The sequence below is a fragment of the Lathyrus oleraceus genome, chromosome 7, assembly GCF_024323335.1.
Source record: "Lathyrus oleraceus cultivar Zhongwan6 chromosome 7, CAAS_Psat_ZW6_1.0, whole genome shotgun sequence".
Classification (NCBI taxonomy): Eukaryota; Viridiplantae; Streptophyta; class Magnoliopsida; order Fabales; family Fabaceae; genus Lathyrus; species Lathyrus oleraceus.
This window is the reverse complement of record NC_066585.1, coordinates 205,052,667-205,196,845: the sequence shown is the minus strand read 5'-3', so window position 1 is coordinate 205,196,845 and position 144,179 is coordinate 205,052,667. Positions and strand designations below refer to the sequence as shown.

General features: G+C 34.3%; 5 protein-coding genes and 1 non-coding gene across 6 annotated transcripts; 5 read left to right on the top strand and 1 right to left on the bottom strand.

The window, feature by feature from the left end:
• The first annotated feature begins 57,052 nt into the window (after positions 1–57,052).
• Positions 57,053–57,125, top strand: TRNAA-UGC (transfer RNA alanine (anticodon UGC)). The gene has a single exon. It is a non-coding gene; the product is annotated as a tRNA-Ala (tRNA).
• Positions 57,126–77,970: 20,845 nt separating this feature from the next.
• Positions 77,971–80,647, top strand: LOC127107081 (protein trichome birefringence-like 37). The gene is made up of 5 exons (XM_051044354.1): positions 77,971–78,353; positions 78,422–78,593; positions 79,714–79,892; positions 80,005–80,163; positions 80,243–80,647. Exons 1-5 carry the CDS (start codon positions 78,049–78,051, stop codon positions 80,529–80,531), a joined length of 1,104 nt encoding a protein of 367 aa, XP_050900311.1. The 5' UTR covers positions 77,971–78,048; the 3' UTR covers positions 80,532–80,647.
• Positions 80,648–84,529: 3,882 nt separating this feature from the next.
• Positions 84,530–86,796, top strand: LOC127107078 (protein trichome birefringence-like 38). The gene is made up of 5 exons (XM_051044351.1): positions 84,530–84,856; positions 84,940–85,111; positions 85,916–86,091; positions 86,171–86,329; positions 86,410–86,796. Exons 1-5 carry the CDS (start codon positions 84,567–84,569, stop codon positions 86,696–86,698), a joined length of 1,086 nt encoding a protein of 361 aa, XP_050900308.1. The 5' UTR covers positions 84,530–84,566; the 3' UTR covers positions 86,699–86,796.
• Positions 86,797–100,220: 13,424 nt separating this feature from the next.
• On the top strand, positions 100,221–100,767 carry LOC127107080 (S-protein homolog 29). The gene has a single exon (XM_051044353.1). It carries the CDS (start codon positions 100,241–100,243, stop codon positions 100,679–100,681), a length of 441 nt encoding a protein of 146 aa, XP_050900310.1. The 5' UTR covers positions 100,221–100,240; the 3' UTR covers positions 100,682–100,767.
• Positions 100,768–114,237: 13,470 nt separating this feature from the next.
• On the bottom strand, positions 114,238–117,757 carry LOC127107079 (uncharacterized). The gene is made up of 4 exons (XM_051044352.1): positions 117,439–117,757; positions 117,289–117,365; positions 114,625–114,736; positions 114,238–114,537 (listed from the first exon to the last, which is right to left on the bottom strand). The coding sequence occupies exons 1-4, from the start codon at positions 117,693–117,695 to the stop codon at positions 114,408–114,410; spliced, it is 576 nt and encodes a 191-aa protein (XP_050900309.1). The 5' UTR covers positions 117,696–117,757; the 3' UTR covers positions 114,238–114,407.
• A 5,309-nt stretch (positions 117,758–123,066) lies between these two features.
• Positions 123,067–123,429, top strand: LOC127102944 (secreted RxLR effector protein 161-like). The gene has a single exon (XM_051040256.1). The coding sequence runs from the start codon at positions 123,067–123,069 to the stop codon at positions 123,427–123,429; it is 363 nt and encodes a 120-aa protein (XP_050896213.1).
• The last annotated feature ends 20,750 nt before the right edge of the window (positions 123,430–144,179 follow it).

Sequence of the window (144,179 nt, the reverse complement as noted above, 5' to 3'; positions counted from 1 at the left end):
ATGCTGCCATTTGCTTTACATGGATATCGTACGTCTGTCCGCACTTCAACAGGGGCAACCCCTTTCTCTCTTGTCTATGGCATGGAGGCTGTACTCCCAGTAGAGGTGGAGATCCCATCAATGAGAGTCTTGATGGAGGCCAAGTTGACTGATGTTGAATGGGTTCAAAGTCGTTATGACCAGCTGAATCTGATAGAAGAGAAAAGATTGACTGCCATGTGCCATGGTCAGTTATATCAACAAAGAATGAAGAAAGCGTTTGATAAGAAGGTCAAGCCTCGTGTGTTCCGAGAGGGTGACCTTGTGCTCAAGAAAGTCTTGTCTTTCGTGCCCGATTCCAGGGGCAAGTGGACTCCAAACTATGAAGGTCCATATGTTGTTAAGAGAGCCTTTTCCGGCGGTGCTTTGATGCTTACAACTATGGATGGGGAGGATTTCACTCGTCCTGTGAATTCAGATGCAGTCAAGAAATACTTCGCCTAAAAATAAAAACAGAATAGCTCGCTAAGTTGAAAACCCGAAAGGGCGACTTAGGCAAAAATAAGCGTCTCGGTGGATTGAAAACCCGAAAGGGCGGTCTAGGCAAAAGTTAGAGACATGAAAAAAGAGAAATATAGGTATCCCGCTAGATTGAGTACCTCGCCTTGGGGCAATCTAGGCAAAAATTAGGGATTTGGCAAGTAACTGCATCCTGACAAGACTTTGTTCTACAACTGTCATCCGTCGGAGATTCTTGCTCATTCGTCATCAACCGAAGCTTCGAATACATCGGATTCAGAATTGGTGGAGAAATGGTCATTATGTTCAATGTAGCCTTTTTCCAATATATATCACCAATTTCAAACTTGTATAGATCTATGGAGTCTTGCCATTTGTAGACTACCATTCCATCAAATAAATTTGAGCCTTTTATCCAATTATTCGCACTCTTATTTGTTTCTATTCGACAAATGTTTTGCATGTTTTTAATTGAGAAAATATCATTGTTTTGAATAATCGAAGTTTTCATAACTTGTTTTTAAACAAAGTGAACATTCACAACGACGAAAAGATACTTAGGAGATCCTCAGTGCTCTCCCAAGGATGGTATGATCTCCAACAGGGTAAGACACTTGTTCATATTCCTGGCATGACTGTATCTTCTTACTCCAGAGCCTTTTGTGGTTTATCCTACTGAGTGGAATGCTTGTTGGGATATTCACCTCCCTTCCCTTAAGCAGAATAACGATCTTTTCTCCTCAGCAGGTGTAATCTCCTTGGTAGGTACGATACTTGGTGGTTGATCCCCATAATCCCTTCACCTCCTCGGATAGATTCCCCAGTAGAGTTGCTTATGAGGCAGATTTTATCTGTGCAATAAACTCCTGTCCCCAGCCGGATTGACCGATGATTCATCCCCTGCAAAGATTTTGTTGCTTCCTGGTATCTCTGATCCTCGGCAGTTTGGATACTCTCCGGTGGACTTGGCTTTCTCTCTTGAGATGTAGTACCGGATGTTTGTGTGCTTACTCTTTGGAAACTGTTTGTGTTAGAAATGTCTGTCTGTCAGCATTCATCATACATAAATCATGCATATGTGCATATAATTTTCAAACATTCAGATATTCATATTACATTTTTGCCATATGTCTTTGTTTGTTATTCCTCTGCTAGTTGGTAATACATTCCCCAAGCAGATGTTGGCGTTTGATCCCTCAATGTAGAGTCAACCCATTAAGCAGAAAGTGTTTATCTTTCCTTCCGCGTTCCCCACTGAGTTATATCCTCGTGGACAACGGTTGTTTTCGCTTCCTCCCAACACATATATTGGGATGGGTTCCCCTATTGAGTTATATCCTCACTAGGACGAGTTTTGATTCAGTTTGCCTCTTTGGTTTGATCCTAAATTGGCCTCTTGAGACAGTTTCTTGTGTTTCTCCGTGGTATAAATGAATAATTGCTCAGTAATCAGTAATCATTCATCTTATCCTCGGTGGAGTCTGTGGTTTTCTACCCTCATACCGGTAGTTGTAAACCCTATTTTCTCCCCTTTGCAGAGTTAACCTTTTTGTTCATCCTAATCGATGACGGTTACTCTTCCGTTGTTTTCTACCCAGTATCCGATAGTGTAATCCCCTCCTTGACGATTATCATTATCCAATATTCGGTGGTGATATTCCCTCATTCTTTTGGATAATTGTTCTGATTGGGCAATTTTATCCCCAGCAAGCCCTCTTTCATTTATCGGTTGTCGGTAATGTTGGTTGCTCCCTTTTGATGGTCATCATTATATACCTAGTTTCGGTATCTCGATACCTTTCTTTGTCGGTCGATTTATCCTTTATTAACCCAGTAACCGGTTATGGATAATCTTCCATGCGAGTATATTATCTACGTTCTGATGGTAATAGATAATATATCTCATGCACTCTTTGGTCGAAGCCTTTTGTTCTTCCCCAGTCGAGTAAGATTCGTATCCCTGTTTTGGAATCGAATGTCCATCCCATAATCGAGTTTGCTTTTTGCCCTCTTTTCGGATGATGAGTGTTTTGGGAATATTCCCCAATTCACGCCTTGGTTGGTCACCTATTATATGCCTAGTAACCGGCATCCCTGGTGTTCCTCCCCTTCTGCTCCCTATTATGACTTATATCCCTTGTGGAGTCAGATTTGCCTGAGTTGAAATATATCTTTTTAGGTCTTCCTCAGATGATTTGGTTGATTGATATCTCTCACCCTTATATCGGTCTTAGATACTCATTCTTCCCGAGTATGTGGTTCTCTCACCCTTATACCGGTGTTCAGATCACACGTCTCTTTTGAGCTTATTACCCAGTAACCGGTAATACCTCATCCCCCTGCTTCCCCCAGGAGGTTTCTGTTGGGATTTTCCCCACCTGAGTCCGGATTTTCATCCGAAGTATCCGTTGCGGATAAGTTTTCTATTGTATTGGCATATTCCCCAATACGGACGTCTTCGAGTCAGCTCGAGTCTTTCCATTGGATTTATTCCCTTTGGAATTCTGTTCCCCAAGCTTTAAGTCGTGACCTGCTCACGCGTTTTCATCCCTTTCCCCCCCGTTAGAGTCTCTGCCCCATATAATGAATTATTCATGGGAATTGTTATTTTTTTCTCCTAATCTTTGCCTTTGTGGACACATACCCCCAATGAGTGTTACCATTTGCATGCATACATCTGCATCATGAGGTCTCTTAGGGACCAAAATTCGTCTCTTTGTTATTATTTAAGCCCATTCTACCCCGTCGAGACGAAGATTTTAACCTTCACTTCTCTGGTTAGAATGACCTTAAATAGGGGCATCTGTAAGACCCCAATTTTGTCCCTAAGATCCCTCATGGCATCATAACATTGCATTTGGCATTGCCTCAAGGATCATTAGCATCTTGGGTCCCTTTGCCTTTGGGTGGGACCTCTTGTGAGTGGTTTGGGGATCACCAAGCATGCTTGAATTGTATATCATTGATTTTATTATTTTGTTTACTAACCAAAAGCACAAAAATATGTCACTAACATCTTTTGTTTGTAGCTTAAGCAATCACAAGGTCCAAAGCTTCAAGAAGATCATCTGTGCAGAGACATGGCCAAGAGAAGATGATAGCAAGCATGGTAATGGTTCCCAAAGCTCTCATCCATCAAATATGCCTCCCTAGCATCTCAATTCATCATTTTGATCAAAGCAAGTCAAAGGGTTTGAGATTTGTTCCCCAGAGAAACCCTAATTCATCTGTGCACCATAATGCCTTGCTCCTGAAGCAACCTCATCCCATGGTCAAATACAATCAAGGGAAGTTCTTTAATTCATCATTTCATGCATATTTGAACTTATTTGAGTGTCCTCAATCATCAATTCATCAAGATATGAGCCATGGACTTGAGAAGTTGATCAGTCAATTCATCTGACTATTTTGAAATGCACTGAGACCTAACTTTTTATGTGTTGGTCAAATGGAGATGGTCCCAAAATAAAAAATGTTCTTAAGGAAGATATGAACACATTTAATGTTCATCAAAAATTGATTTGAAGCTTGGATGGTCATCTCCCATTCCAATACATTATAGGTTATTTTGACTGAAACCCTAATTTTAGGTCAGCTTCCCAAGGACATAACTCATTCATTTTTTATTATTTTGAGGTGGGATCAAATGAATTGGAAAGCTTAAGATGTCTACTTCAAATGTTATGTTGAACAAAATTTCAAAATCTCAAAGGAAATACATGTGATAATGCAAGACATTATAGGTCCTTTTGGGTCAAAAGCATTAAAAGGCAAAAAAGTCCAACTTCAAGTGCCCATAACTCTTTCATAAAAAATCCAAATGATACAAAATTTAAGTCCATTTTGATTGTATTGGAAATATCGACAACTTTGATGTTGGAGGTTTTTCCATTTGAGGCTTGCATCATCAAAATAGAGGGGCTTGAAAATTGGCCAAATTTAGAAACCTTGCATTGACATGTTTTGCACATCACACTTTAAACTCAAATTTCATAAATTTCCACACTCCAAATGGATTTTTCCCAACATAACAATTGTTCCTTACATCAAGACCTTTCCAACCATTACTCGCATGATCATATTTGGATTTGGAAAATGGTATTTTCGAAGAGTTGAACATTTAGGCATAATTATGGAATTCACATGAAATCTTGATGCACAAGCCAATACAGCTCTAATTACACGTCCAAACCTTTGGCATTTGAGTTCAGCTTGCAATTGGCGTTGTTTTTGGGCCTTGTGCATGATCATGCAAGCCCATGCAAGGATTGTCCATGTTCATACACACAGATCAATTCATCATTTCCTTATCACTCCCTCTATAAATAAGACCCTATTCCATTCAAAATACACGCCTGATTCAACCTATTATGCTGCACAAATCTCTCCATAACCATTACCAAAGAAGCTAGTTCATTTTTTCTCTAAATTTTTCAGATCCAAAATTCAACTACATCTGGTTGAATCCTTGGATCTAAAGCTTCTAAACCTTCATCATTCATCTCACTGATCTTCTGTTTTGGCAAAGAAAGCAAAGAATCGAGCTCAAGTTTCCAGAATTCAAGCTTACTCTTCAAATGGTATTTTCTTCGAATGTCATCATCCATTGACCTATTTGCTTGGATCTTGTGTTGGCTGAAGTCCTCTCAATAGAGGCATCATGATTATGCATTTAATTTTTGAAATCCATTGAGTTCATGACGAACACCAGATTTTTCAACCTCGGATTTCTGACACCATGGAAATCTAGAGTGAAAATGGATGGTACAGGGATGATGTACATCATCCCAACTTTCCAATGACGTATAGATCGCGTGATTTGGTTAAGCTTTGGTTGTCTGCTATGGTGGCCGGAAAATGCAAGCTCACCAGAGAAGAAGGTGGCTCCGGTGGCTGCTTCATTGCCAGATCAAATCTGGACCGTGTGATTCCATTTCCAGATCTAATCCATGCCATTCATTGTTATGACTTTTATTGAATCCATGTGTGGTTGCATTGACCAGGGTCTACCGTGCGCGCGCGTCTCCCAGGTTTGTGATCAGCCACGTCAATTAATGAAGTGGGATCCAAGCGCTGTGGATTTTTCTTATTTTTAATTTCTGATTTAATTTCCTTTTATTTCTATTATTTTCAAAAAAATCATAACTCTTTCATTTTAATTCCAAAAATTATGGGACCAATTGCATTAGTCTCCAAATAAATTCTAGTTTCTATTTCTGATTTTTAATATTTTTTATTTTGTCATTTGATATTTTTTGTGAATTTTCTCTTTTCTGGTTATTTTTAATTCATTTTAAATAGTTTTTGATATTCAAAAAATACAAAAATATTTTCCTAACCTATTTGAATGATGATGGATCTATGAAAAATATTCTCATCAATTTTTAAATTGATTTGAGATTTATTTGAGATTTTAGTTCAATTAGGTTATTTTTATTCATTTTTAATTGATTAAAAATAGTTTCTGACTTTTAAAAATGCTGAAATTGTTTTGTCAAACTTTGTTTGACCTTGTTGAACTTGGGATAAATCACTTGAACCTTTCAAGGTTGATTTGAAGTGATTTCGAAGTTTGACCTTTCTTTTATTTTTAATTCAAGTTTATTTTAATATTAAAAATGCCAAAAATATTTTGCTTATTGTTTGATCTCCAATCTTCATCTCATTTCTGATTTCTCATTGTTTGACTTTGACTTTCGATGTCATTTGGTCAACACATATGGATTGGTACATTTGATTTCACCTTATGCACTTTATTCTTTCCATTTTCCTTTTCCATTATCCATCTCCTTCTCCTTCTTCTGCTTCTTCTTTCTTTTTGATCAATGAGTTGAAGGTTGATAAGTTGGCATTGATTAGGGAGACTTAATCTTCCTTGATCCAAATCTAATTCGTCTTGATCAATTGATCAAGTTAATGGCTTTGCATTAAGGATATGTTGTTTTCTAAATCATGCAAAAGGTTTAAACCAATACAAGATCAATTCTCATTTTCTTTTTGGCATGGCAAGTTGTTGGAACTTGGTTCATTAATCAAGATTTCCAACTTGTGTTGTTGCCTACATTATTATTGACCGACCTCAGATAGTTGTGACTTCTACATAAGTCCAATTACGATTGCTTAACATAGCGCTGAATTTGCCTTATGGCACACTAACCACTAACTACTAACACTAACTATTGACAATTAACATTTACTTTTTGCTCTTTACTTTGATGCAATTTACTATTCTTGTACATATTATCCATTTGCTTTTCTCTTTGCTCACATGAGCCCATGTTTATGTTAATGCCATTTGCCTTTTGCTCACTTGAGCACATAATTGTGTATATACTTTTGTGCTTGTGTTTTTGTTTTGATTGTTGTGGACTAAATGCAAAGAAATGGACTTAGTTTCTAGGACTTTCCCTATGCAAAGAAATGGAGAATTGGACTTAGATCCTAGGACTTTCCTTATGCAAAATTGGAGTAAAAGGACCTTAATGATGAAGATGGATTAGAAGGACCAAATCTCTAAACTCCCTCTTGTCCATTCTTGATTTACTTCATGGAACTTTTGATGTGTATGCTTTTGTGCTAGGGATTCTACCTTGATTCACATTTGAAGAACCATTGCCATGTTCATCCAAAGTGGAAGATACAAGATACATTGAGGAGTCTTTCCAAGAGTTCATTTGACTGTTGATTGCTTGAGTTTATGCTTATGTGATTGCTTATTCCAAAGGATGGGAGCTACTTGGATCATCTATATGGTCTTAAGAGAGGAACTCCTTGTGTGGTTTTGTTCTCTTTCCCCTCACCTCTTGTATGTTTAGGATTTAGCCATTCTTCTTCTTCTCTCCACTCTAACCCAAGCCAAAACTTTTTGTGCAAACATTTAACCATTGTTTTCAAACATTAGAAACCTAAGCCTTATGCTTTTGACTTTTCAAACTTTATTTTCATAACACTTATTTTGAATTGAATCTTTAAGTCAACTTTGACCACTTTTGTATATATTTCTAATTGGTAAATATAACCCATTCAAATGTCTTTTTGTGGTTCCAATGGCCACTTTCTTAATCAAAATCTTTCATAACCTTTAGCTATTAGGTTTGAGCTATCCTTGTGGTAGATGTAATGCTCACCTATATCCTTAGTGATGGACAATGAGTCTTCCATGCTTATTATAGGGTTACCCCATCACTAGCATGTTGAAGCTATCCTCGCACGGTGGATTTGTGGTTTGGTTGAGTTTTCTCCCTTTGATAACAAAAGACCTTAAGGGTTTTGGACCAATCAATTCACCAACTTGTTTTGAGACTTTTACCCCGAACTACGAGGTTTTGATCCTAATCTTTTTATAAGATGGTACGTAGGCAATGGGTTTATCCATCCAAACACAAAATGTAAATAAACTTGTACATTCTCTTCTCATCTCTTCAATCATGTTTGCACAAACAAAATTTTCCATAAAACAAACAACCTTGCAACAAGTATGAAAAGGGCTCCCTAGGAGTACCTAGGATGTTTTGGGTGCCTAACACCTTCCCATTGCATAACTAACCCCCTTACCCAGATCTCTGTTTCTTTTACTAGTTTTTGTTAAAACTATTAGGTTTTTGTTCGCTTTCTAACCATTCCTTTGGATAAATAGAAGTGCGGTGGCGACTCGACTTGTATGATTTACCTTGGATTTAGTCAATATCTCTAATGGTAACGAATACCCGCTACAGTATATCCTCAGAGTCAGAGTGTATTGATTCTAGAATCTGATGACGTCACACGTCATCGCTTCATAGTTAGAACCTGTTAGAAAAAGATACATACTAGACAACAAAACCATTAGTCTACAAAATTGTTCTCTATGAAACAATGCATTGTTATCATCAAAACTAAAGGCCATATGCAAAACAAAATCGTGTTCTAACAATCTCCCGATTTTTTATGATGACAAAACCATGTATTTTGATGAACAAATTTTACTAGGTTTAATCACATAAAAATATCAGAGTGAGTTTTGTAAGCTCCCCCTTAATTTTATATTGTTAAAAATTCATTTTTCATCTTATAATTTTAGATTTAGGCTTATAAGCTCCCCCTGAATTTAAGACTTAAAATAAATCTTAACACATGTAAACATTTTTATCAGCATGAAAGAAATAACTTCATATAAGGCAAAAGCATGGTTGTTACTCTCTTTCAAAAAGGCAGAATCCTAGTTACTATCTTATTGTTATCTTCCCATAAGACAGAAGCCTTGTGAGCATGGATGAAGTAGCTTCCCATAATGCATCAGCTTGGGTTCAAAATTAACTCATACAGAGTCCTTTTTGAGTTTCAGAAATTCTGGATATCAGCCTCGTCACAGAGCATGATTTGTCAGAGCTTTCATATGCCTGGTTACATAAGCTTTCATATTCTTGACAGTATAACTTATGTCAGAGCCAGAACTGGTTTCATAGCCTGATTTCAGAGCGAAAGTTCACTAGAACATTGATCAGAATCTGAACAAGCCTTGTTTTTAAAACACTTGGTTAGAAAGATGAACTTTTACAAAGTTCTTAGAAAAATTACCAAGTTAGAAGCATGTTTGGGTTTCATAATGGAATTAGATATATCAAAATCAGTTATTCACTTTCTCCCCCTTTGTCATCATTCAAAAAGAAATAAAATACAAAGTAAAAACAAACATCATGCATAAAAAAAATTCATTTCATTCAAAGAGTATGATAATACACAGAGCATAAATGAAATAAACATAAAGTTTTTAAAACTAGGGTTTAGGAGGGGGTGGCAGTCTTGATAAGAGTTGTCCAAGCATATTTGTCAGCTTATCTATCTTCTCACCTTGAAGCTTTAGTTGCTCTTTCAGTTCACAATTTTCCGCCGTCGGACGCTTAAAATTCTCCATAATGAACTCGTAAGTAACCATAATCTTCTTAGCACTAGAGACACTAGCAACTTCTAGAGAAGTCTCATAAGCAACCAAGGGAGCCTGAATCAGAGAAGGAGGTGGAGTCACGACAGGAGTAGGAAGCAGAAGAGTTGGAGGGACTTTCTGTATAAGAGGTTCAACCATACTAGAGAGTCTGACATGGAAGTTCCTCTTTGCTTCCTTTAAGCAAGCAACCCCGAGCTCCTCAAAACTGGCTTCAATCCAGCTTATGAAGTTATTGATCAAATCATATACCTCAAAAAGGTTTATGTTAGAAACACAAGCCTCAGAGAGAGTATTCATTCTTCCAGCAACCTCATCTTCAAACTAAGTCAACATATCATCCAAGGGAGTGAGACGAATGTTGGTTTAAAAGGGTGTTTGGTCAGAATAAGGTTGAGGGGTTCTATCTGGGAAGGCTAAAATCTCAATATTTGACTCAATGTAAGAATCAATAGTTGATTCGTCAACATGGATATCAGAGAGAGTGGGGTTTAATGGTTGAGGGGTTTCATAAGGAATTTGGGAGGTAGAGATTCCAAGATCAGATAGATAAGATAGTTATTTTTGGGTTAGGAGAAAAGATAGAAAGGTGAGAAGTTCATAAGAAGATGGGGGAGGTAGTGGAATTGTTACATTTTGGTTTATGGATTGGGGAGCAGAAACATGTAAGAGTTCCAAAACATGTGGAGCAAAGTGTGAAGGTGTGGTTGGAATGGATATAGTGATAGTGAGGGTGGAATGGATGAAGTGTTAACAACAGTAAGGTGATGAGTATCAAAAGGAAAAATAGTTCGTGTAGAAGTAGTTTTAAAAGCTCTAGGTTCTTCAGCAAAAGTCTCCCGATTCTCTTTAGAAGCTTAAACTTCTTAGCCATCCTTTCTGGGCAAACTTACTTAAGAGCAAACTTTCTTTTCTTCTTGGAATATGCAAAGACGGTTGGAGCAACACTTGTAGAGTAACAGCTTATCACACAATCTAGAGGCTCTAAATTATAGAAGATATGGAAATCCTCAAGAGGAATCCTTCTTATGCAAATTTCTTCCTTGGGAATTTCAACAACCGAGTATTTCAATTCAGAAATTAAGCCCATGTTTTTCAAACTCTTGGCATTGAAGAAAGTTCCCGCAGTGGATACCGGCCCTAGAGACTTTTCAGCATCTGGTAGAGAGTCAATGAGTTTACTCTCCATCAGAATGTATGATATAAGCCTACCTAGAGGAATCCAGGACTTCATTTTTCTGCTTTCATTCCTAGTTTCTTTCATAGTATCTCTTAAGAACTGAAAGAGAAGTCCATGAAGGTTCACCTTCGTGTTAGAAACAATGAAATGAAGAATATATTGTTGATCAATGTTCATGTAGTCAGGGGAATTAGTTGGCTTCCTGTGATTTACACAACTAAGAAGAATTCTTGCCAAAATCCTCAATTTAGAGTGAAAATTCTTGATCTTATTGCCATGACTTCTTGTAGTGGAAATTACTTTGGCTATCTTAACTTGATCATGCCTTCTTTCTCCCATCAGTTCACACCTTATACCAGATCCATAACTACTAAAGAGTTTGGCAATGAGTTTCAATGATTAAAATCATCTTTCCAAAGACAAAAGAAGTAACTTTATAGGTAGATGTCTTAGCATGAATCCAGAATTCTCTAACAAGATGAGGGGAAACTGGACCTTGAAGACGATCAAAGAACTTCTCCTAGCCTTAAAATTTTACATCAGATAAAAGATTAAAGTCATGATCCTTAAGGCTTTCAAAATTAACCAGAAGTTCGCCAAGAACTTCCAAGTCCTCTTTAGGAGTGGAAAGTGTAATCTCATGATTATCGTAGGCATCTTCAGTGTATACAAACTTGCCAGGATGCAAAGTAGATTATGTCATGTAAGTTTGGAGAAGATGAGGAATATATTTTGGTGGTTGCGACGATGAAGATCTTCGAGCAACCCTTTGAATAATTGTATTGCTTTGTTGATTCTCATATAGTTGTTAAGCGGTTTGTTGAGCTTGTTGATGTTAAACTTGTTGAGCAGATTTTTTAGTAGAATCCATTATTGAATATCAAAAAGGTTTTATGGTTTACTATAACTTTTGGCTCAAAAAGTAAAAGTGTGGGTTGTGAGAGTAGTGAAGGTGTGTGAAATGAGTTAAGTGAGTTTAAATAGAGATTTTTGCAATCATGACAAATAAAACTCAAACGACAAAAAATATGACAAGGGGGTAAAACATGAAATATTTTACCTAATCCCAAGATGTACTCATCCAATGTGTCACATCATATGATCAAAGACTATTCAGTTTTCTAAGACATTTGTCTTAAAACTGTTCCACTAATTGATACTGATTAATAATTATTTAATGAATAAGTTATTTAGTATCCATAAATTAAATTTAAAAAACAAACTCTGTCAGGATACATCTGAACTTATGAATCCTTCTCGCTTCATAAGTCTCACATGTTCAGAATAACAAACAAATCTCAGAGTCATATTTTACCATTCTGAGAGATAAACATTCCGAGAGAAACATACTTTTAATTATGGACATAAGTCCATTTTTAAAATTTTCAGAATAAAAACAAATATACGTTAAGCAAGGGGTTTTGTAAAGATATCGGCCCATTGATGGTTTGTATCAATATATTTTAGATTTAAAATACCCTTATGATCATAGTCACAAATGAAGTAATGTTTTATCTCTATATGGTTTGCTCTAGAATGGAAAATATGATTCCTAGATTAAAAAATAGCAGAAGTATTATCATAGATTATAGGAATGTTACTCTTATATATATGGAAATCTTCTAGCTGACTTTTCATCCAGAGGATTTGAGTGTTGCATCCATAGGCTGCTATATATTCAACTTCAGTAATTGAAAGTGCTATTGTTGATTGTCTTTTGCTGGACCAAGAGATTAGATTATCTCCCAGAAAATAACAGTTTCCAAATGCTGCTATGATTTTCAATTGAGGGATCATGTCTTCAATGATCAACTATGTATTAACCATTTGCCTAGCCATTCCTCATGAACATTTCATGTGATCTCATGCGCTATGATTTTCAACTGAGGAATCATGTCTTCAATGGTCAACTTTCCTCTTCCTAGATACTCATTTATAATTGCACCAGAGAACCCAATACTGTAACCTATGACATGAACCTTCTTGAAGTCTATGCTTCCAGCATCATTAATATCTTTGGATAGGTTGACGATAAATTCTTTTACTAGCTTGGGATAAAAGGGTCTGATGTTAGATATTGTCTTCATAATCTGAGCATTTTTAATGAGATATACAATTTCTTGGCACTTTAACGCTTATTTTGAAAGCTCCCCTTTAAGGATTATCCTCATGTGATAAACAAACTTCCATTTAATAACACTCTCCTTATAATGAAAAGACATGTTGTCTATGGGAGTAGTAGGAACATTAGAAGGAATCTTCTTTCCACCAACAATTTTCTTGCTTTTCTTGTGAGGGGCACCAGAATGTCATCAAGATTATTCTAAACATATTCCACAACATCGTCTACAATATGAATATATTTTCTTTTTGGAGTTGACTTATTCTTTACAGTTGATTTTTCAATAGCAACAACATTTTTCTTTTTACGAACATCTTTATTTTTGTTGGGTGTCTTACTTTTCTTAGCAGGAGTAAGGACCTTATTGGAAGGAGTCATATTATCCTTTAGCATATCCTTCTTTTTTGTCTTTTTCTTTGACTTATTGGAAAACTTTTTATTTTCACTAGGAACATCATCATTCATTACATCTTCATTGATAGGAACAGACTCAACATGAACCTCATTATTATTAGAGACATAAACTTCACCAGCATACACAGAATCATCAATAGTGTTACCATTATTGTCACTCACATTATTCACTATATCATTCAGGATTTACAAGGGCCACTTTCTCATCATCTTTTTGAGTTGGAGACTCAGTCTCCAACATGTCATACATGTTGTTTGGCACATATTAGTTGACATCTTTATTACCCTGGTTAGGTTCTTAGGTCACATCGTCAACTTCTTCTTGGACTTCCTCTTACTTGGTGACTTCTTTTTATATCTTAGGTTCTTCTTCCTGTGAGTCTTCCTTAGCTTCTTTAGACATTTCTTCCCTTACTTATGAATTGGTTTTCCCATTTGCATTATCACCATTCAGGTTCTCAACATTAGTGACCACAATTTTTTTCCTTCGTCCCGAGGAATGTTGTTACCAATGTTCATGGCATCTTCCATTAATTTTCTTGACTCACTGTAGGGTCTACATCCCTTAAATCCTCACTTTCAGTATCCTTGTCATTCAAAATATTCTCAGTAAAGTTGTCCAACACAAGGACATCAACATACTTAATCATAGGATTATTAAATGTTGGTTCTTCTACTGGTTTTTCTCCTAGAATTTTCTCAATACTATCTTCACCAGGTGGTTTGTCACATGCATGCATTGGTTTTAGGGTTTAATCAAGGTTGTATGAATTAATATCCTTAGTCTATGTGATTGGTTTAAGAACTTGAGTAGCAGTTTTAGACATATTTATAATAGCACTACCTTTAGAAGGTTTAATGGTTTTAGAAGGGTTATCTTTTCCGTTTTCTGGAAATATGATTTGGAGAGGCGTGATCTAAAGAACTTCTTTTTATGGTTGTTTGGAAACATTTACTTGAGTACTAGGACATTGTTGTCTTTCAAAGCATTATTGACATCTTCTTTCCTTTTTCTAGTAAGATCGTACATTGATAAGGGAACTCGAGTAGTGCGATCACCCACCTTTTTCAACTTCTTTTTTTTGGAATTCCTTCGGTGGTTTTATGGTGGGAGGACCTCCGGCCAAACCATCAGTCTTCCCTCTAATGACCACTCATTTCATTTTTACTTCATGCATGATAATCACATGTTTATCCCCAGTGGATGGTTTCTTTGCTTTTTTAACAGTTTTCTCGTCCTTGCTTGACATATTTGTCCCTTGTCTGGTGCCTACCATGGTTGAAGATTTTCTGAGATTAAGATGAATGGACGAACTTAGGGTTGGGATGAGGAGTTGGGAGAGGGGTTCAAAGTGAAAGAATAATAATGAGTGTTTTAGTAGCTTGAGGCGCGTGACGTAAATAAGGAAATAAATTTAAATGTGAATAGTTTTAGGAATATTGTTGGCCAAAGCATTTTGCAACATGCATTTCTTGGAATTGATGGATTTGAGAGACAAATATTTGGCCCAATAACTTTCATTCCATCTCAGCATTAATTTTTAGAGATTCTCAATTATGAAAAGACTTAGGGAACTTCTCGACTTTTCGAATTGGGAAGCATCTAGAGCCTTTGTAAAGATGTCAGCTGGTTGATTTTAGGTTGGCACATGATCCAAAGTGATTACCTTTTCCTCCACAAGTTCCCTAATAAAATTGTGACATATATCAATATGTTTGGTACAACTATGTTGAACTAGATTCTTAGAAATACTTATGGTACTCATGTTGTCACAATATAATGTCATAACATCTTGCTTGACATTGTGCTTCTTCAACATTTTCTTCCTCCATAAGATTTGAGTGCAACTGCTTCCGGCAACAATGTATTTAGCTTCACCAGTGAATAAAGAGACATAATTCTGATTTTTTGCTAAACAATGAAATAAGGTTGTTCCCCAAGAAGATGCATCCATTAGATATGTTCTTTCTATCTTCAACATTATATGTCCAATTAACATCATAATATCCAACTAGAATAGAGTTAGTATCATATGAGTACAAAATTCCATAGTCATAAATTCCATTAATATATTTGATGATCCTTTTGACTTGTGTGAGATTACTCACTTTTGGTTTGGCTTGGTTGCAAGCACATACTCCTATAGAGAATGTGATGTTAGGACGATTGACAGTGAGATATATACGGCTTTTAATCATACTTCTATAAATATTTTGATCCACATCTACTCCTTGATCATCTTTCGTGAGCTTTACAAGAGTGGCAGTAAAAGTACGACTGTGCTTGCATTTTCAAGGCCAAACTTATTCACAATGTTTTTAGCATACTTGCTTTGGGATACAAAAATATTTTATTTCATTTGTTTAGCTTGGAAATCTATAAAGTAAGTAAGATCGCCTACGAACTCTGATTGTATTTGTTGTAAAAAATATTCTACCATCTTGCTTGACATCCCTTCAAACACAAGATTGTCCACGTGGATTTGAGGTATCACGACCCTTCCTTATTATTTCTTGACAAACATGTTTTTGTCAATTCCTCCTATAATATAGCCGTTTGGTGAGAAATTCAACGAGACATTCATACCAAGCTCTTGGAGTTTGTTTCAATTCATATAGTGTCTTCTTAAGCTTGTAGACATGATTTGGTGAACCATAATCAATGAATTCATTAGGTTGTTTAACATGTACTTCTTCATTCAGGAATCCATTAAGAAATTCACGTTTAACATCTATTTGATATAGCTTGAATTTCATGAGGCAAGATTATCCTAGCAACAATCCTTTCTTAGTAAGCAGCTGAAGCAAATGTTTCATCAAAATCCACTCCTTCTATTTGGGTGTAACTTTGAGCCACGAGACAAGCCTTATTTCTTCTCACATTACCATTTTCATGTGACTTATTTTTGTATATGCACTTGATTCTTATGATGTTGCCAAAGTTGGGTATGAGTACCAACTCCCAAACTTGGTTTCTCTTAAATTAAACAAGTTCTTCATGCATATAATGTATCCAATATTCATTTGTTAAGGCTTCTTTAACATTTTTTGGTTTAATTTTGGCGATAAAACACATGTTGACAATCACTTTTTTAGATCTAGTGATGACCCCTTCAGTGAGATTTCCAATCACATTTTCTATAGGATGATACTTATGAATTTTTGTAGATGGCCTTTGTTTTTTAGAACATCAACCTCTACATATTTTGATTCTTCATCTTCACGTGTCTGAATGATGTTAGTTCCTTTGTCATGGACATCAGATATGACATTCTACTAATAATTAATAATTCTTCTTATTATTCTTCACTCACTTCATCATGTTGTGATTCATCCACTACTAAAGAAAATACAATTTAGTGACGGAAATTAGTGAGGGAACTAATTCCCTCATTAAATGCGATGGATTTTTTTTGAGGGAAAATGATATATATAATAAAATTTAAATTGATAAATAATGAATTTTTTATAATTTGTTTCTTTTGATTTCTTTACTTAGGGTTTAAACACTCTAGAGGAATAAAATCAAGGCACTACTTTGATTCAACTTGTTGTTTAGGTTTCAGGTATTGTTTCATTTGAATCTCATTTAACACTAACTATTTGTTATAGTATTTAAATCATACTCTCCATTTGCTCATTCCTCATCTTTCTTAATTTCTGAAGAGCTCCATTTTTATTTTTATTTTTATTGGTAGTTTATTTCTTGCTTTCTCTATATCTTCAACTGATTATTTTAATACTATAACATTATTGAAGTATTTATTCACTTTGTTTATTCTAATTAATACATTTCACTTACAAATTACAACTCTTTTCCTATGAGATTTGTATTATTATATTGAGTTTGATTATTTTATTTGTAATATATGTTGGAAAAGACAACCTGACTTAATGTGTTATATATATATATATATATATATATATATATATATATATATATATATATATATATATATATATATATATATATATATATATATATATATATATATATATATATATATATATATATATATATATATATATATATATATATATATATATATATATATATTAAGTTATGAAGTTCATCCATCAAGTGATATATAATATGACTTTTGTACTCCAATAGATCACATATTATTTTGAAGTTTTACTTTGGTTTATTAGAATGAATCAGTGTTTCTATGATCTCTCTAATATGAATTGATGTGCTTTATGCAATCCTGCTTGATTATCATTACTCAGTTTGGTATTTTGTTGTCTTAGGATCAATCAACATTATGAAAAATCAGTTGTTGAGAGCATTTTGAAAATAAATGTTTGGGTTGATTTTTTTTACTTCGATCTTGTCTAAAGGTATACTTCATTTGACTGTTGTCTAGGTTGATTTTATTTACTTCGATTTTGAAAATAATGGTCTGAATTGATTTTATTTACCTTTATTAAGTTATGATCTATGTAACACCAACACCTTTAAAAAAAAACTATGTGCGGTATCAAATATTTGTCTTCTCTTTCACCCATGTATTATTTCATTACCTCTCTTATTCTTCAACCAACTAACCACCAAATTGAACCCTTATATTTCTGTATTAACTTTATTTTTGTGTGTTTCTTTTGTATGTATATAGATGGTATACAAATGAGAAGGTTGGTATACAATAGTGAACTTAACTTCAATAGCAATAGTGATGATTTGTTTGTAATTTGATGATGAGTATACGTGATAATTATAGATTCAAATAAAAAAGGTTTCATATTCAATTTCTATTTCTAAAATTATTATTTTGTTAAATATAATGAATATATTTATTTATAATAATAGTAGCGTGGGAATTTGAAATATGTCACTATTTTGTGAGGGAATTTAAATTTGTCAACAATTAGTGACAAAATTTTGAGAATCATAGTTTTTTTTCCCAATATTAATGACTGATATATATTTTGTGATGTCTTAGTTCCGACGTAATTTGTGATGGATTAGAAATTTTCTCACTAATATTTTACTACATTGAAATAGATTACAAATTTTGGATCGTTATAAAATCCTTCACTAAATTGATTTGTGACGGAATTATTATATATTTGTGACAAATTTATACTCTCTCTAAATTTAAATTTGTTAGTAGTGATCTATAACAACATTGATAGATTCCATCATGATCTTTGTGTGATTATTATACACTTGGTATGCCCTATTGTTGGTAGAGTATTCCAAGAAGATTCTTTCATTACTTTTAGGACCCATCTTGTGTATTACTCTTGATCAACAAGAATGTAACACTTACAACCAAAAACATAAAAATACTTGACACTTGTCTTTCTTCTTTTTCATAGATCATAATGAGTAACTTTGGTTCCTGGTTGAATGATATCTCAGTTGTGATTGTGATAAGAGGTATTCATGTGGAGTGATGGGTGTAGATAACTCACGATAAATCCCTTCAATAGAAAAGATTTTAGAGAAACTATAATTCTAAAATTCCCTTCCATGATCACTTTGTATTCGAATGATCTTGCCAATATCTTTCCCTTTCTCATGTTGAAGACGTTAGCACAATATTTTAAATGTGTTAAAGGTGATAAATTATTATCTAAGAAAGTCAAACTAAGATTACCTTGAGAAATTATCAACACACACACAAAATATATCTTCTTCCACCCAAGCTTTCTACCTGGATGGATCCCATGAGATCCATGTGAAGTAACTCAAGAACTTTGAAGGTGGTAAGATGTGAAGGTGAGAAAAACACAAGAAGGGGGGGGGGGGGGTTGAGTTGTGTTAGACTTTTTCTTTCTTTTTAAAAACTCTTAGTCAGATTCTAAACACAAAGTCTAGAGCCAGAATCAGAGGTGAGTAATAAGCAGCTGATAAGGAATGAAAGAAAGAGGGAGACACATAAAAGTTATCCTGGTTCTTCTCACAAACTGAGAGTAGTCATATCCCCTTGTACTTATAAGATATTTTCATTATAATCACATAAGACTACAATTTTCTTAAGCACACAAGCAAGAGACTTCCAATGCTCAAACACTAAGTAAGAGACTTTTATGCTCAAGCACTCAAGCAAGAGACTTCTAACACTTAAGCATACAATCAATAGACTTCTATGCTCAAGCACACAAGCAAGAGACTTCTAATGCTCAAGCATATAAGCAAGAGACTTCTATGCTCAATCACACAATCAATAGACTTCAAATGCTAAAACACTAAGTAAGAGACTTCTAAAAATCTACCTAAAAAATAAAAGATTGTTTGGAGTAATACACTTGAAATACAATCATAGGTGTAGATAAAATACAATACAAGAAAACTCTTTAAGACTTAGAGATTTCTAAGATATACAAAGATAAAAAATTCTAAGTTAAACTTGTGCTTATGTTTTGACAGAATAATAACTCTTTAAATGTCAATAGTTCATTATTATTCTTCAACTCTTTAGTTCCTTATATAGAGAAGGAAAAGAGTTGGTAGAGAGTTTGTACAAGAGAGTCTTTGAGGAGCTTGAATGTAGATGTTGATATGTTTCTTCAAATGGTTAATATCGTTGAAAGACCATTTGAAATTCCTTTGCTTCAAAGGAATTATCAGTTACATACCAGTTGTCTATATGAGAAAAAACTTAGGTCTTCACGTGATCAAAAGAAGACAAACTAGCCATAGAGTCTGACAATGATCTATCAGAGTCACATTGGTCTTTGTGTTTTGATTGGATTCCAATTATGATCTTTAGAAGCAGACTTCTTCAAAGTATGGTCTTCAAAGGCCGACTTCTTCAAAGTCTGGTCTTCAGATGTTGACCTCTTCAGAGTATGATCTTCATAAGTGGACTTCTTCAGAGTCCGATCTTCAGATTCTGACCTTTAAGCTTCTCGTTAGATGTTCCCTATTATCATACCCCAATTTCGCCCCTCGACCAATAAATTGATACAATCATCATGACATTCACATCATCTACATAATATATCATGCATTTCATCTCACACAATGTTTTAAATTTCTACCATAATAAGTTTTCAGTTATACAGACAGACCGATTGAATCAAATTTCAAATGTATGTAAAATTAGAGGGCGAAGATTTCAAGATCGGGTCTGCAGTTGCCAGTTTTACTAATCTACGGTTCACGTAGTTTAACTTGGCGTGCTCGTTTTATTTTTTTTCGACTTCTTTTGTAGCTGCATTTTGATCAGCCTGAGCCTTTTCAATCGAGCACTTTTTACTTCAAAATTTGATCAAAACCTGTCTATTTTCCAGGGGTTTATTTTGTGATGATCATTTTAGTGCATTCATTTTAATTTTTGAGCATTTTTTGCTCGATTTTATTCATTTTGAGTCTTTTTATTTTTGTTTTTTTGTCAAGAGGTTCAAAATAATTAAATAGGATTATCTATGTTTTTGTCTCGATTTTATTTTTATTATTTAAAATAATTTGAATTTTATTTGATTTATGTGTTTCAAACTCAATTTTCACTAAAAAGCACTTAAAAGGGTATTGTGTATATTTATTAAACTAAAACCCTGGCATATATAGTTAATGTTATACAATGGGAGGGAGGCTGATCAAGAACCAAACCAAAACCTCTGGCCGGTCAAGAACCACAAAATCTCACAGAAAAACCGAACTAAAACTTCCATTTGTTTTGGGGAAAACTACAATTTTCTCCCTTCAACTCAATCTCGTCCGCCACCTACAAACTCCTTTCACAACCACCAACAGAACCGACCAACTTCTTGGTCAACTCTTTTTTTTAACCACCTCCTCACCTGAAGGGAAATTGCGATCCAAAACACAGCGAAAATTAAAAATTTTCCTTTAGTGATCCTTACGAATGAGCATGATCAGTGATAGAAACCGTTACCTCTTGTGGAGATTGAAATCTTTGATGCAGATCTAAGGAGTGATCACGAGCGTTGAATGGTGACAATGCTTCTACTCAGTCCAGACGAACGAACTCCTTCAGCCTCAGTGCTAGCTGCTACGAATGAAGGATTTGAGAGAGAGAGAGAGAGGGAGAGAGAGAGAGAGAGAGAGAGAGAGAGAGAGAGAGAGAGAGAGAGAGAGAGAGAGAGAGAGAGAGAGAGAGAAACGGAATTTCATTAAGTGAAATGCTTTTACACAAGGGTTCTATTTATAGAATCACTTGTGTGAGATGAAAGACAAAAAGCCCACTTAAGTGTATGTGACCCATATCTTATGGTATACCGAAAATCACTTAAAGCGCGTGGTACCTTACCATATTTCATATTCTACTTAAGTGCGCCGTACCTTACGATGTTCTACAATTCACTTAAGTGCATCGTACCTTACGGTGTTCCTTATTTACTCTGTCTCTCATCAATCCGTCATTTTGTGTGTGACCCTGTAGGTTTTCGTGATATTGACAATTATATTAAATCATGAATTTAACATAATAAATAGTGAGCGGTACCTAGAAACACATCGTTGCTACTCAAGACACGAAAATGTCATGTGATCTGACAAATCTCTTTTTATGATAATACTTGTGTGTATAATTACCCTTTTTCCCTTATGTCTATATTGAACACAAGGCATAAACCATGTCATCGTTGTCTAGTTCAATATTGGGTCCTTAGACATTTATCCTGTTACACAAGATGGGCAAATTCCATCTAGGTCACTCATGTCCCTCAACATGCTTCGTGGAGTACCCATCAACTGTCTTTATGGTCATCCAATTATGGACAATGTTTGATTAGCAATAAATCACTCGACTCTACATCTAGGGTCCATAGTAGTTTCAGGTCGAAGGGTGGTATGCACCACTATCACCATGAGAATAACTTATGACATTCTGCATAACATTCTATATAGTATTCTCATAGCGGGTCAATCCAGTATAAGTATTACTCCTAATATTCATACCTATGTTTAAGACTTGATAACTCCTTATCCATGATCCATGAGATGTGATCATAAGTCTATATACATAATAGTCTTAATGCTTTAATGTTATCCCACTTCACAACAAAGCTCGACTACAGATACTTTAAGAATAATGTCCTTAAGTTTAATGAGATCTCATGATTAAGTCACACTTGATACATTAAATGGACTAGCTATTCTATGGACTTTAATAAACAAACATAATAAAGAAAAATCCTTTTATTAATAATAAATAATTCGATACAAGTACCAAAAGTATTGGCCTCTAGGGCTTACACCAACAACCATAAGCTTCCACTCAGAACTACTACTTCTAATAACCTATGAAACTTGTACGCTGATGAACCATAACCACCATCTAACCTCTCCTTGTTGTCTTTCATGCAAGCAGCTCAACGATTCTGCACCAAGAAACTCAACAGTAATAACTCCGAGCAACTCAACTCATTGCAAATTCGCTCAGCCGCTCGTGACAAAATGATCCTATTGAAGGATTTTTCTTTATTCGTTAACATTTCGGTTCATTAGTGCTTTAGATTTGCATTTTATTTTTATCTTTTAAGTAATTTTTGTGTTTCGATATCATTTGTGTTAGGTCGTGCTTGTTGTTTTCGATTGCATTGTGATTCGGTTGTAATATTGTTGTAATTTGTTGTAATAATAATATTAATCTATGCGGGTTGCTTTTGTTTTATTTATTTTTTGGTTATGTTGTTCAGATCAAACTGTGTCGGTACGTAGTTTACATATATGTGTGCACGATGTGTGACATTTACGTTAATTCGATTTGGTTGTGATGATCGCATTCTTATGTTAGCAACATTGCTGGATTTTGGCTTACCATTACGTGCGAAATTTTCTTTGCATTTCGTTCACACGATTAGTTGCGTTACATTTAATTCGCATGCTATAACTTTAAGTTGTGTGATGTTTAGTCTTAGCACGCTGAGTTTCATTTTTCGTTCAATCGTCATTTTTTTGAGTTGGTTTAGCACGATTTCGATCTATCTTGTGATGGTCACATTGAGTGTAGCAAGCTAATGGTCGATCTTATCGGTTTACGTGCGGCTTTTAAGCGGTTGTTGTTGTGTTTTGATATTGTATGTGCGTTCGATGATTTAACATAGTGACAATTCGCACTTGTGCTTCTTATCGATTCAAGTTTTCGATTCACAACTTGTGCTTTCACGATTTTATTTTGTTGCATTTTTATTTGCGATGATTGCTTACACGTTAGCAATTTTCCATTTCAATTTATGTTAAGATACAACGATCCAACATCGTTACATTTAAATTGAATTTTGAAACTCTTGTGGTAGTTTTGTAAGTCTTCGTGTACACGATATTGATTCGCATTTTTACATCATGATTTTAATTTGTGCATGTTTCATTTCGCTTCACTTTCTAGATTCATTTATGACGGATGCGTGATGTAGATATTTTGTATGCTTTTGTATCCTTTTATTGTTGAATGCCTTGTATATATTCGATTCAATCCTTGTGGCGTTTTACTACACCTTGTGCTAGAGTTTGCGTCACTACGTTTGAAATCGCACCCCCGATCCAATTCACACATTTGCGTAATGATTCTCCTTTCCCGTTCATTTCAAACCTTTTGTCACCATTGATTAGATAACTTCAAACCATTTTCAAACCAAGTCAAACCTGTTCACAAATAATTTTTCAAACTAATGCGCCAAACCCTCGATCAACATCGAGTTTTTCTTCTCCACTTATCCGAAGCGTGTAAAAACTTTTTCTTGATAAAAACCGGATGAAAAGGGAATGAGAGGTTTACACTTTCTTGTTCCTCGAATGATTGAATGATTGGCTTACGACGTATTGCTCAATCTTTCGTCATCTGAATAAAACATTCTAATCTAACTTGGATGAAAAAGGAATGAGAGGTTTACACTTTCCTACTCCTTAAATAATCGAATGATTAACTTATGCCATATTGCTTGATTATTCATCTTCCACTAATATTTTTCTCAAAATAACTTGGACGAAAAAGGAATGAGAGATTTACACTTCCTTGCTCGTCGAATAATCAGATGGTGGGAATATGCTTCGTTGCTCGATTATTCATCGTTCACCTAAAACCAATTCCAACACATAAAACTATTTTCTCGCTGCCGTGCGATCATCAATTTTTTTTTCAAGCGAAATATATTTCATCTCGAGACGATGCAAGACAATGCTTTGTCCATATATGTATGAGTAAGCTAGTGGGGTTTTCTCGCGAATGTTGACATTTTTATCCATTCTGCTATGATACAAATGTTCCCTTCTCCACTTTTTTGGGCAGTGTTTATCGTGAAATTTGGTAAACAACCGATGGTCTTCCAAATTACAGAAACTTTGGTTACTCACAGGATCGACCAGATTGATCCTAGGACATGTGCTATTATTCTAAAATTGTATATAAAAGATGGACACTTCGACAGTATCCTTGAGTAATGAATGTTTGCTTCAAGCGTTTCTAAGAAGATAAATGGCAGAAATGTAAGTAAAGTGTAAAACAGTGCTTGATAAATGACTGGTAATAAAGGATAACTGCTTAACAGAAAGGTGTAAATAAACTTTGATTGAAATAAATATAATGGTGTTATGAAATGAACATTCTCAATTATACTCGTTTCTCAACACGCTGGATACTTTGAGTAAATATGATTGATTATTCAACAATTTTAACACACTAATCCTAACACTAGGACACCTATTTATACTAAATTGAAATAATCTTCGCCAACGGATCTTCTCCTAGGCATTGACATGTTACACTCGGCATATCTGCGATTCAGGACAACATTCCACGCGTCCTTTCTATCAAAAGTGGATAAGAATGAAATACAGTTACTCTTCTTTCATTCAAATTCAAATATGCGTCGAACAACTCTTCTATCAAAGTGATATTCTGAACTTTGGATTATTTCTAAGTCTCATATTCGTCTTCCCTTACCAAAGGCAGACTTCGACACTTCCTCACACCATGAATGCTTTATGTCGAAATCATAGATATCTCCAAAGAGCATTCTTTTTCCTTAGTTTGTCACCTCCAACCTGATGTTGAAATTCCCACCTAACAATTTGCCCCCCAAACAATGCCTTTTTTGATATACCGAAGAAAATTGTATTTTTTGTTTTTGACAATCTAATTCGACATTATAAAACTTCATCTGCTATGACGTCACAGTCATGATGACAACTTTAGCAAATCGTCTCTTCAGAACTCAAGTGAGGATCCTTAGGTAATCATCACGTTTCCTAGCCCTTAGAAAATCGTGCCTAGCCTTTAACTACTACCGCTTATCATGGCCATTTACACTGACACGTGCCCACTTTCCTTTTTCCATTAATGCCTAACCAAAAACCACTTCCACTTCCGCAGCTTATAAATAGACATACTCAAAACTTTTTCTTTTTCTCTCTTAACTTTTCACATTCTGATCCTTCTCAAAGAACTATCTCTTCTACTCTTCATCTTCCTCAAGCCAAAAAATCGATAGCTTGTGTCAAAAAACCCGAGGTCAACGAGGAAACCCACACTGAGGAAAACCCTAATCCAGATAATCAGAGTAACCTTTCGACCGATGAACCCATCAACTTAACCTATATGAACAGTGGTTTCAGCGTATTTTGATCTTGTCCTTTATTTCGAGATCCCCCCGGTTATTTAGGTTGGTTGGAAAAAATTGAGAAAAAGAAATCCCAATTGTGGAAAGAAATGGGTATTTTCAACTTAGTACAATTGTCGAAAGTAGGACATGGTTATTTCCAGACTATGCTAGTTTCTTATTTGTACTTTTGGGATAATACCCACCACATTTTTCACCTCCCATGTGGCATGAAGACGCCTACACTCTTCGACGTCGCTTCCATCATAGGGATTAAGCCTATGGGTGAAACCTATGATCCAGATTTCCTATCCAAAGACACTATTGGCTTCGACACTTCTAGGGTCGCCTTCACCACACATATTGCTTATTACCATGATAAAGATATTGATGAAGTCTCCGACATTGAGCATATTTCTTTTCTTGCTTTATGGTTGTCTCACTGTATTTTTTGTTCGAAGCCTCTCTAAGTAGCCAAGAAATTCCTCACATTGGCAAATCAACTTTATGTTGGACAAAACGTATGCCTCAACGAAATAATCTTAGCCAATCTCTATGAATCTATAGGCGAAGGAGTCACTGCCCTTAAAAATATTCGAACAAAGGGAAATTTACTACTCTCTGGCCCCTTCTGGTTACTACAGTTATGGTTGAATGCTAGTTTCAACGCATGTCTTCCAAATCACAACCCCATTGATACGGATGTTGCAGTAGTGAAGAATAGGAGAGTCGAAGGAACACGCTTAGCAATGTTAACTCCAAGCGATGAAGGTCGAAACCTTCAGCAAAGCTTCACTAATTACGCGATGATGTTTGTTAAGCGCTACAACTTTACTCCAACCATGGACCTATTTACCTTTAGAACCTGTGGTCCAGAATGGCTTACGAGGAAATTTCCCTCTCCATCGAAAGATAAAGAAGCTGAATCGGCCGCTATCTGGGAAGCATTCCTTACTCCTAGGGAATTCTCCCCGAGACTCAATCAATCGAAAAGTCATGTTACCCTGATAGCGTACCAACCAAATCTTGTCGCACGATAATTTGACCTCATTCAGATCTTCCCAAAACCCCTATATGCAAGAAAGAATTCTCTCCTTCTTTACAATGCAATCCACACCGAGGCTACCAACAGCAGCCAAATAGCCAGATATGCTGGTTAAATGAAACTTAGTCCATTCGCCTTCAAACCTTACTTTCTCTGCACTCATGAATTCAACTTGTGGTGGTGTGATTACTATGAAGCATAATTTTTTAATGTTCCTGCATTTCATCATCATCTTACCAAAGCTTTTACTTATGTGCAGGATAAGGTTAAAAAAGGTATTTCGACCCACATCAAAGAAATCCAAGCATTCCAAAAGTACTTTGAAACTTCCTATAAACCTGATGATCTTAGTCGAACCGTCTGTGACGGAGCAGTTACTCTGAAGGAGAAATTTACGAAAAAAATGGAATTTTTAAAATTACCTCCGTACGTTAAACCTGAGCAACGATATCAAACTGCTTTTAATATGTACCCTCCTAAATTCCCTCGACTGCCAAGTGCTGAATTTGGTGTGGCTTTTAGCCCTCCATTTCCATACTGGTTCGTCTATGGGAACTTTAACAAAATTCTTCGACAAGAATCTCAGAAAAAAGCTAACCAGGTGGTTTCGACTAAGCACATCTTGGACAGTTTAAAAGGGCACCTTCATATTGGCATAGAAGACGTTCATATAAAATTTGAAATCTATGAAGGTGTGGAATGGGAGGTTTTTCAAATCACTCCTTCTCTTGGTCCTTCTCACTTCTTTATTTTTCAATAATTTTATTCTTTTTTCAGCTGTAAAAGTTCCACCCAAGAAAGTTGCCCCCACAACAAAAAGATCCACCGAAGCAAGAGAGGAAGATACCAACAAAGCAACAACAACAAAGGTATGTGCATTCCATATATCTACACCTTCTACTTAGGAATCACTTTCTCATTGATAGATATTTACACTCCTTTTTCCTTTAGGCCAGCCGAAAGCCACTGCTAACTGTCATACCCCAATTTTGTTTGGGTAAGAAAAAATCTTTCATCAACATTCACCACCTGGTGTTATAAGGCATGAACTCTATCTTAAGACATAAACTCTATCTTAGGGTTTCTCAGCCCTCAGTGACATCAAATTTTCTGTAGCATTTCATCTGTTAAGATCCTTGTACATGACTCAAGAAAAAAACATCTGTTGCGTTTGTCTCTTATTCTTGTTACTAAAGCATGGGATGATATGCACATATTTGGGATTTACAGGTTAAAAGGCCCATTTTTTTGTTTTATCCATAAAGACTTGATAGTTTGAAAAAAGCCCACGCCTGTCAACACATTTGCAAGTCTAAAGTGTGTTTCAAATTTTTTACGTTACTAATCCAAGTCCACTTTTCTTGTTAGTAAGTATTAAGAGCCATGATTATTTTTTTATGATCAATTATTAGCTCATTTCCACATCCCAAATGTTTATGCCAAAGTCTCAATCCTTCATAAATATCTAAATTCAAGTTGCGTTTTTTAAACATGTATTTGTTTTAAGCTAAGGTGGATTGCTGGGAGAGACTATGGTGATGGACAATGTTTTAAGGCTCATTTTGGTTGAAATTGTTTTTTATTGCTTATGGTGCACGTTTCATGTTGCTCATTTAAGCCAATAATAAACATAATTAGAGGCAACCATTCGTGAATGTCCATTGGTATTTTATTATGGCCCAAATAAATTTTCAGCAAAGCATTACTCTAAAGTTTGAACATTATGATTAATTACACCAGTAAGGTCTTAAATTAAAACCGTACATATGCTACAAACAAGTCCCAAAGTTAACACCATTATCCAAAATATAAAGTGATTACATCAAAAAATTTCAATTGGATAACTAGATTGTACTGCTATTGGAAACAAAGTCCTCAAAGAAGTAAATTGCCCAACACCGTGCTGTAGGTCGAATCACCCTTTGGAATTGAAGCGCCCCAAAATTCAACCTCCTCCAAAAGCTGGCGCAGACTTCCTTTCAATTAAGGTCACTTCATTTGTGTGACCTGCAAAAATCAACTCAAAATTAAAAGTCTCTTCAAATAAGCACTTAAAAAAAGCAGGAAAATAAACTGATGAATTGAATAGGTTAAAGCTTTGCCCAAAAGACCATCATGAACACCCAAGAACGTGTTCCGTTACTAGTTCAAAACAACAATAAGTCCACAAAATAATAATCCCATAAAATCTGGGATGAAAAAAGATAACCTAACAAGTTATCTCAAGACTTAAAAAACTCATCATATATACTTAGAGAAGAACACAGTGAACAGAGGACGGTGAATCATAAAAGAAGCAATCAAAAATAATTTTTGTTTTGAACATCAAACACATAGCATTCGAAAGAACAGAGAACAGTAAAGACAGAGAGAGAAATAAAAAAAACAAAATTTTCATTATACACAACCAAACAACATCCAAAGAAAAGGACAAAGAAGAGGAAGACGAAGAGGAATTAAAAGTAAGAAAGGACTTATCTCAAACATGGTGGGGAGGCGTCGCCGGCGACTGACTCCGATCAAGTAAAATCTTCTTTCCTGCTTAAACTTTTTGCACCATCCTACTCGCCTTTCCAAACTGAATGAAAGCCCCATGTTATCTTCCTTAAATCGTAACTGTAAAAGGTCTAATTTCAAGATTAGGGTTAGGGTTTCAACTGTTTGTTTATTGCTGTTTAGGTTTTGATTCGTTGTTAGAACGAATTAGGGTTTTCATTGGTTGCGTGAGAGATCGTTGAAGTTAAGGTTTAAGGTTATGTTGAACGCCGATCCGGTCGTTTGAGGAGGATTTATGAAGAACTGAGGCCGGATTTGGATTCTCCGGCCGAAAATAGGTGGGGTTTGTGTTTGGAAATTTAGGTTTTGGGGTGGGGGTCGTCGGAGAAGAAGGCGGCGCCGCCACGGTTGGCCGGCCGCCACCGTCTTCTTCGGTAGGTCTTGGCCGTGGTGTGTGACGGAGAAGAGAGGCGAGAGTTACAGAGCAACTCTGAGTTTTGAGTGAAGAGAGAGAGAAAGAAATGAGCAAAATGAAGTATTCTCTTCCATTTCCGTTTTTAAGTGTTGGTGAGGGTGAGCGCATGGAGGCCAAGTGGCCTCCCAGGAGTATGCCACGCATGGTTGACTTCTGAGTCAACTAGGGGATCCCGTGTGGATTCCCCCACCGTATAGTGGTGTGCCTTCTCCATCCATCCACACGATCTTTTGACTTGGTCAGAATTTAGGATCAGACGGTCAGATTTTGCTGGTTTAGGGTCAATGAGTTTGACCAGGGACTCTTGGGGTTTCATTTTGAGATTGGGCCTCCGAATTGGGCCCAAACCCCACTGACTTTTCGCACCCCCCTTGTGTGGGTTAACAGCGCCCATCTGAGCTTACCATTTACTTCAAGGCCCAATTTATTTGTTTTATTTCTTTTTTTTTGTAGCCCATGATTAATTGTTACTTAACTTAAATAAAACTCTAATCCACTAATTAAATTCCTATTATTATTAATCCCTAAATTAATTATATGATTTACCATTATTTAATTTATTTTTTTACCATCATTTATCATTTAGATATAATTATTACTATTTTTTTTATTTCTTTATGAGAAGTTTGTACACATTATTATTTTGTATTTACTTATTTGTACCAATTCTTGAATAACATATGTATGGTGTGCTTCAATTGTGACAAGATTATTTCAATTTCACCGATTTAAAAATCATTTAATCAAATTTCAAAGAATAAATCACATACTTCTCGATTCAATGTCGAGCCCATTTTTAAAACACCTTTTGTAAGTCGATCGCTTTTAAGGCATCGCTATCAACCTCACATGGCTTACTCTTGGGCCTTCTTACAATGAGACCTATTCGATTTTAATTAATCGATTAGATGAACTATTCACTAAATAAATTCAATTCATTCACAAAATACAAATTTTAAACCTCGATCCGACATCGAATATTCTTTATTAAAATTAAATTAAAATACTTAATCACAATTAAATACTATTTCATTTAGGAATTAAAAGGAGATGGTTTTGAGTTTTCAACTCCTCTCCTTGATTATTTGAACACGAATTCTTTTACTCGGTTAATCGAATAATCATCATTTCTAATCCACTTAAGAACAAATAAATCAAATTCTTTTATAATAAGAAACCAAAAGGGAGATAACTTTGAGTCTTCAATTTTTTCTCCACGACTATTTGAATACAAGTTCTCTTACTTGGTTAGTCAAATAATTATCGTTCCTCTACAAACTTCCAAACCCCGATTAAATCAAATTATTTTCATATTTAGCTAAATGAAAAGGGAGTTGACTTTGAGTTTTCAACTTCTCCCCTCAATTGGTTGAATACGAGTTCTCTTACTCGGTCAGTCGAGCAATTGTCATTTTTCCACAAACATACAACTTAATCAAATCATTTTCGTAACAAACTATACGAAAAAGGAGATGGTTTTGAGCTTTCAACTCCTCTTCTCAAATGCTTGGATATGAGTTGTTTTACTCAGTCATTCAAGTACTTGTTGTTCATTCTAAAATACGTCAACCATATACAACCTTATTTTCATAAATACTCAGATGAAACAGAAAGCGGTCTAGAGTCTTCTATTTCCTTTCCCGATTATTAGGATACGAGTTGTCTTACTCGATTATCCGAGTATTCGTCATCCATTCAAAACACATTAATTACTATCAAATCCTTTCTATAATTAAGGATGAAAAAGAAAATGGTCTAGAGTCTTCTATTCCCTTTCCCGACTGTTAGGATACGAGTTGTCTTACTCAACTATCCGAGTAATCGTCATCCAACCAAAAACATCTCAACCAATCAAAACATCCAACATATTAATCCAACTTGTCACCCCAGTGTGACCAAAACTCTTTTCAAAAGATGCTGTTTAATCCTTTCTAATGTGCACAACAAACTAGTGCTTAAGCCTCCGCCGAGAGTAGACAAGCCAACGTTTAGCCTTTAGGATGCGATCTAAACAATTGTTCACTAAAAGACATCAACCAAGCGTAGTTCCCCGAACTACGAATGCTCTGATTTCCTTATTTAAGGATACGTAGGCAGGAGATTGTTGTATCTTCGCGAGCACATTAATAAAAAACCTCCCCTTTCTCCTTTCTGAGGTTCTCATCCATTTCTATTTTTAACACTTTATAACCCAAAGATAACAAACAAACATAAATTAACACTTGAAACGCAAATTAGAACTAAAAGGTTCCCGTTGAGTACAACGGACGTGAGGGGTGTTAATACCTTCCTCTTGCGTAATCCACTCTCGAACCCGAATATGGTTGCGACGACCATTATTCCATTTCCTAAAGGTTTTATCGATATTTTCCTATCCCTTTGTTGGGATAAATAAAGTTCGGTGACGACTCTGTTCGAACATAAATATTTTCCGCGATCATCGCGAGGAATCGTATTTTTCGAGATGCGACACTAACCCCCAAGAAAAGAAAGCAAAAAGAAATTGTGGGCGAAGCCATTGAATCTGATGATGAAGAGTTATCTCCAGATGCCTCTAAATCCACCAAACAAAGGAGGAAGAAACAAATGAAGCTTCAAGGCGCTTCTGTTCATCCGAAAACATAAACTAGTGCATCAAAAAAACCTCATACCCAAAAAATACTTGGGGCTGAATCTGAGGCTAAGTCGAAGAAGATGCCAGAACAAGAGTGATAACTCAAGTCCTGGGGATGAAGACCCTAAGGTAAAACGTCTCACCTTTACTCTTGACTAATTAACTACATTCTCCTTTTGCCATCGACTTACCCAATTTTTGTCTTACTTTCAGGTTGCTGCAAGAAGTCTCCAACATCCAACTGTTACACCGGTCATCGTTACATCCGACATTGGATCTATGGGCGAAGTGAACAATCCTGCTGCAAAATGACAAGAAAACCCTCCACCAAAAATCATCACCCAACATCCCCACACTAGTGGATCTGAACCCGAGGATGAGCAAAATGAAGATGCCCCAGTGGAAAAAGATGCAGAAATGCAAGACCCTGGGGAAATTCCTGAAGATGAATCTGAAGACGGTTCACCTAAAACTAACCAAGATGTGGATGACCCTGATAACGAAGAAGAAGATGATCAATCTATGTTTAACTTCGATGAAGAACCCCCTAAGGATGAGGATGAGGATCTAAATGACGCTGGTTGAATCTCTCCAACTAGGTCTAAGGCCCAACCTTTAAAAGGCCAAGGTTTCACAATGGAGTGGAGTTCGCTTGCAGGGACATGTTGTATGCCTGCATGCACTTGGCACTCTTGACACCCTTTAGCGAATTCCATACAATCCTTAAGCATGGTAGGCTAATACATTCCTTATCGAAATAATAGCCATTTCATCTTATAACCCACTTGATGTGCCCCACATGCCCCATTATGGACACTAGAGAGGGCTATGTATGTCTCCGATTCACTAAGGCATTTAAGTAGGACTCCTTTAGGTGTCTTTTTGAACAATTCATTTCCCATGAGAATGTAGCTTAAAGCTCGATACCTGACTTTTCGTTTAGTAGATGATGTTGGATTTTTTAAATATTCTACTATTGGCTTTCTCCAAACTTCGTCTGTCAAACAATCCATTGCCAGAATCTCGAAATTCTCTTCATCAGCATATCCTAACTTTGTTTACTCCAAATCTAATGGGGAGAGTCTAGTCGACACTACTCTTCCTCTGACCTCGATCACATCTTGTAATTTATCTTTTGAAATTTTATATCCATAGGCAATATGAGCTAAGTCATTGGCCTCTTGATTCTGAAGTCGAGGTATATGTCGAATGTTTACCACTTCAAACTTACGTAAGAGTCTACTAGCTATCACAAAGTACATAATCATATTTTCTTTGTAATCCTTTGTGATTTGTTTTATTACTAATTCCGAGTCTCCCATTATTTCGACTCGACTTGCCCCCAATTCCAACAAATTCTTAAGGCCAACTATCAAAGCCTCATACCCAGCCTCTTTGTTCGAACAAAGGCCTTCGACCTTGTACTTGAATTTTTTTGGAATTTTTCTAGGAGAAATAATTCATATCCCCACACCCGTTTCATCTTTATGAGAAGAACCATCAAAGTACAACTTCTAAGGCTCAAACTCCAGATAGTTTAAGGAGTTTTACACTACGGAGTGATTGACTATAAAGTTTGCTACCACTTGTCCCTTAACAACCTTTAAAGGCATATAAGTTAAATAATTTATATGTAAAATAGGATTTGAAAAAAGCTAAATTTGATAATACTTTGTTTATCAAGAGAATTAAAAAAAAACTTTATTGATTCAAGTCTATGTTGACGACATCATATTCGGTTCAACAAACAAAGAACTTTGTGAAGAATTTTCATTGATGATGCAAGGAGAGTTTGAGATGTCTATGATGGGTAAGATGAAATATTTTCTTGGACTTCAAATTAAGCAACTAAAAAGTGGCATCTTCATCAACCAATCCAAGTATTACAAAGAGTTGCTAAAAAGATTTGACATGGATAATTATAAAGCAATGACCACTCCAATGGGTTCCGGAACTTATGTAAATCAAGATGATTATAACGTTTCAATTGATATCACTAAATATAGAGGTATGATCGATTCATTATTATATTTGACTACAAGTCATTCTAAAATTATGTTTAGTGTTTGTCTTTGTGCACAGGTTCAAGAAAATCTAAAGGAATCACATCTTGCCTCCGTGAAGAGAATTATCAAGTACCTCAAAGGAACAACAAATGTCGGCTTATGGTATCCTAAAGGTAGTGTATGTGATTTAATTGGTTATTCTGACTTAGATTATGCAGGATGTAAAACAGACCGAAAAAGCATAAGCGACACATATCATATCCTAGGAAATGCTCTCATATCTTGGTCTTTCAAAAAGCAAGCATGTGTGGATTTTAGTACGACTGGAGCAGAATATATTGTTGCAGGAAGTTGTTGTGCATAAATTATTTGGTTAAAGCAACAACTTTACGACTACGACATGAACCTTGGATGCATTCTATTGAAGTGTGATAATACAAGTGCCTTAAACATAACCGAAAATTCAGTCATGCACACAAGAACCAAACATATAGACATTCGACATCATTTCTTACGAGATCATGTGCTTAAAGGTGATGTTGAAGTGACTTTCGTGGATACTCATAACCAACTAGCAAACATCTTCACAAAACCACTTGCAAAGGAACCATTCCTCAAGATTCGAAGAGAGTTGGTCATGTTGGATGAGCATGATGTATAATTCTCAATTCAAATAAATTCTACAATCATTCTTTAAGAACATCAACTCCCATTAATTAAGGTACATGTTATCTCATATTTTTGTTAATTCACAATTTCATTTGTGAATTATTCTTTCTATAATAGTTCTTCATATATTAGCATATAATATGATTTATATGATGTTTCTATATATTATCTATGTGTTAGAAGAATTATGTTTGCTCTATGTTGACTATGACATGGGTTATGCAGTCCATGTTGAAAAAATTTCAAACTTTTTCTACATGTAACCGGTTACCTGAAATGGTGTAACAGGTTACCAATTCGAAAACAAAAAGCATTTTGCTTTTAAAAAAATTTGACCTGCGCGTTTTGATAACCGGTTAATAGGAACCCTATAACTAGTTACACTGTTCAGAAAAACACTTTTTTAATAACTTTAATGGTTAATCAAATTTTCTCTTTCACCCACTTTTCTCTTGGTAATATCCCATCCTTTAATACCCATTCATTTATCAGCAACTACCAACAAAATCCATTAATTCTCTACTTATCAAAACCCTCTATAAATCATTCACTCTTGAAAAATCAAAACCTACAACACTCAAAAGAGCTTATTCGAAAATCACTTAAACCCATAACACTAAACCCTAGCTTTTTCGTCCTCTCTCTCAAGCTCCATAAATAGCACAAACTAGAAGAGAGAAGGCAAGAGAAAAGCCGATGAAGGTTCCACTGCTCAAGTTCTAGATCCATTGAATCTTGGAAGGTTGGTAGATACTCCAAGGGATAATAGATTGTTGCTCAACTTTAGAAATCATTCTCTAACTCTACCAAAGTATGGTAATTTATCAACTTTTCCATCTTCAAGTTTTGATTTTCCAGCTTTGTTTAACTTTCAAGGGTTGCATGTTTTGATTTCTAACTCTGGAACAACATACCCTAATTTAATTAAGGATTTTTATGCTAATTTTTTTATTTGAAAGGGTTATATTCTTTCTTCTATTGTCAAAGAAAAATAAATTTTATTGATAATGCAAGAATTTGGAAAGTGTTTAGAAGTTCCATCTGTATAACGAATCTGTCATGGGTACACTTGTGATTGGGCTGGTTATATCAAGGTTAACTATTATTTTAGCATAAGCAGGTTAATTGAGCATGAGATTTACAATAAGAGAGCTCACAACACTGCCTCCAATGGTTAATTTTGTGCGCCTCTAACTTGCCCATTAGTGATAGGATGCTTCATTACTTCATAGCCTACATCCTTATGTCTAAGCATTCTAACCACTCCCAAATTAATGATATTGAGATGCAAGTAATTTATATGGTAAAGAATCGGTTAAAGGTCAACTGGACATATATTATCATGCATCATATGAACCACCAAAGAGGTCTTAGTAGTGTACTTCCTTATGCTAGGTTGATTACAAAAATCATGGAGTATTGTGATATCGACTTAAGAGGCGAATCAAATAAGAAAATGAGTTCAAAAGAATGTGAAATAATCATTGGGGCAGCAAGAAAAAACATGGGCATTTTCAAAGACAAAGATGTACTTTTCAAGCATAGAGATGTTGCTCCTTCCTCTTCATCAGCTCCACCAATTCTCGAAGACGGCTACACTAATGAGGCTATCTACAATAAGATATGCTCTATTGACACCCTTGTGACTACCTACTTTCATGACCTCCGCCTTGAAATAGCTCAACTTAAAAACCAAAACAAAAAGGAGGAAAGTGAGGATGAAGAGATGGAAGAAGACGAAAGTGACTAAGAAGCCATTATGTTATGTTATGTTGTGTTATTTTTTGTATTTCTTTATGTTTTAGAACCATCATGGTGTTATATTGTTTCCATTACCATTTCATTTCCTTATGTATAGTACTAAATTTTTGTTGTATCATTATTCTTCATTATGTAAGACATCTTATGTTGTTATATTTATGTTTCATCATGATTTGTTATGTTTAGTTGTGTCAAAGCATTATGTTGTGTTTTCATGCAAAATTTTCTATTTTTGCTTCATTTATATTTTATCAAGCTTTCAAGACTTTTCTTCATCCTTTTTACTAAGGACAAAGGCGGAGAAGATATATGTGTGTGTATGCTTGCTTGTCTCTTTTTTGAGGTACAAGTTGCAAATCCATTATGCTATACTATAATGCTCAAAACCATGTTGATCATTTCATCTTTGTGCATGCATTAATTTTAACATCATATGGAAACATGTATGAACCTGGATTTTAAGTATTTTTCAAAATCATGTCAGGTGTAACCGGTTACACCATTTCTGGTAACCGGTTAAACAAATGAATTTTAAATTCTTTGTTTTGCAATGTTAGATGTAACCTATTACACCATTTTGGTAATGATTACACATACAAAAATTTCAGTTTTTACATATAATGCTTCAGGTGTAACCGATTATGATTATGTGTTAACCGGTTACCACTGAAGTAGTGATACTTTTTCACTCAAAATCTGATTCTAACGAATTTCATTTTGCATCCTTCAAGCATGGCACCTCTTCATGAAAACATGCTTGTTCGTGAAAGTATTATGGTAGTATAAACACCTATCATATCAAATTTTGTTTCTTTACCTATTTTATTGCAATTCAAACTTATTCTCTCAAAATTTCAAACAAGTGTCTTGTGATATAAACCTTTGTGTGAAACTTACTGCATTAATTTTCATTGCATCTTTTAAAGTTTCAACATTACTTCTGAGCACTTGCATAACATCTTATGAATTGTTTGCATGAAAGAGAATATCAATTCTAGCAATTGATACATATCATCAAACTTCAACTTCTTGTATAAAATTCAGAATCATATGTACCTTATTGTCCAGGATTGTTGGAAGCAAGAGAGTGAAAAAGAGAGAATTTTTCTCTTCTTCTACTTTATAAGATCATAAGAAGTTTGTCCTTATTGATTAAGTTAGTAACTTGTGTATAATGGCTAGGATAGACTTGTACAACGTTCTAACACTTATTGAAATCTCTTACTACGTATGGGGACTGGAGTACTCTTGGATCATGAGGGGAACCATGATATATCGCCGATGTTCTTTACTTTTCTACATTTACCGCTTTCTGAACATCAACCAACCAGAAAAGTAAAATAAGACTTATTTAATTCTAAAAATCAATCAAAGTACCTAATTCACCCCCCTCTTAGATGCACTATACACTTATAGGATAATGAAGGACTGATAATAACAGGTTTGTTACCTCCTTCTTCAAAAAAAACATACTTTAAGTGGGACAGTAGCATCTTCAACTCAAGTTTGTTATCATCATGATTTGGTTCATCTTTTAATTCCTCAATTTTTGCTTCCTTCAGAGGAACTTATTTTGATGAATCAAGCTTTTTCAAACAATCCTTAATTTACCTGTCTTCTTCTGTGTTAAGGGCGTTAAGTGCAGCTGCGAGAGCTTGTTCCAATGGATTTGGTATGTGTGATTGTTTCCAGACATCCATAATGGCTTCTTTCGTGGAATCCACTTTGAAATATACTCCCTTGTCTTTTTAATGTTTCATGGATTCAAAGAGATTGAAGCTCACTTCCTCACCTTGAATGCAAACTTTCATAAAACCATAATCTGTATCAATCATCTTCGTGCGATTTTAATGAATGGTCGGCCCAAAATCAGAGGTGCATCATCATCTTCTTCAATGTCCATCACAATAAAATCAATAAGAAATAATAATTTGTCTACCTTGACCAAAACGTCTTCTGCTATACCAGATGATCTGGTGATGGACATTTCGGCTAGTTGTAGCATCATATTTCTATTTTTAATATCTAAGTCATATATCCTCCTGATCACGGATAGTGGCATGAGATTGATACTTGAACCAAGATCAATAAATTCCTTTTTGACGTTTATGTTTCCTATTGTGATAGGTAACATAACTCTACCATGATCTTTTCTCTTTTTGTGGAAGGGTTCTTTGAATAATTGTACTACAACTTGCATCCAAATGAATGGTCTCTTCATCCATATACCTTCCTTTCTTTGTGAGGATATCCTTCATGAACTTGACATATGTAGGCCTATGTTCAAGTGCTTCAGCAAATGGAATATTTAACTGTAACTTCTTGAAAAATATATAAGAACCTCTCACATTTCCTTTCTTTATCCGTCTTGTTTGGAGCATGAGAATGCAATAGGTGTTGTACTGTAAGATTGATCATATTTCCTTTCTCTTATCTTGTTTTCTGATTTTTCTGCTCACCACTCATTTTTTTCTTATTCTCTTGTTTCTTCTTCTTTTCATTTTAAATTACTTCTTCCTCAGTTTTATTCTCTTTTACTTCCTTCTCATTTTATTCTTTCTCTCTCTCTCTCTCTCTCTCTCTCTTATTTTTTTCTCGCTTCAAAAACATATTTTCAGCATTCTCCCTAACACTCGTTTTGATTACTCAAGCACTCCTTATTGTTATAGACTTGCAGTGTTCTTTGGGATTTGTTTGAGTGTTGGCTGTGAATGTCCCTCTTTGTTGTTCAACCAGCTGTTTTATAATCTGCCCTACTTGCATTTCAAGATTTTTAATCAAAGCATCGATATTATTCTGATTCGCAATGGATAATTGCATAAACTGGTTTAATGTATCTTCCAACTTTGAAGTTTTATCCAGTTGAGGAGATTTCTTATTGTAACTTTGGTATGGTTCTGCCTATTTGAGTTTCCTATACCTTACCTCTAACCTTGTCCATAATTTGTGTTGTATCCGCATGGATAGCCTTGGTTGCCTTGGCATGGTGCTTATTTTTGCTACTAGTTTCCCATATAATCCACTTCTTCATTAGGTGGAGGGAAAAATCATTTGGATGATCACTTGTGCAAAATTCGCAAAAAGCTACTTGTTGAGGGTTATTAGGTGTTTCTTGCATCTATTTGAGTTATTGTGGTAGTTTTGACAGTTGCTTTGTAAGTTCCTATACTATTTGAGTAAGCAACTTATTTTGCGTTAAGATTGCTTCATTTGTACTAATTCAAGAACTCCAGGTATCCTTTGTGTTGTACCTCTTTTATATTGAACTTGGTGATCATTGAGTGTCATACAATCAATGATAGGTATTTCCTCTTTTACATTCTTGGCCATTAAGGATCCACCTATTGTTGCATCTAACATAAGTTTAGGCCGAGTTTAGAGTCCATTGCAAAAGATGTGAATTTATGTAAGCTTATCAAATCCATGATTCATACATTTCCTTATCATTGACTTATATTGTTCCCACACTTCACATAGCGTCTTTGTTGCACCTTGAGAAAATGCAGTGATTCTAGTTTTAGCATTCATGAATTTGTTGTGCAGGAAAAACTGATTAAGAAACTTTTCTTCAAGAATGTTCTAGTTGGTCATAGTTTTAACCGTTTGATCCAAGTACCAATCTTTTGCTTTCCCGGTCAAATAATGAGGAAATATTCTCATAAATATCGCTTCCGCTTTTGTTTTAGATGCTCATAACGTACCAACTAGCTCATAGAATTTGGTGACGTGAGTGTAGGGATCTTCATGATCAAAACCGGTGAAAGGATTCACATAATAATCTAAAGTAATCTCGTCTTCATCTATGTTTTTTGAGCGTTTGTTGGTCTCGCCGTATGAGCCAATCTCTTTGGGCTATGATGACAAGGCATTCTTCCAACTTTAGGATCAATTTGGTAATTATTATTGTTGTTGTTGCGGTTGTTATTATTGGGATTAAGGTTGTTCTCCTCATGGTCATCCATGATTTATGGTTTTGGATATTCCAAAGAAACCGAAGTAGAAGTTCCTTCTTGTTGTTCTCTTTGCTTGGCTAGTCACTTCCTTTTTATGGTTTTGTTGTTATTTCTTCTAGTTGTCCTCTCGATCTCAGGATCAAAAAGCAATGTTTTTATTTTATTTTCTACCATGCATAAACAAATTTTAATAACCTAGCCAACAAGTGAGCAACATAAGGGGTAAAGAATATATGTATTAAAATATTAACAAGTGCAAAATTGCTTAAAACGATAGAAATTGTCGTTATGCTTGTAATATCTAAATGCCAGTCCCCGACAACGGCCCATTTTGATGTTCAGTAATTAAAAGTAAGTATTGTTTGTATCGTATCCACAGGGACTGAAGCGATGTCACTACCATTCAACAATTAATATGGTTTTAAGTGAAAGGTTTTCAGAATATTTGATTACGTAAATTAAAGCAATACAAAAACGGTAAAGATTACGAAAAGAACATATAGATAAACTTGTCGGGATTAGATTTCATCAAACCATTTTGTATATATTCTACTGATCAGTTATATGAATGCTAATTATCAATCTCTATTATCACATATCACTCACCTATAGTGTTTATGTCTAAACAATGGCAAGAATTCTACCGTATTGTTTAATCGATGATTTCTCATCCTATTAATCAATATTGTAGCATTAAGACTCGATACAAGAGTGAATACCAAAACCAAATTTATACCTAGGAGTTAGATTTTGATAGACGAATCTCTTAAGTCTGGATTCAAAGAGAATTTCTCAATAACGATTCAAATCCAAAAGATAACATGAAAGCAAAGAGAACATTAGTATTGATTCATAATCAGTTCATACAACATCAATCAAAAGGAATACATATTATTTATAGTTAACTATGTTTAATCCCAACAAGAGAGGAGCTCGCTACTCATGGTAGCTTGAGAAAAGTGAGGAAAGATGAGATGAATAAACTTCAATCTTGATCTCTCAATGATTTTTGTGTATCCACATTTGATTTCTCCCACTAATGTATTCTCCTCACAAATATGATGAAAATAAGTGAAAAGTATATCCACCCCTGGAATCAGGTTTTGAGGTGTATTGATACTTTTTTCTTTTTCACTTGCGCTATGTCACAAGAAGTTGTGTTATGTGCCACAACTTTAGTCACCTTGAAGCAATTTGCCTCGTAAGCCTCTGAAACCACCTTATGGCGTTATACCCCGGGAAGTTGGGTTATGCACGCTCGCGTTATACCTAGGATGGTTGTGCTATGCGACATAGTTGGTGAAAACTTGGAGAATTTTTCTTCTTTTGCACTACCAGCGTGCTACTAGCGCACATCTCTGGATTTTTTTCATTTCCTTGCGCTATAAGCCAGAGTCTTTGGATTTTGTTACATGTCTTTTCTTGTTTTAGGTAAGAATTTCTTGTTTTAACCCCTATCCTACTCTACCTGATATTTACATCAAAAAATGGGAATTATCAACTTGTTACTTAAGCAATAAGTAAATAAAATCAAAGATTTCCACATGCCAAGAACTATATTTTGCCATCTATCAACCATGTTCAATAATCTACAGTTGACCATACCATTCTCAGAAACACTTCAACAAATTCTAGCATACACTAAAATCTTGAAAGATATTCTAAATAAAAATAGGAAAATTCTGAGTAATGAGATGGTTAACTTGTCAGAAGAATGTAACACAATTATTTAATAAAAGCTTCTGACCAACCTATCATATCCAAGGAGTTTCAACATTCCTTTTACCATAGGTCAACTACAGATTCCTAGAGAATCTTGCAATTTAGGGGCAAACATCAGTTTGATACCTCTCTCTATGATGAAGAGACTAGGCATGGTTGAAACTTTATGAAGGGAGTTCGTGAAATAAAACACAACAGAAAACAGAAAATTCCCTTAAGATGATCCTTACGAATGGACATGATAAATGATATACTGTTTACCTCTTATGGCAATTAACCATTGGTACATAATCCATAGAATGATCACAAGCACTGAACAAAACACAATGTCTCTACTCAATTAACACGAACATAGTACCTTCAATTTTAGTGTTGGCTGCTACAAATGAAGAATTTGATAGAGATAGAGATAGAGAGAGTAGGGTTTCATAAACCGATTTGGTCAAGCATCAAATACTTCAACATAAAGGTTTTATATATAGAACCACTCGTGTCAACTATGAGCTAAATAAGCCCACTTAGCACACATTACCTTACAATGTATTGTATTTCACTTAAGTGCAATGTATCTTATGGTGTTTTGTTTTGTACTTAAGTACATTGTGTCTTAGGATGTTCCTTATTTCACTAAAATACATCATACCTTACAATGTTTATTTTTCACTTAAGTACATTGTACCTTATGGTGTACCACGTTTCTTTAATTAACGATAGTGCATTGCAAGACCACGCATCCAAATAAGCTTCACTTATTTATTCTCTCTCATCAACCAGTTCTTATGTGTGTGACCCTGTATGTTCTTATGACATTGACAATTATATTGAATTACACTTTTAATATAATAAATAGTGAGCGATATCTAACAATACATCATTGTTACTCATACATCATTGTTACTCAAGTCACAAAAATGTCACGTGACATGACACAACATTTATGTGATAATTTTTATATGTACAACTACCATTTCTCCCTTATGTCTATATTGAACACATGGCATAGACTGTGTCACCCTTGTCTAGTTTAATATTGGGCCCTTAAACATTTATCATGCTACACAGGATGGGAAAATTCCATCTAGGTCACTCATGTCCCTCAACATCATTTGTGGAGTACCCATAAACCATCTTTATACTCATCATGTTACAAACAATGATTAATCGATAATAAAATACTAAACTCCACATCTAGGCCCATAATGGCTTCGGGTCGAAGGATGATATACACCACTATCAACATGTGAATAACGTATGAAACTTGCATAACATTCTATGTAGTATTATCATAGCAGGTCAATCTAGTATAAATATTGCTCTTAATATTCATACCTATGTGAAGACTTGGTAACTCTTTATCCATGATCCATGAGACATGATCATCAATCTATCTACGTAACAGTCTCAATACTTTTATGTTATCCCACTTCACAATAAAGCCCGACTACATATACATTAAGAATAATGTCTTTATGTTTAATGATATTTCATGATTAAGACACACTTAATGTTTCATTTAACATACTTTCTATCCTAAGGAATTTATTCTTTTGGAAAAACAAACATAACACAAAAATGTCTTATTACTATTAATAGATAATTTGATACAAGTATCAATTTCTAATAAAATTATTGGCATATAGGGCTTACACAAAAAATCTCTGACTAGTACTAGAGGCAATCATGCATACATGTAATACCCATAAATCTAGTATGGACATCATGCTTCTGCTGCACAAAGGGCTTTGATAGTGGGTCAACAACATTTTCAAGTGTTGTTACTCTACATATCTTCATATCTCCTTTATTTATTATATATCTCACGAGGTGATATCACCTATGTATGTTCTCAGATCTTTGGTGAAATCTAGGCTTCTTAGCTTGTACGATGGAACCATTGATATGACAATAGAGATTAATGGGATCCACAATGCTATGGACTATGCCAAGTTCACTATTAAACTTCTTGATCCAATAATATCCTTTGCGACATTTGAGGCGGCAACATACTCGACCTCGGTTGTAGAATCAATAATTGTATACTGCTTTAAACTTTTCCAGCTCACAATGCCACTACTTAAGCAATACACATAACCAAATTGCTATCTAAAGTCATCTTTGTCTGCCTTGAAGTTATCACCGGTGTATCCAATTACAGCGAGCTCTTCTTGACCATCGTATATCAAGAATGAGTCCTTAGTCCTTCTCAAGTACTTAAGGATATTCTTGGTAGTAACCTAATGAACATCATCGGGATTATACTGGTACCTACTCATTACACCTAAAGGATACGAGACATTTGGTCAAGTACATAATATGACATACATGATAAATCCTATTGCAGATGCATATGAGATCTTATTCATGAGATCTATTTCTTCCACAGTTTAGGGGATTGCATTTTTTATAGATATAAGCTAGGTTGCATAGGTGTGAATCCTTTCTTGGAATCATGCATATTAAAGTGTCTCAACACTGTCTATGGGTGTACTCTTACTTATGCCGATCAACTTTTATGATCTATCTCTATAGTTCCTGATTCCTAATATATAGGATGTTTCACCTAAGTCCTTTACAAAAAAGAATTTCCTTAGCCAAGTTTCATTTGTTGTAAGGTAGGTACATCATTTCGATTGAGTAATATTTCATCTATATATAATATCATATATATGATTATGCTCCCATTAACTTTATTGTAGACACAAAGCTTACCTTTGTTTTTAATGAATCCATATTGTTTTAGTATTTCATCAAAATGAAGATTCTAGCTTCTAGAAGCTTGCTGTAGTGGGAAATTCATGAACATCAAGCTATTGACAAGCTAGAGATCAATTAACAAGAGTCGCCACCGCACTTTTATTGTTTCCAAGGGAAAAGGGAAAAGTACGAACAAAACCCAATAAGTAAGAAGTTTTCAAATAAAAACTAATAAAAATCAGAGATCACAGGTAAGGGGGTTGGTTACACAGAGGGAAGATGTTAGCATCCAAAGTGTCCTAGGTACTCCTAGGGAGCCCTTTTTGTGTGCATATGTATTTTTTACAAAGTGATGTTTACAAACAAATAGAATGGGGGGATGAGAAAAGAATTCATTAATTATATTTTTGTGTTTGACAAGACCTTCGGACTTGTGCCTACGTACCAACATAAAAATGAGAGATCAAAAACTCGTAGTTCGTGATACAAATTTCAAAATGGATGCATTGCTTTTAACAAAAAAATTTAAGTTTGAAAGGCACAAAGGCCTAAAATGATTTGAATGAGTTAGTTCTTTTTGGCTTTTTGAAATTTTAAGTCAAGTATAGTTAATTTTATTCACAAGTTTGATTTAAGAAAAGAAGTTTGAAAATGCAATGGCATAAGGCCAAAGTTTCTATCTTTTGCAAAAATGGTCAAAGTTTAGAACAAAAATGGTTCACACAAAGAAGATTTTGAAAATGGAGGGGGAGATTTTGAAATTAAAGAAATGTTGAGAAGATGAAGAGACTATCCTATGCACAAAATTAAAAGTTTAGAGTTGAAAAGATCTGAGCAAATGGGTAGCAATCCAATAGACAAAAATGTCAATAGAAACCCAGAATTCCCTTGGACTTTTAGAATCAAGCAACACACAAATGCACAATTATATTATCTTGAAGAGCAAGGCATCAAATAAAGATGGCCTCATCTAAGCTTATCCATTCAATGATCTTCTTCAAGGTAACCCATGTAACAAATGAATACCACAAGTCACAGGTTCAAAATAACAGCTTCACAATGATCATGTTGCAGATGAATCCTAGAGAGGTCTTCAAAGATGTATCAGATGAATTTCAAATTGCAAGCACTTGGTTCTCAATAAATTGGCATTGGCCAAGTCCTTTAGCTTAGGGAGGTTGCCTAGATTCTAAATCCATTTGTCCAAGATTAAGCCAACAGTCCACTCAATTTTTTTTAGGGTTTTTATGATTATTATGTACTTTAATGGTCAAAGGCCACACAAACAAACAAAGTAACACAAACAAAATATATCACACAATATGGTCCAAATGAACAAAGTGAAAATTACATTAACATAAACATTTAGAATGACATGTATAATGGCAAATGAAATAAAGTACAAAAAGTAAATTGCATTAAAGTAAAAGCTTGAAATTAAAAGTCAATAGTTAGTAGGTTAGAGGTTAGTTTTGTTTTGCTTTTGCTTTTCAAGACATTCTTTGGAGAACACTCAACCCACTTATCACAAGCATGAATCCTTGAACCAAAACATCTTCCAAAGGAAGGAAAGAAGGCCAAGTTTCCACACAATACCATGAAAAAGGGGAGACTTACAATCTCACTAACTAGAATGCTTATGCCTTTTATTTCAAAAATTTAGCGATATGTTAAGCAATCGTAATTGGACTTATGTAGAAGTCAAAATTATTTGAGGTCGGGCAATAGAATTTTGGTGTTAATGCATGTTAGAGACATAGTATAATGGACTATGCTTATGAAACATACCACACACAAAAAAGAATATGCAAAAGGTGTGATCTAATCTCATCCATACTCATGTCAATTTTTCAATCAACTAGAATTAGGACTTTGAGATGTCATAGGCCAAATGGAACGAATGAGTTAAGAAGAGGAATGAGATGAAGTGGGAAGGGGATGAATGAAATCACAAATTGGTCAAAGGAGGACTTTTACCAAATTAATATCATTCATTCATTTTGGGAGATGGAATGTACATTCCATCCATCTCCTAAATCCAATGATATTAACTTGACAAATTCAAATCAACCTTGACCAAGGCCCAACAACAATAAGCAAACTCAATCAAGTCAATACAAATGGTCAATAAAATTTAATTGGCATTTATTCAATTAAAAATAATAAAATAGTGCATTTAAATCAAATATGTTTTGTCCAATTCCTAAAATCTCATAAAAACACCAAAGAAATGGCCATGAGATTTATCATAGGTCAAACAAGGTCAAAGGACTTTGGAGAAAAAATTTCATAATTTTTGGACATTTAAAAATATTTTTAAACAATTAAAAACAAATGCAAAATCAATTAATTCATGAAAAGTATTAATAATGATCCAAAAAATAATTTTAATTCAGAATATGAAAGAGAAAAATATTTGAATTTTTTTGGTGAAAGTCCCATATTTTTTGGATCAATATTGAATTTAATATGAATTATTGAAGAAAATGCAATTAAAATAAAAATTCAGAAAAGCTAAATTACGTGGACCATCAGATCTCCCTCATTAATTGAGGTTGCAGATCAGATGGTCCCTATCGCGCTATCCACCATGGACCTTAGTCAGCGCGTCTAAAATATGGTATTCAAAACCAACGCTCAGGATTAGAACAAAACACATGGATCATGTGATTCAGATGCTAGCCAACTCATCGCCGGAGCCAGAGCTCCGGTCATCTTCTCCGGTGGACCTCACCGGACTGATCCACCATGAACCATCACCATAATGAAAAACAAGGACATGATCTTGAAGAAAAAATGACACTCAGCTCGAATCTGACCTCCATTCACTCCAATTCCAAGTATATTGAGAGATACATGTAATTGAAATTTGAGGTACATGAACTAAGTTGCTTCGATTTGACCTCAAAGCAACTCAATCTTCTTGCCTACATTGGTAGGACTTAAGACAACCAAATAATCAATAGAATTGAGCAAGAATTTGAGAGAATCGAAGAGTTCAAATTTTTTGAAAAATACCTTCAATGGAGGTCTGGATTCAACTGGTCTTGATCTTGCTTGTGCTTGGACTCACTCCACTTGCTTGCAGGAAGAGAATTGAATGGTTAAAAAGCTATGGACTCCTGGAGAATTGAATTCCAAAACACTGGAGATTCAAGCTCAAATTTAAGAGAATTTTTCAGGCTTATCCTTTAAGAAGTGAGGGTTTGAAATGGGGGATCAAAGCTGGCGCGACTGTGTATGAATTTCTGAGCAATTGAAGCTCTATTTATAGCTGAAATGGTTGATAATTGCATACTCTCTTTCACTTTCTAATTTTGGCAAATGGTGATGTAGTGGTGCATGGGCGCGCATAGGCCCATGAAATGATTGCTAGAGGTCCAAAAATGAACATCAGATGCTCTAAAGTAAGCTTGGATTGTAAGGCAAATGCACATTGATGTTTGAAGTTTGATCCATGCCAAGTGATGTCACTTTGTTTAAGCCATGCGCAGCCTATGCATTTCTTGTCCAAAATGAATGAATTTGAGCTCTTTGGAAATGTGAGATCAAGAGGAACAACTTTCATGTTCAACACTTTTTCATTTGGAGCTTAGAACTTGGAGAAATTTGAGGTGGAAGTTTGGAAAATTTTGACATATCAAATTTTTTCTAAGTGTCAAGCCACATGTCTCAATATTCCACCTTGCTTAACTTTTTACATGAGCTTCAAATGAGAAAAGTGTATTCATCAAAGTTGTATCTATTTCAAATACCTTAAAAATTGTCACCAATTTCATGTCATTTGGATTTGAAATGATAGAGTTATGAATTTTTGAAGTTTGGAAAAATCATTTGATCAATGGTATAGGTCAAAAGTGACCTATAATGTAGCCTCATATCACATGCTCAAAAAAGTTGAATTAGCTCCCACTCTAAACATCAAAGTTTAAGTAGACTCATTTAATTTTATTGTGCAACTTAGAAATCTTTCATCTCATAAAAATTGAGCAAGTTATGGCCTTGGGAAGTTGACTTTCAAATTAGGGTTTAGACAAAATGACCTATAATGTTTCAACATAGAAAATGATTTTCCAATAAAAACTATCTCTAGGTATAAACATGAAAGTTGTTTATAATGTCATTTATAGAAAGTTTTCTCTTGGAATAATTTTCATATGGTGAAAATTGTAGGAGATAGGATCTAGGGAGACCCAGTTTTGATAAGATGAAATCATCTGGCCAACCACCATCAACCAACTTGCTAATTTCCAATTCTCTTGACTTTCTTGGCTCATGGTAGATCATATATGCATAATATGATGATATTTTAAGTGTCCCTTGAGAAATTTGATCAATTGGTGAGATAGCTTGTTGGATAAGTTACTCAAGATACCTAATCAAACTAGGGTTTCCAAGGCAAATCACCCTCAAACTCTTGAAGAAAACTTGATCAATATAACATGTAGAGATAATTAGGACTCATATATGATGCTTATAACCATTCTTGAATCAATTCTTGGTTATGCTCTTTGTTCATGAGGGTCTCAAACCCTAGATGTGATCTTGATGAATCAATGAGATCATGCCCTACCTACAAAAGAGTTAGATAAATGCAAAGACGTGTTTTTGGTATTTTGGTTAGTAAAATGATAATATACAAGTATGATATAATCACAAAGTGCTTGGTGATCTCTCCTAAAACAAACCCAATGAAAAGGGGTAAGGAGGACGCCAAGATATGATCCCAATGCTAATGCTTATGATGGAATTGCATGAGGAATCTTAGGGTCAAAATTGGGGTCTTACACTTGCTATAAATTGATTGTTGTAACTTGAATATCTTTTTGGCTTCTTCTAGCATGTCAAATCCTACAGGTTGTGTCGTATACACATTCTAAAGGATATTCTCAGTAAGGAAATAAGTATTGACATCCATCTATTTGAAGCTATCTTAAATATGCCCACCGAACGTATTGCATGCTCGAAGGTACAACAAAGTCTCCATCGAACTTTATTTATCCCAAAAGAGGGAAGAGAAAACATAGAGAAAACCCAAAGAGAAAAAGAAACACAGAGAAACAGGTAAGGGAATCAGTTATGCAAGGGAAAAGTATTAGCACCCCTCACATACCTGGTATTCAATGGGAACCATTTTGAATGCTCTCGCTTGGATGGGTGTTGCTATCTTCATGTACCTGCAAACAGAAAAGGGTTAGGAAAAGAGTGCTCGAGGAGGATTGAGGCTATCATGCCTACGTATTCTCAAGGTGCAGTAAGAAAGTCAGGGCCTCATAGTTCGGAGAACCAGAGAGAGAAAGGGTAAAAGAAAGAAAAGTGCTCGCCAAGGATTCTCATCCTCGTGCCTACGTATTTTTGTAGTGCAATGAGAGAGTCATAACTCCTTAGTTTGAAGGAAAAAGACAAAGAGAAATATAAGATTAGGAGTGGTGTTTAAACCAAAAAAAAAGGATGGGGGTTAACCATAAATGTGTGTCCCAAACGAAAAGGAATCACAATGGTGTTTAGACTAACAGAAAGGAAACTTGTCAAAGCCGGAGACTCACATGACAAGGGTCTTACCAAAGCACTAGGTCTAACATGGAAAGGAAGAAGAGCAAGAACTTGTCAAATTCGGATACTCACATGACAAGGATCTTACAAGAGCACCGGGTCTAACATGGAAAGGGAAACATGCAGTAACTTGTCAAAGTCAGAGACTCACATGACAAGGATCTTACCAAAGCACTGGGTCTAACATGGTAAGGGAAACAAGCAAGAACTTGCCAAAGCCGAATACTCACATGAAAATGATATTACCAAAGCACCGGGTCTAACATGGTAATGGAAAGGTGTTTGAACCAAAAGAGGGGAATAACCATATAGGTGTCAACCCGAGGAATAACCATGAAGGTGTCAACCCTAAAAGGAAAGTTGCATGGTGTTTAAACCAAGCGGAGGGAATAACCATAAAGGTATCAACCCAGGGAATAACCATGAAGGTGTAAACCCTAAAATGAAATTGCAATGGTGTTTAAACCAAAATGATCTGAAGAGTGGAGCCATATGGGCTAGAGGCAGACTTGATAGTAAACAAACTAGAATTGCACTAAAGTTTATAAATATAGGCAAATACTATGAGCAACTGGGTCATTCTCCCCGTCCCCAAATATATTCTAGAAAAGTGTAAGGAAGATCCCTTCTCATCATCCTCTATTGCTTAAGGCTCATGGCATGCAAGACTGGTCAGTGACTGACAAGTTATTGGAGCAGGGTCCCAAAGATGATGGTAGAGATGAGTCAAATGAATGACTGTTGCTGAAAGTTATAGTCCATTGAGGGTCTTGAACTTGTTGAGAGGATGATGCTCCAAAGTGACAAAGGCAAATCCTATCAAGTGATCAATGGACTTATGGTCACTTGACAAACACAAGGGAAATATAATAGATGAAGGGATTTAGTATATTGAATGTGAATTTAATCAAGCCAAATCAAAGGAGTAGGATTGATGAACAAACAAGGATGCATGAACTTACATAGCTAACATAGGGTCTCACTGTTAGGTAGCCCAAGAGAAGTTCATGTGAGTGCAAAATGTATTTTCCTATGTCTCATTGTTAGGTAGCCCAAGATAAAGCCATGTGTGTGTATGGGTGTGCTAATCCTAAGCAGATGAATGCAAGAGGCAAGAGTCATAAAGCATATGAAACAAGCACATAAACCAAGGGTTTAACAAGAACAAAACTCAAGTCAAAGTGTCCACAAGGTCTCAGGGTCCAAGATCACTCAAAATCAAGCAAATGGCCTAAATCCCAAGTCAAAGTCCAAAGTTCAAAAGTCTTCAATACTCCAGATTAAGCATATGATTAAGATTAGGTCAAAGTTGCTTTATCATGTTTTTATTCATTAAGATTAGCAAGCATATGACTAAGGTAAAAAGCAAGATTAATGTTATAAGTTAATGGTTAGTTAATGATATCGGGACAATGACAATATATGTGTTAGATAAGTTAAAGCATTAACACCAAGTTAATCTCAAACAACAATGTCACACAATGAGTATAGCAAAAGGAAGAAATGAAGAGGGAAATAAGTGAAAGGGAGAATCAAACCAATTACATGGGATCATTCTATCATCAAATCAAAGGACTTAAAATATGGCACATCGATGGTTAATCTATCATTGATGCAAAGTATTGAAGATGATTCACAATCATCTATCAATAGTTTTGGATCAAAGAAGATTGATCAACCTCAAGTCCATCTATCAATGATTTGAGATGGGGAATAACACATCAAACAAGCAATCAAGTCAACTCAAAACAACAAGTGTTCAACAAAAATCAAAATAAAATGAATTTAAAATGTTTTAAAATTGATTAAACAAAGAAAATAAAAGGAAAAAAAAATCCTAAATAGAGGTCAAAACATCAAATAAAAGTTTAAGAAAAATATGGAAGGTCAACAAAAATATGAGAAGTTTGCCTCAAAGTTGGGGTAAAAAATGTTTAAAAATGATTTAAATAAAAATGTTAAAAGAAAATTAAAAATAAAATAGGCAATAAATGCAAAAATGATTTTAAAAAAACAAAAAAAATGGTATGAGGTAGAAAATATTTTTATGGAATTATGAAAAACAATGGATTAAAAAAAATTAAGAGAGCTATTTTTAATTAATTTTAGAAGAAAAAGGAAATAAATGCAAATAAAAAAAGAACTTAAAAACATTTGAATACAACGGCTAAGTTATGTGACGCTTCCTGATTAGATGAGAGGTTTGAATTTGGCACGGAAGCGCATGAAGGTCTTCATCTTCAACTTCTGGATGTTTGATTTGACAACTTCATGAACTCGTGTTTTTAACTTGAATTAAGCATGCATTCAGATGCGAAACACTTCATCGTTCATGTCTCCCTGCACCAAACCAATTGATTTGCTCTGAGCAGGGAGAATTTTCTTAGAAACTCAAAGAACCCTAGTTCTTCAAATTAAAATGAAATAGTTAATATCAAAAATAAATGGAAAATAGAGTAGGGTTTTTGATCAGTGGAACCTCACGAAGAGAATGGTAACTTGTTTGCTTGAAATGGTAACTCGGAACTACCTTCTCGATTGAACCTTCAGAAGTTAACAATAGTGGATCTGGAAGCAAGGTTGCAGAAGGATTCAGATCAAAGAAAAGCTTCAAACACCTTCAGAGGATGACGATGAAGGATTATGGACAAAGAAATGGAAGGAAAAGAGCTCGAATCGAAAAAGAGAGTAACTAGTTTTTGGAGGTATCGGGCTTCAAGGGTGGCAGGGTTTCTTTAGCTTTCTAAGTTTGGAAATGAATGAAATAACTTCCACTATTTATAGGGAATGAAATGGGATCAAAATACATGTGGAATTGGCTCGAATTCGTGTGAATTCATTGAGAAATTTTCAGATGTCGAGTGTGTGAAAGTTTGGTGCTAAACTCGTGCATTTGGAGTTTTTCAGGTCGTTTAAAGTTGTCTTCAGATACGTTTGGTCATGGGTAATTGGTTTACACGTGTGAGAAGTGGTCCCAAAGTGTTTTGTGCAACTTTCAACATTATAGGTCACAGACCAAAACAAAGTTGGACCACCAAGTTCAAGCTTAGGCCAAATTCAACCCACTCGTGTGTTCTGTGATTTTCTTTAAGCCAAATGTTCACTTCATGGAGTATAATAATATACAAAAAGAATCACTCCAAGAGGATATTTGAGGTGAAAGTCGTGGGCTTGTGAGTTTAAGGTCATGGCCTGAAAAATGGGCTAGGTAAATGGTCAAGCACCTTGTAGCATGCTAGGTCATATTAAGGTCCAATATTCATGATGTTGTAACTTTTGATTGCCTCGTGCATTTTGAGAAAAAATTTGGCAAATTATTTTTTCAATAAGCTTAACACAATGCAAAATGAATGAGGTCCAAAGGATAATTGAGTTGAAAATGGCAAGGGTGGAAAGTAGGGGTCATGACATGGTTTTGGCCCAAATTTGCAACTTGGCCAATGACACAAGTGAGGTTTTAAATAGATGAATTGATATTTTACCCTTGAATAAAAGTTGTTGAGCATCTCAAAAGGCACATTTGTCTCAAAGAAGCTTGGAATTTGGATAAAAATTGAAGAAGTTATGGAGCTTGGACCAAAAGTAGGGCATACTTGCAAATTAGGTCAACCACACTTGTACACTTCTTGCAAACTTGATGCTTTCTTGCATTACAAGCCATGATGATGATGTAATGAGAAACCCTTGATGGAATCTTGATTAGGGCTTGAATGAACTTGAAGATATCTTGAAAATTAAGTGAGGTGGCATGGAAATAAACACATGAACCACCTTTGAATCACCATGAACAAACTTTCCTTTGTCTTGGCCTAAAAGACCTTGTTCTTGCCTTGATTTGAAGCATGATCACCTACATGAGTAACAAGAACAAACAAGTACCATCTCTCAATGAAGTTATAGTTAGTTGATAAGAGTAAACAAAGTAAAACCCTAATATTAAGATACCAACCACAATATGGTCATGCTTGTGATTCTATGACCAAATGCAATGGGTATGTATGATATGATTTGAATGTATGTAAATGAGGTATGCAAAAGGAAAAAGGGATGATAAATTTTGGGGTATGACACTCTCATATTTCAAAGTTATGATATGCAACGATAACAAGTAAAATGCGAACATATTTGAGCATTGAAATTGGTGAAAAGGTTTCATCATAGTGTATACCATGAATTTGCTTATAGCCATTAGCAACCAATCATGACTTATAGATATGTATCTTATCATCCATGTTAGTATTTATTTCGAAACCCAACTTGCATCCTATAAGTTTAACTCCTATAAGAGGCTTTACCATGGTCTAAACCTGGTTTGTGTACATGTAATCCATTTTAGATTTCACGACCTCTAACCACTTCTCAAACTCGGGACCAATGATGGCCTCTTCGTAGGTCACATGATCATCTGGATCTATGAGTAATACATTGTCTTGTAATCCATATCTCTTAGCTTGGTAATGTATCATGTTTGACCTATGTTGGTCTTGTGCTACTTGAGCAGGTTTCTCTTCCACATCTGCTTGTGTTTTCTGCTTATGTTCATCCATAGATGTGTCACTAAGTTGTAATTATTGAATTTTTTCAAGCTATACTTTCCTACCATTGGTTCTTTTTGAAATAAAATTCTTTTCTAGGAATACTTCAGTTCAAAAAACAGACATTTTGCTCTCAAAAGGATTGTAGAAGTAATATCCTCGATTTCTTTAAGATACCCCACAAAGAAACATTTATTAGATTTAGGCTCAAGCTTAGTTAAAAAATTTCGTTTCACATAAACTTCGCAACCCCAAATCTTCATGTAAGACGTACGTGGTCTCTTACCACTCCATATCTGATATGATATCTTCTCAATTATTTTGAATGAAACATGATTAAGTGTGTAAATTGATATAAATATAGCATGTATCCAAAAAGAGTTTAGAAGATCAACGTGACTCATCATGGATCAGACCATGTCTAAACAATGTTCAATTTTCTCTCTCTCGAATACACCATTTCATTGTGATGTTCCAGGTGGAGTATGTTGGGAATGAATCCCACACTCTTCCATATGGTCATCAAATTCTAAATTTAAGAAAGTCATTTTATCTTAAACTTATTTTTGCCTTTGAGAAATCGTTGTTATCCTTAGATCAAGTTTTGCATACATATTTTTTTAGTACAACATTGCTTTCATGTAATGTTTACATCTAGTTAAGATCATGAGTACGTGGCTTGCTCATGATGATCTATGAAACTCGATTAACCCCTTAAAAATGCTTATATGGAGGGAAAATTGGATGAAGGCTTCTTGTTATATGACAAACACCTTGTTAGAAATCCCCGGTCAAAAAAGTGCAGTCCTAAAAACCCCAATCTCTTCTACACCTACACCAGTTAAGATGTCTTTACGAAATACCACTAAGATTTTCTCAATGTCTTTCTAGGTAGTCAAGGTCAGTGAAGAAAAAAAGTCATCATTGCCAAAGTATCAACTTAATTCCTCCTTAGGAACCTCTACTAGTTGAGGATGAGAATGAATTGTGATGAAGCTAATAACCTTATAGGAGTAAGAATCCAAAAAGATGAAGCAATATACAAGTACATAGTCTGTGACAAAGTTTCTAACAATTATTTTTTTTCTTCAAAACAATAAAGTCACTATTCACATATAATAATTATTGTTTATGTTGCATCATCTTTTAACTCAAAGCTAATCGATGAAGTAATACAAAAGTACTTTATTTACAACTACAAATAAACAAAATATTGGTCCAGATAGGCAAACACATGATTTAGTATCATGGGATGTTCCACCACTAATTAAAGGTTAAACAAGTGCAATTACAACTGAAAGGTAGTTTACATAGGACTTTATAATTGAAAATTGTACCCGTATTTTGTATTTTTATTGCAACTAATCGAAGAAAGTTAAGAGTATGAGGGAGTTGCGCACGTCTAAATAAGATGAATCAATATAAAATTGGAGAATCAAACTAAACGTCGAGTTCTACGCTGAACATGACAAAATTTTATTGATCACATCATTAAGAACAATATTTTTATCAATAAATATTGGACATGTAAATTTGTTCGACATACAAACAATTATACAAATCTTTATCTTACTTATTTTTAATACAATTTTAAGTCAGTAGCTCATCACCAAAACATCATAACACTAGTTGAAATAGTTAATGACTTAATAAAATGGAAGTACTATTAAAAGCTATTAACACAACGAGTGATACCCAAGTTCCAAGCCAGCTAAAATATTGTGAAACTAAAATCTAAAGATGAATTATAAATCACAAAAAAAATAAAGCACTCATCGGATATCGTACTATCAAATTATAAAATTGGCACCCAAAAAAAAAGCAAAAAAACTACAAAAATGAGCATACAGAACTAATAATGTAAAGTTTCAACATTTTAACAGATGGGGATGTAGCTCAAATGGTAGAGCGCTCGCTTTGCATGCGAGAGGTACAGGGTTCGATCCCCTGCATCTCCAATTTTTAAATCATTTCGTACGTGTGGAATTAAAGAAAAATAAACTGGAGAATGGGATTGATTTAAAATAATGTAGGCCCAAAATATCCTTTTTTATGAGTTGGGTTTATTGACCAAAAAGCTTGATAATTATTTGTTTTTGTAATTGACCCACCAAAAAACAAAAATTGTTTCATAGAAAAATATTTGTTGACAACAATTTTCGGTTTAGTAAAAAATTGTTGTTTTTCTTAATTATCATTTCCTTCATTTTATCTATCATAAAAGAAAAGTCAAATACATTTTTTTACATGTATTTTTTATATAATAAATTCGTACCTTTAAAATTGATAAATAATTTCATTGAAATGCATTTTTAATGAGTTCCAAACATAAATTGATTGACAATATAAAATTAATTTACACTTTCATTTTATATCGTGTTTTTTTTTATTAGATACTAAAGGAACATAACATTTATATATATATTTGTACATTTAATTACCAAATCTATTTCGTCACTAATTTATTTAAAAACATAAAAACTAATTAATATTAAAATTTAATTAATTAAGTGCAACTCAAAATTTAAAGAAAATAACCATTTTCATCACAAATATAGTGTACGTTTGTTCAAGCATGTTCTGGGCTAAAAAAGTTTAGATGGATTCGATTTGAAGACTCATCAAAGTCAAGACAATTCTTAAAGCTCAAGTAGAGTTTATAGAGGTACTAACAAATTATTCATTAAGGATATTTTCACATAAGTAACGAGAGTTGAATTCACGATCTCTTGGCGTGTAAGTTAACTCTTTATCAACTAGGTCAATCTTTTTTGATTGTTTAGGCATGTTCACGTCCAATCATTCAAGGTCAGATTATTATTTTATATTAATTCAATTTAAATAAATTTAAATTTAGAATATGAGTGTCATAATCGAGTCATATTTGTTTAATTTAATAATTTACTGTTTATTACGTATTAGAAAAGAGAATTGAGAAGACATTGAAGAGGTGGACCCTGAAGGTGTTAATCCTCTCAAGAAGAAAAAACTTTATATTGAAACCCATTTGATAAATCGAGGCGGGCCGTAAGGGGAAGAGGAACAAACTTTTTGGTGACGAGGGATCTCATTGTGAACTTTATTACTTCTTATTATGTTAAGCCGTTTCTTGTAATTGACATGAGTTATTTCATTTTGCAAATACTATGGATTGTCTTGACATTGTCTTTACTAAAGAGGGGAGGGAAGTTTACACCTTTCATGTCTATTGTACCGGAGACGCAACTCAAATCGAGTATCTAGGAGACTGGGTAGGGGTAGTGGCCCCTAAGAAGTGCCCCATGAGGCTGAGCTTGAACATGATATGTTGTGGTGAAGGACATGACTGAAGATACAGGTGAATCTTAGAAGAAGGGTGGACCTGAATAGAAAGGTTCTCGAGGTCTAAAGGCCGATGTTGGAAGAAAGGAAATCCAACGAATAAACCATGTTTAGAGAGAAAATTATGATGAGAATTTCTCTTCCAAAACCGTCAATAGTGATTCAAACAGGAACAAGTCTGGAAAAGATCTTGTTGAGGAAGGAATCCCTAAAAAGAAACTAAGAGCTGATGGGTAAATTCTAGATGGATCAACTCTTGGAAGAAACGACGTTCATGCTATGGCGCTTTCGTCACCATCAGACTCATTGTTGGCTAGAGTTGTTGCCTTCTAGTTCACCATGATGGACAAAGAGGTTGAACACGGGGAACATATTTTATTGAATGTTGTAATGGTGGACCATATCAGTTTTACCGGGTCCTATGATGGGCTCTAATTGTACTTGCTAAAAGTATAATATGTGACAATCCCTAGTAATTAAGGGTTGCTAGAGGCTTTTAGAGTTTATTGTAGGGTTTAGAGCTAGCTCACATGTGGAGGTCATAAGCTCTGTATATGTAGTATCTGCATAAATGAGATTTGATCCTTCTCAACCTTAGGATCAAGGTATTTATAGAAGTCTCTGAACCTGGATCTCAAACTCTCAAGAAATAACAATCGCTCCCAATGGCGTGGAAATTAGTCCCCTATTATTTAAGATAAATTGGTATTTTTCCCCTTGACTCTACATTGTTGTTGATTGTGACACATCACTTCCAAATTTCTCCTAGAAAGTGACCGATATGAGAAATAGGCACCCCATCCTAATGATGGATACTCGAACTAATAAATGGGCGACCATGAAGATGTTTTGGCGACACATTTCACCTTTCCTCTCTCACTTCTCCCCTTATGGGCTCTTTGTAAATATACTAATATAATATACTTGAATTTACAATTATTAAATGATTTGAAATCAAATGTCGACCTCTTCTAGCACATAGTATCATGCAAGTTAATTGGTCATTTTCTAGTCATTATTGGAAGTGAAACACAAATTGTGCTTCAAGAGAAAATCCTGGAATATCAATGTGTGGTAGCATATTTAGGGATAACTTAGGAACATTCTTCGGAGTTTTCTCCGCTAATATTGAAGTTTTCACCTCCATTCAAGATGAATTACATGAAATCATACTTGCTATCGAATATGCTAAATGAAGAATTTGTGAAATCTTTGGCTTGAAGATGACTCAATGATGACAATTCATGCATTTTCTAACATGAATACTGTCCCTTGGCATCTTTTAATAAATTTGAAGAATACTTTACACACTATACATTCATTTAGATTAAAGATATCACAGATTTTCAGAGAGGAAAATTCATGTGCAAATGGATTAATAAAAATATTTTTTTTAGTTAATTATGACACTTGGTGTAATTCGTTTCTTATTGTGATTATAAAATTTTTAAGGGATAGATTAGACATGGCCAATATGGTTTTTGCTAGCTATTTGATTGGTTATGTTTTATGTACAACCATCTTTTTGTTTTTTCTTTTTTATTCACCAATTTGCCTTTATTAAATAAAATTAATTTATAATTTTTTAAATGATAATTTTTTTAAAAACTTAATTGATATTATAAATTAATATATGATTTAAAACAAATATATTATTTTGAAATAATATAAAATATGATGACATAGAGATCTGAGAAAGTTTTGTGTTGACTATCGACTACATAATATAACCATCTCCTTTTATCTAGGCTTGAGAACGAATATGCATAACAAAATGATGGAGAAATAAAAGAAGATGTAAAACATCGAATTCCAGCTCGATGATTGAAATAGAAGAGATTTTCACGGAATTATGTGACACAAATGTACCACTCAAGATGAAGAAATTTTTTTATTTGATTGCGGTAAGACATGCGATGCTGTACGAGAGAATATTAAACACTTTAAAATCAATACAAGAATAAAATAAATGTAACAAAGATAAAAATATTGTATTGGATGTGTGGTAAGACTAAACACAATAAGATAAAAATGATAATATTAGACAAAATGTTGGGGGTAGTAAGTATATACCTAGCTTGTTTGAGCATGTATAGAGCAGTTATGTAAATGATGTTATAAAGATATTAGATAAGATTGAGAAAAGTTTGTAAAAAAATTCTAAAAGAAACTTTATAAAAATTATAAAAAAAATTCTCGACATTAACAATATGTATAATTCAACACCATTATAACATAAATTAATCAATATAACCGAATCCACTTAATAAAATAAAAATTATTTATTAATAAATATTATAAAATATTAGAGGGTTTATTTAAGTATGCAATTTGTGAGATTTTTTTTTTGTAATTCTGGAGCATTACAAAGTTATTTATAAATAGTTTTTGGTAGATAAAAAGTAAGAGAAACATAAGTATATAAATCATTATCTACTAACTTTGTAAAAATTACAGTATTTTTTTCTTCAGAACCATTTGAATGAGATAATTTCCACATTCAAAGGTTTACTATTTTTTAATACAATCTTAGTAATGAATTTTGTATCCACTCTAGTCCTCCTTACCTGAGAAACTATTGCACATGCATTATACTCGATTTGCACAAGAAAAAGAAACACTGCCCATGCAACATAGATATAAACTGATTTTATACTATTTTTGGTGTTATTTAGGAAAGAAAAATTAATTTTTTAGATAATTAATATATTTGAACTATATTATGGATTAAATATATTAATTATTCAATAAATCTAAAAATTCAACTTTCTTTTATAAATAAGTTCAAAATACTATTTCTTTAATTTATTTATTAATGGTTGACATACAAAAATTTAAACCAAAAATAGGCATTTAATTCAGTAAAATTTTAAAATAATTTTAACATTTCAAACTTGATCTAAAAGTTAGTTACATTGTATGTAGTAATTCAGTACAGAATATATAGAGAAAAATATTGAAGCACATGGAATGAAAAAATGTCGTATAGTAAGTCCATATTGTCCCGTGACATGCTGCTGCAAAATGTAGGGAACATTGAGGTGAGAATAGGTCGAGCTGCATTAGTCAAGTATAAGTCTGATCAGTTAAAAAATACTAAAATCTAACTTTGATATTTAATTTGTCATAAATTTATTTTTAAATTTGAACTTGTTTTTTTTCCGGAAGGTTTCAATGATCTGATAGCCTTATCAAAAAAAAAAAATATAAAAAAAATAAATAAATAAATAAATATATATATATATATATATATATATATATATATATATATATATATATATATATATATATATATATATATATATATATATATATATATATATATATATATATATATATATATATATATATATATATATATATATATATATATATATATATATATATATATATATATATATATATATACTAAAATACTAATTGATCAATTAAACAAAAAAATTTATTTTCTCCGACTTATTTAAATTTACGTAGTAGGGTAAGTTTTACAAAATTATTTGTTTAGGAAACTTTATATAAATAACTCAAAATAATATACTTTTGTATTCTTAACATATTTTCATAGCGTATTTAATACTATTCATAATGTATTTTCAACATATTTTCATAAATTTTTTAAATAAGTTTTATTTTTTATTCTAATTGAAGTATAAAATATAATAATAATAATAATAATAATAATAATAATAATAAAATTATTTATATTTATGTAGATAGACTAGCTTGATAGATTAAATTTTTTTTTTTTATGACATCAAACCTAACATTTTTATCTAAACAGACTTATAAAAACTCTTATACATTTTTTATTAAAAAAAATCTGCCCTGACATAGCCCTGTTTAGACAGTTTTAGGCTACCATTAGTTGGTCTGACCTATTTCCACCTCTATCATATATAATTTCATTAAACTCTTAGTCATAAATTCTGATAATATGAGTAGTTGATTTTCCTTTTGATTAGGTCTTAAGAGATGAATATAATTTTGATCTGCTAGGACATACGACATGTCATGTATTATTTGTTTAAATTGATATTGCAACTTTTATTCAATTACTCTTTTATGCATTGCTTTGTATGCGTTGACAAATGCATATATTGAATTTAGGTTCGTAGGGATTACTGACCCTAACTCTATAAGCATGGTCTAGACTAATTGTTCAACTTAGTAATTGATTTAGAGATAAACGATTGTAAGTTATGACTTAGGAATAAACGTGTGTAATAGCCTAATTCAACTTCAAATTGACTTATGGAAATATGAAGTTGTAGTATAAGTTAGTGAGTTATACACCAAGAAATTAGGTATAACGATTATGTTGATTCGTTGTAATTCTGTAAAATACAATCTAAAAGCAAATAAACACGATCATCAACAGTGAAAAATATGGAATTAGAATAAGACCTGATCGTTTCACATCTGATAATTTCCAATACTTGTTTATTTTACTATTAACTCAAAATCTCTACGAACCCCTAATTTTACCTTTTAAAACACCTTACGATTGTTTTGTTCAAATACAATAATCCTGGTGGAGACAATTCCTTTTTCATTAAACCCCTCTTATTGAAGAGAACCATTTTGAAAAACATTGTTGATGTCAATTTGTTGAAGTTCCCATTTGTTGGTCAGGGAAAGAGTGATGATAATTCAGATTGTGGTAGGTTTCACAACTAGAGAGAATGTTTCATTAATGTCAAAGCCAAATTGTTAATGGTATCATTTGGCTACAAGTCTTGCTTTGTACTTATTCACTGTGCCATATGGATTTTCTTTTAAGGGTTAAATATGTTTATGATCCTCATAAATATCCCATACTTTGTTTTTAGTCCCTCACAATCTTTCCTTCAAAGAATGGTCCTCATAAAATTTTCAATCCACACTTTTGATCACTCCCAGGTTGTGGTGGGAGCGACCCAAGGATTTAGACTACTAGGTAAAGGCCGAAGAGAAGTGCATTATCAGGGACACTTTGAGAATGGTTAATTATATAATTAGGTTGATGTTACTTTCATGTTAGAGTATGAATGGTAGAGGAACTTTGAGGTATGTTAGAGATAGGTGCAAAAATTAGACTAGGACTTGACCTGTAAACTAGTGACTGAATATATGATAAGTTATCTTGCACAACCTGAGGGTCACAAGTATTATCCAATGAGTCTGTGACATTTTTAGTGGATGGTGAATGAGGAGAAAACTGAGGAAAAATGATAGGTTTAGATAGACCTCTAGTCGGACATGAAGTTATGTAATCATATTGAAACATGACAGGGAAAGAAAAGTGATGCTCATAAAAGACCACATTTATGGAGATGGACACGTTCTCAGTTTTGCTAAGTCACTTGAAACCTTTCTGTTGGGATGAGACTCCAAGATACACACATTTTTGACTTAAGAGTTCTAACTTATGCTTGGTATATGGTCTTTTAAAGGGAAAGTAAGCACAACCAAACACTTTAATAGTTTGATAATTGGGTAGTTTGTGATACAAGTCATGAAAGGGAAAGGGAAAGGGAAATTTAGGAAAGTCAGTTGTTGAAATTCAATTGATGATGTGCACTGAAGTAACAAAGATATGATCCCAAAATTTGAGAGGAATGAATGAGTGAGATAGTAAAGTAAGCCCCATTTCAAAAATGTGCCTATGCTTTTTTTTAACAGTTCCATTTTGATGAGAGGTGTGAGAACAAGTCAAATTGTGTACGATGCTTAGTTCATAGAGATGCCTTGTGAATGGTCTAAACTCTCCCTCATAATATGATTGCAAATCCTTGATAGTAGTGCTAAAATGAGTTTAAACAAAGCTAGGGAATAATTTGAAGGCATGTAGAGCCTCTGACTCATAATGCAAGGAATTGATCTAAGTGTACTTAGTGTAGGCATCCACAAAAGCTATGTAGTAATTGAAATCTGAATTGGATGGATGAGGTGCGAGCCCCAAAGATCAGTATGTGAAACCTCATATGGAATATAATACATAGTGGAAGACAATAGAGAATATATTATTTTTGATTTACCAAGGTAACAAGATTTACAAAACAAAGTAGTTCCTTTATTAGAGACACTAATATACAATGTTTTAAAGAAAGCCTAATGGCAGGAAAATGAGCATGACCTAGCCTATGATGCCACAACGAGCTAGTACTAGGCTTATTTACATAAGATATAAGAAAACATAAAATTGAGCTAACAACTACTATGACTCATAGGACAAGCCCTTGAAGGCTTCACTACCGATTGTAGAAAGCAATATAAGTCACTTGAGTCAAGGCATCCTTCAAGTAGAGCGAGCTTAGAAACTTGAGATTTAACATGACATTTATTAACAATAAATTCAAACACAACACTATTGTACTTTGAGAATTTGGATGAAGGTGAGAAAAACAAAAGAAAGGGGTGAATTGTGTTAGAATTTTCCTTTCCTTTTCAAACTCTTAATCAGATTCTAAACACAAAGTTTAGAGTCTGAATCAGAGATGAGAGATAAGCATCAGATAAGGAAAGAAAGAAAGAAAGAGACACACAAAGTTATCATGGTTCCTCTCATAAATCGAGAGTAGTATAATCTCATTGTACTTACAAGAGATTTTTACTATAATCACACAAGATTACAAATTTCAAGCATACAAGAAAGAGACTTCCAATGCTCAAATACTAAGTAAGAGACTTGTATGCTCAAGCACACAAGCAAGAGACTTCTAATGCTTAAGCACACAAGTGAGAGACTTCTATGCTCAATCACACAATAAAGAGACTTCAAATGCTTAAACACCAAGTAAGAGAATTCTAACAATCTACTAACAGATAAAAGATTGTTTAGGGTAATACACTTGATACACAATTAGAGGTGTAGACAAAATACAATACAAGAAGACTCTTTAAAACTTAAGGATTTCTAAAATATACAAAGATAAGAAATCCTAAGTTAAATTTGTGCTTATGTTTTGACAAAGTAACTGCTCTTTGAATGTCAATGGTTTTTTTGAAGGTGTGAGAAACACAAGAATGAGAGGGGGGGGGGGGGGGGTTGAATTGGGTTTTAAATACAAAAGCTTTTTACCAACTCAAAAACTCCATACAATCAAAAGAACAAAGAGAGAAATACACAAGGATTTTTATTCTGGTTCACTTGAAATCAAAGCTACTCTAGTCCACTCGCCAATGTTATTTCGCCTTATACACAAGGACTTAATCCACTATAGTCAAACAAATTACAAGGAAATCACAAAGAATAACTTTCTTTGTCTTATCAAGGATCCAACTACAACTTAATATCCTTAAGGAAATCACAAAGAACAACTTTATTTGTCTTCTCAAGGATCCGACTATAAATTAGTCTCCTTAAGGAAATCAAACAAACAAGTTTGAATACAACTTTTTGTGTTACAAGTTGCTTCTACACATGCAAATTTTACACAAATGAAATACAATTACTTAAAGAAAAGTAAGCACAACTTTAAGAGCTTTTCACGTAGAAACAATCTTGTAAAATTTTGTAGCCGCTTTATTCAAGTCTCCAAGTCCTACTTATATAGAATAAGAAAGAGATTATTGGAGGGTAAATCCGGGATACCAAAAATCAGCTGTCCACTAACGAATTAGTGACAGGTATGAAGAATAGTACTATCCTTCGCCCATGTTTTCAAGAGTGGAAGGAATATTTTTGATTTGTACCGTGTACTATTTAATCACGTATCCACTTGATCTTATCTTCAAATTCATTGGCTTTTGGTGAAAATTTGATGAAGCATGAAAAGAAGAAACACACAACTGAAATCAGAATCTTCAGAATCTTCAGTCAGAACCTTGACCACATCAGTGTCTGGCTTAAGGTCTTCAGAATCTTCAGTCAGAACCTTGACAACGTTAGCGTTTTGCTTTAGATTTTCAGAGTCTTCAGCTAAGTAACAAAACTTTAGAATCTTCAGAATCTTCAGTCAGAACCTTAACAACATCAACGTCTGGCTTGAGATCTTCAGAGTCTTCAACTAAGTAACAAAAGTTCAGAAGCTTGACATTCTTCAAAAGCTTGATAATCGGAGTCATGTCCAGAAATAGGAGTAGAGAGATCATTGAAGCAGAAACATAGTGTCTTTCCAGAACTTCTCAGGAGTGAATCAACGCAGAAGCAGAAAGAAAATTGCAGCAACAACATAGCGCCTTTCAGAACTTCTTAAGACTGAATCAACACATAAGCAGAAGGAACATTGTAGTAGCAACATGGAGTCTTTTAGAACTTGTTGTGAGTGATTCAACGTAGAAACAAATTTCAGAACAAATGTTCAGAAACTGACGGAGTAGCACGTCATAAACTCAGAATCAGAACTGACTGTTAAAGCTATACAATTATAAACCATTAGAGTACAAAAATTATTCTCACATAAATACTACATTGTTATCATCAAAACTCAAAGGTATAGATGTAGAACCAAATCTTGTTCTAACAATCTCCCTCTTTTTGATGATGATAAAACCATGTATTTTTATGAACAATTTTGTACAGGGTAATCACATAAAGATACATCATACATTAGCACAAAGCTCCCCCTGAGTTGTACAATCCCAAAAAGATAAAATCAGAATGAAAGAACACTTTCTTAGTTAACCTTTTTGCAGAACCAGAATGATCTTCTATCATAATCTGGCTTGTCTTCAGAAGTTGCTTGAACTTATCCAGAACACTAGTTGTTAAGTCAACACTCTGATGAACTTCACTTCAGAAGCTTGGTTGAACACTTTTTGAAAGAGATTCAGAGCATGGTTCTTTTTGAAAGAGCTTCAAAGCCTGGTTAGAAACCCCTTTTAAAGAGCTTCAGAACCTGGTTAAAACCTTAAAACCTGGTTGAATCAATTCTAGTTAACATGGAATTCATAATTCCTCAGAACTTGATGGCTAGTTATGTCTGGTTGGAAGTCTATCTCAAACTGTGAAGTTGAAACTTTAGACTCAGAGAGTAAACCATTTCTTCTGAAACTGGTAACTTAAGTTATGATATGAAAAACTTCAAGAGTTTCTGATTTTCTTGACTTTCCCTGGAAAAAAAAAACTAACAAAGAATTCTTCGAAGTAGTTATTAGTAGAAACATTTGAAAATGTTTGAGTTCTGATTCACGAACATAGGCATGTCAAAATCAATTATGTTTCTCCCCCTTTGTCATCGATCAAAAAGACGTAGAAAAAATAAAATAAGGAAACAACATGATTTTATTGATACCAAATTCCAGAAGGCATAATAGTACAAAAACATTCAAAACAAAAACAAAAACAAAAACACTTTAACAAAATAACATAAACGAGCATAAAATTTGGAAAAACTAAGGGTTAGGGTTCTATGGTGGAGAGGGAGGGGGAAATCTGGAGAGAATCATTTCGAACAGAAGATCCTGCCTATCCAAGTGCTGTTTGACAAAAGAACTTTCTTCTTTCATCTCAGCGAGAGTCTTCAAGATCACTTTAAGAATTACCCCATTAGAATTTTCGGCAGCATTTAGATTCTCAGAAACAACAATTCGTTATTTTGGCTCACTGTCTTAAGCTCGCTGTTGATCTTCAGAAGCAACTTGCTTTCCTCTGTCAAGTTGAGCAGAAGTATCTTCCATGAAAATATCTGGATTCCAGAAGCTTCCTTAATCTCCGTTGCTACTTCCTTAATTTCAGGAGCAGGAATACATAATGGAGCACGTTGTAACTGTAAGGCTTCTAACAAACCTTGAACGGAAATTCCTTTCAGAAACTTTGTATCTAAAGTTCTTCAGCTTTGAAATCTTGGAATTTACCCATCCCCGATAACAGAAGTGGGTGCATTGGATGCCTTGGATGACTGCTGGGAAACACCAAAAGTATCCTTCAGAATCGTTGCTTTCTAGAGCTCACTAAGAGACACATCATTCAAAACCATCTCCACTTTCTTCTTTTTCTTTGGTGGTTCATAAATTGTTATTGTTGTTGATTTTCAACCATTGTAGAAGATGAACAGTTGCGTGAGAGTTTGGCCGTTTGAAAGAGAAAAAGTGTATAAATAATGTGAGCGTAGTGTGGAATGTGAGTGAAGTGGGTTTATATAAAAAAAATTTAGTAATGATTAATACAAAAGATACACCATCATAGGGGGAAACATAAAAGTTTTAACCTAGTCCTAAGAAGGAGAAACCTAATGTGTCACACCATCATCACACATGCTCATAAAGTGGGACATTTGTCACCACTAAGAACCACATGATTTCAAACGAAATGACAATCATTAAATGAAATAACTATTCAGAATCAAGAAGACAAATCAATGAGATTGCTTCTGATCAGAACCTTTATGATTCATGAAACTTCCTCCCTTCCGAAAGCTCATGTCTCAGAATCAAACAACACAAAATTCTCAGAATGTAATCAAGAGTTCTGGAAGCTTAACATTCTGATAACATCTTTTCATTCTGGACAAGAGTCCATATATAAATTTTTCAGAATGAAAATGAATCTGTCCTCAACAAGGGATTTTGTAGAGATATCATCCCATTGATGGTCTGTATCAATAAATTTTAAATGGAAAATACCCTTCTTAACATAGTCACATAAACAAATGATGTTTAATCTCAATATGTTTAGCCCTAGAAGTCAATATAGGATTCTTGGATAAACAAATAACATACGTATTATCACAGAGAATATGGATGTTACTCTCAAAAATCTGATAATCTTTCAGCTGACTCTTCATCCAAAGTATCTGAGTGATGCATCCAGAAGCTGCGATATACTCAGCTTCGGCTGTTGAGAGCGCAATTTTTGTCTTCCTCTTACTAGACCACGAGATCAGATTGTCTCTCAGAAATTGACAACTTACAAAGGTACTTTTTCTCTCTATTCTGTCTCCAGCATAGTCAGTGTCACAATAACATACTAACTTGTATTCACTTGATTTTTATAATACAAACCAACATTAGTAGTACCTTTTATATACCTAAAGATTCTCTTAACAACTGTTAAATGAGTCTCCATAGGGCCTGATTAGATGCGAGCACACAAACAAACACTGAATAAAATATCAGGTCTAGAAGTAGTTAGATAAAGGAGAGAACCTATCATACCTCTGAATAGCTTCAGATATACCTTACTACTTACCTCTTCCTTCTCTAGAATGCATGTAGGATGCATTGGAGTTTTTGCTTGCTTCCATTCTGATAACTTAAACTTCTTCAAAAGTTCTCTTGTTTACTTGCTTTGGTGGATATACGTTCCTTCTGAACGTTCATCAATTTGAATCCTCGAAAATAACCTAAGTTCTCCCATCAAACTTATTTCAAAATCATCCTGCATTAACTTAGCAAAATCTTTGCACAACGAATCATTAGCTGAACCAAATATAATATCATCAACATAAATTTACACAACCAGAATATCATTCTTATAGGGTTTGCAAAATAGCGTTGTGTCCATTTTCCCTTTGGTAAAATCATTTTCCCAAAGGAAGTTACTTAGTCTTTCATACCAAGCTCTGAGAGCTTATTTCAGACCATATAACGACTTTTTAAGTTTGTAAACAAAATCCTGGTTTTGAGAACTTTCAAAACCAGGGGGTTGGTGCACATACACTTCTTCAAAAATGTATCCATTTAAGGATGCACTCTTAACATCCATCTGATACATAATGATGTTATGATTTACTTCAAACAAAACCAAAAGACGAATAGACTCTAACCTAGCATCTGGTGTAAAGGTTTCTATATAGTTTATACCTTCTTGTTGATTATAACCTTGTGCTACCAGTCGGGCCTTGTTTCTAACGACTTCACCTTTCTCATTGAGCTTATTTCTGAACAACCATCTGGTTCCAATGACATGATCACCCTTTGGTTTCTGAACAAGATCCCAAACGCCGTTTCTAGTGAATTGATTCAGTTCCTCTTACATAGCCATATTCCATTCATTATCCAAAAGAGCTTTATCAATAGATGTGGGCTCTATCAAAGATACCAAACCCAAAAGAGTTTCTTCTGAAGGTTTGAACGAGGATCGAGTTCTGACTGGTGCATCTTTATTTCCCAGAATCAATTATTCAGAATGAGAAGTTCTTGGTCTACTCTTCTTCTAATGAGTTGGACCAACGAAAAATTTTGGTTGAGTCGTTTATGAGTATTTTGCTTTAGTGTCCCTAGATTTTCCTTCTGAGTGTTTATCTCCAGAATCTTTATCCTTGAATTCTGAAAAATTGATCTTCATATCTGCAAATTTCTCAACTAGCTTTGACTTTTCAGGGTCAAGCTTATCAGTGAATCTAACAAGAATTGATTCCTCGAAAATTCGTGTCTCAGTGTTACAAATTTTATAGCCTTTTGAACCTTGGTCTAATAGAAATCCTATTCTGAATATAACATGTTGTGTGTGTTAACTGCCTCTGCCCAAAAATGCTTAGCCATATCAGTCTCTTGGATCATGGTGCAAACCATTTATGGCAAAGTCCTCTTCTTCTTTTCTACAACCCCATTTTTCTATGGATTTCTAGGACAGGAGAAATAATGGGAAATGCCATTTGTATCAAAAATATTTTCAAAGTTCTTATTTTCAAATTCTCCACCATGATCACTTCTGACTCTGACTATTTTCAATCCATCTCTGTTTGCACTTGTGAGCAGAAGGTAGAGAACATAAAATGTGACTCATCCTTGTGTTTCAAGAACTTTACCTATGACCAACAACTAGAGTCATCAACTATGACCATAACCATACTTCTTACCAATGATAAAGGAAGTTTTCATTGGCCTAAACAAATCAATGTGTAGAAGCTCTAACAGTCTAAAGGTAGAAACAACAATTTTTGCTTTGAAAGAAGTTTTAGAAAACTTGCCTTTCTGACATGCTTCACAATGATCACCTGAAGCAAATTTCAAGTTGGGTAAGCCTCTGGCTAATCCAAGCTTATTTAGCTGAGAAATCCTTCTCATGCTAACATGACCCAAACGTCTATGCCATACTCATTGCTCCTCGTTAACAAGCATTAAGCATTTTATGTTTTGATCCTCAAGATTAGAAAGTCTGATTTTATAAATATTATTCTTCCTCTTTCCGTTAAAAAGGACCATGCCATCTTTCTGACTGACATCCTTACATGTCTTTTGATTAAAAATGATATCATAACCATTGTCACTAAGCTGACTGATAGACAATAAGTTATGCATCAAACTATTGACCAAAAGAACATTAGTAATAGAAGGGATTTTACCATTACCAATAGTTCCAGAGCCAATGATCTTCCCTTTCTGGTTTCCTTCGAAACCAATGAAGTCTCCAAGCTTAAGTTCTAAATCTTGGAACATATGCCTTATGCCCGTCATGTGTCACGAGCATCCACTATCCAGATACCATGATTGGCGTCTCAACTGAGTTTCTAAGGATGTCTGCAACATATATGATCATATCCTTATGTATCCACTTTCTGGGTCCTCTTTTGTTAGTTCTCCCAGAGTTTTTTACAACCTTGGGTTTTTGTCCAACAGGATAATCAAGGGGAATTTGTGCATGATACTTAGGTTTCAGAACTAAGTTCTTATTCCGTGTCTATGAAAAACAGTCAATCTCAATGCCAGTAGGCACAAAATGCTCATAGAGAGGTTTCAGTTTTACCTTCTGACTTTCGTCAAGTTTTCCAGTTTCTGTACAACCTAGACCTTTCTTTCCATTTCTGTTAACTCCATAGATCATGGAAGCCATTTTGCTTATATCTATGTTTTTAGCCAGAAAGTTCCAGAAGCTTATGAGATTATTTCTTCCTCTAGTTTTGAAATTTTGCTTTTCAAAGCAGACTTGTTACTTTCTAAAGAAAATATTTTTTTCATTTAAGGAAGAAGTACCCTTCTCAAGCTCACTATGAGTTTTAGAAGCATCTACTTGGAATTGTTTAAGGTTCTTATACCCACTTTAAAGACTTTGGTACTTTTCCAGTATTTCAGAAAGACATGACTCTAAATCAGAACAAGATAGTTTAGAAAATACCTCTTCAGAATCGGAGTCAGATTCTGACTCTGACAACATCTTGTCTCCTGGTTCTTCAGAACTTTCAGGATCATCTGTAGTTGCCATCAATGCAATGTTGGCCTGTTCCTCATCAGAATATTCTGATTTTGATTCTGAGTCATCCTATGTATCCATAAGCCTTTCCTTTCCTTTAGAAAACTTTTTCTTGGGCCTTTTGTCTTTCTTCAGCTTAGGACATCCATTCTTATAACGGCTTGGATCCTTGCACTCGTAGAAGATAACCTCTTTACCATAACCTTGCTTCTTTGGTCCAGATGATGAATCAGAATGACCAACAATCCTTCTAACTCCTCAGAACTTTCCGTGTCAATTCTGCCTGTGCCTCCGGAGTCTGTTGACCCTCTTAGAAAATAAAGACAACTTATCATCATCTTCCGAGTCTTCATCAGAATCTTTAAATTCTTCCTTTAGCTTGATAAGCCTTTGTCTTCTCAGGCTTGGACTTTAAGGCAACAAATTTGCCTCGCTTATGAGGTTCATCTTTCTCTAGTTCTATCTCATGGCTTCTCAAAGAAATAACAAGTTCTTCAAGACTAATATTATTCAAGTCCTTTTCCAACTTCAAGGAAGTTATCATAGGCCTCCATTTTTTGGGGAGACTTCTGATTATTTTCTTGACATGGTCATCCGTAGAATACCCTTTATCCAGAACCTTGAGTCCAGCGACAAGCATCTGAAATCTTGAGAACATAGTCTCAACAGTTTCATCGTCTTCCATTCTGAATGCCGCATATTTCTGGATTAAAGCCAAAGCCTTTATCTCATTAACTTGAGCATTCCCTTCATGAGTCATTCTCAAAGAATAAAATATAGAGTTAGCAGAATCTCTGTTTGTTATCTTCTCATACTCAGTATAAGAGATATCATTAAGCAATATCGTTCTAGCCTTATGATGGTTCTTGAAATCCTTCTTTTGTTGACCTGTCATAGCATTTCATGCTATATTGTTTCCTTTGACATTTACTGGGTGAACATAGCCATCGACTATAAGATCCCAGGGATCAACATCATATCCCAGAAAGAAAATTCGATTTTGTCTTTCCAGTAATCAAACTTTTCCCCATCAAAGACTGGTGGTTTAACGCTCTAGTGATCTTTCTCGTTGTTGTTAGCAACGACCATCTCATTGTTGTTAGCAATGACCACTATTTCTTACACAAACCGGATCGATATTGAACATGGTGAAGTGTTGATAAAACTTTATCACAATCAGAACCAAAGCTCTGATGCCAATTGAAGGTGTGAAAAATACAAGAAAGTGGGGGGTTTGAATTGGGTTTTAAAAACAAAAGCTTTTTACCAACTCAAAAACTCCACACAATCAAAAGAACAAAGAGAGAAAGACACAAGGATTTTTATCCTGGTTTGCTTGAAGTCAAAGCTACTCCAGTCCACCCGCCAAGGTGATTTCGCCTAAACACAAGGACTTAATCCACTATAATCAAACATATTACAAGGAAATCAAAAGGAATAAATTTTTTTGTCTTTTAAAGGACCTGACTACAACTTAGTCCCCTTAAGGAAATCACAAAGAACAACTTTCTTTGTCTTCTCAAGGATCTGACTATAACTTAGTATCATTAAGGAAATCAAACAAACAAGTTTGAATACAACTTTTTATGTTACAAGTTACTTCTACACAAGCATATTTTACACAAATGAAATACAATTACTTAAAGAAAAGTAAGCACAACCTTAAGAGTTTTTCACGTAGAAATAATCTTGTAAAATGTTGTAGCAGCTTTCTTCAAATCTTCAAGTCCTACTTATATAACATAAGAAAGATAGTGTTAGAGGGAAAATCCGGGATACCAGAAAGAAATTGTCCACTAACGGATTAGTGACAGGTGTGAAGAATAGTACTATCCTTCGTCCATGTTTTTAAGAGTGGAAGGAATATTTTAGATTTGTACCATGTACTATTTGATTGCATATCCACTTGATATTATCTTCAAATTCATTGGCTTCTGATGAAAAGTTGATGAAGCATGAAAAGAAGAAACACACAACTGCAATTAGAACCTTCAGAATCTTCAGTCAGAACCTTGACCACGTTAGTGTCTGACTTGAGATCTTCATAGGCTTCAGAATCTTCAGTCGGAACCTTGACAGCGTGAACGTCTGGCTTGAGATATTCAAAGTCTTCAACTAAGTAACAAACTTCATAATATTCAGTCAAAACCTTGACAACGTTAGAATCTCGTTTAAGATCTTAAAAGTCTTCGGCTAAGTAATAAAACTTCAAAAGCTTGATAATCAGAGTCACGTCCAGAAACAGAAGTAGAGAGAACATTGCAGCAACGACATAACGTCTTTCCAGAACTTCTCAAGAGTGAATCATCGCAGAAGGAGAAAGAACATTGCAGCAACAACATAACGTCTTTCAGAACTTCTTAAGAGTGAATCAGCATATAAGCAGAAGGAACATTGCAACAACAAAATAATGTCTTTTAGAACTTCTTATGAGTGATTCAACGCATAAGCGAGTTTTAGAACAAATGTTCAGAAATTGATGACGTAGCACGTCATAAACTCTGAATCAGAATTGGTTGTTAAAGTTACACAATAACAAACCATTTAAGTACCAAAATTATTCTCACGCAAATACTGCGTTGTTATCATTAAACTCAAAGGTATAGATGCAAGATCAAATCTTGTTCTAACATTTTTTTCTCCATGTCTCCAGCTCCTTAAATAGAGAAGGAAAATAGTCATTGGAGAGATTACATAAGAGAGTCTTTGAGAAGCTTGAATAGAGACGTCAAGATGTTTCTTCAAATGGTTAATGTCGTTAAAAGCTTGTTTGAAATCCCTTTGCTAAAAAATGAATTATCAGTTACATCACATCTGATTCTATGATGAAAAGCTTAGGTCTTCATGTGATCATAAAAAAATAAACTAGCCATAGAGTCTGACAGGGACATATCAGAGTCATCTTGGTCTTTACACTTTGACTGTCTTCAGGTTCTGACCTTTAGAAGAAGACTTCTTCAAAGTATGATCTTCAAAGGTTGACTTCTTCAGAGTCTGTTTTTCAGACGTTGACCTCTTCAGAGTCTAATATTCAGAAGTAGACTTTTGATCCTTCAGATTCTGATGTTTAAGCTTCTCTTTAAATGTTCATTATCATAATCAATACTTAGCTTATTCTTGAATTCTTAGTCTATGATCCTACACACTTGAACAAATATTAGTATACCTAATTATTCTTTAAATACTTTGTTATCATCAAAACTTAAGAGATACCGTACAAACCAATTTTGTTCCAACATTGGAAACTCAAAGTAAGTTTCTTGTTATGCAAGGAACATATAGTATATCACTAAGAATAAGAGAAAATGTATGGATGCTCTTGGGAATCACACATGAGTACCCTACATAATTAATGGCTAAGGACCGACCATTTGTAACACACATAAGACTATGACTTGCATAGGGTTTCTTGGTGTGCAAGAAATAAGCATAAGGAATAAGGTGATGAGAAACATTTGAGTCAGTAATCCATGCTTGTTTTTCAAGCTCCTATAGTAAAGAGTATTCATGAGTAGTTGCTATCGTAGCTATGGACTTAGAATCATAGGTTGATGCCTCATTCTTGTTAGTTGAAATGCTTGGAAATTCTGTCAGGTAGGACTAGACACGTGGAGATGTGAAGGTTTCATTAAACATGTGCCAACATTTAACAACAATTGGAAAGTAGGTCCATTGTCTAATGAAGAGCGACCTCTACCTTAGATACATTAGATACAACCAATTCCTTCTTGAATTTATCAAGTTGCGCTTCCTACACATAGAGAAAACTTGAACATCAAAGAGAGTTAGAGGCTTAATATTGCCATGCATTTTCGTGACAAATAGATTATATTCCTCTAGTAAACCATAAACTATGAAATCAATCTGATCTTGCTCTATGATTGAACCTCCAATATCGAGAAGTGAATTTGAAATTGCTTTCATTTGAAACACATATTCAATGTTGGATTTAATGTCTTTCTTCATGGACTTCAACTCAACACGAAGCTGCCTAGCTCACACTTTCATATGAGCATTGAAGTACCTGTGAATCATATCTCACACTTCAAACGCATGCTTACACGATAATGCTCAGGGTAACACTGATTCAAAAATGGTAGAAAGGAGCTAGACAAACACAACTTGATCCTGAACTCCAAGCTTCATATTCTTCAGACACCCTACTTGCAAAACGATCTTCTTTAGACTTGAATTTTTTGTAGAATTTAAGGATTCACCACAATCTTGTGTACTCTTCGAGTTAGGATGACTCCTTCAATTTTCTAATTCCACACGAGGTAGTTGTAATCTTGAAGTGTAATTGAGAGCTTTGGACCAAAATGATGCGATGAAGATGAATCATAAATGTTTATTGCGATTGCTTGCAATTTTGAGCTAAACTTCCAACATTTACATCTAAAGATGATTCAGCCATGGCACCAAAAGCAAGGAAGAAGATGAATGTGCATTTCTTGGAGGTTGTGAAGATTGTAACAGAAAATGGTTACAACAAAACAAAGTTAATTAGAGAGTAAAAGGAATCAAACTAAGTAAATGATACCATAAGAGAATGTATGAACTTCGTTTAGCATTGTGCATAATAAGTTGAATCTTATAATCATTACAATCTCATATTTATAGAAATTCATGCATGAAAAATATAGAATGCTCATGTAGAGAATGATCATGTCACCATGCATCCTTCTTCTAAACATGTGCATAATAATCCAAGCTTACACAATCCTTTCATCTTACACGTGCATAGTGTAATACATATGCTAAGCTAACATGTCCTACCTTGCGCTACTCTCCTAATACACCTCCTAACTTGAAAAACTATTGCACATGCATTATACTCGATTTGCACAAGAAAACGAAACATACCATAGAACATAGATATAATCTACAATCTACTTTTATACTACTATTCAAGACTCTAAGATGTAAATCTTTAATTTATTTATTAATGGTCGATATATATTTTTTACACCAAACATAAGCATTATCAGAAATTCACACACAACTAACAAATCTTAAAATTTAAATACAAATTAATATTTGTCACTTAATCTAAAAGTTAATTACATAAGGGAAAAATATTGAAGCACATGGAATGAAGGAATGTCGTGTAGTAAGTCCATATTGTCCCGTGACATGCTGCAAAATGCAGACTAGTGGAACACAAAATAACAATTCAATCCTCTCAACTCAATAATGTACTCATTTTCCCCATAAAACTACCCTATCAATTTCACATCCCACCTCACCTATGACGCCACAAATTCAAAAATTAACATAATTTAATTATATCAATAATAATAAAAAAAGTTTATATTAACTCAATTAAGAATAAAAATAATAGTTTTCTAGCACCACTTTCCATGTGCAGTGAACCCTCTATCATGCAATAATTTTCTTAATTTTCTCCATCCTATATATACATGACCAACTAGCACATTCATACACCAACTTATTATATTTATTATTATTCTTTTCTCACAGTTTCTGGACCCCAAAAATAGGACCATATGGGTTATTTCAATGTCCATAACTTGTTTTTTCTCTTTCTTTTTAGCCTAGCTCTTGTTGCGTCCATGCAACAAGTTACAGCAAAAAGTTCAAAGAAAGTGATTCCTTTTAGAGGAAGAAAACAACTAACTAATTGTAATCTGTTCTCTGGAAGTTGGGTGATTGATAACTCTTCAAATCCTCTTCTCTATGACTCTTCAACTTGCCCCTTCTTAGAACCTCAATTTGATTGTAAAAAATTTGGAAGACCAGACACGGAGTATCTTAGATATTCGTGGAAGCCAGATTCATGTTCTTTACCAAGGTAGTGGTGTTATAATGTTTATGTTATTGAAGTTATGTTAGGATTAACGTTGTTTTTGTGTGGCGTAGGTTTTATGGTGAGGATTTCTTGAACAAGTGGAAGGGTAAGAAGATAATGTTTGTGGGTGATTCCTTGAGTCTAAACATGTGGGAATCGTTATCCTGTATGATTCACGCGTCTCTTCCAAATGCTGTTACAACTTTTTCAAAGAGAGACGGAATAGCTACTGTGATCTTTAAGGTAATGTTTTGTCATTTTCTTGTTGTGTCTTGTGTTTTTTCTTAATATAATATTTCTATGTAGTTTGTTTTAGGACTCGAAAAGTTTGATTGAGAGGACAAATGGGTAGAGATTGTAATACACACTCTTGTAGTTTAACTCTTAGTTGGGTTGTGTGGCTATTTTCTTTCTTCTTTCTTTTGTATGTAAAAAGTCTAATGTGTTTAGTTAATAGTAAAAGTCGCATTACAAATAATGTATATGATCATTAACTTTTCAAATAATAAAGTAATTTAAATATAATAAAGTTTATAGAATAAATATAATTTTTAAAAGAAGATTTAAGTAGAGGTTGCATTAGAAAAATATAAAAATAGCAATAATAAATTATTTTATTTCATCTATTTGGTTGAGTTGGTCTTTCTGAATTCAAAATGTCAAACATGTTATCCAAATCAAATATCTCCAGGCTTGAATGAATTGATTGAAATTGTATCTATATTTGATTGAGTTGAAATTAATATCTATAAGACGATAGTATTATTCTTTAAGTAGAATAAAAAATAGAAAGAGTCGATAAATACTAATTCTAATTTTTACTGTTGTGTACGACTTTCTAGTGTTATAGTGTGTCGTTGACAATCAATTTCCCACCAATATTAAGGTAGAAATTAGAGATCTAGATACTGATTTGCTCCATTGTTTTCCATAATCATATTTTTAAATAAAAAAAAAACTTGACAGGCTGTGAGAATGCCAACATGTGATTCCAACAATTTTTACACCTCTCTACAATTATTTTCATTCGTTAATTTTGTTTAATCAACATCACTCACGGGTGTAGGCCTTTATTATTAAATAGTAATAATATAATGTCAAGCCACTATGTGTATAATAATTAAACTTAATGCTCGGTCAACTTTGGATTATAGTTAGTATTAAAAGAGAGGGTGTGTTCATTATTGATATTAATTTAAATATATTCGTTAATTGGACACTTCATTTGTCCTAAGTAAATAATGATCATGATCCTTGTGACTCTTGACTTCAACTTGTTAGTGCAAGTACTTCTGTCACGCACGGAGATTTTGAAGTTTAATCTCAACCACTCAAAGTAGTGATAGTTGGTGATGTTTTGTAGGACTATGGAGTTACCATACAACTATATCGTACACCATATTTGGTGGACGTAATCAAGGAAGATGTTGGGAACGTTCTTACGTTGGATTCCATCAAAGCTGGTAATACATGGCTTAACAATGACATCTTGATCTTCAACTCATGGCATTGGTGGACTCACACCGGAGTTGAATCCCAAGGGTATGCATGCTCTCGTCAACTACGTCAGTTATTCGATAAATCTAAAAGAATGAAAAAGTTTTATCGGTTAGGATTCTTCTCTAATTCGTTAATTGTTTTTTGTTACATTTAGATGGGATTATATTAGAGATGGTTCAAATCTAGTGAAGAACATGGACCGTTTGGATGCATTTTATAAAGGGTTAACTACTTGGGCTAGTTGGGTTGATGCAAATGTTGATACTACCAAAACTAAACTTTTTTTTCAAGGAATTTCTCCCACTCATTACCAGTAAGTAACTCTTACATTCTTATATTTTATAAGAATAATTGAAACAAATTTAATGATTCTCTTTTCTCATTGATTCTAGAGGTGGAGATTGGAGTGAACCGAAGAAGACATGTAATGGGGAAGTTGAACCGGTACTCGGTCCAACATATCCGACGCCTCTACCTCCTCCGACCGACGTAGTGAGCAGAGTGTTGAAGAATATGAAGAAGCAAGTTTATTTGCTTGACATAACACTCCTCTCACAACTAAGAAAAGATGCACACCCTTCTGTTTATACTAAGGATCATGGTAATGACTGTAGTCATTGGTGCCTACCGGGATTACCAGATACTTGGAACATACTCCTAAATGCAGCTCTAATAATGTAAAATTATATTATGTGCTAGTTAAAAAAATGGAGGTTGAATTCAATTGAAATATATATATAGCATACTTGATTGTTGAAGAATACATAATGAAATTGGAATTTATAAGCATTGATTAATGTATACTTTATGTTGAAGTGTTTTTTATTTAATAAAATAATATATATGACGATTTAATGTAAAATTACATTTAAATTATTTACTTTTCACGATTCTGACTAACTTTGATACTTTCCAATATTTTATCTCTCAATTTTGTTTTGTTTTTTTATAGAAAAAAAACTAAAAGAGAGTATCAGAAGTATTCAACACAAGAGAAACCAACAAATTATGGGCTGAGAAAACAAAGACTCAAATTGATCTTCTAAGATTCCTAATTACGGACAACATGGCCTTTGCGCAAAACTACCTTCCATTCCTAAGTCAAGAACTTGACAGATTGTACTATATCTTGAATTCCCTAAAATAGGATTGTGTTCCTAGTTGACTAGAAACTCAAACACACTACTAACCAAACAATAGAGGAAGTTTTAAAGATGTTTTTGAACAAAGAGGAAAACTGCAAAAGATGGGAGGACATAGAGTCTTGCTCAACCATTGATTCCAAACAAATCCATCTAAGAATGGACTTCCAGGCCTGTTTGCTAATGGAGCAATCCTAAAACAAATGCATTATGCCTTCATCTTGAGCCTAACCGTGTGGGCAAACTAGATCGTGGTTACTCTGCAGGATTGCCCTATTGGCCAAGGTCATTCTTGTAGGCAATCTAGAGAGAAAAAACTTCCATCCAAAGAGATGGATCTTATTAGGAACTTTGGCTTTTCACATTTTTAACAAGCCTTGCACAGGATCGCCAAGAACATTAGTTTTAACATTTTCTCGTTTAAGATTGTATTAGTAATTTTATGTGGATAATGGCAACAGAAATTTAAATTATGAAAGTAAATTGCGGAAGAGTAAAAGGATATGTTTATAACGATTATACCAGAGATTTATACAGGTTTGGACAAGCGTTGGTCTAGTCTTATCCCCAAGAGATATTCTTGAGAGTTTCACTTTAAATTTTGAGCTTTTGAAGGTTATGGCCATGAACTTTTAATACAGACTTATCCTCCATCAAATGACAATTTTTATCCAGGCTACACTATTGAATCATTTAGAGATTTATGACTGATCTCAATAACCAAAACAAATCTTTTTTCGGCAAAGCTCAATAAATCAAGAACAAAAATTTATGGTTGATCTCAAAAACCAAACTCAATCTTTTAAAAGTATCTCACCTTTGAGAATATTACTGACCAACACCACCACTTACAAAAATACATTCATAGCAAATAAATCTTCACTCAAAAGCACGCAGCCAACCTTAAGTGAAATAAGAAATTTTTTAAGGAGAGGAAGAAATATAAATTCAAAAGAAATATGAAATTGTTGGAAAGTGATGTGATATGATGTGAGGAAGACCCTCCTTTATATAATAGTTGAAAACACCAAAAAAGGAAACGATCCATGAGCTGAATTGATTATCTAACCAATTAGCAAAATACTCTAATCTATTAGACAACTCAAATATAATCAATTATAAAGCGCAACTAGGAAATTTTGGATATAGAGTCGTTGCAAGTCATTAATGTGTTATCCTTGTTGTTTATACCATCAATTATCACCCTTCTAATCGATTGTACAAGTGCTATAATCAATTGGATAGATAAAAAAAGTTTCGCCAATCGATTAGATGGTTAAGAAAATGTTTGGATAACTTTTTAACCACTTGGTCTCGATTTAGAATATTATTTTCAAGATAGAAAAATATTGTAAGGTATATGTGTGAGTTGTCTTAATACTCTTGAGCTACGCCCTTACTTTTACAATACCATGTTTACTCAGACATACTGACATACACGACCTGACGAGTTTTCACATCTTTCACTAGAATAACTTCAAAACTTTGCTAAATAGTATTTGAATATATAAACACTTGATCTATATATATATATATATATATATATATATATATATATATATATATATATATATATATATATATATATATATATATATATATATTAGGAAAAAATGATATAGTTAAATATTTTAACCATTAATTTTGAAAATTTTATTGTTAAATATATTTAGAGTAACATATGAGGAAATTTATTTTTTAATTAAATATTTTCTATGAACAAAGTTTCAATATTTATCTTTTTATTAAAATTTAAAAATAATATAACTAAATAGAAATATATTAACTTTTTTTATTTGAAAATATTTCAAGAACTAAATTGCAGGAAATCAGTTTTTAATAATTTAAATTTAATTCTTTTTCGGGGAATACGTTCCTAAAAAAATATATAATTTTTATTTTTAGATATTTATGAGAAACAAGTTTCTAAAAGAAAATTCTTCAATATGTTTCTTCCGTCTAGAGTAACTTAAAGACTTTGTTAATTTATCCGAATTTAATTTTATCCTAATATATATATATATATATATATATATATATATATATATATATATATATATATATATATATATATATATATATATATATATATATATATATATATATATATATATATATATATATATATATATATATATATATATATATATATATATATATATATATATATATATATATATATAATACTACTTAGGAAAACACTGATATAGTTAAATATCCATTAGTTTAGAAATTTTTATTGTTAAATATATTTAGAGTAACATATCAGGAAATTTATTTTTTTAATTAAATAATTTCTATGAATAAAGTTTCATTATTTGTCTTTTTATTAAAATTCTGAAAATAATATAATAAAATAGAAATATATTAACTTTTTTTATTTGAAAATATTTCGAAAACTAAATTGCAAGAAATCATTTTTTAATAATTTAAATTTAACTCTTTTTTGGGGAATAAGTTCCTAAAAAAATTATAATTTTTATTTTATTTTTATTTTTAGACATTTATGAGAAACAAGTTTTTAAAAGAAATTTTTTCAATATGTGTCTTTTGACCATGAGTTTTCCGTGGGTTGTGATTATTGTAAAATTCTCTTTTTTTCCTTTTAGTGTGTATATTGTTATCTTCTAGCTTTGTAAATTATTATTATTATTTTTACTTAATTATAATTTTTTATTTTACTTCATTCATAAGAAATAATCTTTTTATTTTAAATTTATACAGTTTTGTCTTTTTACATAATTTTACATTTAAAATAAATAATTTTATCTTTATTACAAATAATCCAATTTCACCTCAGACGTAAAGAGATCAAATAGAATAACAAAAGTGAAGTTAAAAGATTAACTCTTAACGTTTTTTAGTTAAGAGACTAAAGTAAAATATTAAATTATGTTAAGAGACTTGGGGATTAAATATGCTTTGTGTTTAATATGTTAAGTTTAAATTTAAATTTCAGCACTTTACATCTAAGATTTATAATGGTGATATTCACATTTTGATTGAATAATTAGAATTCCATGCAATTTGTGAGATTTAAAGGTGTGTCTTCTAAATATTTTATCCCTTGGTTGACATCTCAACCGAGAGAATATATAGTATTTTTTTAAAAAAATTATTAAAATGTGACGCGTCTATGGTTTAAATCTCGGTTTTTTGTTGAGTGAAATGAAAATTTTGTCATAGAATATATTATTTATAAGTATATTCATTTTAAATAATGTATTATTTGTAAAATAAAATAAATTATCATATAATTTTTTTTATAAAATTTTAAAAGTATATAATATAAATTACACTTTATAAAAGAATAAAAATGGTCAAAGAAAAGAAGAGATTTTTTTATTGATAAAATGTAGTCAAAAGAATGAATATCTTACTTTGGTTAAATAAAGCAATTAGTCATTTAAAAATGTTAAATTTTAATATATATATATATATATATATATATATATATATATATATTATATATATATATATATATATATATATATATATATATATATATATATATATATATGTGAGCAACGAGCACATACTAACATCAGCTTGTTATTATTCACTAACACTTAATATGGGTTCCAATGTTTATAACTTGATTTTTCTTTCAATGTTTAGTTTAGCTCTTCTTGTGTCTATGCACCAAGTAAGAGCAAAAGAGTCATTTGGAAGAGGAAGAAAACATCTAAATAGTTGTAATTTGTTTTCTGGAAGTTGGGTGATTGATAATTCATCAAAACCTCTACTCTACAACTCTTCAACCTGTCCCTTTCTAGAATCTCAATTTGATTGTGAAAAGTATGGAAGAAAAGACACTCAGTATCTAAAATATTCTTGGAACCCAAATTCATGTTCCTTACCAAGGTAGTGTTTATCGAACTGGTCTTTTGTAATATTAGAAATATATGTTTAAATATATGTAATTAACATGTTTTTGTTTGGTGTAGGTTCAATGGAGAGGATTTCTTGAACAAGTGGAAGGGTAAGAAGATAATGTTTGTAGGTGATTCATTGAGTCTAAACATGTGGGAATCATTATCCTGTATGATTCACGCCTCTGTACCAAATGCTGCTACATCATTTTCAAAGAAAGATCCAATATCAACTGTGATCTTTAAGGTAATTGTTTTTCGTTTTATTATGTTATATTTCAAGTTATACAACATACAAACAAGCAACAATTGCTTTAGGACGGGCTTCATAAGTTGTTTGGCCTAAAGCAAACATTAAAATAAGATATTTTTTAGGTTAGAAAAATCAAAATATTTTTAATTAAATATTTAAAAAGATATTGAGTATGTTCATGTATTAAAATAATTTAATCTAGTAAAAAGACAGACATGGTTACTTTTTGTTATATATTCATTTTATGGTATAAGTTTAATTTAAATTAAATTTTTTATTTCAGTTTTATAATATTTATATTATTTGAATTTGACTATCTTTCAATTTTATTATTCATTGTATATATTTTTAAATTAAAATATTTATTGTTAAAGATATATTTTCCAAAAAAGTATTATACCAAAGTTGAAAGTAAATTTTATTAGTTATCTTTTTATATTATAGTATAAATATTTTTATTAATTAAAAATATTACTTCTATGTAATAACTAAGAAAGTTTCGTTTTTTTTGAAAAATTCAAAATTTTAAACTAATAAAGTTTTCATATAAATAAAATTAATTAAACTTTGACCCCAATTTAATTAATTGAACTTATTCTAAATATTAAAATAGATTAAATCCAAAAAAAAAATTAATAAATGCTTTATATAAGAAAAGAAAAAACAAAGTCAAACAAATAATATTAGAATTTAATTGAAATACATTAAAAATATAAAAATATTTTACATAATTAATTAATATAAAAGTTTTGATATTATAACCTTAGAGAAAAATAACTAAGTGGTGATATTGTGTAGGACTATGGAGTGACCATCCATCTATACCGCACACCATATTTGGTGGACATAATCAAGGAAAATGTTGGGCAAGTTCTTACGCTCAATTCCATTAAAGCTGGTGATGCATGGATTGGCATGGACATGTTGATCTTCAACTCATGGCATTGGTGGATCCACACTGGAAAATCACAAAGGTATTGTTTTCGTCTACAATAGCGTTTATTGTTTTTTTCTAACTCAATTTTAATGGTGGTTGATGTTTGTTACATTCAGCTGGGATTACATTAGAGATGGTTCCAATCTAGTGAAGAACATGGACCGTTTGGAAGCATTTTATAAAGGATTAACCACTTGGGCTCATTGGGTTGAAGCAAATGTTGATCCTTCCAAAACTAAACTCTTCTTTCAAGGAATTTCCCCAACTCATTACCAGTAAGTAACTCTTACATTCTTATATTTTTATATGAATAATTGAAACAAATTTAATGATTCTCTTTTCTCATTGATTCTAGAGGCAAGGATTGGAACGAACCAAATAATACATGTAACGGGGAAGATGAACCGGTACTCGGGCCAAAATATCCAACGCCTCTTCCTCCTCCGACTGATGTAGTGAACAAAGTGTTAAAGAATATGAAGAAGCAGGTTTCTCTGCTTGATATAACACTCCTCTCACAATTAAGAAAAGATGCACACCCTTCTGTCTATACTGAGAATCATCGTAGTGACTGCAGTCATTGGTGCTTACCAGGACTACCAGATACATGGAACATACTCCTAAATGCAGCTCTAACCAAGTGAAATTAGAGTATTACCAAAAATCGTATAAGTAATAAAAGGATGATAATAGTATACTTATGTGTTAAAATTAAGATGTGTTTAAAGTTGGTTTGAATGACAAATTTCTTTTTTAATACTGTTAAATAAAAATAATAAAATACATGAGTTGAGTTACATGATTAATAATCTCGTTTTTAAAATCTAATATATAATCATTTAATTTTCTATCTTCGATTCTTCAGATGAATAGTCTATTTATCCTAAAGTTTTGTTTCTGAAAAAAATAATAAACAATGTAAAATGAAAACTAATTTTCTGATAGAAACTGCAAATTCTTTTCAATACAATCTTACTCAAGTGTCTTATCATAATCTATCTATACTTACTCAAATTCTAAAAATAACTTGTCAAGAATTCCAAGAATAACTACGATTATATTGTACTATGAATTTATTCCGACATAATATGAGCATAAGTGTTTAATCCCTAAATGTAAGAATATTTTGAGAATCTACCAATCAAACAAGAGACTGTGAGGGAGACTAATAATTAGATCTACCATCACATGTTAGTTCTAGGTTTGTGACAATGTGGTCACCATAAAATTTGGATATATATTCAACTTGATAAGATTGCAGATAGATTAATTTCATAAGTAGTGTCCCTTAACCTTAAGTTATTGTCCAATAATAATATATATATATATATATATATATATATATATATATATATATATTATATATATATATATATATATATATATATATATATATATATATATATATATATATATATATATATATATATATATATATATATATATATATATATAATTTCTATATGAGAAAATATAAGTAGCCTCATCTTTCATTTATCATGTTACAATATAGAAGTCATGAAGAGTCAAAACACAAGAGTATAACCAAATTTTCTAAAAAAAATTGGTTTATTAAAACTTTTGATATTTAAAGATTTATTTTAGAAGAATAAGAATATAAAATTAGAGCAACGAAAAGATAAAGAAGAGAAAAGAGAGAATTAAACAGTAAAATAAATAAAGAATAAGAGAAAGACGAATAAACATGGGAATGAAAAGTGACATGAATAAAGAAGATAATTGATAGAAAGGTCACAACAAATAATTATTCTGGTTCTACCTAACCACTAATCCTACTCCATTCTCCAAGGATTTTCCCTTAATATTTCCACTAAAAAAATCTTGAGTTTTTCCGTAGGATAAACTCAAACAACCTTTCACGTTATATAGATCCTAACTTTTCAAGTTTTCAATATCATAAGTTCAAATATTCAAGATCATAACTTCAATTCTCCAAGATCATAACTTCGAATCTTCAGAAATCATAGGACAAACACTGAACTTGATATCTTTGACTGATGAGGCAAAGATATTTCTTCTTTGATTAGATGTCATCATCAGAAACCATAAAAAAGAGTCATTGTGATGAAAACCTCTTTGATAGATGACATCAATATTCTTGATAATTTTCGTCATCAAAACCACAATGTTACCTCCACAATATATATACCATATTCTGCCTATTTTTATGACGATAGTGCATCGGAAGGTGGTAAAACAAAAAAGAATAGATAAAATATTTGGAGTGGTTAAATGCGTGTTTCCCTTTCTATGTCTCTCCAAAATGCGTATGAGTACCCTTACTTGCTCAATGTTGCAAATAAAATTCCTTAACTTTGCTTCATCAAAGGAGTTGAATAAATCAAACTTTTCAAAGTAACTCTCTCCCAAATAATGAGGATGGATGAGTTGGAACTCAGAAAAGCTATTGATGAAGTTGACCTCTTCTTCTTGTGATGAGAAATCATCCGAAACGTGGGTTAGAGGAAAAGAACTATTGATTGTGCAAACTCTTTTTGGTACCATTTTTAGTGACGGTGATGATGAGAACACTTAAGTAGAATAAAGAATACAAGAGCACAAGAAGAAGAAGAAGAAGAAGAAGAAGAAGAAGAAGAAGAAGAAGCGTATGACAGGGATGAAAAAGAATGAAAGAAAGAGTGTATATATAGAGAGAGCATGTTTTACCGATTAAGCCAAAAATGCCAATCGATTCTAGATTGGTTTCTTGAAACGGTGGCAGCTTTTTAAGTTTTAATCGATTAAAATATTTGAATTAATAGATTAATATGTGTGATATTTAGATTTTAAATTGACTTAATCGATTAACTTTTGGTTTTAATCTACTAAGAGAGACAAATATTGAGCTTTTAGAACCCTTTTTGGGCTTGAAAAATCATTAGGGGTTAAATTGCTTTTGGAAACACCCCCCTCCCCCCCCCCCTTCTGGATTTCTGACCTCGTTTTTACTTAAAGCTTCATTTTCCAACAAATGATTAGTAGAAAATAAATTAAATGAAGATGTGATATTTTATCGGTTATTAGAATAATAAACAGGGTTTTGCGAGCTTATTTTTACCAAGTGGCTTACCTTTTTAAAAAACAAGGATAAAACTTAAGAGAAATTTCTGCCCCTTTGTTCCAATAGGAAATTAATTTAATTCTCTTTTGTTTGCATCTCTGTGAATTATTTGATACGAGAGGAAGATTTAGAATCTATTTCATCTATATCTCTCTATTAACACAAAATCTTCGCAAGAAGGCTTTGGATACCAAATTTTGATGTTAGCATTATCCTTTAGTGGTGCAAAGCATCCCTACAAAATCAAATGAGATTTTTACCTTAGATACTAAAATATTTTTTGGTTATTAAATGTTTCTGGATTTAAGGTGGTTCAAGCCTATGAATTATTTATATCAATTTAAATCATTTATTTTGCTAAAACAATTAGACTCAAGATGAATAATTTTAAAGCAATAATTTTATTTTTAAACAAGTAAATTTGTTTTCTTTTTACGGCAAATAGTCATAAAAGATTTAGCATTTGTTCCGTTGATTACCTAAACATATTTTATTATAATAAGCTCTTCGATTGGATACTACCATATCAAGTTTATCTATGTTGATGGGGAACTTACTTAAGGTTTCACACAAATCTTCAATAACAATTCTTAAAAAATCACATGTTTTACGTTTAGAAGAATTTATATCATTTCTTCTGAGACAATTTAATTCATCTATGATTCTTTCATTTTCTTCTTCATGAGACTTCCCAGGATTCCTATTATCCAGAATGAATTTCTCTAACTTATCATTATCTTTACACATTCTAACACTTAAAGCATACATTTTTTTATAGGAAAGAGTGGTTACATCTTCATCATATTCATAGATAATTTTAAAGCAAATATTTACCTCTTTATTCAATTTTCCAATGTTGATGCTTCATCTAATTCTCCAGATGATGATTATTCATATTGTATAAAGGATATTTTCCCATCTGTTACGTGAAAGGATTCTTCATATGCGTCTTCATGTAGTTCTTATGTTGAAACTTCAAATATTGCTACAGAGGATTTTTCATCTGATACTTTAAAGGATGCTTCGAATAATTCTTCATCTGAATTTTCTTCTTTGATCTTTTACTCATCTTGAATTAATCATATTAACTTAATGAATTTGTTTATGATTTCTATTTTGTTTTATTTTTGCTATTAATTAACTACAATGTTTGTATCACTAGATTCTGGTATTATATCAGGTTTTCAATTCCAATTTTTGAATATTAGACACTCATTAGAAACATAATATTTTAATTTCTTGAAAAGAGTTTTAATACCATAAAACCATATTTGAAGACTTTATTCATTTTCATTTGGTGTCTCAACATCTTGGTCATGTGTGTTCATCATTTCCCTTTTCTTCTTAATTGAAACTTCATAGATTTTCTCAAGGGTGTCCTATACATGTTTAGTATTGCCACAATTAAAAGCATAATATTACTCTCTTCTGATTAACACATTTATAATCAAGTACTTAGATTTAAACCCTTGTTGAATTTTTTTCCTTATCTTTTATGGTCTACAAATTCTAGGTTTGTTTAATAAAATGAGTATGAACAAAAGAACCATTTAAAACGTAATCCCAAAAATCAAAATCAGTATAATATAAAAAAAATTGCTTTTCATATGGCAAACCATTCACCATTAAACAATGGAGGTTTGTTCATGAGAAGCCTCACGTTAAAAGAAAGTTTTGAAGTCATCACTTTACCTCTCGAAATGATTATTCTATAATAGAAGTTAGGCTTTTATGTCACCCAGACCTCTAAAACCTCTGCCCATAATGTGCGATCATGTGTAAAGCATGTATTGGACCAACAAATGTTACATAAGAAGTCATGATATTTAACTTCAATTTCTAGATTTCTGAGATTCAACCACCCATTCTTGGAGTACGGTTGCTATATTCTAGGAAGACTCGATTTCAGACCCCTAGGACTATAAATATATTCGTACCCTGATACTTAACGACTAACTATAATACATAAATTACATACATTAGCTCATTTGGTTGTTGTCAAGAATATCCTTAATTACTTGAGAAGGACTAAGGACTCATTTAGGATATATGTATGTCAGGAAGAGATTGTTGTAATTGGATACACATATGCTAACTTCCAAACAGATAAGGATGATTTATATCGCAATTTGGTTTTGTGTTTTGATTAAATGGCAACGTTGTAAGTTGGAAAAGTTCAAAGCATGATGCAATTGCTGATTCTAAAACTGAGGTCGAGTATATTGTTGCCTAAAATACAACAAAGGAAGTTGTTTGGATAAAAAAGTTCATTAGTGAACTTGGCATAGTCCCCTAGTATTGTGGATCCCATTGATGTCTATTGTGATAATAATGGTTCTATCGCACAAGCTAAGAAGCTTATATCTCACCAATAATAAAAACACATACTTATGTGATATCACCTCATTCGATAGATAATAGATATAGAAGATGTGAAGATATGCAGAGTACCAACACTTGGCAATGTCGTTGACCCACTAACAAAGCCTCTTGCGTAGTAGAAGCATAATGACCATATTAGATTTATGGGTATTAAAGGTATGCCTGATTGGCTCTAGCGTTAGTGGTGGATTGTTGGTGTAAGCCCTAAAGTCCAATAGTTTTATTAGAAATTGGTACTTGTATTGAATTATTTATTAATAATTAAAATGAATTTCTTTATTATGTTTGTTTTTCAAAAATAATAAAGTCCATTAGCTAGTCTATTTAATGAAATGTTAAATGTGACTTAATCATGAGATCTCATTAAACACTAGGATATTATTCTTAAAGTATATGTGGTCATGCTTTATTTTAAAGTGGGATAACATTAAAACATTGAGATTATTATGTTTATAGATTGATGATCACATCTCATAGATTATGGATAAAGAGTTATCAAGTATTCGCGTAGATATGAATATTATGAGTAATATTTATACTAGATTGACCCTCTATGAGAATACTACATAGAATGTTATGTAAAGTGTCATAAGTTATTCTCATGGTGATAGTGGTATATACCATCCTTCGACCTGAAACCATTATGAACCCTAGATATGGAGTCGAGTACTTTATTGTTGATCAAACATTGTCTGTAATTGGATGACCATAAAGACAGTTGATGGATACTCCACAAATCATGCTAAGGGACATGAGTGATCTAGATGAAATTTGTCAATCTTGCATAACATGATAAATGTCTAAGGGCTCAATATTGAACTTGACAAGGGTGACATGATCTATATCTTGTGTTCAATATATACTTGATGGAAAAATGATAATTATACACAAAAGCATTATCACAAATAGATTTTGTCAAGTCACATGACATTTTCTTGACTTTGGTAGCAGTGATGTGTTTCCAGACACCGTTCACTGTTTATTATTATATTAAATATGGATTTAATAGAATTGTTAATGTCACGAGAACTTACAAGTCACGCACGTAAGGACATATTGATGATGGATAGAATAAATAAGTGAAATAAGGAACACTGTAAGATACGATGCACTTAAGTAACTTGTAGAGGATCGTAAGGTACGATTTACTTAAGTGGAATACAAAATACTGTATGTATCATGCGCTTAAGTGAAATAGAGTACACCATATGATACATGCACTTAAGTGGGCCTTTTAACTTGTAGCCCACACAAGTGGTTCTATAAATAAAACCCTTGCGCAAAAGCTTTTTCACTTGATGCAAATTAGGAGATACTTCTCAATATGAGAGCTAGTACTCCTTTTCAACTCCAAATTAAGGTTATTTCCAGGAAAATCACGTTGCCGATGGTCGGGACTGTTCAAGGTAGTAAATGTTTTACAATATCCGTAACATGCAAGTTAGTACCTATCGATACAATCCTAACCAAAGTAGAGTTTATGGCCCACTATGAGTATTTGAGTGTCGTTGTTTTTCACGAGTCTTATATTAGATGTTGCATTTTTCAAAGCTTTTTCATATGTGTAGCAGCTTGCTTGAGGACAAGCAAAGGTTTAAGTATGGGGGGTTTGATGACCATGAAACTTATAGCATTTTCCGACTCCACACACATGCATTTTTATCCATTTTATGTTTGTATGTAGTGCTATGTTGGTATTTTATTTGCGTTGCAGATATTCTCCAAGTAGGAGTGGATGTTTTTAGCTTGTGACGTTCGCCACATGGGCATGGAGTTCGCCATGGCCCCCTTGCCAGCCACGTTCCCCATATTGAACTCATGGTATTCGCCATGAAGTTGTGGCATTCACCATGAAGCTGTGGCGTTCGCCATGGCCTTGACCATGGCCTTCGTGCTCATAATTTTAACAACATACTGACTTGGTCTTCTTCCACTTCTACACATTTTTCTCAACTGACTTCTACACGAATTCAACGGCCCATTCAGAGTTATAACACTATATATAGGCTTAGTTTATAGGTTTTTACTATCAAAGTTTTTTAGTATTAAGTAGGCAGATAATTCCACTGTGTAAAAAGTGCTTAATTGTTCATACCGGACACTAAGCACACAATTGTTTTTAGAATTTCGAGCTCTCTGCTTGTACTTGAATCAATTGCTAATTAAGCTTGTCGTTAATTTAATTCCAGAAGTTTTCCGGTTTTTATTTCCCGCACTACGTTTATTTTTCGTAAGTATTTTTTGGTTTAATTTTCTGCATCTTATTATATTTCTGTTTTGATATTGAAATTGTTATTTTCAATTGTTCCATCAGTGTTAAATTTCCACGGCTTATATGTAAAAGTAGCTTATTAGTACCAATTCACATACACACATATTATACTAGTTTGCATGCTACTTGCTACCACTTCTTATTATTATCATTATATATTCATGTTTAGAAACTTATTTGGTATGCACATTAAATGAAACATGAATGTTATGTCAAATCTGTTCAACTAGACCGTTTAGAGTCCAGAATGCGAGGACCTTCATTCTGACGGTACTCGCATCTGAGTTGGAAAATATAAATTAAATAGGGATTCATTTTTGGGACTGATCTTTATACTGTTTTAGACTAGAATTATTTACGGCGAAAGCGTTAAATTTAGAGATATTGGTTCTGTTTCGAAAGAGAGGAACTTGTGTCTTAGATGAAAAATATAAAAATCAGATTTTAATTAAATCAAGAGTGACAATAAAGGTTATTTTAAATTACAAAAACAATCATTTTCAAAAAAGAGTTTATAGGAATAGATGTGATGCCACATCAGGCATCTGTAAGTTTGAACTTAGGTGCTACGGAGCGATAGCCGATATCACCTTTAAATGTGTTTTTCACCCGAAACGACTTTTTAATTAACTAGAAGTTCTTAATTTTCAAAAATATAAGTTTTATACTGCGCAGCGACAATGTAGAACTTAGAATAAAATTAGATTGCGATTTAGCGAACCCAAACGGTTAATTTAAATTAAGTTTCTTCCTATTAAAAAAAATATTATTCCAATTCAATTAATTAATCCGACTTAAGTGTGAGTAGTATTGATTGACGTAGACCATATTCCGGTCTCGCTTTTAACTGTTTTTATAAACAAACTTGTTTTATTTTCCGATCTCATCCAAAATACAATCAACCTTAAATTTACATAACGACAGTAGATAGCGGTTAAATTGACTAAAAAGTCCATGTGGGTTCGACAATCTTTTATACTCCGATATATTCTGTGTACTTGCGAAAAGCATCTAAGAGAAGGAAAACAAGGAGGACATATCGGAAGGATAATGTTCTAGAATTCTTTAAATATTTTTTTGTCCATAAGTTGTTATTTATTAGTAAGAGTTACAATATATTGTTTTAATTGATAAAGTTTGAATTTTTTTTAAATAGTTGTAAAATGATCACCAGTGCTATTTTAATTTTAATAAATTCTCTTTTTTAATTAAATTATATCCAGAAATAGTTTACATTTTTTTTAAATAGTTTGAATTTTTCAATAAATTTTAAAAAATATATATATTTCACAACATTTTAGAAATATTAATTATTTTTATATTGATCATACCCTTAAACTTCAATTAAATTTTAAAAAAAAATTCACAACATTTTAGAAATATTACTTACGTTGTCGATGGTCGGGACCGTTTGAGTTAGTAAATGTTATGCAATCTGGAGAAGTCAAAATATGGAGTAAGTCAACAAGATTGTTCATAGTAAACGGGAAGTGGCTCAAGCATTATCACAATGATGAAGAAATAGATCACTATACAGGTTGGAAATTGAATGAGCCACCTACTACTTCACCTGAAGGGTGAGCTTATAAGAACGACGAGCTAACGACGTAAAACAAGAGCGCTGCATGGGAGGCACCCCGCATATTTCTTTTCATTTCTCCACATCCAAAATAAATAAATGGAGTTAATTAAACCTTGTTGATTATTCACTAACTTTGTTTATGTTTCTTAATTTTCAGGTCACCTACATTCTCCTTAAAAACAATATTTCCACTAACACTTTATTTGAGAATGCAACATGTGGACAACATGAGGATCATTTTCAAGAATGATGCCCGGAGAAGGTGTTATGAAGTCTTAGCTGGAAGAATCATCTCACCAACCCGATATCCATACTTCTCATGCCTAGTAACCTTAGGACTCAGAGATAGTGTAAGGCACGTGTTTAATCAGATCAGCTGGGATCAATTCTCAGTTGCGAAGCGTCCAACTTACCAGAACCTTAAATTGGAGTTCCTAAGTTCTTTTTGTTACCAACCTCACTTAGGACTAGGACAAAACGTAGGCTTAGCTACCTTTAGAATTTTTGGACATGACTATCGGCTCAGCCACCGAGAGTTAGTTGTGCTTTTAGGTTTCCAACATGGACCTCATGTTTTTACTTCGGTACCTGATAATATGCAAGTTGAACTAGACTTTTTATGGGGGAGTATCACAGAAGATTTTCCACCCAATTATAAGAGAATGAAATCCCCCCTTATCCATAACCCAGTCATTAGGTACTTCCAGATGGTTGTATCTCAGACATTATTTGGAAAGACAAATAATGTTGAACCAGATAGTAAAGAAGAAATGTTCTTCGTGTTCCGTGTTTTTCAATCTCGTCCCATTAATTCTGCAACTTTCTTACTCGCAGGCTTAGATAGAGTTCATAACTCCATAATAGGAAATATTTATGTAGGCGGAACAGTCACCCACATAGCTTTAGCCTTAGGCCTATATAACCAAGTTGGTCACCTAACTCCTATCTGTGGATATAACCTGCTAGATCTAGACCACTATCTAAATAGAGCCTTAGTGAGGCGAGAGGGACCTAATTAGTTCAAGATACTAATTCTGAGTGAAGTTGTTCACCATTTCACCCTTCCAAATCCTAAAAAACAAGCATTCATAACCGTGAAAATGGCAATATCAATTATAAGATCGGGGAGAGACACCAACACCACATGGGACTCCTCCCTCGCATGAATATCACCCATCTCCTCCTTTAGATGTTTCTTCTTCATCTTCTTCTATAGGTTCTCCAGATAGGTGAAATATTGACTATTATCTCAACACTCTTAGACGAGAAGTCATAGCTCTCCACCATGTGATTCAAGACCAAATTGATAGAGCGACCGAGCAAACATACCACATGTCCCAAGAAGCACATTCCTTACGAAGAAGGGCCAGCAAGCCAAACATCGTGACACATGAACTGCAAACAGGTTTATTATTTCCTTCTTCTCGTTTTAGACTAAGACATTAAGGCTAATATTGAGTTTAAGTGCGGGGGAGAAAATATTTTCCCGTTTCTCATTAAGTTTTCGATTTTTCTGTAATTTTTCAATTTTTTCATCATTATTTAATAGTTATTTAATCGTAGTTTCCATTTCAGTTGTCGAGCTATCGACTTTAAACAAAGCGTTGCGTGTGAGGCAACCCACAAGATTTTTATTCTTTATGCATTTCAATTAAATATTTGCTTTCTAACATTGATTTTTCATTTTTTTTCAAACATTTCTGCACCATTAACCATAATGCAAGCCCAAACATAAATAAGAAGCCTAAAAGAGCACCCAAAACACTGCAGTAAGGTCCATGGCGTTCGCCATAGACCTAAGGCGTTTGCCACCACAGTAAAAAACCGAAAAATCAAATGCCCAGAAGCATGGCGTTCGCCACGAACCCCAGACACAAAAATTCAGTTTTAACCCTCTTTTTGCCTTTCCAACTTCATTTCCCTCCACTTCATCCACCCACATTTATTCTTCCATTTTCCCAAAACTTCTCCATATTCCTTCACCTTTCCAACTTCCGCTCTCCCACTCCTATTTAAATCAAACTTCGCCATTCTCATCTCCACCATATTATTATTCCTACAAACCTTCATCCACACCAACTTATTCTACTTTCTTTTCGAGTTCTTATCAATGGCACAAGAACTGCTAGCACTGCCAGAACTGTTAGGTTTCAAATGTTTAATAAGGAGTATGCATATAGTACTGACCAAATTGCTGAAATGCTGAATTTTCCTTATGGAGAAGGTGTTATTTGTGAAACACCATTAGAAACCAATTGGGTGCACAATATTGGGGAGTTATGGAAACAATTGACAGGGTATGATACTGATAGTTTTGAGGGTAATGTAGCATCTCAGATACATAACCTAGCCATACGCTACTTTCACCGAATATTGGCAGACACCATTTTTGGTCGGGATAATACAAATAAAACGAATGCTAAAGAGTTGTGTTTTCTTGCATGATGTTTTTTCACTGACACGGGTTAACTCAGCCCCATTCCTGATAGCCCATATGAATGCGATTCGCGCCTCCAGGAAGGGGACAATTTCCTTTGGAGACTTGATTACCTCCATTGCTCATGTTATGGGTATTCATACTGAGCTAGCTACCCTAGAGCCTTTACCTTCTCGTTCCTTTGACCTCCATGCTTGTAGGCACATGCGCTTGATTACAGACAGACCAGATGGTAGATATTTATTGATGGTTTATAAGATTTCTATTGGTGGTGTTATTTTACCTTGCCCCAATCATACCGATGTGTGAAATAGGGCTAATTGGATTTATGATTTGCATGTTGAGACCGAATCGGAGCCCATGGACATTCCTGAGAATATCGCTGTTGATGGTGCTACCAACGATGAGTTTGATCAAATAGAGCGAGCCTCTCATGTGCCTGAGCCTCCACCAAACCATTCACCCCATTTTACTACATCACCTGTACACACCATGCACTTCTCTGACCATTTTGTAGGTACTTCTTTCGGAGTTACGCATGCGTCACATACTCAGTGAGATACGTGCCTGGAGTGCTATATACGCTGAGAGAGATAACATGATCCATGCCATGCAGCAACAACAAACAGAGATGATGCAATATATGCATCAAATTATGTTACTATCCGGACGATACTTGATGATGCTCTCCAGGAGCTCCACCGCCGGAATGATATAAATGCAGAGCGTGACACCATGTTTCGAGCTATGCAGCAACGACAACTTGACATGATGACACACATTCAACTGATACAAGACCAGTAGCATGACTATGCAGGACGAACCGAGCACAACATGTCGGATCTGATCGAACAAATGACATCATTACAGGTAGGGTGGATATATGTTGTAATATATGCACATCATATGAGTGCCTCATATTCATCATCATGGTAGTGGAATACATGGTTGGAACCGAGGTTGTGGCCGGCGCTGAGCTCTTTATCCAGGTTCTTTATTCCTTTTACCACTTTTAGAATTTTCCGACTCGATACACATGCATTTTTATCCATTCCATGAAGTTGTGGCGTTCGTCATGGTCCTCGTGCCAAGGATTTTAACAATAGACTGATTTGGTTTTCTTCCACTTCTACTCATTTTTCTCAACTGACTTCTACACAAATTCAGCAGCCCATTCAGAGTTGGAACACTATATATAGGCTTAGTTTTTAGGTTTTTTCCTATCCAAGTTTTTTAGTATTAAGTAGCAGATAATTCCACTGTGTATAAAGTGCTTAATTGTTCACACCAAGCAATAAGTACATCATTGTTTTTAGAATTCTTAGCTCTCTGCTTGTACTTGGATCAATTGCTAATTAAGTTTCTCGTCAATTTAATTCTAGAAGTTTTTATTCAAGTTTTCCTGTTTTTATTTCCCGCACTACGTTTATTTTCCATAAGTATTTTCTGCTTTAATTTTCCACATCTTATTGTTTTTCTGTTTTGATATTGAAATTGTTAGTTTCAATTGTTCCACCAATGTTAAATTTCCATTGCTTATACTATTAAAGTAGCTTATTAGTACCAATTCTTAATTTTCAAAAATATAAGTTTTATACTTTAACAGGTTGAACGGTGACAACGTCGATGTAGAATTTAGAATAAAACTAGGTTCCAATTTGACGAATGCAAATAGTTCATTTAAATTAAGTTTCTTCCTATTAAAGATAAATATTGTCCCAATTCAATTAATTAAGCCAATTTAGGTGTGAGTACTATTGATTTACACAAACCATATTCCGGTCTCATTTTTAATAGCTTTTATAAACAAACTTGTTTTATTTTCTGTTTTAATTTTCCTTCTCATGGAAAATCCGATCAGCTTTAAATTTACATAACCACATTAGATAATAATTAAGTTAATTATAAATTTCATGTGAGACAACGTTTTATATTCCTATACATTCTATGCATTTATAGAAAACATATGAGAGAAGGAAAACAATAAGCGCATGAATATTTTAGGTTCTAGATTTCTTTAAATATTTTTTGTCCATAAGTTGTTATTTATTAGTAAGAGTCAAAATATATTATTTTAATCGATAAAGTTTGAGTTTTTTCTAAAACAGCTGTGAAATGATCATTAATGTTATTTTAATTTTAATAAATTTTCTTTTTAAAATAAATTATATCCAAAAATAGTTTGATTTTTTTAATAGTTTGAATTTTTCAATAAATTAAAAAAATTATATTCCACAATATTTTAGAAATATTAATTATTTTTATATTGATCATACCCTTAAAATTCAATTAATTTTAAAATTCAAGTAAACTTTTAAAAAGGTGCAATGAATTATTAATCTTTTTAAAAATGGAAAAAAAAATAGGCTTAGCAAATTTGTGTTGTATAAATTAATATGATATATTCCTGGTAGGTACTGTGTTTTTTACAATGGCAAATCCAAACTCAATGACTATAAAGTTTTCAATACTGCTAATCATTATACTTCTGGTTGAGGCTAGTGGTTTAACTTTCAATCCTAAGGTACATGTTTATATTCGGAATGATATACCCCCACATCCAACTCCTTTGAATCTCACTGTTCACTGCAAATCCAAAGATGATGATCTTGGATTTCACACACTCGTATATGGAGAAATTTACACATTTTCATTTAGGCCAAGTTTGTTTCCACAGTTTTCTGCTACTTTATTCTTCTGTAGCTTTGCATGGAAAGGAAGTCCCGACCTTCACTATCTTGACGTTTACGATGAAGATTTTGATGATTGCATTGTTTGCAGTTGGAAAATAACTAAAACCGGTGGTTGTAAGCCTTTAAAACAAAAACCTGATGCTTGTGTAGTATGGAATACTAGGATAGCATTAAAGTGATGATGGATGCGAATAGTACATCAAAGATGTAACTTTTCTATGTTTTTTACAAATGAAATAATACAAGCAGAATCTATTTCTCTCTACACACCTTTTCTTTTGCTGGTTCGTTGGAATGTTCATGTCGTTACGGGTAATTTGCACTGTATTAAGATTTGTGTGGTTACTTTACCCTTTTATGATATCCTCTTTCATTCATTTGTTTGTTTTTTGATTTGCTGAATTTGATTTTATGTTCCCTAATCTTTGTAATGTTTTTTCAATCTATTTAGGATGTTGCAGATCTCTCTATACGTCATTAGATTAAAATAATAATAATAATAATCAACATAATAATTATTGATTAATTTATTGTTATTTGTTTTTTTAATGAATTTTATTTAATATAAAATTATAGAATTTTTTACTTAAATAACTAAGTTTTTCAAAAACATTTTTAAAATAACGGTATTTCCAAAAAGTTCTCAAAATAACCCACTTTCAAATAAAAAAATTAAAACGCAGTGGTGGCGTTAGACGAATTGGCGACTACACTTAAGTTTACAATGGTGGCGTCAATTGGATCATTTAAAGTTTTGAGCATCTTTAAAGGAGTTTGAAAAGTTTGTTAGACGATGAAATTAACGATGAGGAAATAATTAGAAGTATCGAGAGGCTTGTTTCGTACATCTTAATTGCAGATGACAATAATGATATGCAGCGTATATGGGTGCGAGTTAAAGATAACAATGATGTTAGGGATATGATGTCTACATCAGATGATATTTTTTTGATTGTTGTAATCTCTTAGGTATGTTATGATGTTAAGTCTTTTTTATTTGTTGTTTGTGTTGTTGTCTTAGGCGTGTTTATGTCCGTGTGCTGTTTGTTTTAGTTTTATGTTTTTTTTAACAAAAATTTAAAGAAAAAAATAAATGATCATGTAGAACTTTCTCCAACATTGGAACAATATGTCTGATTGTGTCAGTGCTTACGGCATATACCACATAATCATACTATTTTATCAGTTGTATTCATTTCTGTTTTAATACGCGTGTTGTTGGAGTGACCATTTTTCTTCTGGCACATATTTTCGTTGTGCCAAATTATGTCCTTTTGATATATATGTCAATAATCTTCCATTGTTATAACCAGGAAGCTATTGTTGTATACATTGAATACATTTATGATTTGTAAACCTCAAATGGATGCTTGAAATTATCGTGGCGAGCTTATGAACATGTCGCAATGGCATGGGAGTAAGGCATACGGAAGACTTGAAACTTGCCACAATCACACGAATCTCTATTTAGGTGGACACAATAGTCTGTATTAGGCCTCCCTTCATTGTCATCCATTATTTTCTCTACACTGAAAGTGTGTATATCACGGTCAAAAATTGTAACCACATGTGTGCTAGCTTCGATAGGTTCCTCCTTCATCACTTTCATGCAGCTTTCACTGAATAATTTCTCCTACTGTAACACTGAACTCCATTTTTCCCTCTAGTTGCGAAAAATGATCCCAACCTAAAATAGGTTGCTCTCACTAACGTGGTTATTAGTAGGTTTCTAATTCCTTTAAAAACGCCGTTCATGGATTCAACAAGGTTTGTTGTCATGTGGCCCTAACGACGTCGTCAAACGCCCTTGTCCACCTCTTCAATGGAATTTTATCCACCATCCTTAATGCATTAACATTTGACAATCTAATTTTCTTGTAATAGTGTCAGAATGATGGTTGAGTTAAAGCATACCCTGCATTCATAATCTTTTTCTGAAAGTTCTTGTCTTTGATTTCCAACATGAAATTTTGTGCAATATGTCTAATGCAGTAGATATGACTAAAAAAAGGGATATTACCATCCGTTCTTAGGATTATTGTATGCACTCTCAATATATACATGTATATCTGAAATCAAACACAGGCTGGGCTATGGAGAAACATGTGTTCTGAGATTCTTGAGAAAGAAACTCTAACCACCAAGAGGCTCACCATCAACTAGAATGAAGGAAATTGGAAAGATATTATTGTTGTCGTCTTGTTCCACTACCATAAGTAATGTGCCATTTTATTTCCCTTAAAGCCATGTTCCATCAATTTGAAGAATAGGTTTGCAAAACGCAAAATTTTAATGCATGGTTGAAACGCCCAAAAGAGTCGATGGAATATTCTCGAAGCATATGTCTTAAGTGCCACCAGATATTGTTGAAGTTCTTTGTAGGAATCCTCCCAATTTCCGTATGCACATCCAACTAGCTTTGTTCTTACAATCCACACTTTCCTGTACGAGAAAGTAAAATCATATTGTGTAACGATATGAGAGATTATTTTAATCACCTTCACTGACGGGTCCTTGCTAACAAAAGGCAAAATATATTGACATATTAGTTTGTAGTTTAATTTACGGTGATCATGTGAAATATTAGTGGTGGTGCAACTGTGAGATGGATGTATATAAATTATCTCCCATGAATCACTTACCTTCCTGTAATACGCTACCAGTCGAAACATGCAAAGAACATTATAACAAACAATGACATACCTTTTCGCGTCAGTGAAATATATGGTATAATCAGCAGAGTTTTCCATGTGAATGATAGCTCGCACACAATCTTCTTTAGTGCAGAAATTGTATCCCACTTTTAACTCGCCCTCTGACCATATATACGGGTTTTAAAAAATATCAGAAGATAGCTCATCGTCACCCAATTTCAAGTTTTCATATGTTGAGGCAAACAATATACATGACTTTCAGACAACGACACTTGATGATCGTCATCTTCAGTGTTTATGTTCAACAAATAATCGACATATATCTCACTTTCTTCTTCATTATCAATGATGTCGACTTCTGCTTCAACTTCATCTAAAAAATCTACATCTTCAGCTTCATCTGAATTTATATCTTCAGCTTCATCTAAATCTATAACTTAAGGTGTTAATTGATCAATTATCTGAGATTGTTGAGATAGAGGAGTTTGTTGGAGTAAAGTATACAACTCGATATAGTTGAAACCATAATGTTTGTTACTAAAAAACATATTTTCAACCGATAAAATTTAACGTGGTTGTTTTATTAAAAAAACTAGATTTTGATATATAATTTGTGATACATGACCAGACCCTAGTTTTGATTATATTCTATTTTTCAAACACAAGAAATTTGAATTTCTATTGATTGTAAATCGCACAATAATGGTGTTTTGAAAAATAAATTGAGATACATATGAGACATAAGTATCTCTGTTGTAGTGAGCATTAATAATGTATTTGGGTGCATAAGACATGACTTAAGGATTTTGTATGAAATTGGTTAGATTATTCTGAACTTGGATTAAAATTATCTGAACTTGGGTTGTCATGCAACTTTAAAATGATCTAAACTTGGGTTGTCATGCCGCTGTAATATGCATGCAGCTTTAAAATGATTTGAACTTGTACTTTCAACACATATGTCAACTCAATTGGCGCTAGCATTAGAAATTAAACATAGTCGCTAGTCCAAATGGAATTAAATTTGATTGTGCATGGGAACCTGCAACATGCAAACCTGTGTAACCTGTGTGCATGCATGTGAATCTTGTATGCCTAGTCTACATGCAGCTTGCGCAACCTGCAATCCTAAAAAGGCTATATAGGTGTCAGTCCCATTGGCGCTAACACTGCATTTTGAATGAAATCTCCAATTGACTTGGTGTGTGCATGAAAAATGTACTCTCTCTCACTATTCAACATTTCCCTATAAATAAGACCTAACTTAGATAATTTTCATCATCAACAACAAATACTACTCTTTCACATTGAATTAACAACAAACACTAATTTCTCTTCTCACTAGTAAAATGGCTTTATTGACTATGGGTGAAATACACAGAGGAACAGTCACCAACATTGAGACTTATGTAAGTGTTTATTTTGCTACTAAAGACTATATTTTCCTAACACATTATTTTTATAAAAGCCTAATTTTTTTGTAGGATCCATCTAGGTCTTGTACTCGTCTCCAAGAATATGTTGCCCCCGACGTGTTGATGAAACCTTATATTGAGCTCGTCGATTTTGGACATGTTAGCAAAATCATGTCTTACTTGATTGATGCTAAGTTTATATTAGTTTTACAAGAAAGATGGTGACCTGAGACACACATTTTCATTTTTCCAACTAGTGAATGTACCATAACATTATAGGACATGTACATGTTAATGGGGATACCTATTGAGGGCAAGGATGTCAATGAAAAAACCAACTTTACAAATTCAATTTACGAGGATCTTTCGGGTGCCAACTTGTTAGATAATAACCCGAGAGGCCAAGGTATCTTACTTTCGCACCTTACGACATATTACAGCAGTTTAACATTAGATGGAAATTCTACCGAAGAAAAGAAAATAATAAAAAACTAAGTGTTATATTATATTTTTAATTGGTTCATTATTATTTCCCGAAGGTAGTAGTTCCAGTATGCATGTTATGTATTTGCCCTTATTAAGACACATAGATAAAATAGGAACATGTAGTTGGGGTTTCGTTTGTTTGTCTTATCTGTATAGCTCTTTGTGTAAAAATTTAAAGAAATATACATCTACATTTTATGGATACTCTATTTTGCTCCAAGCATTAGGTTGGGCTAGATTGTCGTCCCTAGCGCCCATCAACTACAACAACTTCACATTCCCGTAAACACAAAAGTAAGTTAATAACATTATTTCTATCTACTTACTTTACCCATTATTACTTATAAATAATTTATTTTAATTTTTTTGGTTTAGATGGTCGGATCGTGGTATAACTTACAACAGATGTCATAGACACTGTATCACTCAATATTGCAACCTCTTGGATCACCTTGGAATAGAAGATGTATTGCCACTAAAAGAATCAATTCATAATAATTTATTTTTCATATTACCCATTTTATAATCTAATCTATTTTTCCTCTACAGTTTATTTGTCGTCCATATCTAGACTTGGAACATCAACGTGAAATTAGAGAAGAAGATATAGCTGTTTACACTCCATGCACACTGATCATCAGGTACACCACTATGGAGATGCACCATAGTGACTGTGTGAAACTGCAGTTCGGCATGTGTCTAAAAATCCCAGATCCTATGACATGTCTTAGACATTAGCATCAATGCAAAATTAACGAACAATGGGCTTTTGAGCATTGGAATGGCTTTGCTAAATCTAGTGTCACAAATGGAGTCACTGTCATGACCATGTTTTACGTGACACTATGATGCCAATTGAAACTAAACCAACTAATAATTATATGGCTTAGTTCAGATTGGTTGCAATTGAGTTTATCTCCAAAGATAGATATTTATACGATCCACGCTGAACCACTTACACACAAGAAGCTTCAACGTCTAACCCCCAAAAAAATTACTAGACCAGATGCTCACAATCCCCTACCTAACAAAATTAATGACCTCCCACACACACAAACCCACAACCAAAACATGTCAGGCACTCATCCACAATACTAAGAGCATACCCCATACCACCGCCAACATGATGATTATCAACAAAACACCTAACATCCATATGCCCCTAACACATCATCCTACCATAGCCAAAAACACTCAAGGAACATATAACACCAACTTTTACTCCTACCATAGTCAAAACACATCACAACACCAAAACATGCAACAAACATATGACTATCAAACACCACAAAACTCATTTCGACCTTTCTCCAACAAATCGTTCATACCAATGTCGACTTTCAATCCTCCATGCCGCACACCAGTAACCCCATCAACACAACCAAACTACTCTGGCATGGGTCACGAACTCAGTTACAGCAGCGTGTCATTCTATACACAAGATTTCTTAGAAATGCAAGAACTTCTTAGGGATTATGGTGATGTTCCTGAGACCTTAAATCCTCAAACACATGGGATGAAGCAACAACGAGGCCAACGAATTAGGGTAGCTAGGGGGTGCGGAACCGGTGACTGATATGATCAACTTAGACGCAATCGCCAATTCGCCTGACGTCACTACTGCGTTAAAAAAATGTTTAAAAATGAATTACTTTAGGAATTTTTTGAAAACTTAAGTTATTTAAAAATAATTTTGAAAAACTGAATTATTAGATTAAAAAAAATTCAAAATTATGGCTCTTATATTTTATTATTGTCTATGGGGTGATCTAAATTTTATTCCTCGAAATTACAATATTAAGCTCTTACGTCTAAGCTAACACCTTCTAGACTATTGAATTATACGACGTATAACAAAAATATATTTATATTTTTAGGAAGACTAATTGTAACATATAAACTTTTAAATAAATTAACATCATTTAAGTCTTTCATTTTTTGGTGATATATTTTTATTTTATTTTTTGATAAAATTTTAAAAAAATGCTTAAATTGAGAACTTAATAGTTACTTTGAGGTATAGAGTTCGAAGAGAATGTTGTAATAGATCCGTTTGTTTTAGGTTTTTAAAAAATAATATTATATATTTGTGTTAAAAAAAGTTTTCTACAAAAAATTTTAAAATGAATAAACGAAATATTGGATCAAATAGATTTTCTTAAATGTGAGTCATACCGGTTTTTAATTTTGACAAACTTTACCTCAAAGGTAATTGTCATTCGATCAAGACACCTTAAGAGATTTAAAGAGCATGAATTGAATGCTACGAAAATAATTTATATGGAAGATCAATCACTAGTAAAGGTAACATATCATTGAAGGTATCAAAATTATGAGATAAACTCATGAAATTATGGAGTCCAATCATTAATTGGGATTTAACTTCTTTGGAACGTGACTATTTTGAATTTTCATTCAAACAAGGAGGGTCATTGAATGTTAAGCCTTCACTCTTGCGGATGTCTACATGGACGTCAGATTTTAAACCTAAAAATTTGAAGATTACACATGCTTCAGTGTGATTGAGGATGCATGATTTTCCCTTAAAATATTGAGAACTAACTACTTTCTTTGCAATTGTTTTTGGTATTGGCACTCCTTTATCAATTGATGAGCTTACAACAAAAAAGAATTTGGAGAAATTTTCATGTTTGCAAATAGACCATAACATGTGAGATACTTTTCATGATTGTATTTTGATGAAACGAGAGGGTTATGCGCTCTTAGTTGAATTGCAATATTAGAGTTTATTTCTTGTTTTGTGATCAACGTGTGTATGTGTGCGCGTGTTGGTCACAGTGTTGATAAATGTTAAAAATTAAAGGTAAGAATGTCGAGAAGTCTCTAATTAAAGAACCTATCAGATACATGCCTAAAAAGTCTAAATAGGATATACCAATTAATGACAAAGTGAAGGAGATAGAGAATATTGAATATGTAGATGTCATAGTGAATGTTGATGATGTAGATTTGAATAAGGAAGGAAATTATACTCTTAAAAATGAAACGGAGAACTAAGGCACTGTTGTGGCCATTTAGTGAGAGAATAATGTTAATTCTAATGAGGAGTATTTATTAGAAATAAGGTCTCTAAACGAAGAATAAATAGAAATAGTCACTCCTAATGATTTGGATGAGAATTTGGTGATTGAAAAATAACTGATTGATGATATAAGGGAGAAATTTCATCTTGATTTTGTGGTTACCAAAATCAATGCTAAGAGTTAAGTGAGAGATCCTTGTGATAGTTTTATTTTGGAGAAGTATAATAACTTGTAAGGTAACGAGGATAATCCTCCTAAGCCATATCACGAAAAAAATATACTTTGGTTAAGAAAAATAGTAGGGGAAGGAATAAACTTGGCCAACCTAAAACTGAAATCAACATTCAAATCATATTGAGTAAACACAATACCATTAAATGAAAGTCATTTATTAGAATGCTAGAGGAGTAGGAAACCTTGAAATTAGGTTAGTTATTAAAAATCTTTGTGATTAAAGAAAGTCTTGACTTGATTTTGATTGTTGAATCAATGATTTTTTTATGCTAATCTCCCTGTTGAATGTGTTAAACAAATAAGACTTAAAGACATTTACATTAAGTTTTAGACAGAAACATGATTCAAACCTATGAGTTTTTATGCAATAGATATGAATCCCTTTATCTTGAGTTTATCCGAAAAAGATGTAACTTTTTTATTAGATGTCAATCAAACTAAATTACTCAATGTAGATGGATATGCAAATAACTCCCATGTGATGTGTTTCGAAGATAGTTATGAATGAACTTACCAATCTTTAAAAAGTCAATTCTGACCCTTTGTGCATGATAGGTGACTTCAATGCAATTATTGATTTCCATGAAAAATTTAGTATATGCCCTACAAATAAAACTTTCACTTATAAGCTTATGCATCTTGACACTAATGCTAGCTATTATACTTTGACCAATGGAAACAAATATGGTGATTACTCTTGTATTACGCTTGACAAAACCATTTGTAATTAGAATTGGTTAGATAATTGAAATATATCGCAAATTCCAACTTATATTTTTATAATTAAATGTCTTATAAAACTATCGATTGAGTTTGTTTAATAGGACTAGAGTAACATAATTTTATTTGCTCTTAATCATTAAATGGGTTAAAAGTATAGAATTGAGACACATCTTGCTACAGTTTTAAATTAAATAATACTGTGAGTAAAAAATGCATTAATATGAGTGTTGTAAGGAAAAGGTAGTCTCTTTTGCTTGGCATATAAGCAAATGTCACATGGTAAGTTTTGACTGCATAATTTGGACAAAAGGAAATGATTTCATTATTTCAATTAATTTGTCATAAGAGGGGTGGTCAAATCTTAAATGCCACATGTTACAAGAATTGTCATGTGAAATAGAGTTGACATATGTATTGTACTTCAAATGTAAAATGTTGATACATGAATTAGAAATGCATGAGAGTGTGTTTGAGACTACAACTTGAGGATGATTAAGAATGTACAATCCACCTCTCAATTCAGTTGCACCAATCATCTTATTTGAGTAGGTGTTCTATATTAAACAAGTAGAATTGTTAAAAATGAGTTGGCAATCTAGACAATGAGTTATCTTAGGGACAAAAATAAGATTGAAAGAGAACTGAGGCATGTATAAGACATTGGTTAGAATGAATATGTTATCAAATAAAATAGTTCCTGCATAATTAATGGTGACCATGGATCCATTTGGAAGTTTGACTATTATAAGGGAGATTCTTTTCAAACAAGAGAAAAAAATTCGAGAGAAACATACATGATTAGTGGCACCCGTATCAAGTATGAAGGATTCAGGTGTGTCGTTGATTGGAATAGTGCAGATAATACATGTATTTGACTTTGAGTGGGTGGTGAGGTGGTTAACACTATGATCATTGAGGTTTAAAGATTGTTGAAGTAAAGCCAACAAAGTTTTGTGTTGGTCTGGGGTAAATCCTAAGAAACCTGTATCTTGATGGTGAAATTGTTCTTTAGAATTGTTATGAGGAACTTCATCATCATGAGACTCATGCTGAGATACATTATTTATCAGTCCTTGTTGTTTCCAATGGGGAGGATACCCATGTTTCTTAAAACATATATCAATGGTATGATTAGTCATACCACAGTGTGTACATACTCGAGTACCTCTGCCTCGACCATTGAAGGATTTATCACCTGTACCATGTTTTCCACGAGGAGAAGAACCTCTGCCTTGGAATTGACCAATAGGAAAAGCTAGAAGTTTGGATTCATCAATGGGAGAAATAATTTGTATTTCTTGTTGAACAAGCAAATAATGGACTTTGCCGATATTGGGAAGAGGATCCATCAACATGATTTGAGATCTAACAGCCAAATATTGGTCATTCAATCCTTTCAAGAATCTGATAACTTGATCAGAATCCTTGTAACTACGATCTTATCAATGGCTAAACATGAGATATCACAATCACATACAGGGATGGGGCAAAAATTGTCTAATTCTTGCCACAACATATTTGATTTTGTGTAATAAGAAGGTATATAATAATCATCTTGCTTTACAATACAAATCTCTTCATGAATATCTGAAATTCTGAACACATCACCATGATAAAATCGATCTTTTAGTTCCTTCCATATGCTTGAAGCAGTCTCCATCCATAAGACACTTTGATATATTTTAGGGTCCGTTGAATTATTCAACCATGACATGTTCACCGTGTTACATCGATCTCAAGCAATGAAGTCACAATCTTCATCTAGTGGTCTTGGTAAAGCACCATTGATGAAATGAAGCTTCTTCTTGGAGCATAAAGTTATCGTCATGGATTTGGACCATGAATGGTAGTTTACAACATTCAACAACAGAGTAACTAACACAATAGCTGGATTCTCATTAGGATGAATGAAGTATGGATTAAGAGTATCATTTTGATAGTTTTTGTTGGTGTTGAAATTTGCATTAGGCTTATGTGATGGAGACCATTAATAGTGCTCGAGGAACTCTCAACTGACATAGTTGCTGAGAGGAGAGAAATAAGAAGAAGAAGGATATAAAAATCAATGAAGTAAATAAATAATATGGTGAGATTTGTGAAGATTATGCAGAGCAACAATGGTGAAAGAAGAGCCATTGGTCGATGATAACATGTGAAAGCTAAAACAAGAACACCATTGAAATGAAGAAAGATAACTTACATTGCATAATGGAGAAAAGAGTTACAACAAATATGATATACAATTATCAAGCTCACCATACTTATATCATTTATAGTTGCTTATCATCACTAACTAACTCTCAACAACCTATAACAACCTAAAGTAGGTTAGTTAATGAGAGACTAAGTTAAAGATTACATCAATGGTTAAGATGGATTTCTAAGCAAGTAATTGGATTAACTACTTCTAATATTCATACTTAACAACCCTCTCGGCCTATCTTCTTCCACCTGAGTTTCCATGTTGCACATTTCTGAAGAGAATCATAGCTACTCTTGACAAAGAATCTATGGCTTCTTTTCCACCAGACAAAGGTATCTACTAACTCAGAATCATGTTTCACGAAAGAAAGTATCTCTAGTAATTCTTCCATTTGGCTTCCTACATCTGAATTAAGAGTTTCCTTGGTCACATCAATGTTCTAAATCCATGTACTTTTAAGCCAATTTCCCATTTCAACAACTTTTGCATTGGGCAGAGTGAAATCGCATAAAGACAGAACCAAGTCATTTAAACTTCCAAAACTCAATGTCGTTGTCATTCTCAAGTTTAGCTTAGTCATTAGACAAACCAAATTGTTTTCATATCTTTCCACCATAAGGAGTCTCTCTTACTATTTGATGGACATCTCTATACCACAAGGTGTCTCTCTTGCTATTGATATGAGTGCGTTAAACAAGTGTAATAAAAATGTTGACGCTTAGAAATATTAAGTAGACATGTACATGTTTATATGACACTTGATAAACATGCAATATTTGAGAGACACTCTGAAATATAGTATCATATATTGTAGATTAACCATATTGATAATACAAGTTACTTGTTGGTTATTAATTCTGCTAACACTAAAAAAAATATTTAAGTAATTTATGTTTTATTCTCTTTTTCAAGGTGGACAACTGGATATGTTTTAGACTGTGTATTATTGGCTAGTGTTAGGGTTGCTTGTATGAGATCTTAGAAAAATTTCTTGAACAATGAACCTCCATTAACAACGCATAAGAATGAAGAAAATGAAAAACACTTGCAAAGAGAAAGAGAGAATGAAATTGTAATTAACTTTTTAAACTTTCTCAAAATGCAGAAATTTGTTACAAATGTAAGTGACTTGGGTTTATATACTAACTCAAGTTCTAATGCAAACTAAATGCAACTGAAATGGAACCTTAACCTAAACTCAAATGTAAATGCAAACTCGCAACTTGAATTTGAATTATTTGTCAGGAACATACCATACATCCTTGATAAGTACAGTTTTGCCATTGTTCAACTTACCTTTGACATTTCTCATTTCTTTAGGATTCAGATACTCATTATTAGCACATCTGGTCTTAGTCCTTTTACCAGAGTCAAAATCAATCGGTCATCACTTGTTTCTAGTTGGGTGATTTGGGCAACCAGTGCCCATATACTACCAATCTACAATTGATCCACCTGCATTCTCGAATGCCATCAATATCACAGATTCATCATCAGAATCTCCTCTGACTAGGTTGACTTCTTCATCCTTTCTAACCTTGTTTGACCAGCAATCAGCTGCAAAATGGCCAAACTTGTTGCAATGTAGCACTGGACCTTTCTCTTGTAAAACTTCTCATTTCCCTTCTGAACATTCTGATGTTTCTTATCAAATTGGAGAGTTTTTACTTCTGAACACCACCACCATACTTTTTCATTGTTCTTCATGCTGAGATTTTCATATTGCTTGCATAGAGACCGCAACTTGACCTTCTTCACTAATGTGTCACCACCATAGCACCACACTAGTGTATCTCACGTCGCCTTCGTCGTCATCGCATCAACAATTTTCTCAAACACCTTCGTATCCATACACTGATGGATATAGAATAACGCCTTCTGATCTTCCTCGTTTCACGTTGCATTTCATTACGCTTTTGTTGCATTTTCTACAACCTGCGTGTAACCGTCATTGGCGAGATCAAGAACATCTTGAGCTCCAAATAACACACTCATCTGAATCATCCATCGATTTCTAATTCTTTCCATCAAATATTGAAAGTTTTGTTTTCAAGTTATCGTTTCCTCCATTCATCTTCGTTCTTTTTCAAATCACTCAATTCTCACCAGCACTCGTGTTTCCCAAACCATGGGAATCAAGATTTGTGATTCTCTTAGATTTCGAACTTCAATTCAACACGAATTTCAGAAACAAAATCAATCACACATCTCACTACACTTGTGTTTCCCTGTAAATCTGAACTGAAGCTCTGGATACCAGTTGTTAGAGTTCAACAATGAACCTCCATTAACAATGCACAAGAATGAAGAAAATGAGGAACAATTATAGAGAGAAAGAGAGGATGAAATCGTAACTAACTTTTTAAACTTTCTCAAAATGTAGAAATCTATTACAAATGTAACTGACTTGAGTTTATATACTAACCCAAATTCTAATGCTAACTAAATGCAACTGAAATGAAAACTGAAACTAAACTCAAATATAAATGCAAACTCACAACTTGAATTTAAATTACATTTCAATATAAGCTACACGATATATTAGCGCACCTCAACACCAACTACCGATAGACTTCTAACATAAGTCAATTTGCCTTTGCCTCGTATAACTTGTTAAATCAATTTTATTATGGGTTGAGTACTATCACTATAAAGTTAGTTCATATTGCATATTGCACCAGTTTTATGCATCAAACATATGATGTTAATCCAAAAAATATATATATTATTTTCCTTTTTAACTTGAGATATGTGGAGGATAGACGTAAATTTAAGTTATATTTCAGAAGTTTAAATATATTTGAGTCATATAGTTTTTTGCTACAATAGCTTGAAATGCAAGAAAGAAAAAAACAAAAACACAATCAAATCTGAGCCACAAGCTCCTAGCAGTGTCTTTCAAAAGGTGGTTATGAATAGGGACATTCCAAGTTTTGAATTGATCATTGTTAACTGTATCCATCTTGGCTAAAAAAGTTTGAAAAATCCAAAATATTAACTTATCAATTATCACTACTTTTTACTAAACATTGTCTCTAGATAGAAATGTGCAGTTTATTATTTCAGAAGAAAAGTAATGAATTTGATATTAACAGAAATCCATTGATAGGAGAAAATACTAAACAAACTTCAACATTCAAATTAAGTTAATAACCAACATAAACAGCAGCATTCACAATGTAGCAATCCTCATTCTTGTCACCCATCTCTTCCACAAGCACCCCACTTGAGCATATCAAACCACCATCCACAACTTCAACATTCAAAATTTTCCCACTGCAATATTATGTTATGACCTTAACTTTGGAAGAAAAAAAAAACACTGATAAAATAGGATTTCACTGATGCGGCGAGAGTACTCACTAGGGAAATACAGACTTGACTTTGTCAATATCTAGAGACTGCTGGAGAGAATGAGGAACCCCTAACTTGATCTGCAATTTCATCTCACCGAAACTAACACCAGGAATGGAACCTAAACCAATTTCATCTCATTAGAATAGGGAAAAATGCAAACTTCGGTTATATTTCAAATAAACCAAGTGCAAGTAACATTCTTTCATTTCTTTACATCTCACGGAAAACACGTCTTCAACTCGTAGAATAAACAGTTGTACAGAACTTCACACACAAGTTACTTGGTGGAAAGAAGAGAACAATTCAGGAAACAGATTAAAGCTGGCTTACCTGCGCTAAGATGTAAATAAGTACTTCTGTAGGGTTATTTATGTTTTCAGAAATTGACTTTCCAGAGAAACTACTTGGACCGAGAAATTTGAGCGCAGAACAGTATAACAACATTTCCAATCCAAACGGAAGGTCAGAATCAAGATCCTACCCATGATCGGAATGGGGTCACAATCATAAATTGGATGATTGTAACACGGATCATAAGGTCTTACCGAAACTATTAAAATATATTTAAATTTAAAAATATTATGTTAAATTTTAGATATTAATATAAATTTAATTCAAAAAATAGTATACATATTTATTTTATAATTTTTTTATTAATATTTACTTTATATTTAAATATTGAGACTAAATGTTTGGAAAACGTAAAAGATTGAATAGGTGATATGAGACCAAAAACAAGACTATTTTGAAACTTATTAGAAAGGAGAGCAAATGATTAACAGATGAAGGGATGAGAGGGTCTTACATTTGTGAACATTTGGTGCCCTCCATGGATCTACGCTAAAACTTTGGAATGACCTATCTTCATTTTCAACCAACTCACCAACATGGTACAACATAGAATAAAACAAACCTCGTATGGTTATGTGCGAACAAGGACTCCAACCCACATCTAGCTCAGTTGCTAGAGGAAGTACAAGACCTCCCAGAGCAAAACATGGTGCAACAACATAAAAGAGCAGTGGCGCCAACAAGAAGAAGCTCAAGTCTAAGAGGCTGAGATGAGACATCAATCGGAAGAACGAGACCAAAGAGTGACTATTCCTTGTCATTTTTGAGCCCACTATTGACTCTTATGACAGGACGAGTGATCCCAAGAATCACTTCTCGGACAGATAATAATAAGAGGAGTTGATAATGCCTTTAGCTACAAAAATTTGTTCGTACGCTGGAGGATGTAGCTAGTGTTATCAAATAGTGGCACCATGGCCGCTATGGCGGATATACATGGCGGTTTTTTGGCTCGCTGCAATGGTAAATATCGGCCGGTATTGCGGGGTTTTCAGCTATAACCACGACGCAAAGAGGCCGGTATGGCGAGATTTTGGCTCTCCGCCATGAACCGCCATCGACAACACTGAATGTAGCTCATAAGTGGATAGCAGGGTTGCCGTACAATTTGAGGCAAACAGCAAGAAGCCTTTCTTGGTAGCTGATTTATTTGATGTCCAACATCGCTCCACCAAGTCTCTCAAGAGTTATCTGGAGTAATTCAATAGCCCCACCCTTAAAGTAGCATAGCCAAACAAATATATCTTTGTCATGATCTTTGAAAAAGGTTTGAGCTCGGGGACTTCCAGTGAAACTATAACATTGCGCAAGAGCCCCTTGAATGAGATCCAGATGACGGTCGAGAAGCACATTGAGGGCGAAGAGATCACTCGAGAGAAGATGCCTAAGGAGATGCGAAACTGGGAGCAAACAAATGAGGACGGAAGAGAAAGTGTGATGAAAAGATTAGGAAAAGAATGAGTGCCATGGAATACTCGGCCATAGCGAGAAGGCTGACCAGGTCATGAGATGCCACCTAGGAGAAATCACTGGGAAGAAAATTGCATCCCTTTAAACAAAAGGAGGGTCGGAAATCTAAAGGAGATGATGGATAAAGTCTTCAAAAATGAGATAAGAAGAATAATTGAGGTGTATGTAGATGGTGTGGTGGTCAAGTCGGCTAGAGAAAAGGACCAATAGCATGGTGTTCGATCTGTTAAGAAAACACAAGATTAAGTTGAACCCGGAGAAATGTTTGTTCAGAGTGTAGGCAAGAAAGTTCTTGGGTTTCATGATAAAAATGAAAGGTATTAATCGGGGCAGAGTTAGGCTATTAAAAGATTGAGAAGGTAGCTTTAGCCCTAACTTTGTCAATCTAGAATCATCGTCTGAACTGACTTACCCACCTAGCAAATGCTGAAAAATCAGACCTGCCCAAGAGGATGGTGACTTAGTTGAAGGAGAAATCTGAGTTCGACATAGTATTCTAAGTATTCAAAGTATTCTTGGAGCTCCTCCTAGGTAGCTCCATAGGATATCTCGCCCTTTATATCGTGTGTTTATATACATGAACAAAAGGAATGAAAATGACTTGACTAGTATGCGCTGCAATGCAACTAGCCAGCAGCAACTCTTATAAAACACAATCATGAAAAATCAGTTCAAAAATAATAGAAAATGGACGGTCCATAAAGGTTCATTTTATTTGACCTCCTTCATCCTGTTCTACATAACAATCCTAGAACCTCTAATTTTGATTTGCTTTGAGGCCACGTTCCTACCATTCTTGTAAGACTTCAATTTAAGAGAGATTAACAAAAAGAGAAAAGTGATAATTACCTCTGCGAAAAGCGGGGATTGAATTAGAAGAAATAGCATCCCTGCACGCTCTCATTGCTGCAGAAGTTATATTCTGCCTGTAAAAAAATCCATCTCAGCAAAACCGATAGGAAACAAACAAAACAACCAAAAAAGCAAATGATTCCGAACCCGTGTTGATCGTAGCCGACACCCATTTCCACAAACAAGAGTTTCATTGGTTGGGATGAATCGGAAGATCCTTCAGTTTGTTCAATTTCCATGTGCGGGATTGTAGCTTGGGTTTTGCGAGAAATTTGACAGGGTTGAAAGTTTGATAATCGATGGTGTGAGAAATAAAGAGATTTGAGAGGGGAAGTAGTGATGAGTGAAATGTGTTTGGTAAAACATGGAATTTGAAGATTTAGAAGTGAACGACATTCAGTCATTTCTTCACGGTCTCTTTCTGTCTCCCTCGTTACAAAACCTTGTAATTAAGGACTTATTATTATTATTATTATTAAAATATCCGTCATCGTGATATTTAATTAATCCATATCTAATTTTTTAGTTGTGGAATTTTATTATAGATTAAAGAAATTAACGTCTACAATTTTTTTTTATAAAAATATTTGTATCAATAATAAAAAAAAAATCATGTATAAAATATTTATCAACAATACATATTTTTTCGTTTATAAAAATATTCGCATCAACGATACACTTTTTTATTTATAAAAATATTTGTATCAACAATAAAAAAAATTCGTTAATAAAAATATTTATATCAACAATAAAATTTATTTTATTTATAAAAATATTTGTATCAATGATACATTTTTTTCTTGTTTATAAAAATATTTGTATCGATAATAAAAAAAATTTATTTATAAAAATATTTATATCATTATACATTTTTTCTCGTTTATAAAAATGAGTAATGTTAACTTGTCCTCTTGGGGCACATGCTAAGAAATCTCGTAAATAAAAAATTTGTATTGAAAAAATCAATAAAAATATTAATTATAAATTTATAATAAATCCAATACATAATTTATAAAAATATTCACAACAACAATACATTTTTCCTTTTTTATAAAAATATTTGCATTAATAATAAGTTTGTTTTCGTTTATAAAAGTATTAGTATCAATAATAGATTTTTGTTCGTTTATAACATTATTTTTATCAACAATAAATTTTCTCTATTTATAAAAATATTTTTATCAATCATACATTTTTTCTCATTTATAAGATGTGTTTTCTTTGGAATAATGATATAAATGATAGATAAAAGAAAATAAAAATAAATGGAATAAATAAGTTTTGAGTCATACATGGAGGTGCGCAAAGAGAGGTTGCAGGTGGTTGGCGGTGGTGGTGTTGTTGTTGTTTGGTATCAAAATTTCGGATCAACTCTTCTACACTCTCGTCTAATCCATTCGGGTTTGATGCAATTGTAATTCCTGTTTTCTTCTCTTCACACTTCAAATTCTAGGCATGTAATCTCAAGCTATATAAATTTGTGGAGCAACATATGAATTGGAAATTGCAACCGTCATAACTTAAATTTAATCCAATATTGACAGAGATATTTTTCTTATAGTTATATCACATTAGTAAATATAAATCATACAATTTGTAGTCCCAGAGATTCTCAAATATAAAGGTGATGATATATTACCAAAATAAATCAAATATCCATTCTCATATGCAAAAGCAAGACAAAAGGTAAGAAATTGGAGAAGATATATAATATACCTATATTTGATTAATTTATTAATAATTATGACTCATGTAATTAAAAGTTTGACTTAAATAAAGGATATCTAATGTGATGATTATTTGGGAGGATGGATAATTAAGTCAATAAGATTTTATTTTGAAATTTAAAATTCAAATCCCTCTTCTCTCTTCATGGATGTTGGGACATGTCTCTTGGAATGAAATTGGTTTGTTATATTGATATTTTTTTATATAATTTATTATTTTGGATTCATTATACCGAGAATTTGTTAATCACCAAAGTGGTCAAATTCATTAAAGTTTATAATTCTAAATTATGAAAAATGAATTTTGATTGGATGCTATATGGATAACATGTTTATGTTAAATGATATTTATTATTATAAGACATATATTAATCATTCAAAGATGAATCATAACTTATAATTAATGAAATTAAAGTTTTTCTTAACATACTTGTTACTTGTATATCCAAAGATATACATGCATGTTATTTTAAGTATGATTAATTCTTTGTTAAAGTATATTCATTTTGCATCATTTTATTTTATTTGAATGTATTTATGTATCATCCAATCGTGAATTTAGATACATGATTAAATTTTTATTGGTTTGAATCCATGAAATATATTCAAAGCATTAACGTATGAGCATGTTTTAAATGTTTGCAGTTGCTACTAATATGTTTGCCTTGGGCAATGCAATGACAAAGTTCAATGAGCTGAACTATGTTGATTGGTCTGAAAAGATTCAGTTTCAACTAGGTGTTATGGACTTGGACATGACATTGATAATGGATGAGAAGCCCGCAGCCATTACGGAGGACAGTACGGAAGATGACATATCTCTTTTTGAGGCTTGGCAAAGGTCCAACAAATTGTCTTTGAACTTGATGAGAATGACAATGGCTGAAAATGTTAAACCATCTATACCCAATACTGAAAATGTAAGGGAATTTATGAAAAATGTGAAAGAGTATTCAAATTCTGAAATCACAGACAAATCTGTTATGGGGAATTTGATGAGTAAGTTGACGACTAGAAAGTTTGAATGGTCTCAACCCATTCATGATCATGTGACTCAAATGGGAAATTTGGCAGCAAAATTGAATTCCTTAGGTATTGATGTGAATGAATCTTTTCTTGTATAATTTATCATTAACTCGCTCCCTCTTGAGTTTGGACAGTTCCAAGTGAATTACAACACCATCAAAGAAAAATTGAATTTTCAAGAAATAAAGGCCATGTTGGTTCAAGAAGAAGGGAGGCTAAAAAAAATGAAAGATCATTTTATTCATCTCACGACTCGTGATGGAGCCAGTTGCAGTAAGGTCAAACCCGACAAGAAGGACAAGAAAAAGGGAAAAGCTCCTTTAAAGGTTAATGAGGGCGGAGTCCAAAAGGAGAATAAGTGTTATTTCTTCAAAGATAACGGACACTTCAAAAAGGATTGTCCTAAAAGAAAGATGTGGGTTGAAAAGAAAGGTATATTTTATGTTTCCGTAAACTTTGAATCAAATCTTATTGAAGTACCAAATAATACTTGGTGGCTTGATTCGGGTGCAACTACTCATGTGTCACATATTATGCAGGGATTCCTTTCGATCCAAACCATAAAAGGAAGTGAAGAGTTTCTTTATATGGGAAACAGAATGAAGGCACGAATAGAGGGAATTGGGACGTATAGATTAATCTTGGATACTGGTTGTCATATAGATCTGAAAAGTTGTCTTTATGTACCTAGATGTGCTAGGAATTTAGTTTCTCTTGCAAAGTTGGATGGATTGAATTTTAATATTAGGATTGAAAACGGTGTATTTTCTTTATTTAAAAATTCATACTATTATGGTTCTGGTATTTTAGTTGATGGTTTATATCGTTTTAATCTTGATGTTAATTTTAAAGAATCTCTGTTTAATATTGAACATGTTGTTGGTAGTAAGCGAAGTACAAATAATGAGAGTTCTGCTTATTTATGGCATCAAAGATTAGGTCACATATCCAAAGAAAGAGTAATGAGGTTAATGAAAGATAAAATATTACCTCAATTGTATTTTGGTGACTGGAATATATGTTTGGATTGCATTAAGGGAAAACACATCAAACAAATATCTAAGAGTTCGTCTACAAGAAGCAGTGAACTCCTTGAATTGATACACACTGATATTTGTGGGCCCTTCGATGTTCCTTCTTGGGGAGGAGAAAAGTATTTTAGCACTTTTATTGATGACTTCTCACGTTACTGTTACTTGTATTTATTGCATGAAAAATCTCAATCAGTGGACATGTTAAAAGTATTCATTGATGAGGTGGAAAGGCAATTGGATAGGAAAATAAAGATAGTGAGGTATGATAGAGGTGATGAATATTATGGAAAATATAATGAGAAAGGACAATGTCCAGGTCCATTCGCAAAGTTTCTCGAAAGTCATGGTATATGTGCACAATATATTATGTCTGACACACCATAACAAAATGGTGTGACTGAGAGGCGGAATCATACTCTCATGAATATGGTTAGGTCAATGCTAAATTATAGCAATGTACCATTATTATTGTAGACTTATGTGTTAAAGACCGTTGCGTATTTGCTTAATAAGATTCCTAGTAGGGCAGTTCTTAAGACTCCTTATGAGCTATGGACATGAAGGAAACCTAGTTTAAGGCATCTTCATATTTGGGGATGCCAAGCTGAAGTAAGGGCATATAATCCACATGAAAAGAAGCTTGATGCGAGAACCATTTGTGGTTTTTTCATTGGGTATCCTGAAAAATCAAAAGGGTATAGATTTTATTGTCCTAATCATAGTACGAAAATAATTAAGTCTGGTAATGCTCAGTTTATTAAAAATGGTCAGTTCAGTGGGAGTGAGAAATCACATAAAGTGGATATTATGGAGACTCGTGAAGAATATTCTTCGCCTATAGAGTCTTCTCAAGTTGTTGTCCCTCTGGTTGTGGTACCTCCATGCAACACACATAGACAACAAATTAATATTCAAAACCCACAAAATGAACATATAATTGATGAACCGGTTGACAATGTACAAGTCACAAATGAGCAAGAACAAGTGAATGAAGAAACACAAGAAATAATAGTAAGAAGGTCTAAAAGGCAAAGAAGACCAGTTATTTCGAAAGATTGTGTCATTTATTCACTTGAACATGAATGTGACTTGAGCATTGATGAGGATCCAATCTCATTCACACAAGCCATGGAAAATGACAACTCTGAAAATTGGATCAATGCTATGAAAGAAGAGTTAAAATCAATGGATGATAATAATGTATGGGATCTAGTTGAGTTGCCTAAAGGTTCAAAATGGGTTGGTTATAAATTGGTCTCTAAAATCAAACGAGACTCGAAAGGCAATATTGAAAGATATAAAGCTAGACTTGTCGCCAAAGGTTTCACTCAAAAGGATGGTGTTGACTACAAAGAAACCTTTTCTCCTATTTCAAAGAAGGACTCTTTGAGAATTATTTTAGCTTTGGTAGCTTATAATGACTTAGAGCTTCATCAAATGGATGTGAATACCGCCTTTCTAAATGGTGACTTAAAGGAAGAAGTGTATATGGCTCAACCTGAAGGGTTTGTTACTATAGGAAAAGAAAGTTTAGTGTGTAAATTAAAGAAGTCAATATATGGACTAAAGCAAGCTTCCAGACAATGGTATCTTAAATTTAACAATACTATTTTGTCATATGGTTTTATAGAGAACATCGTAGATCGGTGTATCTATATGAAGGTCAGTGGGAGCAAATTCATAATTTTAGTCTTATATGTTGATGATATTTTACTTGCTGCCAATGATTTTGCTTTGTTATATGATGTAAATAAGTTTCTCTCCAATACATTTGAAATGAAGGATATAGTGAGGCATAATATGTGATAGGAATAGAAATATTCCGTAATAGATCAAAAGGACTGTTGGGATTATCTCATAAAGGCTATATAAATAAAATATTAGAGAGATTCAAAATGGATCAATGCTCTGTTAGGATAGCTCCCATTTAGAAAAAGGATAAGTTTAATCAAATGCAATGTCCCAAAAATGAATTAGAATGAAAAGAAATGAATTCTATTCCATATGCATCAATAGTTTGGAGCTTGATGTATGCCCAAACATGTACTCGATCAGATATCAGTTTTGTCATTGGTATGTTGGGTCGATATCAAAGTAATCCTGAAATGGATCACTGGAAAGCTGCAAAGAAAGTTCTTAGGTACTTACAAGGCACCAAAGATTACATGCTCACTTATAGAAGATCAAATCAACTTGAAGTGGTTGGCTACTTAGATTCAGGCTTTGTAGGGTGTGTGGACTCTAGAAAATCCACATTTGGATATGTTGAGCAGTTCATCATTACTACCTCTAATATGGAGGCAGAATATGTGGCATGCTTTGAGGCCACAATTCAATCATTGTGGTTGTAGAACTTCATCTTAGGGCTTGTCGTCGATAGCATAGCTAGGCTGCTAAGGATTTATTATGATAATTCTGTAGATGTCTTCTTCTCTAAGAATGATAAATACTCTAAAGGTGCTAAACACGTGGAATTGAAGTACTTATCAGTGAAAGAAGAAGTGCAGAAATAAAAAAAAAATGTATTTTGAACATATTGGTACAGATTTAATGATAGTGGATCCGTTAACTAAAGGTTTAGCGCCCAAGACATTTGTTGGTCATGTAGAAAGGATGGGCATTATGTAAAAGTCCTTGTTAACATTATAATATGATTGGTATATATACATGTATAGTTTAATGTTCGTATTATATGACACTTATGAATTCAATTAAGGTTATGTTTCTGCAGAGTTTTGTTATTCATATTATACATTACTATTAATATGTGGCGACAAGGGTGTCCTTATAAAGACATGTAAGGCACATTATTATATCCCTTAAATTTATTTTAATTGGATTGATTCGTGATGCATGGAAGGAATCAAGTTGATGAATAATTTGTGACCGCCATGATCCGATCATTTCAATTCATTAAAGACAATGATTTGGTGCTTTTAATGAATGGTGCATAATTTTAGTATAAGAGTGAAACATCAAGTTTCCACATGAGTCAAGTGAGAGACTATTGGATTAATTTATTAATAATTATGACTCATGCAATTAAAATTTTGGCTTAAATAAATGATACCCTAATGTGATGATTATTTGGGTTGATGGATAATTAAGCCAATGGGGTTTTATTTTGAAATTCAAATTTTAGATCCATCTTCTCTCTCTTTATGGATGTTGGAACATGTCTCTTGAAATGAAATGTGTTCGTTGGAGTAAGATGACTATAAATAGGGACATTTGTAAAAACAACAACACCTTTTCTCATTCCTTCTCATTTTCTCACAATATACAAAAGTATCATAATCATCAAAAGATACACATAAGGAAGAAGGAAGAGAGGAGAGAACAATCGAAAATCGGACAGGAATCGGCGCCATGGATTCGGGTACGTTTTTTTACTGTTTTTCATTTAAAAAAATGGAATAGTGTGAAAATCATAATATCAAGATCCAAAACATGAAACTTTGCTAACAACCTACCATTAGCAATCCGCTAGAATCACATGCGACGCTTTCTATTCGACTTTCCATTACCGTTGCGACGATTACCTTTCGCCATTTTAAATTTCTTCTTCAATTTCTTCCCAATTTTACCAGCATATTTCAAGGAAAACTTGCTCTTAATTTCATCATATATATCCACATCTTGGGAAGGCAATTGAGAGGGTTTGGACAGATACTATAATACCCATCCCTATATCTGCGATTTGAACAAATTCCTATACTCGAGTCCATACTTGTTTGTGCGTCAAAGTTAGCACTCGTACCCGTACTCTATAGGTATGTAAGTACTCATACTCATACACATCCCCTTTACCTGCATTCTTATTAAAAATAAATAGATTAATTATAAAATATTATATAATTTTAAGTTTTTAAAAAAATTAAAAAAAAATCAAATAATCTATTGTTAAAATAAACAAACACTCATATTAAATAACTAATGGTTTAACATTGATATATCTTTTAAAATTGATAGACATAAATTTTATATAATAATATAAATTAAAATATATAAATCTAAATGAAAATACATAAATGTATATTGTGCGGGTGGGTACCAAGGTGCTCATATCCGCACCATCACCTGCTTATTTTTTTGGGTAATTATCTGAGCATATGTCCGTACCCATTTTTATGGATTTTTACCCTATCTGTTAAGGATAATTTTACGGGTGTCCATTGAAATGGATCAAATTATCATCCTATCCACATCTATAAAATTTAAAAACAAAAATATTTTATAATACTTTCTTCCCAAGCAACCACATGTCGTACAAATTTTGGATTTTCCATTAATAAAACAATTTTATTATAACATAGTCTTAGAATCAAAGTTGTCAATTGCAGATTATATAACATTCTATTCAAATACTAACCCTGCCATAGAATTAACGGCATCACATGAAAAATTGAAAGAATAAAGTAAAATTTGATAAAATGTGTTACCCATGTTGTTAGTATTATCGACAGTGGAAGTTGAAACCTCCATGGAAGTGCTTGGTTGGATGGAAACTTGAAGCTTGGGTGCAACAATAACAGCTTCATCTGCACATGGGATCATGTTGATGAATCCTTTGATGAAGATGAGAAACATGCAAATATTTCTCTAATGTATTCAACTTCATCATATTATTATTATTGTTTCTCTAATGTGAATTTTTTACAAAAATAACCCACTTTTTCAAGGAAATTCCTAAAATACCCCTGGTTTCAAATAAATTCTCAAACTACCCCATTTTTAGGAGGCGCCAATTCAATTGGTGACTCCTCTTAAAAATTGAATGCAGACGCCAATTGGATTGGCTAGGACAGTTGCCCTAGCCAATCCAATTGGCGCCCCTGTGTATTACTTGAGAGGAGGCGCCAATTGGATTGGCACCTCAGTGTAAAATGCAATTTTTTTGTTATAAACAGATGTGTTGTGTGAGTCATTGTTCCACATGTCATTTAATCATTTGGAAATCATGTTTGGTGTTCGTCGCCGATACGGAAAGGTGATTTATGCGAGAGACAAACCTCAGATGTTGATGATGTTCTGGAACATCACTATGTTCGATCAACTGAAGAGGGAGTTGGTTTGTTGGTTAGATGAGAAAATGCCAGAAGGGGGAAAATTAGAAGTATTAAGAGACTTGACAGTATCTTTGGTTGGGTGCGAATGAAGACTGATAAGGATGCTAGGGAAATGATGTTTGGTCGAGATGACATCAATTTGATTGTTGTAATCAGTTAGAAATATTTCTGTTTTCAGATAGCTTATTTTGAACTGATGTTTGTTGTGAACCTCGTTGTAACAAAAACTTAATGATATATAATGATTGAAGGTTACATAAATACAATGTTACAAAAAGCTTAAGACCCAGATGATACTCTTCGATTGGGACAATTGTTCTTGTTGTGTCCTGGTTGATGACAGATACTACATAGTCTTATCATTTTATCTGTGGAATCCATTTCTGCCCTGATACGTGTGCTGTTTGGCCTTTCTTTTTTCTTTCTACGCATCTCGTCGTTGTGCCAAACTATATCACCTTCATATGGAGGTCAGTATTCCTCCATTGATAGTACCGAGAAGCTTTGATTATATACATTCATGACGGTGACGGCCTTGTACACGTCAGATAAATGGATGTAAGCGTCTTGGCGAGTATAAGCGCATGCTGCAATGACATGGGAGCAAGGAATGTGAAAGGCCTGTAACTTTCCACAATCGCACCAACTTCTGTTTAGTCTAACAGCATAGGCTGAATTTGGTCTCCCCTCGTTGTGGTCTATTGTTTCCTGGACGCTGAAATTTTGCCTATGACGGTCAAATACTGTTACAGCGTGTGTGCTAGCTTTGATGCTCTCCTCTTTCATGACCTTCATGCAACACTCACTGAATACTTGCCTGAACATTAACACCGCACTCCATCTTTCACCTTTGGTTGCGAACGTAGAAGCCAACCTATAATAGGTCGATCTTACCAAGGCGGTTATCGGTAGATTTCGAATTCCTTTGAATACCCCGTTCATGTATTCCACAAGGTTTGTTGTCATGTGGCCCTATTGACAACCTCTGTCAAATGCCCTTGTCCACTACTCTACTGGTATGTTATTTAGCCATCTCCCTGCGTCTTCATTAGACAGTCTAATTTCATCACGATAATATTGAAATGACGGGTGAGTTAGAGCATACCCAACATTCACCACCTTCTTGCGAAGATTCTTATCTTTTGCTGGTTCTATGTGTTGGCATCAATTTTGGTAAAACCTAGAGTATTCATAAGTTGTCACAAGTATTGTCTTGACATGAGATAACAGGTTCCTGCAGGGTGTTTAAAATGTGGATGTGCAGGATTTTGCTGAGATGTCAGACCCGATGTCAAGACATCTGTATACAGAACAGTCAGTTTGAATGTTATGTATTGTGTGATTGTGATTTCAATGTTAATCTCTGTGTGATTGATGTGATGATTGAACGCGTCATTCAGTCAGTAATTAAAACTAGATTGACTTATTTTCCAACAAGATATAATAAGCTGTCATGAGAAGATATGAATGGAAAATAGTTTTAGGGTTTTATGTTGTCCAAGCCCAGCCAAACACTTCTATATAAAGGGCATGGAAAACCTGGTTTTAACACACAAGAAATAACGAACGAAATATTGAGAGAGAATAAGGGTTTTAGTCTTGTGTGGTCGTGTGTATTGTGAGCCATTCATTCATCCATAGATGATTGAATTGGACTGACTTTTGAGTTGTAATTTGTCCACTCTAAGCTTTGAATCATGATTGTGTGTTTACTTGGTTGAAGCTTTTAAGCAAGATCAAGTATGTGTTCTTGAAGAGTGTCTTCTTTCATTGTAATATTTGTTTGTACATCACTGTTGTGATTGAGGGGGAGTGAGTGGGATCTCGTATCTAAGAGTTCTTAGATAGAAGTCACACAGGTAGAGATTAGGTGAAAAGACTGTAACTTGAAGTTGTTTACTGAGAGTCTTTGAACTAATTCTGTTTAGTGGATTTCCTTCCTGGCTTGGTAGCCCCTAGACGTAGGTGAGTTTGCACCGAACTGGGTTAACAATTGCTTGTGTCACTTGTATTACTGTTCTTTATCTTTTATCCTGTTTATATTGTTCAGATATTAGTGTCGTGACATTACCTTCCACATCTCATATCTGATACCAGAATTTCAATTGGTATCAGAGCAGGCATCCTGCTCTGGTTCTGGGTGAGATCTAGGGACGTTACTTTCTGGTACTATGGATAGAGACGGAGGATCTGTTCACAGACCACTAATTCTGGATGGATCTAACTATGACTACTGGAAACCTCGAATGGTAGCCTTCCTGAAATATTTGGATAATAAGGCTTGGAAGGTTGTTCTAACAGGCTGGGAACATCCAGTTATTACTAAGGAAGGAGAAGCTACAACTGATAAGAAGGTTGAGGAGCAATGGACCAAGGAGAAGGATGAACTAGCCCTTGGAAACTCCAAAGCATTGAATGCTATATTCAATGGGGTTGATAAGAACATCTTCAGACTGGTGAACAACTGTGAGGTGGATAAAGATGCTTGGAATATTCTCAAAACCACTCATGAAGGCACCTCTAGAGTGAAGATGTCTAGATTGCAGCTGCTCACTACCAAGTTTGAAAATTTGAGGATGAAAGAAGATGAAAATATTCATGACTTTCATATGAATATCCTTGAAATTGCTAATGCCTCAGGAGCCCTGGGTGAGAAGATGTCAGATGAAAAACTAGTGAGGAAAATACTCAGGTCACTTCCCAAGAGATTTGCCATGAAAGTGACAGCCATAGAAGAATCTCAAAACATTTGCAATATGAGAGTGGATGAGCTAATTGGATCCCTCCAAACATTTGAGTTGGGAATGTGTGATGGATCTAAAAAGAAAGCCAAAAGCATAACCTTCATGTCGAACATTGAAGAGAAAGAGGAAGAAAGTGGTCAAGATACTGATGAAGATCTGGCAAATGATGTAGCATTACTGGGGAGACAGTTCAACAAACTTCTGAAAAAGATGGATGTAAGGTCTAAGTCTAATGTCAAGAACATCTCATCTGACATCAGTAGGTCCAATGATGCTGGAAGAAGAACAAGATCTGATGAAAAGTCCAAACAAGGAAAAGGAGTTCAGTGCCATGAATGCGATGGGTATGGACATATTAGAGCTGAATGTGGGACCTACCTCAAGAAACAGAGAAGAGTCTTACTGCTACTTGGTCTGATGAAAGTGAAACAAAAGGAGAGTCTGCAAATCTTGTGACTGCCTTGACTGGAAAATGGGGTTCTGATGAAGACTCAAGTGATGATGAAGTAACCTTTGATGAGTTAGCCACTACCTACAGAAAGTTATGTCACAGAAGTAAAGATGTGTGTCAACAAGTGGAAAGTCAGAAGAAATTGATAACACAACTAGAGGATGAGAAGACAGAACACTTGGAAACCATCTCTAAGTTGAAGGCTGAAGTAGTGTTCTTGAACTCCAAACTGGATGAGATGACTAAGTATGTCAGAATGCTAAACAATGGATCTGACACCTTAGACAAAATTCTCCAGACTGGAAAAATGGCAGGAGACAAGTCTGGCCTTGGGTTCAATGAATCCAAACCTGAGTGTAGTCACACTGGTAGCAAACCAAAGATGTCACATCATGTGTCCCAACATCATAAGGAAAGACAACATAAAGGAAAACACCAAAGATGGAAGTCTGGCCTTGGGTTCAATGAATCCAAACCTGAGTGTAGTCACACTGGTAGCAAACCAAAGATGTCACATCATGTGTCACAACATCATAAGGAAAGACAACATAAAGGAAAACACCAAAGATGAAGATGTCATTACTGTAGAAAATTTGGCCATATAAAACCATTCTGCTTTAAGTTATATGGCTATCCTAGTCCTTCTCATCATCAACCTAGACCCAAACACCACATCCCTGTCAACAGAAAATAATGGGTTCCTAGGACTGGTGCTACTAACCTGATAGCTCACACTTCCTTCAGAGTTTCAGCCAAAGAAGACTGGTATTTTGATAGTGGATGCTCCAGACACATGATTGGAAGCAAAAACCTGCTAACTGACCTTCATCCTCATGCCACTAGCTATGTAACCTTTGGTGATGGAGCAAAGGGTGAAATCAAGGGGATTAGAAAGCTAAACTGCCATGGAGTCTCTAACCTTGACAATGTGCTACTTGTTAAAGGACTGACTGCAAACCTAATCAGCATCGGTCAACTATGTGACCAAGGTCTAAATGTAAACTTCACAAAAACTGAATGTCTGATTACTAATAAAGAAAATGAAGTGATCATGAAAGGAGTCAGGTCTAAGGACAACTGCTATATGTGGAGTTCTCAAGAAACTGGTTATTCATCAATGTGTACTCTAGCCAAAGAAGAAGAAGTGAAACTATGGCATCAAAAATTGGGCCATTTGCATCTTAAAGGAATGAAGAGGATTATATCTGTTGAAGCTGTCAGAGGAATTCCAAACTTAAAGATTGATGAAGGAAGAGTTTGTGAGGAGTGTCAGATTGGAAAACAGACAAAGATGTCACATCGGAAGCTCAGACATGACACCATTTCTAGAGTACTAGAACTTCTCCACGTGGACTTGATGGGACCTATGCAGGTGGAAAGTCTTGGTGGAAAAAAGTATGCTTATGTGGTGGTGGATGACTTCTCCAGATACACCTGGGTCAATTTTATAAGGGAAAAATCTGATGCATTTGAAGTATTCAAAGATCTTTTCCTAAGACTTCAAAGAGAAAAAGAAAGTCAGGTTATTAGAATCAGAAGTGATCATGGGAAAGAATTTGAGAACAGAAAATTTGCTGGATTCTATGTATCTAAAGGAATTAGTCATGAGTTCTCATCTCCCATTACCCCTCAGTAAAATGGTGTGGTAGAAAGGAAAAATAGAACTCTCCAAGAATCTGCCAGAGCTATGATTCATGCTAAGAAATTGCCCTACCACTTCTAGGTTGAAGCAATGAACACAACCTGTTATGTTCACAACATAGTAACCTTGAAGAAAGGGACTCCTACTACTTTGTATGAAGTCTGGAAAGGAAGAAGACCTACTGTCAAATACTTCCATGTGTTTGGTAGTAAATGTTATATCTTGACTGATCGTGAACAAAGAAGGAAGATGGATCCCAAGAGTGATGAAGGAATATTTCTAAGCTACTCAACAAACAGCAGAGCATTTAGAGTCTTTAATTCCAGAACAAAAGTAATGATGGAATCGATCAATGTTGTGGTTGATGATCAACAGACTGATGTCACAGACGATGTTGAGACATCTCTAAATGATGCCCCAGCTGATTTCCCAGACAAAAGTAATGAGAGTGAACTCACTCAAGCTGAACCTGAAGCTGACAAAATTAATAAGGGACCCTCTATCATAATTCAGAAGGATCATCCTAAAGATCTCATTATAGGAGAGCCAAATAAAGGGGTCACAACTAGATCAAGGGAAGTGATCTCACATGGTTGTTTTGTGTCCAAGATTAAGCCTAGGAATGTCAAGGAAGCCTTAACTGATGAATTTTGGAGCAATGCCATGTAGGAAGAGTTAGGCCAGTTCAAGAGAAATGAAGTATGGGAACTGGTTCCAAGACCTGAAGGAATAAATGTTATTGGAACAAAGTGGGTTTACAAGAATAAATCTGATGAACAAGGGGTGGTTACTAAAAATAAAGCAAGATTAGTAACACAAGTGAAATTCTAGTTATCAGACTTTAGATGTCACAAGGGTTGTTATGACATCCAATTCTGCACAGACAAGAATTATGCAGAACTTAAAAGTAAGTGCAGTAAATAACACAAGTAATTGTTTACCCAGTTCAGTCCAACATGACCTACATCTGGGGGCTACCAAGCCAGGGAGGAAATCCACTATCAGTAGTATTAATTCAAAGCTAAACTCACCCGTTTACAACTTGTCACTTAATCCCTACCCAATGCAATTTCAATATTACTCTAAGATCAGAGTTCCTACTCACTCCCCCTCAATCACCTCAGTGATTACTACCTTTAATCAATATTAAAGACAACTTTGAAGTCACACTTTAAACAACTCTTGATTGTGCTTTACAACTTTAATCAAGATACACAGCACTCACGCTTAAAAGCTTTGAGCGACACAACACTTACAACTCAATGAACACCCTATGCCAAAGCAATCATCAACGTGATAAAGGCTTGGCTTACAAGATATGTCTAATACAAGACTCACAAAAATACAGCAGTGAAGTATGATGGACACACTAAATCTTCACGCCTCAAAATCCCCAGTTCTGAATGAAGGAACGACTTCCTTTTATATTGCAGTACTTGGGCCTTTGCACTTGTATTCTCCTGAATTTAAGGTCACGCGAGTTCCCCTAAATTCCACATCTAGGTTACTAATAAATAGGCTATTTGTTAGGTTCATTAAATGTAGCTTGGTTGTTGATTTCCTGGATTTTCTCTCAGCTGTTGAATCCCTGAAGAATAGCCTGAGAAAAAGCTGAAACAGAAAACTGAACAACCTACAATATAGCATATGCTGTCAGGAATGAATGTCACGACATTCAGCTTGACATCAAGGATCATATGCTAAGTCTGTTTTTCCAGAAAACAGACTGTACAATTTTGCTGACCTGTATATGACCAAAATGACCATACTACAGTAGCAGCTTACATTAATAAATGTCAAAGTATCCAATTTGACATTTACACATTTGGCCTTAAGTCAGTTCTGTTATCCTCTTGAAGAACAGACTAAGAAACATACTGAAGTGTAGCAGAACACCACTCTGTCTATTATTCAGTATATGGTGTCCATGATGAATGTCATAACATCCAGTTTGACATTCATATAGTAGGCCTTATGCCAGGTCTGGTATTTCCTTGATAACCAGACTGCAAATGAATACTGAGCTCTAACAGAACACCAACTGTTCTATTCCTCAGTATCTGCTGACAGGGATGAATGTCACAACATCCAGTTTGACATTCAATAAATCCTGTATTAGCTAATCCTGCAGTAACTACTCAAGTGTGTCATGACATCAATCAAGACATCAGAGTACAGTTAGATATTCTAACCTACAATGCAGTCACACATACACACCATGTCATGACATCAGTCAAGACATTAGAATCCAGCTAGTGTTTTACCATATAATGCAGCCAATCAAGCACCTACAGACTCCCCCTTTGGCAAATTTTTGGCTAAAACACTTTGATCCCCATAACAGAGTTCATAGCAGCGGAATCACACATCTAGCAAGAAATAAACCTAGCTAATACACTCAGAGTGGCAGCACACTCACACACATGGAAGTTAAGTAAAACTTCACATAACAGCACACATACAGAAGTTAAATAAAAACTTCTAATTGCCGCACACATCCACAACACACATACAGAGGTACAGAAGTTAAATAAAAACTTCAACATAGAGGAGCTGCAGGGGAGGGAATCTTCGAATCTGTCATGAACGTCTGTTTTAACAGACCAATCTGTTGTCTGGGGTATCACCTGTTACTCCCCCTTTTTGTCAAAAATGTTGCTAAAGCCAACAACATAAACAGAAAAAATGACAGACTTACAGACTTGGTTTTACTTCACAGTTTCAACCAAGTTAGCACCCACTTGATCTTGCTTCACAGCTTTGATCAAGTAATCACCCACTTTTGCTTTACTGTAGGTACGGCCATATCAGATGCCATGACTTTGTTTCTGACATCCAGAACCACTCCTGCATGAACAACGTCCTTGAATTCCTGCAGGTGCATAGGCCTTCTCACGTTAGGGTGTCTCCTTACCCTCTTGTTGCCACACTTGTTGCAAGTGGTATAGCTATGATCTGTTGACCAATCAGAACATAGTTCCAATAAATACATTCCAAACATCATTGGTTGCTATAAGGTCTCAGAGAGACATATTCCCAGTTTGCCCCTTAAATTTTCAAACTGAGTAGCATCCAGAGCCTTTGTAAATATGTCAGCCAGTTGCAGTTCAGTGGCTACATGTTCCAAGGTAATCACCTTGTCTTCCACCAGATCTCTGATGAAGTGATGTCTAATGTCAATATGTTTGGTCCTGCTGTGTTGGATGGGATTCTTGGAAATATTGATGGCACTGAGATTATCACAGAATAATGTCATGACATTTTGAGTGACATTGTACTCAGTGAGCATCTGTTTCATCCATACCAGTTGGGAACAACTGTTTCCAACAGCTATGTATTCAGCCTCTGCAGTGGACAGGGATACACAGTTTTGCTTCTTGCTGAACCAAGATATGAGATTGTCTCCCAAGAAGAAACATCCTCCTGATGTGCTTTTTCTATCATCAGCACTTCCAGCACAGTCATCATCACAGTACCCAGATAGGACAGGCTCAGACCCATGTGAGTACAGCATCCCATAGTCACAAGTCCCATTGATGTACTTGAGAATCCTTTTTACTTGATTCAAGTGGCTCACCTTAGGCTCTGCTTGGTATCTCGCACACACTCCAACTGCATAAGAAATGTCAGGTCTACTTGCAGTTAGATATAGTAGACTGCCTATCATGCTTCTATACAAGCATTGATCAACACTAGGCCCTCCATCATCTTTGGTTAACTTCAGATGAGTAGGAGCAGGAGTCCTTTTGTGCCTAGCATTATCCATACCAAACTTCTTAACGATGTTTTTGGCATACTTGCTTTGGGAGAGAAACATAGAGTCCTCCATTTGGTTGACTTTCATTCCAAGAAAGTAGGTTAGTTCCCCAACCAGACTCATTTCAAACTCAGATTGCATCTGTTGAACAAAATGTGTTACCATTTGTTCTGACATACCACCAAAGACTATATCATCCACATAGATTTGAGCAATCATGATTTTGCCGTCTTCATCCTTCACAAACAAGGTTTTATCTATACCATCTTTTCTGTATCCATTTGAGGTCAGAAATTCGGTCAACCTTTCATACCATGCTCTAGGTGCTTGTTTCAACCCATACAAGGCTTTCCTCAACTTGTATACATGCTTAGGTTGGTTAGGATCACAGAACCCTTTAGGTTGTTCCACATAGACTTCTTCATTCAAGTAGCCATTCAAGAATGCACTCTTCACATCCATTTGGAATAGTTTAAACTTCAGAATGCATGCTACCCCTAACAGCAATCTGATGGACTCAAGCCTAGCCACAGGAGCAAATGTCTCATCAAAATCAACCCCTTCAACTTGAGTGTATCCTTGAGCTACTAGTCTTGCTTTATTCCTACTAATTACTCCTTTCTCATCAGATTTGTTTTTGTAGATCCATTTGGTACCAATGATGTTGGTCCCTTCAGGTCTTGGAACTAGCTCCCATACTTCATTCCTTTTGAATTGCTCAAGTTCCTCTTGCATGGCATTGATCTAGTATTCGTCAGTCAGGGCTTCTTTCACATTCTTTGGTTCAACCTTGGATACAAAGCAGGAATTTGAGCTTATTCCCCGTGACCTGGTAGTCACACCACTATTAGGATCCCCTATGATAAGATCCTTAGGGTGGTCTTTCTGAATTCTGATAGATGGCATTTTGGTGGTTGCATCTACTTCACATTCAGGCGGAGGTTCCTGTACTTCTTCAGACTTGACTGGAATGTCAGTTGAACTGTCAAGGAATGTTTCAACATCCTCTATGACATCGATTCCTTCCTCTTTATCATCCACAATAATATTTATGGATTCCATCAGGACATTGGTCCTGTAGTTGAACACTCTGTATGCTCTGCTGTTAGTGGAGTATCCTAGAAATATACCCTCATCACTTTTGGGATCCAGCTTCCTTCTCTGTTCACGATCTGTGAGAATGTAGCATTTACTTCCAAAGATATGAAAGTACTTCACTGTGGGTTTTCTGCCTTTCCATATTTCATATAGAGTGGAGGAGGTTCCTTTTCTCAAGGTAACTCTGTTGTGAACATAGCATGCGGTATTCATTGCTTCAGCCCAAAAGTGCATGGGGAGCTTCTTTGCATGAATCATTGCTCTGGCAGATTCTTGAATAGTTCTATTTTTTCTTTCAACTATCCCATTCTGCTGGGGAGTTATAGGGGAGGAGAACTCATGACTTATTCCTTCAGACGAGCAAAACTCATCAAACTTGGAATTCTTGAACTCCGTACCATGATCACTCCTAATCCGGACCACACAACTGTCCTTTTCCCTTTGAAGTCTTATGCACAGGTCTTTGAAGACATCAAAAGTATCTGACTCCTCTCTGATGAAGCTTATCCACGTGTATCTGGAATGGTCATCAACCACCACGTAAGCATATCTCTTCCCACCAAGACTTTCAACCTGCATAGGTCCCATTAAGTCCATGTGCAACAGTTCCAGAACTCTGGAAGTTGTAGGATGTCCCAGCTTCGGATGTGACATCTTGGTTTGCTTGCCCACCTGGCATTCTCCACAGACTCTTCCTTCATCAATAAGCAGCTTTGGAATTCCTCTGACTGCTTCCTTGGATATAATCTTCTTCATTCCCCGTAAGTGGAGATGTCCAAGATGTCTATGCCACAGCTTCACCTCCTGTTCTTCCTTGGCTGAGGAGCATATTATGGAAAAGTTAGAGACTTTAGGTTCCCACAGATAACAGTTATCTTTGGACCTGGTTCCTCTCATAACTTCCTGATTGTCACCATTTGTCATAATGCATAACTCCTTAGTAAACTGAACATGGAACCCTTGATCACACAGCTGGCTTATGCTGATGAGGTTTGCAGTTAGTCCTCTTACTAACAGCACAGGAACTCCAGAGCAGTCCAGCTTACCCACACCTTTTATTTTTCCTTTGGCACCATCACCAAAGGTCACATAGCTGGTAGTGTGAGGTTGAATATCCACCAGTAGATTTTCCATACCAGTCATATGTCTTGAGCATCCACTGTCAAAGTACCAGTTGTCATACGGTGAACTGACTTGGGGTGTTTTGCTTTTTATCGCAATGTCGCGGATAGCAAGAGTCGCCACCGACTTTTCTTTTATCCAATAAGGAAAGGTGGAAAAGAACAGGAAAGACCTCAATAGATTTTGGGTTCGGGAGGTACATTATACAAAGGGAAGGTGTTAGCACCCTTTGTATCCATGGTTATCCATGGGCTCTTAATTACTGGATCACTTATATTTTTGTCTGAAAAGTGTTCGTGAATTGTTAAAAAAAAATGTTTCGAAAAAGAGAGTTTAACTTTGTAATGATTCTCGTATGAATGTATACAAAGTATTTATCTCGTTTGATTTTGAAAAAACGGTTTAGAAAAATATAACTTGGTAATGATTCTAGTATGAATGTATACCAAGTGGTGATTTTCTAGGATTTGTAAAGTGTAAAGTGTGAGGGGTGGAAAATGTTTTAGGTTAGGATCCAGTAATTGAGAGTTATACCTTCCTAAGGTCGTTATGAACGTTTCCTATCCTTATGAGGGTAAAACTGTCCTTACTATTGAGAAGTAAGTAATTTTACCCTTTGGATGTTTAAGGGTCATCGTAGGGTCATCGATAGGTCATTGAAGGCAACAGTTGTAAGGATACCTTAGCATTCGAAGGGACGATCATCATTTAACCGTAGGCTACACCGAAGGGTCATCGAGGGACAAAATCATATATTCGAAGGCAACATCCGAGGGACTATGATTTATTTTAAAGGGACATGATGATTTAATCGAGGAGTCTTTGCTAAGGGTATCCCCACATTCGCGGGACATGACCGTAATACCGTAATATCGTAAGGCACAAGAGAGGTCCAAGATCACATATTTAAAGGCCATATTTTAAAGTCAATTAGGTGATTAGGATGAATCTCCACATTAAAATCAATACATTAAAATTAATACATTAAAATTAATACATTAAAATTAATTAAGCAATTTAGGGTGGATCTTCATAAGGGTATCCCACAAATAAAGTGGAAGGCCTAAACAGCACTCTTTTCCTGGGATATGTGAGCCTTTACAAAATTCAGCAAAACGGGTTAGAATACCAATCAGGGTGCAATCAAGAGTTGCACCAAAGCAGTAATAGTATCAGGTAAACAGAGCATGGTTATAATAAAACAGGTCAGATGGGCAAAGATCAAAACAGAGCGAAAAACAGCGGCATCCATTACAACAATTCAAGGTATCCAGGCATACTTAGGTCCACATGCAAAACCTCAAATATATTTATGAATTCAATTATGGTATCACATGTGACTTCGGAACATAAAGCGGTGATAGTAACGCAAACCTGTTTGCAATTGAATTGCAACCTTGAATTGGCCGATCGGATCGAATTGAGCGGTGCCGCCGGCTTTTCCTTCAGGGTTTCCTTTAGGGTTACTCGGAATAAGTTAAACAGTAGTCCTGAACACTCCACCACAAGCCGGTAGGATTTGTTCTTGGATTCTTCAACTAAACAACAAATTAAAACGAAGGAAATAAACTAGGTCCTAACGTAAGGTTAGATCCGGTAAAAAGGTACACAATAGTTTCCGTTGTAGAAACTATTGTGCGAAAAGAAGGAACTAAATGCTAAAAAGGAAATAGGAAATTGCAAAGGAAATAGTGTAGAACTCGTAGGAAAAACAATGCCTAAGCTGCTGGAAAAGAAAATATGCAAAAGTAAAAACGGCAAAGGAAAAAATGTGGAAAACCGCCTCCCCCTTTAGGTTTTCAAAGTGGCTATTTATCTTGGTGTCATTAAGTAACTGCCTGCTGCCAAAAGGTCTTCAACGTGGCTAATTGCATGGCGTGGATATAGGGCCCAACACTCCTCAACGTCTCTTCAAGTCTCTGAGGCGTTACTTGCGCCCAAAAAGTAGGGGGATGGTGTGACGTTCGTCACACCATGTGTGACGTTCGTCACAAGGCTGTTTTGCGTGACGCTCGTCACGCCCTCTGTGACGTCCGTCACAGGCACAGCATTTGTGTCTTGCGCTTTGGGCTGGGCTTTGGCATTTGGTTCTTTTTCTCTCCTTTTTGCACCTCTTTTCCTCCATTTTCACTTGTGCTTCCAAATAAGCCACCTGAGACAAATAGGAAGAAAATACCGCGTAATATCTAACAACATAAAGTGAACTGAAGTAAATAATGATAAAATTTAATTGAATCAAGTCCTAAAATATGATATAATTTCATGTTATCACTAGGCGAGCGTGTAGCGAACAGGCCAGTTTGGGTCATTCGTGAGCTGGGCCTTTGTCCCTTTAAGATCAGTGTCATAAAAATGAGTCGGAGTGCCTTGAAATATTAAATGGGCAAATTTTGGGGTATGACAGCTGCCCTTGTTCAATATTCTTGAACCGAGAGAGTAGAATGGTATGTGCACCATTCGTGGTCTGGAGGTGGAAGATTATTGAACACTAAAATGCCCAAAAATTTGCGCTTGTCAATCAGGAGCTAGTCTTGATGGAGATGGGCTTAAAGATGCCATCCGAGGAATTTGATGATGAGAACTTCAGGGTGCGTCGTTCATTAGACGATATCTGAAGTCATGGGTGTCACTGGGTCATACGCCAGACCGTATAGTGATTCATTCATTAGGCTGTCGACTTCACTGGGGAGTTAGAATGGGTCATACGCCGCTGGAGATAACAGATCGGAATGGATCATACGCTAGACCGTATCTGAGTTGCAGAATGAGCCGTCTGTTAGGCTGTATCTGACGAAAAGTAGTCGTACGCTAGACTACACCTCGGGATGTACCGTACGCTAGGTAGTATCTGAGGAATGAAGATCCGAATGGGTCGTACGCTAGACCGTATTGTTGGAGGAGTAATATGTTGTGCCGAATCAAAATAAGATAAGAATCCGAATGAGTCATACACTGCTGGGGATAAAGGATCAGAATGGATCGTACGCTAGATCGTATCTGAGTTGCGGAACGAGCCGTCCGTTAGGCTGTATCGTTACTGGGGGTGAAGGATCAGAATGGATCGTATGCTAGATCGTATCTGAGTTGTAGACTGAGCCGTCCGTTAGGCTGTACCTGATGATGAAGGGGGTAGTCATACGCTAGACTACACTTCAGAAATGTAACGTACACTAGGTAGCATTTGAGCAGATGAAGGTCTAACTTGGTCGTACATTAGACTGTATCCGAGCGGAATGAAGGTCTAACTTGGTCGTATATTAGACTGTATTTGAGCCGCATTTGAAGGTCTAACTTGGTCGTACATTAGACTGTATTTGAGCCGAATCTGAGGACTTGAAGGTCTAAGTTGGTCGTACATTAGACTGTCACTGAGCCGAATCTGAGGACTTGAAGGTCTAACTTGGTCGTACATTAGACTGTCACTGAGCAGAATCTGAGGACTTGACGGTCTAACTTGGTCGTACATTAGACTGTCACTGAGCAGAATCTGGTCTAACTTGATCGTACATTAGACTGTATCTGGGCAGAATCCGAGGACTTGACGGTCTAACTTGGTCGTACATTAGACTGTCACTGAGCAGAATCTGGTCTAACTTGGTCGCACATTAGACTGTATCTGGGCAGGATCCGAGGACTTGACGGTCTAACTTGGTCGCACATTAGACTGTCACTGAGCAGAATCTGGTCTAACTTGGTCGTACATTAGACTGTATCTGGGCAGAATCCGAGGACTTGACGGTCTAACTTGGTCGCACATTAGACTGTCACTGAGCAGAATCTGGTCTAACTTGGTCGTACATTAGACTGTATCTGAGCAGAATCCGAGGACTTGACGATCTAACTTGGTCGTACATTAGACTGTCTTTGATGACTGGACTTGAAGGTCTAACTTGGTCGTACATTAGACTGTATTTGAGTGGTATTTGAAGATTTGAAGGTCTAACTTGGTCGTACATTAGACTGTATCTGAGTTATTGAAGGTCAGAATGGATCGTACGCTAGATCGTATCTGAGTTGAAGGAGTCATGTGTTGAGATGAATCAGGATGAACCGTACGCTAGGCTATATCTGATAGTATTTGTGTATGTTGTATTTGCGATAAATGTCTGGGATGGGCTTATAGATGCCATCGTTAGGAGGATGTCAGAATGAATGTTGACATGGAGTATATCTGAAAGATGTATCTGAAGAAGAAAGTAGTCGTACGCTAGACTACACCTCGGAATATACCATATGCTAGGCAGTATCTGAGGGATATAGTTGAATCTTGAATGTAATTGATAAAGATGTCTGTCTGAATGGGCCTTTGTTTTGATTGTATCAAGAGGATACTTGACCTGAAAAATAAAGTTAGCTTCGTGCCATGTCATGATGCATGAGATGCAAATGTTGTATGCATGCGTATGCTGTGAAATGATGTAATGAGCGAATTATGCGTTTGGAATAAATGAGAGCATTGTATACATGTATATGTTATGAAATGATGTAATGTATATGATGCGGAACGAAAATTGTATGTAGGTATGTGATGTGAAATGATGTAATGTATATGATGCGGAACGAAAATTGTATGTAGGTATGTGATGTGAAATGATGTAATGAATGCACTATGTGTCTGAAACGTTCTTCCAGGGGACTCTACTGGGGGAATAAATCTCAGTCTTCTGGTCGGAGATATTTGTATTGATGACCCTTCCTTAGCTAGGGGTATTTGACCTTTATCTGATGGCAGAGATATTCAACAGAGCCTGGCTGGGGGTAGAAGAGATGACCAGTCTAGTGATGCCCATTTCTTCTGGGGAATAACTGGCTTAGCCGGGGAATAGAATCGGCAACAGATTCATTGGAAAGCCTGGTTAGACCTTCTCCTCGATCCTGAAGTCCTTCAGTAATTGTCATTGTTATTTTATGCATGTATTTTGATAAACATTGATCATATTCGAATGCATATATCAATTCAAGTTAAATCAACGGACGTTTACGCAAACAAAACAGAGAAAGTAAAACAAAAGCATCTTTTTGGAAATAAAATTGTATTGATTTTGCAAGAGGGCCTATAAATAGGCAATTTGAGTACAAGGAGACAGAAATCCTAGTAAGAGGAAATTGTCAGGCAAACAAAGAGAAGCTATGAGGAAAAATCCTGTTGATTTTAACTCCACTACTGTCATTATGTCTTCAAGCATCTCATCTCCTGCTGTCGGATAGAAGTGATTGGCTTGTTCAGTCCCTTGAACTTGGTTGAAGCAGACAGAGAATGAGGCATAGTCATACGCTTTAATCCCTAATTTTTGCCTGGACCGCCTTTTCAGGTTTTCAGTCCACCGGGATACCCTTTTTTGCTCAAGCCGCCTTTTCAGGTTTTCGACTTGCCGGGTGTACGTCTTTATATGTTTATCCCTAATTTTTGCCCGAACCCTTTTGGTTCGCCGGGATGCCCTTACTTTTGCCTAGGTACGTCGACCTAGCGGGTCTCTTTTACGCGTAGTATTTTTTAACTATGTCAGCGTTCACAGGATGCGGGAACTCTTCGCCATCCATTGTAGCAAGTATCATGGCTCCACCAGAGAATACCTACAAATGGCCCTTCGTATGTGGGAGTCCATTTTCCCCTGGGATCACCTTGTGGTAGAATGATACGCTTGATAACTAAGTCGCCGATTTGGTACACTCGTCTCTTGACCTTTTTGTTGAATGCCTGGGTCATGCGCTTCTGATATATCTGCCCATGACAAATAGCCGCCAGTCTCTTCTCATCAATCAAATTTATCTGATCGAGTCGAGTCTGAATCCATTCATCCTCATCTAAGCCTGCATCTTTCACAACTCTTAGAGAGGGGATCTGAACTTCCACTGGTAAAACGGCTTCCATTCCATAGACTAAAGAGAAAGGGGTTGCCCCTGTCGAAGTGCGGTAACCATGAAGAGCAAAAGGTAACATCTCATACCAGTCTTTGTATGTTACTGTTATATTCTTGATATTGTTAGCAGCCTCCACGGCGTCGTTCGTCTTTGGCCGGTACGGAGAAGAGTTATGGTGTTTTATTTTGAACTGCATGCAGAGTTCAGTTTAGTACCATTATTAGTGATAACTCTCTCAGGAGACAGCAAGTTTCTCAAATAGATATTTGATAGAATCTATCTTAGAAATCAATAAAGTGGTATGATTCAACATATACTGTCTTAGTCGGCGAGCAGCTCAAGCCAAAGCGCAGCAAGCTTTCTCGAGCTGTGAGTATCTTGTTTCACAGTCGGTACCTTTTGCTAAGGCGGTATATGGCGTGCTCTTTTCGACCAGACTCGTCATGTTGCCCCAGCACACCCTATTGAATTTTCTAACACGGTCAAATACATAGTTAGAGGTCTTCCTTCAACTGGTAGCATCAGAATTGGAGGTTCTTGGAGATATTTCCTGATTTTGTTATTCATCATTCCATACCATCTCTTGATTTTTCCTTTTTAGTAATTTGAAGATGGGTTTGCAGGTAGCATTCAAGTGTGGAATGAATCGGGCAATGTAATTCGAGTGCCCCAAGAAACTTCTGACTTCTCTCTTGTTTATTTCAGTACCCAGATTTACAATTTCAATTGATTCCTCATGCGGCTGTATAGTCTTTTGTAGTACCAGTCTGGCAAGTTCTCTAGGGACTTCACAATCTTCCTCACTTCCATCCTCGGCTTGGTAGATCGGATTTTCAAAGTCATAATGAACAGTAGCAGAGTCATTACCAACAGGATCCAGAGTGGATATGGATCGGCAAATTGTTACGTGAGTGTGTGCAAGAAAACATAGCTTGTTTGAAAAATGACAGGATAAAGAGCGCAATATTTGAATGCAAAAAGTCCATTGATTTATTGAATATGAATATGCTTATGAAAATGACAAACCCTTAAAATTAGCTATTATGCCCCGGGTATAGACACAATGCTTTGAAACACAAAAATAGCAACAACAATTACTCCTGACTAAAGGAAATCGGGATAGTGTCTTCAGCCTTCCAATTATTGAGTCCGTCATCAATTATTGGGAAAATCCAGCTATCCAAGTCATAATCGTTATCAGTATCTTCCACAGCATTGACAGTCTCGTCATGATTAGGCAGAGGGGCAGTGATGCCATTAGGAGTCTCCGGAGGATCAAAGGTAGTCGCCTGTATCTTCCCACTTCGAATGCCACTTTCAACATGTTCACCTGTTAATATAAGTTCAGTGAAACCC

Excerpts from the sequence above, each read along its gene's own strand:
- LOC127107081 (XM_051044354.1), top strand. The coding sequence starts at position 78,049 with ATGGGTTATTTCAATGTCCATAACTTGTTTTTTCTCTTTCTTTTTAGC. Across the intron at positions 79,893-80,004 it reads ACCGGAGTTGAATCCCAAGG|ATGGGATTATATTAGAGATG; the intron begins GTATGCATGCTC and ends TGTTACATTTAG. Across the intron at positions 80,164-80,242 it reads ATTTCTCCCACTCATTACCA|AGGTGGAGATTGGAGTGAAC; the intron begins GTAAGTAACTCT and ends CATTGATTCTAG.
- LOC127107078 (XM_051044351.1), top strand. The coding sequence starts at position 84,567 with ATGGGTTCCAATGTTTATAACTTGATTTTTCTTTCAATGTTTAGTTTA. Across the intron at positions 84,857-84,939 it reads AATTCATGTTCCTTACCAAG|GTTCAATGGAGAGGATTTCT; the intron begins GTAGTGTTTATC and ends TGTTTGGTGTAG. Across the intron at positions 85,112-85,915 it reads TATCAACTGTGATCTTTAAG|GACTATGGAGTGACCATCCA; the intron begins GTAATTGTTTTT and ends GATATTGTGTAG.
- LOC127107080 (XM_051044353.1), top strand. The coding sequence starts at position 100,241 with ATGGCAAATCCAAACTCAATGACTATAAAGTTTTCAATACTGCTAATC.
- LOC127107079 (XM_051044352.1), bottom strand. The coding sequence starts at position 117,695 with ATGACTGAATGTCGTTCACTTCTAAATCTTCAAATTCCATGTTTTACC. Across the intron at positions 114,737-117,288 it reads AATCCCCGCTTTTCGCAGAG|GTTCCATTCCTGGTGTTAGT; the intron begins GTAATTATCACT and ends AAATTGGTTTAG. Across the intron at positions 114,538-114,624 it reads GTCAAGTCTGTATTTCCCTA|TGGGAAAATTTTGAATGTTG; the intron begins GTGAGTACTCTC and ends ATAATATTGCAG.
- LOC127102944 (XM_051040256.1), top strand. The coding sequence starts at position 123,067 with ATGAATTCTATTCCATATGCATCAATAGTTTGGAGCTTGATGTATGCC.